At 42.5% G+C, this 117,235-nt stretch overlaps 3 protein-coding genes across 4 annotated transcripts in view; 1 reads left to right on the top strand and 2 right to left on the bottom strand.

Moving 5' to 3' along the window:
- The window catches only part of LOC140188507 (chymotrypsin-like elastase family member 2A), a 16,881-nt gene extending 5,687 nt beyond the window's left edge, over positions 1-11,194 (bottom strand). Inside the window, exons 1-5 of the mRNA XM_072244842.1 lie at positions 11,155-11,194; positions 10,354-10,442; positions 9,668-9,765; positions 8,038-8,166; positions 5,856-5,992 (exon numbers count right to left, since the gene is read on the bottom strand). Of these exons, the coding sequence (XP_072100943.1) occupies positions 5,856-5,992; positions 8,038-8,166; positions 9,668-9,765; positions 10,354-10,442; positions 11,155-11,194 (493 nt within the window). The remainder of the gene's footprint in view (positions 1-5,855; positions 5,993-8,037; positions 8,167-9,667; positions 9,766-10,353; positions 10,443-11,154) is intronic.
- A 40,646-nt stretch (positions 11,195-51,840) lies between these two features.
- LOC140188481 (chymotrypsin-like elastase family member 2A) lies at positions 51,841-66,312 on the top strand. The gene is made up of 8 exons (XM_072244777.1): positions 51,841-51,865; positions 52,799-52,887; positions 58,839-58,936; positions 59,795-59,926; positions 61,975-62,111; positions 63,809-63,951; positions 64,724-64,876; positions 66,238-66,312. Exons 1-8 carry the CDS (start codon positions 51,841-51,843, stop codon positions 66,253-66,255), a joined length of 795 nt encoding a protein of 264 aa, XP_072100878.1. The 3' UTR covers positions 66,256-66,312.
- Positions 66,313-68,213: 1,901 nt separating this feature from the next.
- On the bottom strand, positions 68,214-109,024 carry rcc2 (regulator of chromosome condensation 2). 2 transcript variants are annotated; one of them, XM_072244840.1, is made up of 13 exons: positions 108,861-109,024; positions 108,271-108,432; positions 98,617-98,710; positions 96,783-96,926; positions 93,956-94,087; positions 90,874-90,962; positions 89,669-89,783; positions 84,257-84,423; positions 80,406-80,586; positions 78,297-78,402; positions 75,878-75,950; positions 73,443-73,520; positions 68,214-72,424 (listed from the first exon to the last, which is right to left on the bottom strand). In XM_072244840.1, the coding sequence occupies exons 2-13, from the start codon at positions 108,430-108,432 to the stop codon at positions 72,320-72,322; spliced, it is 1,446 nt and encodes a 481-aa protein (XP_072100941.1). In that variant the 5' UTR covers positions 108,861-109,024; the 3' UTR covers positions 68,214-72,319. The 2 variants fall into 2 exon arrangements, with proteins under 2 accessions (XP_072100941.1, XP_072100940.1); XM_072244839.1 differs by having other exon boundaries at positions 108,271-109,024.
- Between the last annotated feature and the right edge of the window lie 8,211 nt (positions 109,025-117,235).

Here is a 117,235-nt window from a genome sequence, read left to right as displayed (position 1 = left end):
CCTTTCTTTTGCCTTCCTGCCTTCTTAAAGAGTGGAGTAACATTAGCAATCTTCCAGTCTGGGACCTTGCCAGAATCAAGTGATTCTTGAAAGGTCATGAACATGCATTCATTATCTATTCAGCAACCTCCCTCAGGACTCCGGGATGTAGTCCATCTGGCCCTTTTTCAAACTCAATCCCACATCGTTGCTACTATTTGGAGGCCTATATATGATTCCCATAATGGTTTTCTTTACCCATGCAATTTCTTAACTCCAGCCACAAAAATTCAACATTCTTTGACCCTGTGTCACTTCTTTCTAAAGATGTAATTCCATCTCTTACCAACAGAGCCACACCACCCCTATACCTTCCTGCCTGTCCTTTGGATACAAAGTGTATCCTTTGATGTTAAGCTCTCCACTATGGCTTTCTTTCAGCCACGAATCAGTGATGCCCACATCATACCGACCAATCTGTAACGGCACCACAAGTTCGTCCAACTTATTCCGAAAGCTACGTGCATTTAAATAAAGCACCTTCAGTCCTGCATTCTTTGCCCTTTTTGAATTTTGCCTCTGTGGTACAGTTTAACTCTTTACTCTGTCTGCATTTGTACCCAATCATTAGCTTGCCCTTCCTTACATTCATATTACGTCTATCATCTACTTGTAAACCTGCTGGATCATCCTCAGCTCTATCATGCTGGTTCCCATCCCCCACCATATTAGCTTAAACAACTTTAAACAGCTCTAATAAACCTGCCTGCAAGAATATTGGTCCCCTCAGATTCAAGTGCAACCTGTTCCTTTTGTACAGCCCCCACCTGCCCAGAAGAGGTCCCAATTATCCAGAAATCTGAATCCCTGCCTCCTGCTCCAATTCTTCAGCCACACATTTATCTGCCACCTCATTCTATTCCTATCCTCACTGTCGCGTGGCACAGGCAGCAATCCCGAGATTACTACCCTTGAGATCCTGATGATCCTCCCTAACTCCCTGTATTCTTTTTTCAGTACCTCCTCCCATTTTCTACCTATGTACTAATATGTACTACAACTTCTGGCTACTCATCCACCCTTTTCAGGATATTGTGGATGCATTCAGAAACATTGCAGACTTTGGCACGTGGGAGGCAAACTACCATTCGAGTTTCCTTTTTGCTTCCACAGAATTGCCTACCTGTCCCCTGACTATAGAGTCCCCCTTTACTGCTGCCCTCCTCTTCAGTTCCCTACCCTTCTGAGGCACGGTCTTCTCTTCCTCAGCGACGTGTTTATTACCTTCTGTGTGAAGTCCAGAGTAATGCCTCTACTTGTGAAAAGCATGGCATTCACTGTGTTCAGAAAATAGACTGATTATCGCATTGTGCATGGAACTACAGGGCACATGAGGCTAACAGATAGTTGGCTTCTGGGTGGAACCCGAACCAGAGTTGGGAGAATAGCGGACACAGAATCTGAAAGAAGCTAAGAAATAAAATTGAAGCACACGAACTGCATCCATCACCTTCTCAAGTATGAGACGCTCTTATTGATCAGGCAGACTATTTTTTGATTGCCTTCTAAGACTAGTTTAAACCAGCGGTCCCCAACCACCAGGCCGCAGACCGGTAATGGGCCGCAAAGCATGTACTACCAGACCGCGTGGAAACGATATGATTTGACGATATGAGTCAGCTGCACCTTTCCTCGTTCCCTGTCACGCCCACTGTTGAACTTGAACGCACGCGAGATCATTACTCGCGCGTCATCTGTGTCAGCATGGGAAGGAGATCAACTCCTCGAGCTTGCAAATGATGGTGGGCTGAAAAATATGTTTGACATAACATCTCTGCCGGCACTCTGGATCAAATCAAGGCTAAATATCCTGAGATAGCCACGAAAGCACTGAAAACGTTGCTTCCATTTCCAACATATCTCTGCTATGAATGCAACGAAAACTAAATTGCGGAATAGTCTGGACATAAGGAACCCCCTTCGAGTATCGCTGTCTCTCGTCACCTCTCGATAGGACTGTCTTGTTACAGAAAAACAAGCCCAGGGCTCCCACTGATTCAGCGATAGTGGTGTGTTGCAATGATTTTATATGTTCATATGGGGAAAACATGTGCTATGTGTTTAATATCCAAACGTTACTTAAAATGTTATGATGCTATTGACTTATGTAACCATATAACAATTACAGCATGGAAACAGGCCATCTCGGCCTTTCTAGTCTGTGCCGAACGCTACTCTCACCTAGTCCCACCGACCTTCACTCAGTCCATAACCCTCCATTCCTTTCCTGTCCATATACCTATCCAATTTTTCTTTAAATGATAATATCGAACCTGCCTCTACCACTTCTACTGGAAGTTCGTTCAATACTTACTTCAAGCTCCCCTGTCCTCCCCTGATAATTGACTTATTACTATATTCATGTGAGGAAAATATACGCTGTATGTTTAATATTGTTCGTTAGATAAACCCTTTTAGAAAAGAAATTGAATGTATTAGCCACTTATCACCTATATTGCATTCGTGATTAACCCCAACACCCCACCGAACAGAATCGCCAAAAATGATTTGTAGAAGGAAATCGGCATGTACGCACATGCGCAAATCACGCATGCGCACTGGTTCCCGCGCAAGGCTTCATGGTCATTGTAGTCTTTCTCAGGGTAAACCCAACGTATAAGACTGCTACTCTTGTTCGTTGGCAACCCTACCACCACCACCACCCGCGCCCCCTCCCCCTCGCCCCGGGTCAGCCGGTCCGCAAGAATATTGTCAATATGAAACCGGTCCGCAGTGCGAAAAAGGTTGGGGACCCCTGGTTTAAACCAATATTCAAATAACTTTGCAGAGATTATTCACATGGGGGATATGAGAAGCCTAGGATTACATTGTCTCTAGCAGCAATATAATGCAACAGAATTTCAACATTTCACACCACTAACATTTGCTGTTGCCAATCTTGACAAACTGTTCCTTCTCCCCTACTCGGCTAAAGAGAATTATCCTTTCTTTCTAGCCCATCACTCTCACACTGCACCAACTGAAGTAAACCATTTTACCAGGCCAAGTGAGTTAATCCCTCTAACTTTGCAGATGGTTCTCATCCCTGAGCAATGAAAGGATTAGGCTAAGCTTTCTACCTTAGCTCCTTTCAGAGTTGTGAAACCGCTGCCAAAGTTCACAAAATTTGTCTACCCTGATCCTAAAAAATGTGCTTTATTATGGTTTGTCAGCACCGTGACAAGTGTAGTGGTCCCTCAAACAAACTAACATTGCTTAGGGACTAAGCCGGGTGGGGAGAAGGTTTATCCTGTGTGATGCACTCTCCAATCCAATGACAAGTTTCCAAAGTCAAAGAATACACTTGATCTTTTACTAAGAAACTAGCAAAACAAACAATCTTAAAGTGATAAAAACTGATGGAACTAAAATTAGTGATATAACAAAATAAACATTCTTAGTGTTTAAACATGCTTAAGCAAACTTACTTTGTACTTTATACTTTATTGTCACCAAACAATTGATACTAGAACATACAATCATCACAGCGATATTTGATTCTGCGCTTCCCGCTCCCTGGATTACAAATATTAAATATTAAAAATAGTAAAAATTAGTAAATATTAAAAATTAAAATTATAAATCATAAATAGAAAATAGAAAAATGGAAAGTAAGGTAGTGCAAAAAAACTGAGAGGCAGGTATGGATATTTGGAGGGTACGGCCCAGATCTGGGTCAGGATCCATTCAGCAGTCTTATCACAGTTGGAAAGAAGCTGTTCCCAAATCTGGCTGTACGAGTCTTCAAGCTCCTGAGCCTTCTCCCGGAGGGAAGAGGGACGAAAAGTGTGTTGGCTGGGTGGGTCGTGTGCTTGATTATCCTGGCAGCACTGCTCCGACAGCGTGCAGTGTAAAGTGAGTCCACGGATGGGAGATTGGTTTGTGTGATGTGCTGCGCCGTGTTCACGATCTTCTGCAGCTTCTTTCGTCTTCGACAGGACAACTTCCATACCAGGTTGTGATGCACCCTAGAAGAATGCTTTCTACGGTGCATCTATAAAAATTAGTGAGGGTTTTAGGAGACAGGCCAAATTTCTTTAGTTTTCTCAGGAAGTAAAGGCGCTGGTGGGCCTTCTTGGCAGTAAACTCTGCTTGGTTGGACCAAGTCAGGTCATTTGTGATATTGACCCCGAGGAACTTAAAGCTTTTGACCTGTTCCACTTGCGCACCACCGATGTAAATTGGGTCGTGCGGTCTGCTACTCCTTCTGAAGTCAACAACCAATTCCTTCATCTTGCTGATGTTGAGGGATAGGTTATTGTCTTCACACCATGCCACCAGGTTCTTAATTTCCCCTCTGTACTCAAGCTCATCATTACTCAAGTTACGGCCTACAATTGTTGTGTCATCAGTAAACTTATATTTTGAGTTTGATGGAAACTTGGCTACACAATCATGGGTGTACAGAGAGTACAGCAGGGAGCTGAGTACACAGCCTTGTGGGACACTGGTGCTCAGAGTGATTGTAGAGGAGAGCTTGTCCCCTATTTTTACAGCCTGGGTCCTGTCTGTGAGGAAGTTGAAGATTCAGCTGCAGATCTGAGTGCTAAGGCCCAGGTTCTGGAGCTTAGGTATCAGTTTATTTGGAACGATGGTATTAAAGGCAGAGCTGTAGTCAATGAAAAGGAGCCTTGTGTATGCGTCTTTATTCTCCAGGTGTTCTAAGGAAGAATGTAGGGCCAGAGAGATGGCATCTGCCATTGACCTGTTGCTCCAGTAGGCGAATTGCAAAGCGCCAAAGTTGACCGGTAAGCTGTGGTTGATGTGTGCCATAACCAATCTCTCGAAGCACTTCATAGCAATTGATGTCAGAGCCACAGGTCAATAGTCATTCAGGCATGCCTCCTTGCTCTTCTTCGGCACTGGGATTATCGTTGCCTTCTTAAAACATGAGGGGATCTTAGACTGAAGCAAGGAGCAGTTGAAGATGTCAGCAAACACTCCAGCTAGCTCGCTTGCACAGGCCCGGAGAACCCGTCCCGGGACGCCATCTGGGCCCGTCGCCTTCCTTGGATTTATCTTCAGGAAGGCCCTTCTAACGTCCTCCTCCGTGATGATGAATCTCGATGCCACCAGGTCTGGTTCATCCAGAGGGAGCAGGACGCTCCTCTTCTGTTCGAATCTTGCGTAGAATACGTAAGTGGACTTGAGCAGTTCAAAAAGATATCACCCCCCGACCCACTCCCTAGCACTACCCAAACTAGAGACTAAGCATAAATGTGTAACAAAACTCTTTGTTTCTACCACGACCAACCTATGTGACTAACTAGCATAATAAATGCACGACACAAAATACAATACAGATAGAAAATAGATACAGTGCACGAATCCTACAACAAGATTCCAATCAGCATTAACTAAAAAAAACTCAGGTCCGCACAATGCTATTCCTTTTGTTTTTCTTTAAACTTTATGTTTTCTGTTTTTATATCAACCATCATCTTTGCTTAAAATATGCAATTCCCTTTTTTTGTTTCAATTTTGACCTCAACTTTTTCTTCACCCACGGTGTACTCTGTTTTCTGTGAGGAATATCTTTTTTCACGGATTTTTTTGTTCTTTGTCTTATTATGCTCTAATACACTTGTTTGTACCCAGATGCCACGAGCTGCAGCACATTAACTAAAATAAGAGCATCAATAAAGATCTGCAAATAGTTGTGAAACTTTGCCACAGTTAACTGTTACGTAATTATAATCCAAAGCAACTGAATTGCATGGTCTTGCCGACACATTCAGTCCAAAGCTTAGATACACTTGTTGTGAAGCATTGCATTATTACATATATTCCTGTTTTTGTGTAACTAATCAACTCACCCTTCAGCAATCCCCAGCCAGTGATATAACAGTTGTAGTTATTGGGAAGAGTAGTGCCAGCAGCAGGGATACATCCCAATTCAATTTTGTCGGTCAGGACCACCGGTTCAGCAAGTTTGATAAGACCAATATCATAACTGGGAAAAAGAACGGAAAATAATTCAGTATTGATCTTTACCTCCCAGCACACAGGCCCAACGCAGGCCTCTCATGGTTTGAGTCAACATTCCACCCCCCCCCCCACCTCCCCTCCCAGCCCACAGTTTTTGAAGCAGCTATCTAAAGTGGCAGTGCCTAATACCTTAACTATCAGCTGTACTCAAGGTGACCAGATAGCACTGGCAATGTACAGTGACGTTTTGCAGGTAGCTAACAAAACCACTAATTATTTTGATAATATACTTTCTCTGGACTATGATTACTTAAGTCTGCATCCTGTTATCTTCCTTTTGGAGTTGTGCTTTTGAACCATCTGAATGACCTGGCATTTTTGTGTTATCCTGAAGGATTCGGCGAACTGGACTCTCGAGAATGTAGGTATGGCCATGGCAGTCATTGCTGGAGTGGACTTCAGGATGGATTGAAACTTTGGGCTGGACTACAGCAGTGGGACCTGGGCCCAAGAGTGAAAAACGAACTGATGTTATTAAGGTGATTTAAGAACCAAGCCACATGAAAAAGATAAAGGCATCAAGGGCGAGGGCGAAATCGAACCGGTGTTCAAATCACTACTCTGTGAGGCTTTATTTGGCTCAGCACTGAACTGACTGTACAGCTGTGGCCTGAGCCATTGGGCTCCTGCATCGCCTCAGTGCTGAACCGGCTCTCTGACCGTGGACTCACCTTCAGGGACTCTGCAGTTTATGTTCTGTCTTTTTTTTTGTTTTTTGTTGTTGTTTGGGTGACTTATTCTTTTTTCAAGCATTGGATGTTTGTTGGTCTTTGCTGTGTGGGTTTTGTCATGGATTTTTTTGTGTTTCTGTGTTTTGTGGCTGCCTGCAAGAAGATGAATCTCAAGGTTGTATGTGGTATAAGTACTTTGATAATAAATGTACTTTGAACTTTGAACTATCCCCATCACAATCTGCTTTCCCTAACCATCTTCTCAATCCCTCTCCCTGGAAATGTTCCAAAAATGAACTTTTACATCTCCAGCCTTCATGTCATATCTGGTATGAGCTTTGGACTATATCTCCACATCATGGCCTGAACCTTCTATCGCTGCACCCCAGTCATGAATCTTCCTCAGCTCTCTAACTGCTAAAATCCTCAAGCATGGCTTATATTTTGACTATTCCAACTCACTCCTATCTGCTTTTCCTTGTTCTATTATCCACAAAGCTAAGGACATACAATTTTCAGTGAATAAGGGATCTACTGGAACAATTCCCTCATTTACGGTGAGGAGTTCAGACCTGAAATTGATTTATCTCATTGGTAGTGTAATTGAAGTCAGAAAATAACTGTGTAAGGAGTCGTGAGTGGAGATCCAGGTTCTTCACCTGGACAAAATGTAGAAGAGTTATTGTGAGGAAAAGAATGGATTTATAACCAATGATACAATGCTGTGGTATCGGTGCTATTGTTTCTGGCTGGGCTAAAGGTGTATGGTTAATTACCTGTTTATTACAATTCTAGACTGTGCTGCTGTGAGTCAATGTGATTACTGCAATGCCTGAGTTCTGCTTAGAATGAGACAGTGAGTCTATTCAGCACATTCAGGATATCACCAGTCAATAAAAAGTCATTTGATCTCATCCCTCCTTCAACACTTGGCCCATAGCACTCCAGTCTATGACTTTTCAAGTACACACCCAAGTCTGGTTTAAACAGAAATTGCGTTCCGCCTCTACCACCATTTAGTTACTGGGTATCAAATTCCCATCACAGATCTATTTGTGATGAATATTTTAGCTAGACACTACAAAGGATTTAAAGCAGAGCTATGGGCCATTTGACCAAGATATCCGTGCCATAGTTCTTCTCGGCTTGCACCTTCTCCCACCTCCCTTCTTGTGACAGCAACTTAAGGCCATTTCTTCCTTCATTCATTGACCTAATTTCTTCTTGAGCATGTTTAATCTAACAGTCAAACACTCCATTTTGCCATAACAAGAACAAACAGTCTGAGGAGAGGGATGAAGAACATTTTCTCAATTAGTTATGTTTCTCTTCTACTGACCCATTGGCAGCAAAGATCATGCTGAACTTCTCGTGACGGAACATCTTCTCAACCGGGGCGTAGACGGAACCTGCTTCATCTTCTGAGAGGACCTGCTTGCCGAGACCCACTCTGTAGGTGTACTTGTTACTGTGAGAAGAAATCAATGCTGTAAGCATTGTGAAGGCGTCCGAATCAGCACCAGCATTACACAATTAGCAAACTCTTTTATGTCTGTTGAATCACTTGGGGAATGGGGAGGATAGTGGGGCAGAGCCCCTTTTCACCCCCAGCCCTGAAATTAGGAATTCATTGTGCACCAATGGAGCGAAGCTTCCTCTGGGCTGAGGGGCTGTGAATGGATCACCTCAGTGCGACTGAGATTGGGAGGACCGTGCATGACATGGCACTGGAACTGCCTGACTGGCTGACCAAAACCATTCTAATGCAAAAGAAAAAGAACTTGACTCATCTCAGCAACAAAATGCCACTCACTCAGCAGACAAGCTAGCAGAAAATGCAAAATGTCACACCAGTGTCACAGAGTAAAACTGGGCCCCTAAACAGGCTCTGCAAACCGACATGTGCTGTAACTCGCTGCAGTTTCTTGACGCTGATATAGGCATTCACACAACATTTGCAATGAGCACCTCTCCGAGGTTTATAACTCAAAGTACCATTTTACATATACAGCTTAAAATGAATGCTGCTCACGTTCAAGTAAACCAGGAATGCAGTGCCCAGTTGGGTCTTCTTGTTATCTACACTTGAGGTTTACGCCGACTCATTTGGTGTGAGAGCATCAAGTAAACACAGCCCTACTTGTGGCTCTGGGGTTCAAATGAAAACTGCAAGCGCAGTTCAATCAATGTTATAAGAGATAAAACCTCTGATGTTCAGAGCAACTCACCAGCCATCATAAGCAAAGCATATCTCCCAGACATCCACTACACTAGGGAAGGAGTGAACAGTGTTCTAAGAGATAAATGGCTTTCATTGGAATAAAAAGAGAAAATGCTGGTAGCACTCAGCAGGTCAGACAGCATCTAATGAAATATGAACATTAAAGGTCAAATACCCTTTTCAAAACACAGGAAAATAAAAGGTGCCGCACTTATCAAAGTTCAATCTCTTCGTGCGCTAACAGTTGGAGCTCAGGACCCTCCTTCTTCACTCTGCGATCCCCTTGGACCACCTCGACATGCCGCCTGGGACCAACAATGGTGGTCAACCAGACGCTCCACACGAGTCCGTCTCCGTCCCCTCACCTCGCCGAACACCCTGGACCTCGGACTCCTGCTCGGGGTCCAACCCCGTTAGCAGACTCACAGCACCTGGTCCATCCTCTATCTCTATCTCTCACCTTCTCCCCCAAAAACCCGTGCATCACAATATCTTACAGGCACACAGAAAGCATAACAACTATCCCAATTGGTTCGTAACACCCTCTTATCAGTAACATGATCCAAACGAACTGCTAGCGGGAGGACTTTCTCAGCAGTTAACATAACAAAGAAGCCATTTTAATTAGACTACGGAGTTACATAAAAAAGAAACCCCTTACACTAGCACAAGCAATGTAACAAGATGTAACCACGTGAACAGTCTTAGCGAGCAGCCCACCAACCCTACCTTAACACAAGAAACTTACTTTATGCAATGTGCTGCAGTCATAACCCATCTCGGATCAATGAGAGATCCTCCACAGATGTGACCCCAGCGACCTTCTCTAGTCACCTGGAGGGAGACCTGCAAGAAATTCAGATGTTCATCTTCAAAAAAAAATGTAATGAGGGAAATCAACGTAATGCAAATGATTTCTGAGAGAACATTTTCTCAGTTTTCTTCCTATATTTGTTGGTATAATGACAGAATCATCACCTTACCTGAATGCAGGGACATTACAATTGGCCCAGTCACATAAAGTAATGATAACTTAGGCAGCTTATTGTCAAGTATTTCAGATTCCAGGAATCCTATATGAAAAATGGATTCCCACAGAAGAATGGGTAGCAATTGTACCCCTGTGCAAATAGGGATGGAGAACGTTCTCATCTGTATGACTGCCGATTAGAGTTAATGTTATTCTTGTCCAACATTACTGACCCTGCTCCTCCAGTAATGAACACTAAGTACAGATCAGGATCTGAAACTCTGGTTTGTTAATCCCACTGGTCCTACTTTGGTGAGATTTAGCTGGGAGCAATGACTCATGACGTCACTCCTGATCTGCGTGATGCTGTTCACAAGTATTGTTCTTTTAGCAAAGGGGACGCCACAGCGCAACAGCTTAAGCACTTTAAATATGAAACCATTTTGGTTTGAGAGTTGACGTACTTGCCATGGCCAGCTGTTGGGTCTAGCATTCTCACCGCCCACTACTCTGGAGAGGATGGGTTGGTGTACAGGATTACCACAACCGTAGACTGCAAAAGAAGACACTGTGTCAGTTTCAAAGTTTTTGGCTTTCCACCATTCCCTAGATTCTTCACCATTTTCAACTGCCTGAGAGATTTTATGGCTTCTTTCAGAATTCCTGATTGGTTTGGAATGAAACCTAGAATAAACCAACTCCTGAAACCCCCTCTCCCTCCCACTTTCAAATCTCTTACTGTCTCTTCTTTCAGTTAGTCCTGACGAAGGGTCTCGGCCCGAAACGTCGACTGGACCTCTTCCTAGAGATGCTGCCTGGCCTGCTGCGTTCACCAGCAACTTTTATGTGTGTTCCCTGAATCTTCCACAGCTTAGCACTGAACTCATCTGCAAGTTACGACAGAGGCATGTTCGGGTTGGAAATTTTATAACAATTATAAACTAATCAACAGGCCCTTTTAATAGAATGTCAGGCTATTTATTGATTTATAACTATTTTCTCTTTACACTATTTTCACTGTTTATTGAAAATACTGTCCAATTTTATAGATTGTCCCCCTATTAGCCATTTCCATTCCTTCTCCTTTACCTCCTGGTCTGTCACCTGAAATTGAAGAAGTGGTGGAAGTCTGGCTTCCAAGCTGCTGTAGCCATCACTCGGAGGGGCAAACGAGTTCTTCGTCCCTGGGAAAGCACTGAAGGTGAATTCCCTTGAACTGCAATGAAGAAGGAAACTAAACGGGATCACAAAAATACTGAACTCACCTGTTGCGATAAGCAGCGCAGCCAAGACACAACGGATCATGTTTGCAATTTGCTATGGAGCTTCCACGCACATTCTGTGATCTGTATTTATAGCTTATGGAAAAAAAATTGACCTTCAGGAAAAAATGACATGATCTTAATTGTGGGAAAATAACATTTAATCGAGTTTGGTATATATTGATTGACTGCACAACTTTTCCACACCATGACAACAAGTCCTGAGACCCTAACCTTGAAGGAAAAATAACTTGAGGTTAGATCAATAAAGGAAAATAAAATCTATCAAGGTGAGAAGAGAAAGGCGGAAAAGTGGTCGGGAAGTAGGGAGAGAGCCATGTAGAGAGGGATTTCTAATTAAAGAGAGAGTAAAAATGGTAGACAAAATGGCAAACAAAATGAGGAGTGATATCAATGGTTTAGAAATCAAGCAGAGGAGGTAGGAAGAGGGAAACAAGTATATCTTTTATCCACTTGGATTTATAGAGTGATATATTTTGGAAACAGGTCCTTTGGCTTACAAATTCCATTCAAATATTCATTTATATTCGTTCTATTTCATTCTCCCTACATTCCTGTCAGCTCCCCAGTGTCTCCAGCACTCACCCACAATTAATCCACCAACCCAATCAAGTCTGACATGATTATGAAGGCACAGGAACGGAGGGGGAAAAGAGAAGGAAATATAGAGAACGAGAAAGTAGACTACCCCCTTATGTATTTGTCCTAATTTTCTGTTTGGATTGAAATTAAAACCAGGGTTTTTCTCCAAGGTGGAAAATGGTAAAGGCAGTAGGAAGTGAACCACTCAGAATTCCAACATCCTGGGTTTCGTCCTTCGCCTTTGGAAAGAGGGATGGTCGACATGCGCCTGTGTATGTCAATGATGTTGAGGTTGAGAGGGTTCAGAGCTTCAAGTACCTAGGTGTGAATGTCACTGATACTCTGTCCTGATCAAACCACGTTGATGCCATGGCCAAGAAAGCTCTCCAGCACCTTCTCTTCCTCAGGAGGCTAAAGAAATTTGATATGTCCTGTCAGCCCTTACCAATTTTTATCGATGCACCATAGAAAGCATTTTACCTGGGTGCATAACAGTTTGGTATGGCACTAACTCAGCATATGACCACAAGAATTGCAGAGAAAACAAGAGGAAATCTGCAGGTGCTGGAAATCCAAGTAACACACACAAAATGCTGGAAGACCTCAGAAGGCCGGGCAGCATCTGTGAACAGTCGACGTTTCAGGCCGACACCCTTTAGCAGGACTGGAGAAAAAAAGATGAGGTGTAGGTTTAAAAGGTGGGGGGAGGGGAGGTCGACTGTAGTCTTCTGCATGCTGCGTGACCAGCTGTGTGAGAAACTGCAGAGAGTTGTAGACAAAGCTCAGCACTTCATGGAAAACGACCTCCCTTCTAAAGACTCTGTCTATACTTCTCACGGTCTCAGTAAAGAAGCCAGCAAAACCAAAAGGCCCCACCTGCCCCAGATCTTCTCCACTCCCCCATCAGGCAGAAGATTTTTAAAAAAAGGCCTGAAGGCATATACCTTGAGGTTCAAGGACAACTTCTATCCTACTGCTAGCAGAAACCTGAAGAGACCGCCTCAAATCAAGCAATTCAAATGATTCAATTTTGTAGCAGAGAAGGTATACAATATACAACCTGAAATTCTTACTCCCTACAGACATCCACAAAACAAGAAACCCCATAGAATGAATAATAGAAGCATCAGAACCCCAAAGCTCCCCTCCCTCCCCCACACATAAACAGCAGTACCCCTTCCCGTCCCTACAGCCTCCCCCACCATCGAGCGAGAGAGAGAGAGGTCACCCCTGCAGCAGTGAGAGAGGAGACCAACAACTCACTGTCCCGATGAGATAGACTCTATCTTGTTATGATCTTGTACTTTATTGTTTACTTGGTCTGAATTTTCTGTGCAGCTTTTACACTTTATTCTGCATTGTTTTACTTTGTTCTACTCTATGCATGGTGTAATGATTTGATCTTTATGAACTGTATGAAAGACAAACTTTTCACTGTTTCTTGGTACATGCCACAGGAACAAACCAATAACAGTGCCAATCCCAATAGAGTTAAGGTTTCATACTGAAGAGCCTTGGTTAGAACTGGAAATGAGACAAAAAAAAATTGCAGAGCAGGAGGTGGAGGAATACCTCTGATAGGGTGAGACCAAATGAATAAATAGAGCCAAATTATATTTCCTTATTTGAATTGAGTTTTGCTAATAGCAGAGCTGTGGGTCAAACTATACTAGTAGAAAGGGAAAAACTGAGCCAAAAGGGATAGATTGCGATCTGCTTTTGCGGTTTTTTTAAACAGCATCTGCAGTTTTTTCTTTGATTGCTTTTGCTCACCCTTAGTGTCCAGGACAATTTGTACTGAACAACTTTAAACAAGATCATTGGTAAATTGGTTTATTATTGTCGTGTGTATCGAGGCAAGGAAAAGCTTTGTTTTGCATGCCATCCATAGAGATTATTTCATCACATCAGTACTTTGAGGTAGTACAGGGGAAAGGCAGCATGAAGTGTAACAGAGAGAAAATGCAGTGCAGACAAACAATAAGGTGCAAGACCATGACATGTTAGATTGTGAGGTCAAGGGGTAATCATATCATACAAGAGGTACATTCAGTAGTCTTATAACAGTGGAATGGACGCTGTTCTTGAACCTGGTGGTACATGCTGTTAGTCTCTTCTGCCCTTTGGGAGAGGGAAGAAGAGAGAAGGTCCATGTCCAGGGTGGGTGAGGTCTTTGATAACGCCGGCCACTTTACTGAGGCAGCAAGAAATGTGGACAGAGTCCATGGAGGGGAGGCTGACTTCTGCAACGTGCTGAGCTGTGACCACAGTTCTCTACAGTTTCTAGGGCAGCCTATTTGTTGCCATTCCAATAGAATGCTTACGATGGTGCAACTATAAAAGTTGTTCAGGGCAAGTGGAGACATGGTGAATTTCTCGAGGAAGTAGAGCTGCTGGTGCTCCTTCTTGGCCATGCCGTCTATGTGATCAGACCAGATCAGGCTGGGGGTAATGTTTACTCCTAGGAACTTGAGGCTTTCAGTCCCCTCAGCCTCAGCACCCATGATGTAAACAGGATCATGTGCCCCATCCCCTTCCTGTAAGTCAATAACCATCTCTTTCATCTTGCCGACACGGAGGCAAGGGTTCTTGTCAGGGCACCATTTTACCAGGACAAGCGGTCTACTAATAAATGCTCTGTGGTATGATTCAAAATCTCAAAGTTCAAAGTAAATTTATTATCGAAGTACATATATGTGATCATATACTACCTTGAGATTCATTTTACTGGAGGTACTTATAGGTGTAGCCCCCCCCCACCCCGGCCACCCTCAGGGTTGTTCGGCTCGCTGTCGTCTAGGGAAACAGCCTCGGCCCCGCCAAACTGGGTAATAGTTTGTGTGGATGCTGTGTGAGGTACCCCACCCCGCCCAAATAACAGACAATACACCAGATGCAATTAAATGATTTACAGTTTATAGATATTACTGGAACTATATAATTAAGAGAGAATTAAATATAAAACGAAAATAAAAGGCGCCACACTTATCAAAGTTCAATCTCTTTGTTCACAAAACAGTTGGAGCTTAAAGACCTTCTTCTTCACCCTGCGACCCCTCGGACCACCTCGACCGGCCGCCTGGGACCAACAATAGTGGTCGACCAGACGCTCCACACGAGTCCGTCTCCGTCTCCTCGCTGAACGCCCTCCTCAGGGTCCGACCCCGTTAGTGGGCTCACAGCACCTGGTCCATCTTCTGTCTCGCCCCAAAACCCTGCGTATACAGTATCTTCAAATACACGAAAACCATAACAACTATCCCAATTGGTTAATAGCACCCTCTTATCACCCTCTAAATCAAAACAAGCTGCTAGCGCAAACTTTCTCAGCATTTAACACAACAAAGCCGTATTCCCCACATTAACATAACAAAGATGCCATTTTAATTAGCCTCCGCAGTAACATAAAAGTCGAAACCCCCTTACATAGGAAAATTAATGAAGACAATTGAATTTACTCAAACTGTACATAAACGAAGAATGACAAATAAGCAGTGTGCAGAAGAAGACAAATTGTGCAAAAATATATATACTGAGAATTTGGCCTGTAAAGAGTCCTTGAAAATGAGTCTGTAGGTCATAGTCACTTCAGAGTTGTGGTAGTGAAGTTATCGCACCAGTTCAAGAGACTGATGATTGTGGGGACTATAACTGCTCCTAAGCCTGGTGGTGTGGGACCTAAGTCTTATGTAGCTACTGCCAAATGGTAGTGACAAGAATAGAGCATGACCTGATTGATAGGGGTCATTGAAAATGGATGCTCCTTCTTGAGGAGGGTTTGCATATGTGCTCAACGGTGCGGAGGGCTTTGCCTGTGAAACACTTACTGTAATCTTTTCTGTTCCTGGGTTTGGTGTTTCTTTAGCTGTGGAATTTTTTATCGTTCTCATGTGCACAAAGGTGTGCTCCTTGTTTACACAACAATGGAAAATGACTGAAATGCTTTTGAGATAATGCGGGGTGTGGGGGGGGTGGGGAGGAGAGGGAGAACAAATCATGCAAACACTAAAGTAAGCAAAGAGCTTCAGAACCGGAGTTTTAGAGAAGACACAAAGCCAGGCTTCACCGCAGCTGGAGGAGGTCACAGCCTCAGTTCATGGCAAAGCTGGGTAGATGGTGTGCAGCCACAGATGTGAACCCAGGCGTCACTGTAGCCGGAGCAGTACAGAGCCTCAGTTCAGCACGGAGCTGAGTAGACGTTGCGGAGCAGCGGGCAGAACCGGGCCGAACACAGAACATAAGACAGTACAGGCCCTTTGGCCCTTCAAGTTGTGCCAACTTTTTAACCTACTCCAAGACCAATCAAACCTTTCCTTCCCAGATAACCCTCTATTTTACTTTCACTAGTGGGCTGATTTAGCAGTCTCTTAAACGTCCCTAATGTATCTGGCTCTATGGCCACCCCTGGCAGTGTATCGCATGCACTTACCACTCTGTGTAAAAACACTACCTCTGATACCACCCCCCATGCTTTTCTACAATCTCCTTAAAAGTAAGCCCTCTCAAATTGCCCTGAGGAAAAGGTGCTGGCTGTCTACTCCATCTAGGCCTCTTAACATCGTATGATTATGAAGACACACAGTCCTCTTTTATTGTCATTTAGTACTGCATGCATTAAGAAATGATACAATATTTCCTCCGGTGTGATATCACAAAACACAGGACAGACCAAGAGTGAAAAAACTAACAAAACAACATAATTATAACATATAGTTACAACAGTGCAACAATACCATAACTTGATGAAGAGCAGTCCATGGCACAGTAAAAATGTTCAAAGTCTCTCAAACGTCCCACATCTCATGCAGGTGGGAGAAGGAAGAAAAACTCTCCCTGCCATTGCCGACCACAGTCCGACTCTGATTCATCCGAAAACTTCAAGCCTTGGATCAGCTCTCCGACACTAAGTACCGAGCACCATCTCTATCAGAACGATTCGATCTCAATCTCAGTCGCCAACAGCAGGCAAAGCCGGGGATTTTGGGGCCTTCCCTCAGAAGATTCTCAATCGCTCAGTAATGACAGCAGCGAACCTGCATTTCAGAAATTTCTCCAGATGTTCCTCTGTGCTTTCACGTCTGTCTCCATCAAATCAGAATTGTCTACGGCCCCTATTTAACGGATACGATATCATTTTCACCGGAGGGCTGCTCGCGCGTGGCGCGCTGCTATCTCTTCCTCTCTTATCAAGTCACCTCTCATCTTCCTTCACCCCAAAGCTTGTGCAACCTTTCCTCATAAGATATGCTCTCTAATGCAGGCAGCATCCTGGTTAATCCCCTCTGCACCCTCTTGAAAGCTTCCACATCCTCGCCAGAATGAGGTGATCAGAGCTGAACACAGTACTCCAAGTTTGGTCTAACCAGACTTTAATCGAGCTGCAACGTTACCTCACGGCTCTTGGAATCAGTCCCCCGACTAATGAAGGCTAGCGCAGCATACCCACGCAGATTTGTCATCAAGTGAACTACACTGTTCATGCATCGCATCAGGAGGTGTTTTGTAGTCCAACCTCCAGGGCAATGATACTGTGCGGCACTCCACACAATGTTACGCAGCTGTAGGACGGTTAGATATTCAGAGCACAGTGGCTTATTAGACACTTCCGAAGTAAAATATTTTAAAACCATATAAAAATAACCTGGAAAAAGCTGGGAATATTCAGTTGATCAGACGGTAACAGTGGAAGGAGAAGCAAAGTAAACGTTTCGGCTCCAGGACTCTTCACCTTCACCGGGAAAGAAGGAAAGCAAGTTAGTTAAAAGTGGGAGAAGATGGGGGGGGGTGGTGATGGTCGATTAGATGAAAGGGTTCTATGTGATAGAAGAGGCCAAACTGGTGACTGTAGCAGTTAGAGGCAGACTATTCTTCTTTGTCTGATATGTAATAGTTTCACCAAATAGCTGGAGATTCACATGGTTGGACATTGCACTGGTTTCCGACATTATATTCTCAGTAGGTGCCTCTTAAACATTGTTTTTGGACATGCTTCTACCACCTCTTGCTCTTCTGAACCCTCCAAATAGTCAATCTTGTGCACCCCATTGCAGAGTAATTATTAGTGTTTTCTCTGTAATTGTTTTGTTTTCCTTGTGTTCGCAATGTTACAAATTTTCATTCAAGTGCACAAAAAACAAAATACAGGAAGGTAATGGTGAAGGTTTCTGATCTGTTCAATTGAACCTTTTAACTACAGTTGGCACCTCCTGATTTTGGCTCAGTGCTATAATGATTGATCAGATTAGGAAGTAAATTTTCGTTTTACCTCTTGTCAAGTGAATCTGGGTAACAATCTGGAACAAGTATGCGAATTTAGTGGTAACAGCCTCTTCTACCCCTTCCTTCCCAATCTTGTCAATACTATGTATATTAAAAAATATATATCCCTTGATCAATGTTCTGAGGAAACCCCAGAGAGAACAAGGTGGGTGGGAGGAAGGGAACTAAATGAATAATAAGTTAATAGTGCTGTTATGAGGGGTATAGATAGGGTAACTGAAAGCAGTCTTTTACTGAGGTTGGGTGGGACTACGACCAGAGGTCATGGGTTAAGGGTGAAAGGTGAGAAGTTTAAGGGGGGCATGAGGGGCACCTTCTGAACTCAGAGGTTCATGAGAGGGTGGAATGAGCTGCCAGCACAAGTGGCACATGTGAGCTCAATTTCAATGTTTATGAGAAGTACATGGATAGCAGGGCAGTATGGCAAGGACTAGATGGGCTGAATGGACAGCTTCTGTGCTGTAGCTCTCTATCACTATGTTCTTTTCATATTAATACTCGACATAAAATAAGTAATCTGATTCTTAAATTGTGCAGTAAGTCCTCCAAATTACACATATCTCAAAAGGTGGAAGACTTGGTTCAGAGACTCATAGAAGGAGGAGGCAATACCAAATGCTGTTTTAGTCTGTTGAATTTCACACAGTTTGTGTATAAGCATTATGAAGAAAGGAATTAATCTACCCAAGGTCATGGGAAGACTTGATAAGAATATACATGTGCTTTCAAGGTCTTGGAACAAGGCAATGTGTATGAAGCAAGCTGGATGGTGATAAAGTGGTGATACCGGGCCATTCCCCAGTGTTCTAATTATTAATTAAAATAAAAGATTAACCAAACACCTTGACATTCAGGAGGGAGACACACTGCAGAATTAATGGTACTGCTACCTCACAGTTTCAGTGACTTGAGTTCAATTGTAATCTCTGGAGCCGTCTGTGTGGAATTTGCATGTCCTCCCTGTTACTGTGTGGGCTGCAGTTTCCTCCAAAACCTAAAGAAATGAAAGTTGGTAGATCAATTGGACACATTAAATTACCTTAGAGTGTAGAGAAGAGAGGTGGGACGTGGGGCAGTTGCTAGGAATGTGGGGAGAACAAAATGTTCGTGTTGTTGGGTGTTTGATGGTCTCACGGGCTCAGTGAATCAGGGAGCTGTTCTCATGCTGCACCACTCTGTGATTACTGAACTGATCAAACAGGACTCCGATTGTAGCCATTATCGTAATTAAAGTGACATCTGCAGTCTTGATGGTGACTAAGAATCTTTCCATGCAGAAAGGTAGCACAGGGTAAAGTTAATGGCATTGTGAACTCACAGTTCCAATGACCTGGGGTAAATCCTGATTTCCGGTGCTGTCTGTGTGGAATTTGTATGTCCTCCCTGCTGCTGAGTGGGGTTTTCTCCAGATGCTCCAAATTCCAACGATCTAAAAATGTTGGATGGTTTTATACAGGGAATGGATCTTTCCCCATAATTCGTCGCTTTCCTGAACCTGGAAAACCAACCCTCTCACACCTCCAGTCAGATACTTTATTGAGACCGAACCTTATTCATAATCAGCGACCAATTGAATATCATCTATTCCAGGGGTGAAGAACATTTTTGAGAGTGTGTGACCAAATTAACAATAATCTTACAAAATGATTTTGTGTGCCATGGCAATTTTGAGCAGTTTATCATGAATTATTGAATTATTAACAATAAGACCATAAAACATAAGACACAGGAGCAGAATTAGGTCATTTGACCCATCGAGTCTGCTCCACTATTCAATCATGGCTGATCCTTTTTTCCCTCCTCAGCCCCACTCCCCATCCTTCTCCCCATAACTTTTGATGCCGTGTCCGATCAAGAACCTGTCAAGCTCTGCCTTAAATACACTCAATAACCTGGCCTCCACAGCTGCCTGTGGTAACAAATTCCACAAGTTCACCACCCTTTGGCTAAAGAAATTTCTCCACATCTCGGTTTTAAATGGGTGCCCCTCCATTCTGAGGCTGTGCCCTCTTGACCTAGACTCTCCCACCATGAGCAGAATCCTTTCCACATCTAATCTATCTAGGGCTTTCGGTTTTCAACATTCAAAGGACTGAGATACTCCTCATCCTTCTAAATTCCAGTGAGTACAGACACAGAACCATCAAACATTCCTTGTATGATAACCCTTTCATTCCCAGAATCACCCTTGTGAACCTTCTCTGACCCTCTCCAAAGCCAGCACATCTTTTCTTACATGAGGAGCCCAAAACTGTTCACAGTACTCCAGGTGAGGCCTCACCAGTGCCTTATAAAGCCTCAGCATCACATCCCTGCTCTTGTATTCTAGACCTCTTGAAATGGATGCTAACATTGCATTTGCCTTCCTCACTATCGACTCAACCTGCAAGTTAACCTTGAGGGTGTTCTGCACAAGGACTGCCAAGTCCCTTTGTAATCTCAGATTTTTGGATTTTCTCCCTGTTTAGAAAATAGTCTGCACATTTATTTCTACTTCCAAAATGCATGACCATGCATTTTCCAACATTGTATTTCATTTGCCATTTTCTTGCCCATTCTCCTAATCTGTCTAAGTACTTCTGCATCCTACCTGTTTCCTGAACACTACCTGCCCCTCCACCAATCTTCGTATCATCTGCAAACTTGGTAACAAAGCCATCTATTCCATCATCTAAATCATTGATATACAGCATAGAAAGAAGCGGTCCCAACACCGACCCCTATGGAACACCACTAGTCACCGGCAGCCAACCAGAAAAGGATCCTTTTAGTCCCACTTGCTACCTTCTAGCAAGAAACCAACGCTCTAACCATGTTAGTAACTTTCTGTAATACTATGGCAGACATCCTACCTCTCCCAGAACTTCCGGGAGTCTTCCGCATATTAATAGTGGCTCCCTGATGCCTGCAAATTATATACAATATCACGGAAATCAATTTTTTTGAGAGCGAGCGAGAGAAAAGCAAGAGAGAGCGCGAGAGCGACCACGAGAGAGAGCGCACGCGAGAGAGAGTGCGCGAGCGAGAGAGGGAGAGAGAGCGAGCGAGAGAGAAAGCAAGCGAGAGTGCTTGAGAGCGTGTGAGCGACCACGAGAGAGAAAGAGAGAGCGAGAGCGCGCCATGGCAGAGTGTTCCAAAAAAATATATAAAACGTACGTCACCCCAGACTACACTAAAGTGTACCCTTGCCTAATAGGGGTCAAAATAATGACAGTGTTGCTCGCTGCACTGTCTGCAACAGTGACTTTTCTATTGCCCATGGTGGGTTAAGACTGTAAAAGACATGTTGAGGTGAGTTTAACAGGTGTCATTCGTTCATTAGCATAGCTAATGTTATTTAAACTAGCTGGCTAGCAGCTAAGGAGCTACTTTATTGCAGACCTCCCACCTCTCCCGGAAGTCTGCCGCAAATTGATGGTGCTACCTCCCTGAAATGAGTTTTTGCGGGGTGGGATGTCTGCCATGGGTTCTTAACTTAGTAAGCAGCCTCATGTGTGGCACCCTGCCAAAGGCCTTCTGAAAGTCCAAATACATAACATCCACTACACCCCCTTTATCTATCCTATGTGTAATCTCCTCAAAGAATTCCAACAGGTTCGTCAGGCAAGATTTTCCCTTAAGGAAACCATACTGGCTTTGTCCTATCTTGTCCTGTGTCACCAAGTACTCATCTTTAACAATTGACTCCAGCATCTTCCCAAACACTGAGATCCAGCTAACTGATCTATAATTTCCTTTCTGCGGCCTTCATCCTTTCTTAAAGGGTGGAGTGGCATTTGCAATTTTCCAGTCTGCACCAAGACAGAGTCCAATGATTTTTGAAAGATCATTAACATCAAATCCCCAACCCCTCCCTTATAAAAAAGAACAGCGGGAATAGCATCAAACTCCCAACCCCTCTTCTCACACAAAAAATTAACAGATCACCCACTCAGAAAACACCAACAAGAGCAGCTGGTCCCCGAATTCCCAACCTCTTCCTCTTACAGAAAGTAGCATATCATCCACCCAGCAATCAGCAACAAGAAAGAAAGCACTGGGAACTGAAGGAGACTAATATAAAGCACAGTTTACTAATCACACAAATCTCAGAATATCAAAAAACATCCTCCCGTAAGCAATTCAAGGAGAGTGGCCGCACAAACTTAGTCCTTCCATGAAGAGCGAGTGGCACGCCAGGTCCGAATGTCGCTGACCTGGTTACAGGCCGCTGTCGACCCCGTGGCCTCCATTGAGAATGACTGCTGAATTCCTCCGCATTCACCTAGATGCTGCAATCTTCCCCAGTGCTTTGAAACTTTTTCACACAGAGAGTGGTGGAATTAGGGGGGAGGACAGAGAGCAGCGCGCCGCGCATGCGCAGCCCTCCGGTGAAAAATGATATCGTATCCGTTAAATAGGGGCCGTGGACAATTCTGATTTGATAGAGACGGACGTGAAAGCACAGAGGAACATCTGGAGAAATTTCTGAAATGCCAGTTCACTGCTGTTGTTACTGCGCGATCCGGAATCTTCCGGAGGGAAGGGCCTCAAAATCCTCGGCTTTGCCTGCTTTTGGCGACCAAGATTGAGGTCGAATCGTTCGGACAGAGATGGTACTTAGTACTCGGTGTTGGAGAGCTGATCGGAGGCTTGAGGTTTTCGGATGACTCAGAGTCAGATTGTGGTCGGCATGGCAGGGAGAGTTTTTCTTCCTTCTCCCGTCTGCGTGAGATGTGGGACATTTGAGAGACTTTGAACTTTTTACTGTGCTCACGGACTTCATCAAGTTATGGTATTGTTGCACTGTTGTAACTTTATGTTATAATTATGTGGTTTTGTTAGTTTTTTCAGTCTTGGTCTGTCCTGTGTTTTGTGATATCACACCAGAGGAAGTATTGTATCATTTCTTAATGCATGCATTACTAAATGACAATAAAACAGGACTGCGTGTCTTCATAATCTAAATCTAAATATGTGGAATTCTCTGCCCCAGAAGGCAGTGGAGGCCAAGTCTCTGGATACTTTCAAGAAAGAGATGGATAGAGCTCTTAAAGATAGCCTAATCAAAGGTTATGGGGATAAGGCAGGAACCGGATACTGATTGTGGATGATCAGCCATGATCACAGTGAATGGCGGTGCTGGCTCGAAGGGCCAAATGGTCTACTCCTGCACCTATTGTTTATTGAAATGGAGTCACTGATGACCCCATGCCTCATCTCTGGTCTTTTCCATGAGGCAGCTCATATTTTTGGTCCTCTCCAGACACAGCAAATTCCAAAATGCATGGTGCAGGCTCCAACAGTTTCCATAACACAATCAATTCAAAAAGAACAAGCACAAGTGAAATAATGGAAGAAATTCATTTTCTGGAAAATGTCACATCTTGGTGAGGAAAAATGTAAACATAGAGCTCAGGAAGCAATATACTGGCAAAGGATGAATGAAGATATCAACCAGACCACTGCTTCATGTGAAATCTGTCTTACCTACAGACCAAACATCAAACAGAACCACTTACACTACACCTTGTAGCAGACAGGCCATACTTCAAAGTTGGAGTGGATCTGTTTAATTGTAATGGGAGGTCATACGGTTGTAACAGTTGACTTTTCCAGTTACCCACAGGTTACAACACTGAAATCAACATCCAGCTTCAGTGGTGACCTGGTCACACACGCTCAGTGTTGAGCTGGAGACGTTCAGAATAAAATGTTCTAGCACTTATCCACGCCATGCTTGTCTTTATTCTGAGCAAATATAACACACATTTGCACAATCTACACATCTATTTACTGGTTATTAGCCCCCCCTACTTTCCCCTTGAACAGTAGGACATATCAGTTTCAATCACATTGGTTGAACTGTAACCCTGTGCAGTGCAGTGGTAGCTAATAAAGTTACTCCCATGCCACTTAGTTAGCTGCTGCCACATGGGAGGAGTTCACATACTGTACAAGCAGAGTGTCAATAAAGTCTAGTTGAAAATCCTGCATGCTGGCCTCCTAGTGTGCTCTGCACTCTCCTTCAATATCTCCCTCAGACTATGTAGAATTGGCACATTACTACCTCCAGATGACATTAGCACAGCAGATGGAACTTTTTAAAAGACAATTTAGTAGTTCCATGCTTATGATAAAAAAGCTTCCGAAATACTAATGGTGGTCGCACGGTAATGTACCTGGTAGAGTTGCTGCTTCATTACTCCAATGACTCAGGTTCAATCCTGACCTCTGGTGCAGTCTGCATGGAATTTGCATTTCCACTGGTACTTCCAGTTTCCTTCCACAATACAGAGATATGCTGGTTGGTCACTGTGGATTGCTTCTAGTGTATATATGAGTGGTACAATCTGGTGGGTGCGTCGAATTGATGGGAAGGTAGGTGTATAAAAGGCAATTAGTTTTGGGTGGTGTGCACAGGTTCATGATATTTAATGCAGTCATAGTGGGCCTCATTCCATTAGATTAGATTATGAGGACACGCAGTCCTTTTTTATTGTCATTTAGTAATGCATGCATTAAGAAATGATACAATATTCCTCCGGTGTGATATCACAGAAACACAGGACAGACCAAGACTGAAAAACTAACAAAAAACACATAATTATAACATATAGTTACAACAGTGCAACAATACCATAACTCGATGAAGAACAGGCCATGGCACAGTAAAAAAGTTCAAAGTCACAGTAAAAAAGTTGGAAGTCCCACATCTCACGCAGACAGGAGAAGGAAGGAAACTCTCCCTGCCATGCCCGACCACAGTCCGAGTCTGAGTCATCCGAAAACTTCGAGCCCTGATCAGCCCTCTGATACCAAGTACCGAGCGCCATCTCTGCCGAACGCTTCAACCTCCGCCTTGGTCGCCAGCAGCAGGCAAAGCCGGGGATTTTGGGGCCTTCCCTCCGGAGATTCTTGATCACACAATAGCAGCGGCAGCGAACTGGGCATTTCAGAAATTTCTCCAGATGTTTTTCTGCTTCTCACGTCTGTCTCCATTCTGTAGGATTGAAGGGACTGATTGTATTGGGTGGGACAAAAGTTACAATGAGCCAAACATTGAAAGGCTAACTGGCTTTCTCTCCACTGAGCCAAATGGAATTTTGTATCAATCGATCAAGTTTAATTTTTTCCAGTGTTAATATAGGATTTACTTTTATGGTAAATTCAGAACTTCAAACCATGGTGGAGTAAACTGAACTCAGGTTCTCCAGACAGCTCATTCAAAGATATATTAGCAAAATGCTGGTAAAATTTCCCTACGCAGAAAGAGGATAAAACTAGTGAGAAAATATTGTTGTCTCAGTTTTCCAATTCTGATCTTTGACCTGAAGTGTTGACTCTGTTTCTCGTTCCACCGATGTTGCCTTGTGTGCTGGGTTTTTTCCCCGAGCTTTCTGTTTTAATTTCCAATTTCAACTCTCAGCCCTTTATTGATTTTCAATACGTCCTCGATGCCTAAATTCTACCTCACTTTCCCTCCTATGGAAGTGTGAGCAAGAGAACAGCATTTAACTGTTTGAGCTTCCCTTGTTATTCAAAGATTCAAGATGTAAGCATTCTGCAGGTTGCTCGGGATTGGTAAATGAATGTGGACTTGGAAAAAAAGCTTGTGTTTCCCCCAGACATTGCGGCTACAACACTCCGGCCAGACACAGTCCTGTGGTCCACAACAGCCAAGCTGGCATATGTTGTGGAATTGACAGTACCATGGGAAGATGGTGTCGAAGAAGCTTATGAGAGGAAAACGACCAAGTACCCTGAACTGGCAACTGAAGCTGCCCAGAATGGCTGGAAGACCAAGATTTTCCCTGTAGAAGTGGGATGCAGGGGATTCGTTGCTACATCTAAGACCAGTCTACTGAAGAAGATGGGGGTGAGGGGTCACTCCCTCCACAAGCAATCAAGTCCTTGTCAAATGCAGCAGAAGAAAGCAGCAACTGGATTTGGATTAAGAGGAAAGACAACAACTGGGCTGCAAGATGAAGACAGGAGGGTATGGAACTGAGGGGGGTGTATCTGGGACTCCAGGTAGCACCGTTGAGCCCTCTGGAGACGTCGTGGGCTTATCAATGAAACATCAAAGAAGGAGGGTGCCCTCCTGATGACCCCGATGACGTACCTGCCCTCCCTCCTTACCACCACTCCAAACCCACTGCCAACATCGAGAGTGCCAACTTGCCATAGGGATTGAAACATAAGGTCCTAGTAGCTCTGCTATGATCAAAGTACGTATGCAGAAATTCGTCCTCTCCACAGATAGTCACAAAACAAGAAGAACCATGGAACCAACCCGTTCAAAGAAAAACATCGAACATCAACCCCCTCCTCCCCATGCGCAAAAGGCAACAAAAAACGAGCAAAAGCACAGAATATAAAATCACAAAATCAGAAGGTATATTTCAGTATAGTTCAGTACAATCGTCACTGATTCACCCATCATTACTGGCTATCTTGCTAGTACACACGCTCAAAATCAATGCAGGTTAATGATATAATGAAATACTGTACCAGCGTCAGAGGAATCATCACCTTTAAAGGAAGAAATTACCTGTAACTTTTTCCAGAGACAGAAACTAAAGATTAACTGAATAAGCGGTAGGTGTTTTTTTCAGTTATTTATTGTTTCCTCATTTATAATTGCACAGTTGGAACAGTAGAGATGCCAGGCAGAGTAGTTGAGTGCTCCACTTGTGGGATGTCGGAAGGCAGGGAAACCTCTAGTGTCCCTGATGACTACAACTGCGAGAAGTGCATCCAGCTACAGTTTCTTCCAGGAGCTGAAAGAATTCTGGATCATTCCGGTGGCTAAGGGGCTGATGGACAGGACATATAGAGAGGTAGTTACACACAAGGTGCAAGACACAGGAAACAGGGTGACAGTCAGGTAGGAGAAAGGGATTAAACAGCCAGTGCAGAGTGCCCCTGCGGTCATCCTCTCAACAACAGACATACTGCTTTGGGTGCCGTTGGGGCGATGACCTAGCAGAGGAAAGTCACAGTGGTCTGGTCTCTGGCACAGGATCTGGGTCTGTGGTCAGAAGGGAAGTGGGGAGAAGAAGCGAGTTGTGGTGATAGGGGATTCATTAGTTAGAGGAACAGAGAGGAGATTCTGTCGACAGAACGAGGTTCCCGGATGGTAGGTTGCCTCCCAGGTGCTAGGATCCAGGATATCTCAGATCAAGGCTTCAGCGGGAGGATGAGCAGCCAGATGCCATGGTCCATATAGATATTGATGACATAGGTAGGAAAAAGGATGATGTTTTGCAAAGTGACTGAAGCACCTTCAATTACTCCAAAAGACTGAGGTTTGGTAAAATACTGAAAGGCTTTTATTCGCTGTACAATATGACCTCCACAGTGAGTGTCTGCCCCCGGACTGAGGGGAAGGGGCAAGGCGAACACCTTTATACAGGACTCTGTGGGAGGAGCCACAGGGGCAGTCAGCAGAGGGGCGTGTCCAGACAGGTAACCGAGTTACAACATATATATGGTTTACCACATTCACCCCTCCTTTTTTTAAAAAGAGTCCCGCGGGGTGAAGTGACTGACAATATTTACAAGAAGTATATTTACAGGTTAAGTCTATCAGGCGGTCGAGTCCGTCGCTGTGATCTACGTAGCACCGGCGGTGATTGCACCGGTGATGGCGGTTGTGCTGGCTCTGGCCTGACTTCAGGTGCCAGCACGTTAGGCGTCGGTAATTCCTCGTGCGTGTGCGCCGCGCCCGGTATGGGAGTGTCGTGTGGTGTCTGTATAGGGTTTGGGGTGCACGGTGTGTCGTAGGTACATACATTGGTGGGTACGGGGTCAATAGTCACCACGGAGTGTTCAGAGTAGGGGCCCGGAGCTCCTGCGGGCGCCAGGTCACGGATGGAGACGGTGTCCTCCCGCCCATCAGGTAAAACCACGTAGGCATACTGGGGGTTCGCATGAAGGAAATGAACCCTCTCGATCATCAGGGAGTATTTATTGCTCCTCGCATGTTTCCGAAGCAGCACTGGCCCCGGGGACGTTAGCCAAGTTAGTAGGTGGTTCCAGTGGTCGATTTTCGGGGAAAAGAAAAGAGCCGCTCATGAGGGGTGGCATTGGTGGCTGAGCATAACAGGGAGCGGATGGAGTGGAGTGCCTCGGGAAGGACCTCCTGCCAGCGGGAGACCGGCAGTCCCTTTGACCTGAGGGCTAAGAGTGTGGCTTTCCACACTGTGCCATTCTCCTTCTCTACCTGTCCATTCCCCCGGGGATTATAGCTCGTGGTCCTACTGGTTGCAATTCCCCTAGCCAGCAGGTATTGGCGCAGCCCGTCACTCATAAACGAGGACCCTCTGTCACTGTGGATATAGCATGGGTATCCGAACAGAGTGAAGAGCTTGCGCAGGGCTTTTATAACTGACGTGGTAGTGGTGTCGGGGCAGGGGATGGCGAAGGGGAACCGCGAGTACTCGTCAATTACGTTAAGAAAGTACACATTGCGGTCGGTGGAGGGAAGGGGGCCCTTAAAGTCAACACACAGTCGCTCAAAGGGGCTGGTGGCCTTGATGAGTGGTGCCTTTTCGGGTCGGTAGAAGTGCGGTTTTCACTCTGCGCAGACTTGGCAGTTCCTGGTCATCATCCTGATCTCCTCAAGGGAGTAAGGCAGGTTCCGGGCTTTCACGAAGTGGAAAAGCCGGGTGACTCCCGGGTGGCAAAGGTCTACATGTAGGGCGTATAGCCGGTCGATCTGCGCGCTGGCACATGTTCCCCAGGAAAGGGCATCGGAGGGCTCGTTGAGCTTCCCAGGCCTGTACATGATGTCATAGTTGTAGGTGGAGAGTTCGATTCTCCACCTCAGAATTTTATCATTTTTGATTTTGCTCCGCTGCTGATTATTAAACATGAACGCGACTGAGCGCTGGTCAGTTAGCAGGGTGAACCTTTTGCCGGCAAGATAGTGCCTCCAGTGCCTTATAGCTTCCACTATGGCCTGGGCCTCTTTCTCTACCGCAGAGTGCCGAATTTCAGGGCCTTGAAGGGTACGGGAGAAGAACGCCACTGGTCTTCCTGCCTGGTTGAGGGTAGCAGCCAGCGCAAAGTCGGAGGCGTCACTCTCTACTTGGAAGGGAATGGCCTCATCCACCGCATGCATTGCTGCTTTGGCAATGTCCCCTTTTATGCGGTTGAAGGCCGTGTGGGCCTCGGCAGAGAGGGGGAATGTGGTGGACTTGACCAGGGGGCGAGCCTTGTCTGCATAGTTAGAGACCCATTGGACGTAATATGAAAAGAAGCCCAGGCACCTTTTGAGGGCTCTGAGGGTATTGGGAAGAGGGAGTTCCAACAGGGGGCGCATACGGTCGGGGTCAGGGCCAATGACTCCATTCTCCACAACACACCCAAGGGTAGCAAGTGGGGTGGTCCCAAATACACACTTGTCCTTGTTATAGGTGAGGTTGAAAGATTTGGCCGCTTGGAGAAATCTTTGGAGGTTGTTGTCGTGATCCTGCTGGTCGTGACCGCAGATGGTGATGTTATCCAGATATGGGAACGTGGCCTTCAGTTGGCACTGGTCCACCATCTGGTCCATTGCCCTCTGGAAGACAGATACACCATTCGTGACACCAAAGGGGACGCGCAGAAATTAATAAAGCCTGCCGTCCGCCTCGAAGGCAGTGTAAGGGCGGTCCTCCCGGCGGATAGGGAGTTGATGGTAAGCGGATTTTAGGTCTATGGTCGAGTACACCTTGTACTGTGCTATCTGATTGACCATATCCGCGATGCGGGGTAGAGGGTACGCGTCGAGCTGCGTGAACCTATTGATGGTCTGGCTATAGTCCACGACCATCCTATTCTTCTCCCCATTCCGAACAACGACCACCTGCGCCCTCCAAGGACTTGTGCTTGCCTCAATGACCCCCTCCCTGAGCAGCCGCTGCACCTCTGACTTAATGAAGGCTCTGTTCCCCGCACTGTACCTCCTGCTTTTAGTTGCCACAGGTTTACAGTCGGGGGTCAGGTTGGCGAACAGCGGTGGGGGAGGGATCCTGAGGGTGGAGAGGCCGCAAGTGGTGTCGGTAGTGTGGCAGATGGCATGATGTTGGGTGGGATGCGCGGGTCGGTGTGTGTGGTCAGTAGCAGGGTACGTGACATATCTCTACAGAACAGGGGATTTATGACAGTAATTGGTGGGAGGGGCCCATCATACTTCATTGTCACGCTTTTCAGGTGGCTCTGGAAGTCCAACCCCAACAGCACAGGGGCACACAGTTGAGGCAAGACCAGTAACGTAAAGTCCTGATATTCTGTGCCCTGCACCACTAGTGTCACTACACAACCCCCCCCGGATGTCTGTTGTATGCGACCCGGAGACCATGGTGACCCTCTGACTTACCGGCCGTATCATGAGTCCACAATGCTGCACCGTGGCCGGGTGGATAAAACTCTCCGTGCTGCCTGTGTCAAACAGGCAGCTTGTCCTGTGCCCCTCCACCAGGATGTCCATCATTGACCTTGACAGCTGGTGGGGAGCGCTTTGGTCGAGGGTCACGGAAGCCAGGGTGGGGTCGCTGTCATGGTCCGGCGCGGTGGGGTGGCCTGTGAGCACCCGTTGGTCGTAGGTGGTGGGAGGTGGCGCCGACCAAGATGGCCGCCCCCATGTCTCGCACATGGTGGTGGCGTGCAGGGAAGATGGCGGCAGGGAAGATGGCAGCCCCCATGTCTCGCACGTGGTGGCAGTGTGCAGGGAAGATGGCGACCCCCACGTCTCGTACGCGGCGCTGCTCGATCCCGCTCACGGTTTTGACTTACAGACCTTGGCGAAGTGGCCCTTCTTTCCGCAGCTGGAACAGGTAGCTTGTTGGGCTGTGCAGCGTTTCGGGGAGTGCTTCTCCAGTTCGCAGAAGTAGCACTTCGTGGACTCAAGACTGGCGGCAACCGAGGTCGATTCGCCGGCAGGTTGCAGGTTCTGCGGCGCCCACGAGGCCATCGGGGGATCGCGTGCCTGGAGAGCCTTGGAGTTATGCAGAGCGGCCTCCAACGTATCAGCCAGCTCGATCGCCGAACTTAGGGTAAGTTCGGCTTTTTTCAGCAGCCGCTGGCGCACGTACACTGACCTGGTCCCCGTGACGAAGGCGTCCCTCACTAGGAGTTCTGCATGCTGCGCCGCCGTCAGCTCCTGGCAATTGCAGGCTCGCACGAGCATCCGTAGGGCCCAGACGAACTCAGCACTCGATTCCCCGGACCGTTGTTGCCGTGTCGCTAAACGGTGCCGAGCATAGACGCTGTTTATCGGCCGCAGGTATTGTCTTTTGAGTGCGTTCATCGCGATGTCGTGGTTCGGCTGGTCTCTGATCAGCGAATAGACCCGTGGACTGACCCTGGACAGTAGAACTCTGCGCTTCGCTACGGGCTCGGTCGCTTTAATCTCCTCTAGATACGCTTCGAAGCAGGCCAGCCAGAGTTCGAAAGCGTTTCCAGCGTCAGGCATTTGCGGATCGAGGTCTAATTTGTCTGGTCTCAGGGCCTGTTCCATGTTTTAAAACGTACAGCGAATAAAATTGAAGCACCTTCAATTACTCCAAAAGACAGGTTTGGTAAAATACTGAAAGTCTTTTATTCGCTGTACAATACGACCTCCACAGTGAGTGTCTGCCCCCGGACTGAGGGGGAGGGGCAAGGCGAACACCTTTATACAGGACTCTGTGGGAGGAGCCACAGGGGCAGTCAGCAGAGGGGTGTGTCCAGACAGGTAACCGAGTTACAACATATATACATGGTTTACCACAGTGACTTCAGAGAGTTCTGTGCTAAATTAAAGGACAGGATTTGTAACCTCAGGATTGCTACTGAGCCACATGGTAGTGAGGCCAGAAATAGGAAGATCATACAGTTTAACTTGTGGCTGAGCAGTTGGAGTAGGAGGGAGGTAATTTGGCTTATTTCCAGGGAAGGTGGGACCTGTACAGAAGAGACAGTTTGCACTTAAACTGGAGGGGGACTAATATCCCAGTGGAAAGGTTTGCTAACTCTGCATGGGAGGGGGTGGTGTTTAAACTGGAGCTGCAGGGGTATGAGAAACGGGTTCCAGGGTTCCATTGTTTGAGAAGTGATAGAGCAGAAAGGAGGCTTTACTGGTCAGGGAAAATGTCACGGCAGTGCTCAGTCAGGACAAGCTGGAGAATTCATCTAGTGAGGCTTTATGGGTGGAACTGAGGGACAAGAAAGGTATGACCACACTAATGGAACTATATTGGGATTTGGGATGCTATTTTGAAGCTGTATCTGTGAGGCCTAATTTGGAGTATTGTGTGCAGTTTTGGTCACCTGCCTACAGGAAAGATGTAAATAACATTGAAGAGTACAAAGAACATTTACAAGGATGTTGCCAGGACTGGAGGATCTGAATTATAAGGAAAGATTGAATAGGTTAGAACTCCATTCCCTAGAAAATAGAAGATTGAGAGAAGACTTGGTACAAATACAAAATTATGAGGGGTATAGAAAAGGTAAATGCAAGCAGGCTTCTTCCACTGAGTTTGGGTGAGACTGCAACTAGAGGTCATGGGTTAAAGGTGAAAGGTGAAATGGTTAAGGGGAACCTGAGGGGCAACTTCTTCACTCAGAGGGTGCTGAGAGTGTGCAATGAGCTGCCAGTGCAAGTGGTGGATGTGATTTTGATTTCAACGTTTAAAAGAAGCTTGGATAGGTACATTGATGGGAGAACAATGCCATGGGTGATTCCAAGCCCAGCTGCAAAAGGAGGAGGGTTGTGCATGGGGATATCAACCCAATGCTACAGAAGTGCCAACAGAAGCTCAAAAGACATCAAGCCTGGCAGAGGAAGGATTTTCTCCTGGAAGACTTATGAAGTTGCGTGGTGAAAGTGGAAGCCACGGGGCTGATCAACCTTCTCTCAGCCTAGGACAGGGGACCCTGTTGAGTTGCTGTTGGCTGCCTATGCCCCAGGAGGGGTGATTGGCTTACACACACAAACGTTGATGGGAGGGGTATGGTCAAGGTGCAGGTCGATGTGACTAGGCAGCTTATAGGTTCGTCATGAACTAGATGGGCTGTTTCTGTGCTGTGATTCTAAACTCCACATCCTTCCTCAGAAATGACTTCGAATTGAATATCTCATTTACATTATGAGTTCAGATGAGTTTACATTTCTACCTTAACACCTGCCTGTCATTGAAAGATTGACGGTGAGCCAGTCACACAGCTGACTGGCTCACCGTCGATGCATTTCAACACTTCTCAATGTTGGGATAATTCAGCCACATAGGAAATGTGAATTGCTCTCAATTCCTAGGTACAGTGTCTACACTTTAAAACAGTGGTCACTTTTATCGCGGGAAGGGCCAGGCCGATAACCCATATGACTTCTGAGGGCCACGTGAAAAAAAATAATTTGGAGAAGTTAAATCTTAGAGATGCTCTGAATAACATTGTCAGCATGGAACTTCATATGTATTCTCTACACTTAATTAAACAAATGGAAGATGCTGTCATTGTAATTTATTGCAGTCTTAACCACAGACATCTAAGCAACTTATTCAATTTATTAAGCAATCTATTTATTCATGTAGTTCAGGTAACGAAAAGTTGGTCAATGTGAGGTGAATCTGATTTGCAAAAGCATGGGAGTGGTACCAAACTCAACTCCATTTTTTAGACATGTACAGCCAGAACTATCATTACATTAATTGTCTGAAGATTCCTGGAAATGTAATTGCACCAAAAGATGTTGGTAGTGTGAGATGAGTGGTCATAAAAATGGAACAAAATGATTAAGAGATAAGCTAGTGCAGACTAAACTCTTGCTGGTCTGATGTTGTTATATACAGCACATCAGCAGGCAGTGCTTAAACTCATGAAGTAAACAATTTATAGCTGTCTACCGATGATAGATTGATCCCAATAATTTGTATGTTTTTCTTTTTTAAATTCGAATTTTTATTATTGTTTATTCTTATTTTACAAAGCAGCATAGCATATCACAGAGCAGATACAGTACAGCATATTTGCACAGGCATCCCATCACAGGAAAACAAGTAAAACTTAGAGACAGAAAGAAGTTCTAATCTAAATTTAAATTAATATACAACCAAAATTGATCCCACATGTCTTGCACTTTTCCCTCACTGTTAATTCTTCCCAACATGTGTTCATATGATGAAATCTTAATCATTTCCTCAGCCCATTCCTTCACAGTAAGGACATCTGGGTTTTTTCCAGTTTTGCGATATAATTCTGGCAACTGTGATGAGACCCACCTTTAAAATAGTAAATTTGTCATTGTTTACATTAGGTTTCATTGTCCTATCATCCACGAGACAAAGCCGTGGGCACAAGGGCAATTTTTATGTTTTTCTTCGTCTCCCACACATTCCATCCCCTGATTTCGAGAATTTGACTCATTACCTCCTCATATTTGAAACATGCGTAAATAAAAGCAGCAGTAGCCGTCCCCACCCCCAGCAGTACAAAGAGCAACCGCATGCAGGGAAGAGAATTCGTCTCAGGTAATAGATAATTGCAAAGGTTCATGGAATACGGGAGGGAACGTGACGACAGGGTGGATGGAGACCAGAGGACCTAGGCATATCCAGTGTTTTAAAATCAACAACCTATTTATGGTTGGAGAAAATTCATACCAGTTAACATGTTACTACATGAAAGGATTAAATAAAGAGTTTAAAAAGAGGGTGCTGAGTTGCAAAATTCTGTTCCCAAACATTTTGCAAGTGTTTTACCATCTTGCACTACCTTTCCTAAATGCAATGTTACTTACGTGGCCAATTTTAAGATGGGGAATCAAGGCAAAGTATTATCCAGGTCCTTGGGAAGATTAACATTTTGTAGTTTAGTAAGTTCTATTTTCTTATTATTGCCAGGTATTAAAACTAACGTCACTGCTTTCTAATCCTCTACCATGCGTCTTTCCAAGTTTTAACCAATGCGTCATGGGTTCCCGGGCATATTTAGTGAATGGTGTGGTTTTTCAATCTATAATACTGAGGCAAGTGTAGTGAGGTCATGAACTGGATCCAGATTATGGAAAAGGAGGTACTTACTGTCTTGAGGTGAATTAATAGGCATCCATTAGTCTCACGAGACCATGGATTTGCACCTTGGAAGGCTTCCAGGGCGCAGGCCTGGGCAAAGTTGTATGGAAGACCGGCAGTTGCCTGTTCTGCAGGTCTCCCCTCTCCACGCCACCGGTGTTGTCCAAGGGAAGGGAATTAGGACCGATACAGCTTGGCACCGGTGTCGTCGCAGAGCAATGTATGGTTAAGTGCCTTGCTCAAGGACACAACACGCTACCTCAGCCAAGGCTCAAACTAGCGACCTTCAGATCACTAGACAAACGCCTTAACCACTTGGCCGTGCGCCAACACAAGGTGAATTGGGGTGGATTAATCACTAGGTCCTGACAAGGTATCCCTTTGGACCTTGCGGGAGGATAGAGCAGAGATTGAAGGAGCACTGGCGGAGATATTTAAAAAGTCCCTAGCCATGGTGAGGTGCCAGAGGACTAGAGGATAGCAACTACTGCTCTGCTGTTCAAGAAAGGTTCTAAGATTAAGCCAGGATACTACAGGCCAGTGAGTCTGATGTCAGTTATTGGAAGGTATTCTAAGAGCCTGGACTACCACAGTGACCCCCATATTTGATACAGGGGTACCTAATAGTCATAGTCATAGTCATACTTTATTAATCCCAGGGGAAATTGGTTTTCGTTACAGTTGCTCCATAAATAATAAATAGTAATAGAACGATAAATAGTTAAATAGTAATATGTAAAATTATGCCAGTAAATTATGAAATAAGTCCAGGACCATCCTATCGGCACAGGGTGTCTGACCCTCCAAGGGAGGAGTTGTAAAATTTGATGGGCACAGGCAGGAATGACTTCCTATGATGCTCAGTGCTGCATCTCGGTGGAATGAGTCTCTGGCTGAATGTACTCCTGTGCCCACCCAGTACATTATGGTGGCCGATTAGGAAAAGGGGAGATGCAACGTGACCTGGGTGTCATTATACACCAGTTATTGAAAGTGGGCATGCAGGTACAGCAGGCAGTGAAAAAGGCGAATGGTATGCTGGCATTTATAGCGAGAGGATTTGAGTACAGGAGCAGGGAGGTACTACTGCAGTTGTACAAGGCCTTGGTGAGACCACACCTGGAGTATTGTGTGCAGTCTTGGTCCCCTAATCTGAGGAAAGACATCCTTGCCATAGAGGGAGTACAGAGAAGGTTCACCAGATTGATTCCTGGGATGGCAGGACTTTCATATGAAGAAAGTTTGATGAACTGGGCTTGTACTCGTTGGAATTTAGAAGATTGAGGGGGGATCTGATTGAAACGTATAAGATCCTAAGGGGATTGGACAGGCTAGATGCAGGAAGATTGTTCCCGATGTTGGGGAAGTCCAGAACGAGGGGTCACAGTTTGAGGATAAAGGAGAAGCCTTTTAGGACCGAGATTAGGAAAAACTTCTTCACACAGAGAGTGGTGAATCTGTGGAATTCTCTGCCACAGGAAACAGTTGAGGCCAGTTCATTGGCTATATTTAAGAGGGAGTTAGATATGGCCCTTGTGGCTACGGGGGTCAGGGGGTATGGAGGGAAGGCTGGGGCGGTGTTCTGAGTTGGATGATCAGCCATGATCATAATAAATGGCGGTGCAGGCTCGAAGGGCTGAATGGCCTACTCCTGCACCTATTTTCTATGTTTCTATGTTTCTATTATGTAGTGGATGGGAGACATTGTCCAAGATGGCATGTAACTTAGACAGCATCCTCTTTTCAGACACTACCGTCAGAGAGTCCAGTTCCATCCCCACAACATCACTGGCCTTACGAATGAGTTTGTTGATTCTGTTGGTGTCTGCCACCCTCAGCCTGCTGTCCCAGCACACAACAGCAAACATGATAGCACTGGCCACCACAGACTGGTAGAACATCCTCAGCATCGTCCGGCAGATGTTAAAGGACCTCAGTCTCCTCAGGAAATAGAGACGGCTCTGACCTTTCTTGTAGACAGCCTCAGTGTTCTTTGACCAGTCCAGTTTATTGTCAATTCGTATCCCCAGGTATTTGTAATCCTCCACCATGTCCACACTGACCCCTTGGATGGAAACAGGAGTCACCGGTACCTCAGCTCTCCTCAGGTCTACCACCAGCTCCTTTGTCTTTTTCACATTAAGCTGCAGATAATTCTGATCACACCATGTGACAAAGTTTCCTACCGTAGCCCTGTACTCAGCCTCATCTCCCTTGCTGATGCATCCAACTATGGCAGAGTCATCCGAAAACTTCTGAAGATGACAAGACCCTGTGCAGTAGTTGAAGTCCGAGGTGTAAATGGTGAAGAGAAAAGGAGACAAGACAGTCCCCTGTGGAGCCCCAGTGCTGCTGATCACTCTGTCGGACACACAGTGTTGCAAGCACACGTACTGTGGTCTGCCAGTCAGGTAATCAAGAATCCATGATACCAGGGAAGCATCCACCTGCATCGCTGTCAGCTTCTCCCCCAGCAGAGCAGGGCGGATGGTGTTGAACGCACAGGAGAAGTCAAAAAGCATGACCCTCACAGTGCTCGCTGGCTTGTCCAGGTGGGCGTAGACACGGTTCAGCAGGTAGACGATAAAGTGGTCAGTGACTGTAGTCCCATATGTTCATGGTCTTCTGCTGCTGTAGCCCACACCCACTTCGAGGTTTGATGTGTTGTGCACCCGGAGATGCTCTTCTGCAGACCACTGTTAAAATGCATGAATATTAACAGTTTAAAGTCCTATGTAGTTTATAGTAATTTCTCGTCAGCTTGAATCAGTCAAGCCATTCTTTGTGGACTCTTTCAATTCGTTTGAATATGCACCAAGTACAGAGAGGGAGAGAGAGAGAAACACTGAAGCGGATCGATAGTTCAGAGACTCTAATGTGAACAGGGTTTAGGGTTTTAAGAGAAACGAGAACAATAAGGGCAGTTAACTAAATCTCTCAAATGGAAAATTAGTTGCAGTAATGTATGGATCTAGTTCTTTTAATGTAATGCCCCCCCACTGTTTAGCACTACTATTGATTTGTTGTCTGCGCATGTGCTGTTGAACACATGCACATTGTTCTCTCTCTCTCATTGCAATGTAAATACCCCCAGTAAAGCCATCTCTTGTGTGCGTGCTTTTATTAATTGATATGTAGCTGTGCACAGACACAACAGATACCAACACTACAGCTGAAAGGGAATCTCTAAATATATAATCAATACCGCGAGTCTTCAGTGTCAGTTGACTCGATGGTCCACTTTCTCAGGCAAGGCCAAATGCAAGTAGGTAGCATAACGTTGCTGTGCTTTGTTCAAGCATCGACAAGCGCTACAACAAAAAGAAGGGAGTTAACTACTGCCATAATGAAATAGTAATTAACTGACACTTGCATATTCACAAGCGCAATTGCCAAATCTGCTGTGCAGCGGAGTCCACGTTTGTCCTCTCACTAATCAGGTGCTTTCACCCACAAAACTGCTGCTCACTGGATGTGAGCACCCATTAGCCTGATATCATTCATAAAGGGAAGTGAATGATATCCTTTATGATATCATTCATAACAGAAATGTAATTTCAGCAAGGAAGTGTAACAGGGCACTTAGAATATAATAGCAAAAATAGGTAAGATCAATATGGCAATCATGTCAAATAAAAGAGAATTTGAGACTATAGTTCAGTGGTTAAGGATGAATTAGTTGAAGAAGTATATTTGTCGTTCAAGAAGGTCTTCAAGAGGAGAACCCTCAGTTTATTAAATAAGATTCGAAGGCACAGAATTGTGGATAATAGTTTGTTTAGTGAACAGAGGGTGGAGAATAGGAACAGGTAATTTTTTGGTCTGGGGATTGTGATCAGCGCAATGCTGCAGGGATTGGTGCTGAGGCTTCCGCTGTTTGCAGTCAGCGCGCGTCAACAAGCCATGCAATATATCACAGAGTGCTAATGATACGAAGGTAGGTGACAGCTTGGGTTGTGAGGAGGATACAGAGGGACTATAGCCTGGCTATGAGAATAGGTGAAGACAAGGCAAGTGCTGCCAGTCATTATATTGGAAAGGGAATCGTTGAATATTTATTAAATGATATGAGATTGGATAACATTGGGATTCAAAGGAACCTGGGAACAAATTATTGAAGGTTAATTATGTTAGCTCAGCAAACATTAAGGAATCAAATGGTATGTTCAGAATGCTCAGTGATGCTGCTACCTATGGCAACCATGTTAACATTGAGTGAGCTGTGGATTCTGTGACCAGCTGCATGGAGCAGTGTACTGAGGATGTTACCATTATGAAATACATCCAGGTGAAGGCAAATAAGAAACCATGGCTTACTGCAGGGGTCCATGCTGGGCGGAGAGATTGTGACGCTGCTTTTAGATCGGGAGATGCGACAGCTCTCAGGGAGGCACGCTTTCAGTTCAATCCAAATCAATCCACTGATGATGCAATAGCCTCTGCCCTCCACTCCGTCCTATCCCACCTGGAAAATGGGGGCTCATACGCCAAACTGCTGTTTATAAACCAGTTCGACACTCATTACCATCACACCCCAGAAACTGGTGTGGAAACTGTCCTCACTGGGTCTCAACACCTCCCTCTGCAATTGGATACTCAGCTTCTTAACAGTAAGGCCACAGTCAGCCCGTGTGGGCAGCAATGTCTCTGATCCCATTACACCGAGCACTAGCACTTCCCAAGGCTGTGTCCTCAGTCCACTGCTGACGTACGACTGTGTCGCAAGATCCAGTTCAAACCATTTTATCAAGTTTGCAGATGACACAACGGCGGTTGGCCTTATCAGGAACGACGATGAGACAGAGTATAGAGGGGAAGGAGAGCGGCTGGTAGATTGGTGTGAGAACAACCACCTGAGTCTGAACGTGGAGAAGACAAAGGTATAATCATTGTGGGCTTCAGGAGGGTGAAGACCAGTCCTCTGCCTCTGCGAATACATGGCTGCCCTGTAGACAGAGTTAAGTGCACCAAGTCCCTGGAAGTTCACATCACGGATGATATCACCTGGTCCCTTAATATCAGCTCCCTGAACAAGAAGGCACAGCAGCGCCTCCACCTCCTAAGAAGACTTAGGCAAGCAAAGCTCCAACCCCCCATCTTAACTGTGTTTTACAGGAGCACAATTGAGAGCATCCTGACAAGTTGCATCTGGTATGGGAGCAGTCGAGCATCGGACCTGGAGTCCCTACAAAGGACTGTGAGAACAGCTGAGAGGATCATAGGGGTCTCCCTACCATCCATCGGAGACATTTATCAGGAGCGCTGCATACACAGGGCTCTTGGTGTTATTAAGCATCTCCACCCATCCATCCAGCATTGTCTTTTGACTTTTTTCCACCAGGCAGGAGACTACGAAGCATAAACACAAGAACAGTCAGGATGAAAAACAGTTTCTTCCCCCAGGCCATTAGGCTTCTGAATTTCTGGCTGCATCACATTTGAAGTGTCACTGGTTAACCTGTCCTATACCTTACGATATTTAATATTAATGCGCTTTAGTTCGTTATTTATGTGTGATTCATCTGTAGACTTTATCTTCACCTTGCTGTGCTATTGTGTGTTATGTGTACTACTGTGGTTTACACCCTGTTTCGGAGAAACGTCTCGTTTCTATGTACATTATATATGTTATCGGCATGTATGTAGTCAGATGAGAATCAACTTCACTTGACTCCATCTCTGGAATGTTACGGATAAACCTGACCATCTGATGAAGGATATAGTGGCTATGGAGAGAATGCAATGAAGGCTCACCACTCTGATTCCTGGAGTAACAGTATTGTCATTGGTATTGGTATCGGTCTATTACTGGCACACGTACCAAGAAACTTCTTGTATCTTTTGTTTGGTGTGCCATCCAGATTACATCATACATAATATACATTGAGGGAAAGCATTCCAGATCGGAACTGCAAAGCTATGAAAAATCCCTTATCAACTGAATCCTTTGCTATTTAGCTTAAGCTGATGTTCACTGCTAATTGACTCACTCTACTTGTTTCATTTGTTTGTTTGTTTATTTGTTTAGAGATACAGCGCGCAACAGGTCCTCCCCGCCCAACGAGCCGCAGCACCCTGCAACCCACTGATTTAACCCTAGCTTAACCGCAGGACAATTTACAATGACCAATTAACCTACTAACTGGTACATCTTTGGAACGTGGGAGGAAACTGGAGCATCCAGAGGAAACCCACACACCCACAGGGATAACGTACAAGCTCCTCACTGATGGCGGCCCGAGCTGCATTAGCATCATGCTAACTGCCCTGCTACTATGGCACCCAATGTTATGGCAGTGCTTTGTTAAATTTCTAAATCCACTTGTGGTGACGTGCTAGAAATGTCTAACCCCTTGATTTTAATCATGGGTGAGTGCATCTGAGTAACTGCTAAGTGGCTTAGATAGACCAACTTCCTGTTCTGCACACTGGGTATACTCGTATGTATATCGCTTATTCCGCTTTAAGTGTTAAAGTGCATTGAAGGCATGAAGAGTGGAGATTTTCCTGGCAAGAGCTTGTCAGCAGACAGTACGGCTCCAAAATCACCCATTAGACAGTCAGCCTTTTCTCGTAATTGAAAATGAATCAGCCTGTCTCCTTGGGGCATTGAAATGCCTTGGACAACTAAATTTTCCTCAGCTTGTTTTAATACCATAAAACCATAAGATGTATGAGCAGGATTAGGTCATTTGGCCCGTCGAGTCTGCTGCACCAATTTGTCACAGCTGATCCATTTTCCTCTCAGCTCCAATCTCCTGCCTTCTCCCCATAATCCTTCATGCCCTGACCGATCAACCTCTGCCTTAAATATACCCAGTGACTAGGCCTCTGCAGTCCCCCTCTGGTAACAAGTTCCACAGATCCACCACTCTCTGGCTAAAGAAATTCCTCCTTTTCTCCATTCTAAATGGACAGCCCTCTATTCTGAGGCTGTGCCCTCTGGTCTTAGACTCTCCCACTATGGCAAACATCCTCTCCCCATCCATTCTATCAAGGCCTTTCAACAGTTGTTGGGGTTCAATGAGGCCATCCCTCATTCTTCTGAATTCCAGTGAGTAGGGGCCCAAAGCCTTCTAACACTCCTCATATGACAGGTTTTTTAATCCCCGAATCATCTTCATGATCCTCCTTTGAACCTTCTCCAATGTCAGTACAAGGAGCTCAGAATTGCTCACAATACTCCAAGTGAGGCCTCGTGAGCCTTATAAAGCCTCAACATTTCATCTTTGTTTTTATATGCTAATCATCTGAAAATGAATGCTAACACCCCATTTGCTTTCCTCATCACTGACTCAACCTGCAAATTAACTTTTAGGGAATCCAGCATGAGGACTCCGAAGTCCCTTTGCAGCATGTATTTTTGAATTTTTTTCTCCATTTATAAAATAGTCTATGCTATTAGTCAAAGTGCATGACTATACACTTCCCAACACTGTATTCTAGCTGCCACTTCTTTGCCCATTCTCCTAATCTATCTAAATCCTTCTGTAGCCTCTCTGCTTCATCAGTACTACCTGGCCCTCTACCTATATTCATATCGTCCATAAACTTGGCCACAAAGCCATCAATTCTGTCATCCAAGTTAATGAAATGTAATGTAAAAAGTAGTCCCAACACAGATCCCTGTGGAACACCACTAGTCACCAGCAGCCAACCAGAAAACACTCCCTTTATTCCCATTCTTTGCATCCTGCCAATCAGTCAATGCTCTAGACATGCTAGCATCTTTCCTGTAATACCTTGGCTCTTGTCAAGCAACCTCATGTGTGGCACCTTATCAAGTGCCTTCTGAAAATCCAAGTACACAGCAACAACCAATTCTCCTTTGTCTATCCTGCTTGTTATTTCTTCAAAGAATTCCAACAGATTGGTTAGATTGGTCTTTTTTAAGGAAATCATGTGCCTCCAAGTTCCCTGAAACCACATTCTTAACAATCAACTCAACATCTTCCCAATAACTGAGGTCGGACCAACTAGCCTCTAATATCCTTTCTTCTGCCTCTCTCCCATCTTGAAGAGTGGAGTGACATTTGCAATTTTTCTATCCTCCAGAACACTAAAATCTATTGATTTTTGAAAGATTATCACTAATGCCTCCACAATCATTTCAGCTACCTCTTTCAGAACCTTGGGATGTACACCATCTGGTCCAGGTGATTTATCGAACTTCAGACCTTTCAGTTTCCCAAGCACCTTCTTCCTAGTAATGGCAACTTCACTATCTTCTGCCCTCTGACACTCTCAAACTCTGGCATACTGCTAATGTTTACCACAGTGAAGACTGATGCAAAATACTTATTCAGTTTGTCAGTCATTTCCTTGTCCCCCATCACTATGTCCCCAGCATTATTTTCCAGTGGTCCGATATCTACCCTTGCCTCTCTTTTACTCTTTATATATCTGAAGAAACATTTGGTATATTCTTTAATATTATTGGCTGGCTTACCTTTGTACTCCACCTTTTCTTTATTTATGACTTTTTTTAAGCTGTATTCTGTTGGATTTTAAAACATCCCAATCCTCTAACTTCCTACTAATTTATTCTATTATATGCCCTCTCTTTGGCTTTTACTTCTCTAGCTAGCCTTGGTTGTGTCATCTTCCATTTAGAATAGTATTTCTTCTTTGGGATGTATTTAACCTACACCTCCCAAATTGTTTATGTCCCCTTCCAGTCACCTTTGGCCAGCTCCGCTCTCATGTCTCTGTAGTTCCCTTTAGTCAATTGTAATACTGATACATCTGACTTTAGCATCTCCTTCTCAAATTGTAGGGTGAATTCTATCATATTATGATGACTGGTACCCTAGGAGTTCCTTTACCTTAAGCTCTCTAATCAATTCTGGGTTCATTGCATAACACTCAATCCAGAATAGCTGATCCACTAATGGGTTCAACCACAAGCTGCTCTAAAAAGCCATCTTGTAGGCATTCTACAAACAGCACTTTGGAATTCAACACTAACCTGATTTTCCCTATCTACCTGCATACTAAAATCATCCCTGACTCTAGTAACATTGCCTTTTTGACATGCACTTCCTATCTCCTGTTGTAATATGTCGCCCACATCTATGCTTCTGTTTGGAGACCTTATATATCTCCCTTCAGGGATTTTTTTCCTTTGCAGTTTCTTAACTCACCCACAATGATTCTATACCTTCTGATTCAATATCACCTCTTTCAAAGGATTTGATTTCATTTTTTTGCCAACAGAGTCACCTCAACCCTTCTACCCCTCTCTGTTGGTGTTCAAGCATGGAGATTATTCTCGTGAAGCTTGTTTCAGTTTTCAACAGGGTGAATGAAAAAGAACCCTTATTTTTAAAAAAAAATAATACAAACCCACTACTATAAACAACTTTTGATTAAAATTTCTTTAGCCAGATGGTGGTGAATCTATGGCATTCTTTCCCACAGACAGCTGTGCAGGCCAAATCATTGGGTATATTCAAGGCAGAGGTTGATAGGTTCTTGATTGATCAGGTATCAAAGGTTAAGTGGAGAAGGCAGGAGAATGGATTTGAGAGGGTTAATAAATCAGCCATGTTGGAATGGTGCAGCAGAGTTGATGGGTCGAATAGTGTAATTCTGCTCCTATGTCTTATTAGTAATGTCAATCTATTTAAGTAAATTATGTTCTTACTACAGAATCAAGCCATGGGGTTTAGACCACACGTCTGGCATTAAATCGGTAACCCGTATCAATAACTAGTAGATAGAGCCCCGGCCTCAAAGCACCAGAGACCTGGGTTCAATCCTAACCTCAGGTTTTGACCGAGTGGAATCTGCATGTTTACCTTGTGGCTGTGTGGGTTTCCTCCGAGTGCCCTGGTGTTCTCCTATTTCCCAAAATTGTGTGGGTTGCTTGGCTAGTTGGCCACTGTCAATTACCCAATGTGTGTAGGTCATCGGTAGAAAATGGGAGCCATTGATAGGAGTGTGGGAGAAGAGAATAAAATGATTAGTACAGCATAATGTTCTGTAATTGGGTGCTTGATTCCAACATGAATGTGGTGGGCCAGAGGCCTGTTCTATAATTTTTTGCTTTATTTGTCCGGATATTCAGTAAATAATACCACAACACCACTTGAAGGGGAACACGGAGCTTGACTAACATCTTGGCCTTCTTCCATCCTTCAACTTACAATCCCAGATAGGGTCGTCACTCAATTAATTCACTGTTTAAGGAAAAGTTGTGCTCACAATTTTTCTTATGAATTTAACTACACAAATATGAGGATTTCATTCAGTGAATGCAAGTTCTTTCTTTTTTAATTGCTGCAGATGAATGACTTAGCGGATGGTGTAAAGAATAAAGTTCAGTTGTTTAAGCGACTACATTTTATGTTCGCAAACATTGTACCTGCACGTTTATTTTCAGTACAAGGCTTGTCATCATTGAAAATTATTACCACAATTCTTAGGGTAGAACTAGATTTAGCATTGTCTTCATATTTGTCACTATTATTGAAATTCTTCCCTGCCTTTTGTTGACACAGGTGTTTAACCATTCATTCAAACTGTACCAAAGGTAAAAGTGGGGTATATGCTCAAAGGTCCTGATCCTATTTTTTTGGGCTATCTTCTTGGTTTGTGAAATTACCTCTACCCTTCAACATGGAACTAGCTTGTGTGAGGATATTTTGTGCTGTTGATGGAAGAAGCAACAATTGTAATTACATGCCAATAATCTGCTCACCGATGTTCAGTTTAGTTGTGGAGAGCACTATCAGAGTACAGTTAGGAGCAGGCGGTTGAAGGAGAAGGGATCAAATCAGATAAATGGGATTATATGCATAGAAGATAAATATCTGCAGTGACTGGTTACTGTGAGCAACCTGTTATTGTTGCTGTAGTTCCTCATTAAAGCCTCATTAAAACATGATCGATGTAGAACATAGATCTTTTTTTTTGTCTACACATGAGCAGTCCAAGTCACACTTGCCTTAGCTTGGGTATTCAAATAGCTAATTGATAAATGTTTTCCCTAGCCCCCTTTCAGTCCTACACTTTCAAAATAGGGAGATAAAAGAAGATTAGTACTGACTACAGGACAAACATTGACAACAGAACACAAACATATGGATACAAAATGATAACGGACAAGTTCTGGAAGGTTGTTGTGGGTGGCAGACTGGTGCAACTGGTTAGAACTTCCACCTCACAATGTCAAAGAGCTGGGTTCAATTCTTAGCTCAGGTGTCCTCTGTGTGGAATCTGCACGTTCTCCCTGTGAGCCCTCGAGTGCTCCAGTTTCCTCCTGTGTCTCAAGGATGCTGGAGGAACTCAGCAGTTCAGGTAGCATCTAGAGAAATATATAAACGGTTTACATTTTGGGCCAAAACCTTTCTTCAGGACTGAGAAGAGGGAAGGGGAAAGAGGTTAGCTAGAAGTTGATAGGTGAAACCAGGTGGGTGGGAAAAGTTAAGGGCTAGAGAGGAAGAAAAAAAATCTGATAGGAGAGGAGAGTGGACCATAGGAGAAAGGAAAGAAGGAGGGGACGTAAAGCAGGTGAGGTAAAAGGTCAGAGTGGGGAATAGAGAAGGGGGGGATTTTTTTTTCATGCTAGATAGTAGGTTAATTGGTTACTTTATAGTGTGCATAATTGAGAGGTGGAATCCAGGACGAATTGGTGGGGATATGGGAAGTATTGGTTACAGGGAAAATTAATGGGGAAATAGGACTGCTTGGAGAGATTGCAGAGACTTGATAGGCTGAAGGATCTCCTTGTGTGCTATAAGGCGATACTAAAAACTTTGGGTCAGGTACCAGAGGCAAACGTTAAAGTAACATTCAAATGCAGAGAGTTGCGTACACAGCTCATCAGATCACAAATACCAGCCTCCCCTCCATAGACTCTCTATACTTTCCTGCCTTAGTAAAGCAACTCCTATTCTGCTGTTATAAGATTACTGAATGGTTCCCTGGTACAATAGATGGACTCTTGACTTCACCATCCACCTTGCTATGATCTTGCACCTTATTGTCTACCTGCACCTCTGTAGCTGTTCCACTTTGTTCTGCATCTTGTTATTGTTTTAACTCGTATGGTTTCAATGCACAGTATAATCAAACCATAACACATAGGAGCAGGATTAGGCTATTTGGCCCATCGAGTCTGCTCTACTCTTCCATCATGGCTGATTTATTATCCCTTGCAACCTCATTCTCTTGCATTCTCCCCGTAACCTTTGACACCCTGACGAATCAAGACACTAAAAACCTCTGTTTTAACAACCAGCCTGCACAGCATGAATTGATACGTGTGAATAGTATGCAAGACCATCTTTTTACTTTACTTGCGATGATAATAAACCAATTCCAATCCCATTTCCAGAAACCATTTGGATCGGGTTAGCAGAAAAAAATTCTGAAAACACAGGATAAGATGTATTACAGGTTTCGAGTGGCAATTAAGTTCTTTTTACAGGATAATTAGAACATAACCAAGACTATGGTAGCCAACCATTCTTATAATGTAGATAGGCCAGATACAAAGAACATAGAACGTAACATAAACAACAGGAGTAGGAGTCGGCCATCTGGCCTTTCGAGCCTGCTCTGGCATTCATTAAGATCATGGCTGATCTGACCATGGACTCATCTCCACCTAGAAGAAGTCCTATCCAGCAAAGGAACCTTGATGAATTTAAGGGTTCACACAGTTTCTTGTACATGTGGAGGAAGCCTGTGGATCAAAGATATCAGGATCCAGAATGGCTCTGAGGCTAATACATTGGAAGTTCAGGTAGCAATCGCCGGTGAGATTGCTCTGCTGCCGGAGAGGGGAGACTGTCTTTTGATCACTGATGAGATCACTCTGCTACAGAGAGGAGAAAATGCCTTTTGATCACTGGTGGAATAGCTTGCTGCCAGAAGGGGAAAAGCCAACCACTGTGCTCAGGGAGTGTTACCCAGGTTTTCTGCAACTTGGATGTGGACTTGGACTGTAGACTATCTTTACAGTCTTATCGTTTTTTTTAATATTGTTTTTTTCTTACCCAATCTTTCTCTTTTTTTGTGTGCAGGGGAGGGGAATATAGGGGTCGATGTGCATGTTCCATTTTTGTTCAGTTTTTGTGCGGGAGGAGGGACTTGGGGAATCTATACTTCAAGAATTAATAAACCTTTGAACCTTTTGAACCAAGTGACCTCTCCACTCCTCCTCATCCCTGCTATCCAACATCATTGACCTTGTCTCAGTTGTAAAAGTATTTCTCAGTTGTAAAAGGTCACCAGTGTCAATGAAACCCGGTGTAACTTGGAGCAGCTGCTAAAGATTCAGGGACCACCTGCCTCTCTCCCATATATGCTACTGTCCTTTCTCCTCTAAAGGTTAATTTGACACCTAGATTAATAAGCTGTCAGATAAGAAGACAACAGGCTCTTTATAAATTCTGCTCCAGACAGCTTCATGCATCAGTGGTAGAGAGATGATCTCGCTTGTGGTTGCTGCGTTCCTCCTGGCTGGTGGTAAGATAACTCAAAGTTTGGTACTTTTCTTGCCTTGCTTGTTCTCTCTTGCTTTCTCTTCACCTCCAAGTATTGACTCTTTCTTGGGGAATACCAATGCTATTGACCTGGAGACTCTTGCAAGCAGAAAATAAATTCAGGACGTGCCTGCCAGCAGACTGTTCAATGGAAGGGGGGAACTCAACAATGAAAATGCAAATAACTCCAGTTATGGGAAATCTGAATTAGAAATAGAAAATGCTGGAATTCGTAGGTCAGGATGCATCTTAGAACATGGTCACAATTCTCAGTGAGGGGAACCCAGAACCAAGATAAGGATAGGACGACTGGAGACTATATGGTGAGTGCTGTCTTGACTTTTAAAATAGAAGTGGTTTCCAATTTTCTTTTACATCCTGAGGCAAGAAACAATGGAAAAGTGGCCCCTATCCCAAGGAAACAGACTTTGCACGTCAGATTCAACAGCTTCAGTGTTCAGCAAGTGTATAAATTAGTTTGAGAAGAATAGCGAAGTTGACGGTGTGGCTCAATGAGGCAGCAAGTAGTCCTGCTGTCTCTCAGCTTTAGCGACCCAGATTCACTCCTAACCTCCAGTGATGCAACAGTGCCAGGAAAGACCCGAGATTTGGCTGATTTAAGCACCGGGCCAGTTTGAAGAGGTCAGGGTGTCAGGGTCGGAGGCAAGGGATGGGCCTGTGTTCAGCTTACTGCTCCACGAGATTTACTCATCTCTGTGCTGAACTGAGGCTGTGGCCTGCAACTAACGGGCTCCTGGATCAGCTGTGGCTGTGGACCCATTTTCGTGAATTTCAGTTCCAAAAGTAAGAAAGAAAGAAAAATGGCGCCGGTAACTGGTGACTTTGCGCAGGCTCTCCCGAGCAAACTGCCCTCTCCACTATCCTATACCCGAGAAATCCTTCTAAACCTTCAATCTAGCAAGATCAAGATCAACAACACCCTGGTGAAGCTACTGACCCAGCTGGAGACCACTGCGCCAGAACTGCTTCTTAAACTCTGGACCCGACCAGCGAGGCCCACCACGTTCCCGGAGACCCGCGGCCTGCTACCGTGCCGGAGCGCTTGGAGACACGGCCCATTCTGACCAGCACCTCTCCGGAGCAGGCGACCACACAGAAGTGACGGTGGAGACCTCAAGGTGTCCCAGACGCTTCCCCGGAGCGACCACCGTAAAGCCTCGTTGGTGGCCATCCACAGCTGCTGGAAGTGAGGCCTCTGCTGCCAACCTCGGAAATCGAACCAGAGGCTCAGCTGGAGCGGAGGCCTCCGCAACCGTGACTCAGCTTAAGGACTTGTTTCAGCCAGGAGCCCGGCCATCCGGGATTAAGTGTTGGCTTCGGGGCCCAACCCAATCAACAGCCCGGGCCCCCGGCAGCTGGAAGTGGCAGCGGAGCCTCTCCCATTACTCGGCCCGACCCGGAGCACACGACGACGTGACCCGCTGATCGATTCCACCAACCTCAAAGAGCTGACAACAACACACTGCATCGATGGAAGCCTGGAAAGATGCACTATTTACTGAGGAAGTGTGGGAAAAGAACTGAGCTGCTGGTCAGATTGAAGCTGAGGGGCTTCAGGGCCCCTGTGCCCACCATCCTACTAGCTAATGTGCAAGCCATAGAGAACAAGGTGGGTGATCTTAAAGGGAGACTCACCTATTGCAGGGAGATGCAGAACTGCTGTGTATTATGTTTCGCCGAGACCTGGCTCTCCCCTGCCACCCGACTGTGCCATCTGACCAGAGGGATTTTCGATCCATCCGATGGACCGCACGGCGTCTTCGGGCAAGACGAGGGGAGGTGGTGTCTGCCTACTGATCAACACTGCGTGGTGCTCGGACACAGTGGCACTGACAAGCTCCTACAGCCCGGACCTGGAACACCTGTCAGTGAAGTGTTGTCCCGACTATCCGCAACGGGAATTCACCTCGGTCATACTGACAGCAGTCTACATTCCCCCCCAGGCGGGCATGGAGTGTTGTCTGAACATACTGTATGCCAACATCAGTGAACTTGAGACCAGGTATCCAGAGGCTTTGCTCATTACAGACGGGGACTTTAACCAGGCCAACCTCAGAAAGGCGCTGCCAGAGTTATACCAACATGTCTCCTGCCCCACTAGAGGCCCGAGTATACTTGACCACCGCTACACAGCAGTCAAGGATGCCTACCGTTCCGTCCCACGACCTCACTTCGGAAATTCGGACCATCAGGCAGTACTCCTCCTCCCGGCTTACAAACAGAAACTGAAGCGGGAGGTCACGGTGTCAAAAGTAGTGTCGCGTTGGACATAGGATTATAAGATTGTAGCTGTCTTTGTTGAAGTGTCTATGGCAATACAGATGGAGATACACAAGAATTGACCTGTTGGTTCCACATGAAATGGTCAGCAGAGGGAATGTGGCTACAAATAACATTGCGTATAAACAATCTTTGGAGGGGGATATACTATTAATTACAGTACTTGAATCAAAACAGTATTTTGTGATGATTGGATACAAACCAATGCTGGGGTCTTGTCATGACTTAACAACTAAATGATAGTACATTAACGGAAAAAAAATCATCACCCCTTAGATGTAACCATAGAATTAGTTACCTAGTGACCAATGAAATGTTATAAGTATTATTGCACAGGTTGTGGTTTTAAGTCATCTCAGAACTCTATATCGGGTGGCTTCTCCTTAAATTGTCAAATAAACTGAGAAACAATCTATCTGGGATTTAATCTAATTTATGTAGATGCAGAGGGTGATTGAACTCCTAGAATATTTGGTGTATTTTCAGGGTTTGCTAGAGCCACTCCAAGGGCAAAATAAATGTTCTGGTGAGTACTATTGATTTGAAAAGTCCTCCCCATTGAACAATTCACATCCGACTAGAAAGGTATGCAAGAAAGTAAATTCTGGCAAAATTAGAACGTCTCAAATTCAAAGCTGTAAGAGCTTGAAGACATATCTTCAGCCAATGAAGCAGAACTCGATATATAGAGGAATGGATTTGATGAGGGAGATCTTTCACCTTTCTCATAAACTTCAAAGAGATGGATTCAGATGACAGAGGAATGGTTTAGAGAGGGGAGATCTTACACCTCTCTTGTTAACATCAGAGACACAGATTCAGATAATTGAGGAATGGGTTGGAGAGGGGAGATTTTTCACCTCTCTCATAAAACATCAGACACATTCAGATGACGGAGGAATGGGTTGGAGGAGGAAATCATTCACCTCTCACGTAAACATCAGAAAGAAGGATACAGGAACAAGACAGGCATTGAAGGAACGGCTTGACCGATGATAATGACCACCATATTGGGCAGTAAGAAGATTTGTGAGGAACATTAAGAAAAGCTCTCCAATATCCTTAAAAAAAAAGAAGGGTATTCGAAGTTGGTACGTGCCTGGATTCTTCCACACTGATCACCACAGTAGGGCAGATGAAACAGGACAACATTGTGTAGTGGTATGATTGGGATAGCTGTCAAATACCAAGAGGGCATTATAGAATATACTGTATTCAGAGTTTTGTTTATGGCACTTGACATAAAAAGCATGTTGTAGCAGAACGAATGTCCTGTACCATTAAACAAGCCAGATGTGGTGGGAGTACAACAATAACAAACATCTCACTGGTATGTTCTCCTGAAGACAATGAAGTCACAAGGTGGTGACTGTCTTTGTAGTAACATCTATTCCAGTACAGATATACAGTAGGGAAGAGCCCATTAACCCATTGGCTCCAGATAAACAAGCCCTACAAGATGAAAAAGATATAAAAGCTATGATACTTTCAACAGTAAGGGAGGTACTGGGGAGAGGCTTGTGCGTGCAGATGGTCAACAAAAGAACTGAGGCTACAGGTCTGTTGACGACAATTGGTTTTAGGCGGGATGTGATATTGATTGGTTGACTGATTGAATCAAAAGAATCTCTTGTTCTGATCGGAAGCTGGAGTCTCAGCTCAAGTTGTTCAAGATGTAATAACTAAATATCCATATAATGGTCAAGAAAATGTTCAGCTATGATGTGTGAGCTTTGCATAAGCACCAACTGTGCTTAGGGCATAACAACCACACTATGTGTTGCAAGTTTGATGGAACACTGCATCTGAGTGATCTAATTAAAACTGTTCAATTGTATCAATTTAAAAAAAGAGAACTCAAGTTTTGATTAGTTAGTATGAATGTAGAGGGTGAATGTATGAAAAAAAAATTTAATCCAAAAGTGAACTGAACTGCCATTTACCTTGCAGCCTATGGATGTGGTGTTCAAACCATTCCACCTCTGATTCCCAAGGTTGTGGGCGGCACAGAAGCTGTACCTCACAGTTGGCCTTGGCAGGTAAGACATCCAAATGCTTAAAGTCATAGAGTCATGGAGTAGCATGAAACAGGCCCTTCAGCCCAACTTGTCAATGGTGCCCACCAAGCTCATCCCAAAAAAAATAACTTCCTCCAAATTTAAAAGTACGTCAGCAAGTGAGGTGGTGGAATTCCAGCCAAATGAAGTCAGATTGCCATGATTCTCATGATGTAGTCTGGCAGTGGAGCACAGAACTGTTCAGAGTTTCAAATATGAATGCAGAAACTGCTACACCCACTAATCTGTACTTCGAGATCAACAGAGGATATTGTCCCTGGGAACGTTTACTGGGAAATTAGAATTTTCAAACAATTGTATTTAATGTGTACAAACTTCATTCTTTTATTTAGGAAGCCCTTTCACATCATAATCACTTCCATATGATACTTCTGTGAAAGTTATAGACATTTCCCACAGGTGCTCAAGACTAGAAGCCAACTATACTTTATTAGGACCTGACATAACCGAGCAGTCTCAATATATTTCAACTTAGATTAGTCCCCACTAAAGAATGGCTCTATAGTTTCCAATACAGCTCACCAAAATTTAGTTTAGGATTTAAGTTACTGGAATCAACTCATTTGGCTGACCAATTCACACTACACGTCATTGCTTGGTCCTAGTTTATTCCTGAGCAACGTCATCTAATTTTAAAATAACCATCAATTCCTTTCTTCATGTCCTTGATTGGCTTCCACCAGTAACATCTCTGCCACTCACCTTCACAAATCTGCGACTGAATTCCTGTTTCTGGGGAAATAAATATCTTTGGCATCTTTCCTAAATTCCTTTATAGAACGTGGCTCCTTTTCTTGCAAGACCATCTTTTATTTTCTACATTCAAGTCTGCATTAGCAGATGGATGGAAGTGATCCAACTTCTTCACATTCTGTAACACTACTGATTAAGTTACTGCCAGGAGAAGTTAGCAGTGTTACATCAAAGCAAAATAATTGCAATATTGGCTCCCCAAAAATGTAAGTTTGAAGATTCAAAAATAATCAGAATTGAGCAAAAGATACCCAAGGCATTGATGAGCCTTGGGAATAGAATACGAGGGAGTGAGAAATTGGAACAAATGAGCTGAAGTTAATATACTTCCCCAATGACTGCGACTGGAAACATTATATTGAGGAATAAAGAAATCACTGCCTTTTTGTGCCTTTTTTTTTATATAATGGAAAATTAAAATCTCCTGGAATTATTGAGAACCTTGAGTTTAGTGGAACTCGCAGAAATTAACATTGGAGCAAATAATGGGGCTGAAAGCCAATAAATCCCTAGGATTGGACTTGAAGATAACGGATGAGATGACTGCCATCTTCCAAAATCGCATCAATTCTACAATGGCTCTGAGACCAGAAGACAGTGAAAGTGATCCCACTATATATGAAAGGAGTGGAAGGCAGAAAGGAAGGAAAATTCTGTCAGTGGTGATGGGACACTTGCAAAATAATAGCAGGATTGGGCCGAGTCAATGTGGATTTATGAAGGGCAAATAATGTTTCACTCAGCTTTAGAATGGATATTAACATTGGGGAATCTCATTGAAACCTTCAAATATTGAAAGAGTGGACTTGGAGAAGATGTTTCTTATAGTAGGCGAGTCTAGGACCAGGAGGCATAGCCTCAGAATAGGAGGACAACTCTTCAGAACAGAGATAAGAAGGTATTTCTTTAGCCAGAGGGTGGTGAAAATGTGGAATTCATTGCCACAGATGATTACGGAGGGCAAGTCATTGGGTTGATAGGTTCTTGACTAATCAGGGTGTCAAAGGTTATGGAAAGAAAGCAGGAGAATGGGGTTGAGAGGGCTAATTAATCAACCATGGAGCAGACTTGATGGGCTGAATGGCTTAATGCTGCTTCTGTGTCTTATGGTGTTATTAATTGTACTGAGGCTGATGCTAGCAGAATAAATACAGGAGAACTAGTGGCTTGTTTGGAATTTTAGAAGATTTACATTTTTGGTCATTTCTTTATAGGTGGGTGTGTCCTACATTTTAGAATTAGCTGCCGTTTCCATGTAAACTTAGTTTGCAGTCATTTCATGCCATTTCCTATTACAGCAATCAGTTTACCAATTAAAAATGTGCAGGCCAAGAAAATTGGTGAGTGAAATAGGGAATTCCAGATCTTGAGCCTGCCCCTCTCTTTAACATGACACTGCTACCACTTTGCTGAAATATCCTCATACCTATTGTGATTTAATGACATATTAATCTTTAATTTGAATACTTTCAACAACTGAATAAATAGGGATAGAGAATTCCAGGCTCATGATCCCTTGAGAAAAAAAAAAAAAATCGCCACTCCTTTTAAACTCTCCAGTCAAGGCTTGGCGTGCATCCTGTAAAGAACTTGTAAAGAAACTGTAAAGGTTTGGGGCATGGGCTTCATTGGACTTGAAGCATAAGACGACTCCTTCACCCATGAATCAGCCTTGTTGCCTTATCTCTAAGACAAGTATATGGGCCCCTTGATAAAATGACCAAATAATACAGGTGTGTTTTCATCAAGTGATGGGAACTGTGACTGTACAACACCGGAAGGAATCTGGAATATCCAAACGATAGGATCTGCTCCTGCTCACTCCATTTTGTACGATGGAGATCCTGGGATTTCTCCAGTAGCAGAATCGCAACATCTGGTAAAATGGCTTAAAAAAAAAAATCCACAGAATCCATTCCTCTTGGACGTTTGCCACTAGATGTCAATGAAGCCTATTCAAATTCTCCAGGCTTCAGCACTTTTGGACAAATCTACCACACAGTTCATGCATTCTAATTCTTCTCCTTGAACCTTTCTTCAGCCTCACCTTTCAGACACAAGCCCCCAAGCTCTCTTTTCTCATCTCCCTCTGCCTCCTGGTAAATCCCCTCCATTTGCTAAGGAATAACAGTGATTTGAGAAAAGCTGAATAGCTGGAGGGAATTTGGTGGATCAAACTGCAGAGTGGAATTTCAGTTGCAATCCTCTTGGAACGAGCCTGATAAAAGTTCGTTGACTGAAAACATTAACTCTATTTCTTTCCACAAAGGAGCAGCCTGACCTGCCGAGTGTTTTGAGGACTAGTCCCCATCTTATTTGGTAGCCTGGTCCTTGTCTCTCGAATTCCTTCCTCAAATCTCTCCACTCCACTGGGTTTAATCTTTTATGCTCTATAGAAGTTCCTACTTTCACCCATTCTTGCTTGATAGGGTCTTTAGTTTTATTCAGTATCCCTCCCTTGAATCACTTTGTAGCATTTCAGATAGTTGAAGGTGAGACACAAGTGTATACTGTCTAGAGGAGCTCTGGTTTGTGAGGGGATTTGATAGAGATATTTAAAGCCCTGCTGAGGACTGAAACAGCACATCTAAGCAAATTGTTCTCATTGGCCAAGTGATGATAACCAGAATGAAGCTGACTGGCTAAAGAGTCAGCAATGAAATGAGGAATCTTTTTCCTTTTACACAGGGTTGGTTTAAGGGTTTTGCAACTCACTGCTTTAGGATTGTAGTGGAGGCAGATTCAATTGTAGTGTTCAAAAGGGAACTCGAAAACTATTTTAATTTGCAGGACTGGAAATGGATCCAATTGGATTGCCCTTATGTTGGGGAGATAAGCATGTAATAAACTGAATGGTCCCTACTATTATTCAGTGATAGTGTAATTCTGTTGCTACCGCATATAAGTGCAAGTATATTCGTAGAAGAGTAACGGCACCATCTGGTGGCGACTAAGGACTATTACAGGTCATCAAATCAATGGTTCCCTACAGGGAAACATTTCTATCATACAAGGGGAAAGAGCTCAAACGTTAAATATTCCTTTATATTTGTCTGTAACACTTGAATCGTATTAACCAAGCCAAATATATTTCCCATGTCAATATTTTATGAAAGGCTATATAAGTTTCTATTTCATTGTGATATCTTTGGGAATACAGCTATTGCCATTAAGTCAAGAATTCCAATATATTGAACCCAAATTAGGATGACTTTAAAAGCCCCCTCAGCACAATAGTACAGTAATTAATTTAATCAATGAGTTTACAGGGACCTCAAGTTCATCTTGGGGTGTGGGGTTAAATCACACCAGCAGAATTTAAATTCAAGTAATTAAATATATCTGGAATTCAAAAAAATCTAACATCAATAATAGTGACCATGACACAACACCTACAGTATGATTCACCAATGTTTTACTTACCCAGTCATATTGCAGAGGAAATTTGTGACCTCAGGTCCATCATGTGGTTTATTTGAAATGGCTTGAGAAGCTACTCTATTCAGGGCACAAATGATGACTGTTAAGAAATGGTGGCGCTCTCTCTCTGTATATCTATCATTTGAAAATAGGAATTAAGAAAATGTCCTTCCTGTTCCCTTTCTGAAGAGGCTAAATGAGGGAGATACATGGGAGGTGGTGTATATAGGAAATGCTGGCAACACTCATCATCTGTAGGCAGAGTTAATGTATCATGTTGAAGACTTTTCATCAGAACTGTCCATTAAGGAATCATAAGTTAGAGTTCCACAGCTTTTGTAACTGTACCTCCCTCCACTCTGCTTCCCATAAGGACTCCCTCCTATTCTCCTGGCAAATGAAATACAATGTTGGAACTTTATATATATAACTTTGGTGGAAGAAATAAACAGGCAGACTATTACAGGATTTAGATGGGAAAAGAATTCAAAATGCAGAGGTGCAAAGGGACTTGCGAGTCCTTGTGCAAGATATCCTAAAGGTTAACCTCCAGGTTGAGTCGGTGGTGAAGAAGGTGAATGCAATGTTGGCATTCATTTCTAGAGGTATAGAATATAAGAGCAGGGATGTGATGTTGAGGCTCTGTAAGACACTCGTGAGACCACACTTGAGTATTGTGTGCAGTTTTGGGCTCCATATTTTAGAAAGGATACACTGACAAGGGAAGAGGGTTCAGAGAAGATTCACAAGAATGGTTCCAGGAATGAAGGGGTTATCATATGAGGAATGTCTGGCTGCCCTTGGGCTGTATTCCCTGGAGTTCAGGAGAATGAGGGGAGGATCTCATAGAAACATTCCAAATGTTAAAATGCCTGAACAGATTAGGAAGGGCAAAGTTATTTCCCATGGTAGGGGATTCTAGGACAAGAGGGCACAACTTTAGGATTGAAGGATGTCCATTTAGAAAAGAGATGCAGAGAAATTAGTCAGAGGATGGTAAAGCTGTGGAATTTGTTGCCACAAGTGCCTGTGGAGGCATTTGGTGCATTTAAAGCAGGGATAGATAGGTTCTTGATTAGCCTGGCATCAAAGGGTATGGGGAGAAGGCAGGGGAGTGGGGATGACTGGAAGAATTGGATCAGCCCATTATTGAATGGTGCATCAGACTCGATGGGCTGAATGGCCTACTTCTGCTCCTATATCTGATGGTCTTATGATCTCACAGGCTAAACATGAGGAGTATGCTTCCCTCTCTTGGGAAGAGACTGTGAGCTAGGGGCTTAGCCTTAAAGCAAGGTACCTCCCATTTAAGGCAGATGAGGATGAATTCCTTTTGCAAAGGGCTGTGCATTTTCTAATTTCTTGCTCCAGAAAATTGCAGAGAGGCTTTCTTTTTGAACAGTGGGTGATTTTCAAATCAGTAAAGGAATCAAAGGTTATGTGGAGAGTGTGGGAAATATACACAAGTTGAATGATGAAGCAGGTTTGAGGGGTTGAAGGCCTACTCCTGTTCCAATTTCTTTTGGCCTTACAATATCAAAACCTCACCTCTTCTTCGACAACAGTCACCTTGAAACTCACTAGCCCAAAATGAAAGCAAGTCTACCTTCACAAGGAGGAAATGCTTATGAGAAAATTTCATAGTTTTGGCTTTCTAACCTTACAGACAACAGACAGATCTGTGTTTAACTTCATATCCAGCATCTTAATTATGTTTTTCTTGTTCCATCCTCACTGAGGTCTCTCTCCAAAATCTAAAACATGGCTACTGGAAGCACATTTGTGGAGGATCCCTTATTGCTGACAACTGGATACTGACTGCTGCCCACTGCTTCAAGTGAGTTATTCGATGACACAAATTAACTGAATGATTGACTGAGACTAGTAATTCACCAGTTCTCTGCTCATTGATATCTTGATTTTTTTCAACACTGCTGCACCTCAATTTTGCATCCTCTAATTAAATGTGCCTCCACCCATAACACCCTCAACACAGTATGATTATGTCACATCTAGAATGATCATGAAATGGTGAAAAGGAGGTAATCAGGGGAAGAGTAGAATAATAATTTCCATTAGAATATCAGATGTATGCTCATAGGGGGAAATGAGAATGGAGGGGGGAATGAGAACAGAGGGGGTAGGTAAAACCCAGCCGACTGCAGTCTCATTGTTTCAGCAGACCTGATTCTAAAGCATTCCTTCACTACCCCTCCCCCACTACAATCTATAGGAATCAGGATCCCAAACTTATTACCATATATTATATGAACAGAATTAAGCCTTTTGGCCCACCTGCTCTGCTCCATTTGATCACGGCTGATCCATTTTCCCTTTCAGCACCAGTCTCCCGCTTCCTCCCATATTCCTTCATGCCCTGACTAATCGAGAATATATCAAACTCTGCCTTAAATATACCCAATGACTTGGCCTCCACAGCCGACCTTGGTAACGAATTCCACAGGTTCACCATTCTCCGGTTAAAGAAACCCCTCCACATCTCCATTCTAAAAGCACACCCCTGTATCCTGAGGCTGTGACCGCTGGTCTTAGACTCCCCCACCATCCTCTCCAACCTCTTCCCCGTTGGTGCTGCCCTGCATTGCAAACCAGCATCCTTCATCAACCCTCTTTGCTGCTTAAAATTAAAATGATGACCCCTTAGACTCATTGTTCTTATTCTTCCTATTTTAAGAGACTGCTGGACGTGCCGGGTAGTGCTCGGCGCACACAATATCAAGGCTCCAGAAACGGGATCTGTTGTAATTGAAATTGACCAAAGGAACATCTTTATCCACAAAGAATGGAATTCAATAGTTTTCTCTGGGTAAGTTAACATCTTGCCAAGGAAGACGTGCAATTGGGTCTCAATGAACATTGATCTGTCACATGGGGGGGCATTGGGAATGGACCCAAGTGCAAGACACAGACACTGAAGTACAAGGAACAGGACTAGACTAGAGTAGGGACGTGACAGGATACAGACAAGGAGCAGGGACAAGAACGCAGACTAGGGCTTGGACCCCGAGCCAGAGACTGGACAAGGACCCAGAACCTGGGTCTTGCCTCGGGCTCGGGCGCCAGAACCAGGCATGGACATGACCTGACTGCAGGACTGGAGGCTGGGGTCTTGAGGCTTGAGGCTGGGGTCTTGGTCTTGAGGCTTGAGCTTGGAGGCAGGCTGGGGTCTTGGTCTTGAGGCCTGCAGGCTGGGGTCTTGGTCTTGAAATGCAGAGGCTTGGGTATGGACTCCGAGCCAGAGACTGGGCAAGGACCCAGAACCTGGGACTTGACTCAGGCTCGGACTCCAGAACTAGGCGAGGACAAGACGAGGCTACAGGACTGGACATGGCTTGGGTGAGGAACTCCTGGGTAGGGTGAGACACAAGGACAGGTAAAGGCACATGGACAGGACTCAGATAGGACTGGACTGGGCACAGACTGGACGAGGGCCTTCAGGAGCATGAAGCGGACTAGAAGAGACAGGAGCATGGAACAGAGCCGGGACCCCTCCTTGGGAACAGGACGTAGGGCCAGGACTCATACACAGAACACTGAACATGGAGACGGATCCCAACACAAGGTGGCAGCAAACAGCCGGACCCACCTAGCGAAGGCGTGGGCACAAAGACAGATCCCAACACTAGGTAGCAGCAAACGGCCAGACCTACCTAGTGAAGGCGTGGACACAGAGAGACAATTCCACACAACGAAAGACAGTTCCTTATCTTGACCTACAAGGCTCCGGTCTTGCTCCAGTGCTAAGACTTCAGTGATACAGGTGGGGTATCCAGGCTAGGTGAGCAGGCAGAGTCAGGCGAGGTATCCAGGCAGAGAGTCAGGCAAGGGGGCAGAAAGACAAGGAGGGGAACAGAACAGTCCAGCAGGGAATCTCTGGTTTGCAGAGGTATTTATGTCTCAGCCCCAAAACGAGAAACATGTGCCCACAACAGAAACTGGGGAAACCAGAAACCCCGGAAAAAGGAACCATGGACCAGACCGTGAACCAGAACACGGACCTCCTGGACCAGACCATGACAGGATCCCAATTTCAGTGATGTCATAACATTAAAAAATAAAATGTTAGAAGCACTCAGGTCCGGCAGTGGCAGCGCAGGTTGACATTCTGCAACTCACATCAGTTAGTCACTTTGATTGTTCAAACTCAGATCAAGGGGCCAACTCAGTCGCAGAAGGTACAAAAGCTTTGTCATCAGGCTCACTGGATACTGTCCAATAACTTTGGAATCTGCTGCTAAGGCTGCAACTTCAATTAAGCTGCAAATAATTTCACTAAATACTTGTTTACAAACACTCAACCATAGTTCAATATTACTTCTCCCTGGTCCCCCTCCTCCTGTGGTCCACTCTCCTTCGCCTATCGGATTCCTCCAGCCTTTGATCCTTCCCACCCACCTGGCTTCACCTATCACCTTCCAGATGACCTCTCCTCTCCCCCAACCCCCACTTTTTTTTTTATATTTCTGGCATATTTCCCCTTTCTTTCCAGTCCTGAAGGGCCTTAGCCCAAAATGTCAACTGCTTATTCATTTTGATAGAAGCTGCCTGACCTGCTGAGTTCCTAGACATGTTGTGGGTGTTGCTATGGTTCAATAATGGTGGGAGCTGACACTTAACCAGAGAGCAGGATTCTTCCCAATCTATTCTACGCATTGATGATCGATTTTCGAATTCAGTAAATTCTAAAAGCAGGATGTGCCTGATAATTCTATTTCCTGAGAAATCTCTTAAGGTTAAAAACAAAACAATTCCAACACATGTACTGAAAAATTGTGCATTTTTTTAAACTTGGTATCTTCAAATTCCTGGTCCCGAAATGCCAAATGGTCATACATAAACTCTTTTATTCAACAGGAATGACATTGCACTCATCAAGTTGATCAGCCCGGTGACCCTAAGTAAGCAGATTGATCTGATCTGTCTTCCGAAAGCTGGCACTCTACTTCCCAATAGTCATCCCTGCTACATCACAGGATGGGGTAGACTCTACAGTGAGTGATGCAAAAAATGTTTTCAACACACTGTATGTAGTTGATTACTATTTGTGACAAAATGTCACAGTGTGGAAAATATGTTCATTTTTTGATAAGTATTTATATAATTTACAACTGTTAAGGTCCAAGGTCATTTATTTACACTAAACTTGCTGTACTGCAGAAACTACCCTGGGGGAAAAAAACTAAGAGGCTAATCTCACCTGTCAGAAGAGTACAATCTTACTCAATGTTACTCTGTGCTCTATTCTAACCAGTGACTTTTAATTTCATTTCTGCAAAAGCTGTTTTACACCCCTATTTACTGCCTCCTTCTGGCACCAGTGGAGCTTGTCCCAAAACATACAGCTTCCACTTTCCCCGAGTATTGGTGACAAAGCCCAACATTCCAAACCCATTTCTAACTGCAATAGTTCAGTCATACAGTCAATCTTATTTGTCAATCCTGGTGAAATGCCAACTTTAATTCCATCAATGCTGCCTGACCTCAGTTCCTCCAGCATTTTGTGTGTTGCTCTGGATTTCTAGCATCTGCAGAATCTCATGTTTATTTGCCTTTTGCCAATTTGTAACCCAATGAGGCGATAATCCAGATGACCCCTTTTGAGGTTCTTAGTATCTAGAGCCTCACCATGAATATGCAGAACCTGTTACTATTGGGAGGCTGAATATCCTACAGCAAATAACATTCCCCCCCCCCCGACCCCCAGTCCAAAGCCTTTCCACCATTTACAATGAATCAGTTAGGAAATCAATTCATGGAGTGATCTGATTCTTCCAGTCATCCCCACTCCCCTGTCTTCATCCCGTATCATTTGATGTTGTAAGGAATAAGGAGAAAGTGGGGGTTCTTGCTGTATTCATCAGTTGTTTTTGTGATCTGGGCATCACTGACAAAATGGTATCTCTCCCTCCACCCCACACCCTTCCCCCTTTACAGGGTAGAGAACCTGTTTCTGTGCTGTACTTTTTTGACTCTACCCTGTAAAGGAGGAAGGGTGTGGGGTGGAGGGAGAGATACCATTTTGTCAGTGATGCCCAGATCACAAAAACAACTGATGAATACAGCAAAAAACCCCACTTTCTCCTTATTTCCTTACAACATCAAATGCTACGGGATGAAGGCAGGGGAGTGGGGATGACTGGAAGAATCAGATCACACCATGATTGAATAGCAGAGCAGACTCAATAGGCCAGAATTGCCTAGTTCTGCTCCTATATCTTACGGTCTTTAACATTGTAGGCCATTTCAAGCAAGTCTATGCCAGCTCACAGAGCAACCTCCCTTCAACCAATTTGCTAGAACTCATCTGCATACTATGGCCAATTTATCTACAAACATGCATCTCTTTGGGGGAAGCCCACTCAGTCACAGGAATAATCTGCAATCTACACTGAGCCAAGTTACAGGAACTGCAAGGCAGCTCTTATTATCCGTGCCATGATACAGCCAATACAGACATTCACACTCACCTACCTAGTAAAGAAATGAATTGGAGTGGGTCATCACCATACCAAACAACATCTAGCTAGCTTTATAATCACTTTAAAATACACTGCCAATTCTCACAGGCAAGATTGCCATTAAAGAATCGGAGCATCCATTCTATATCCAGAGGAAACATTTTGGAACATGATAAAGAGCAATCGTATCCAAAATTTTAATTCACTTGTTTGTTTCATTCTCAATACAGCAGGCGGTCCCTTGGCTGAAAAACTCCAGCAAGTTCTTGTGCCGGCCTTTGACCATGCAACATGCTCCAGTCCAGATGGGTGGGGCCCTTTGAAAAATACAATGACGTGTGCCGGAGGAGATGGTATTGTTTCTGCGTGCCAGGTAAGTAATTTGAAGTATGAAATTATACTGCTTGAACACCTTAGAAATAGCTTTTTGTTAAATAATAGTGGGAGACTAGATAAAAAATCTCACTCCCAAAATGTAGTTAAAAACACTGAGTGGAACACAAAATGCACTCTACTTGATTTTTAAAACAGCTCAATGGGCAAATAGGATAAAAAAAAGTAAACATTCGGTAACTTTTAGCTCTGGGTAAATGTGAGTAAATTGGTGAACTCTACACAGTTAATCAAACAGGAACATTGCTAGGGAATGGAGTGAAATTAATGTTAAGGCAGGATGCAGAATAGTCCCCATACTGACAACAAACTGTTACTGCCAAGTCAAAGAATGTTACGGCACAGAAGGGTGTCATTTGATTCATCCTGTCTCACCTGCTAGTGATAAACATGATGAAATTAGTTTGAAGTTGGTGCTCTAACAAGGTTTGTGATACTGTACTGTATTATTCCCTGCATCCCCGCCCATGTGAAGGTGTATTTACCATAATTAGAATATAAATGCTCATTTCTAGATGTGTTTTTTTCTCAAATCAGTAACTATTTCATGACCAGATTTTGTGCATTTATTGCCAAGGAACTAGCCTCAAGAAGCACAAATAAGTATCAAACTCAAGTGATAGGTTTCTACACACCAATCTACCTTTGTCTTCAGCTTGTGCGATGAAGTGGCCCCACAGCCAACATGTAAACAGGAAAAATGGCAGGAGTGTTCGGAGATTACATTTAAGCTCATCTTTATTTAAAAACAGGGTGATTCAGGTGGACCCTTGAACTGCCAGGTTGCTGATAAAAGATGGGAAGTGCATGGCATCACCAGCTTTGTTTCCATATTCGGTTGCAACATCAGGAAAAAGCCAACCGTCTTCACCCGTGTATCCGCCTTCAATGACTGGATTTCACAGGTATATTACTGCTTAATTAACAGCCATTGTAAAAGAGGCTCAAATACAGTAGTTCTGGATTCACGAAAAACCAAACATCTGTGTCTGCTTTAATTCACCTCGATTTATTTCATCCAATTCCAGTCAAGTGTCTAAAAGAGAATGTGGACTGACTTCCATTTTTGCCCACTACCCTATACCAAGCTGCAGCTATTCAAGACAACCAAAGTGATTTTTAAACCACACATAACAAAGCTCACCAGCAGCTGTTTAAAAAGTACAGATGGCTAGGAGAAACCAAAACTTTGTAGTGTGCATTTCATTTCAATTACATGTTCTGCAGTTAGTTATATGTTTGAGATTTGTAAGATTTGGTAGATGGAAAATAGGCAAATAGTTGTCAGGATTTGTTTTTGTGCATCTACTGTGTTCCCATGTAACTTCAATCTGCAACCTTTTACCAGTCTGTACTAAAACATTACCTGATAAATGTACTTGTGTCATTAAGGTCCAGTCAACCTGCATTCATGTACATAAAGCACAGATCTCCTGCAAAATACTATTGCATTTGCTTATTTTATGCCAGTTCCAACATGGACAAAATGTCTGCAGAATATCAGGGTGTGTGGTTCAGTCAAGTTGAAATATGGTAAATTTACATCCAATCCAGAAATCTGCAGCGCTCCATCTACTTTTTAAATGATGGCAGCAAAGTGCAAATTAAGTACTGTAACTCAGTGAAATATATTATGAAAATAGTATACTCATGACGTTTTGAAAAACCAGCATGCCAGTAGAGAGAATACTTCTGGTAATATCTGCTTTTATTTAGCTTTAAGCATGAAATGATTGCTAATTAAAGTTTCTCAACCTAAATACGATTCCCTTAGCCTTGTTTATCCTGTTCCTTTCTGTAATCTTCCATAAACCAGGTTCCTGCTCAAGTACAGCTTCACAGCCCTTAGTGTTTGTTCTTTATGCACTGGTTAGGTCATTGAACAGTGGCAGTTGATTCACATTGCAACCCAGCTAAATGCAGTAGTCACACTCAATCAGCAGGTGTCACTGACAAGGAGCAGAACCCTTGATTGTGGGCTGGTAGCAATTAAGGCACAGCATAATTTAGCTAAAACAGTTCAGAAGTGAAACCAGGCATAATTATAGTTTTTGTAAATTTTGGACACGCAATTATTCATTAGGGTTGGGGAGTTAGCTCCTAGTTTCCAAAATGGACTGTTGACTCAATAAATACAAGTTTTTCATTTTCCAGATACAGCAGACACAAACATCTGTGACAGAATCAATTTTGTAGTATCTGATTGTTCAGGAAAGGAGTTGCATTTCTTTGCCACATCAAAGTAATCATCCGTTTTATTTCACAGATTATGGTAAACAACTGAAGTCCACGGGGATGAAATATATTATTCAAACAGTCTGCCATAAGTCAATAAAAACATTTGCTTACAGGTGTTTTCTTAGTCTTTTGTTTTTTTTAAATTAATAGTTGACACACACACACAAAAATCTGAAAGAAGCTATTGAGGGCTATTCTCACCGCTAACATCCTTAGTTTTTGTATCCAGTAGACTGGAAATAATTTCCAGCTAAGCCGTAGTGCTATTCTTCAGGAGGTAGAATTAGGTTTTGTTGCACAGAAGTATAATGTCAAGAATGACAATCTACCAGTAAACTTGTCCTTGAATTAATTAAAGCAATGAATTTCTTTAATCCAATCAAGTGCAAATCTGTAAATAGGCTAAATTTAGAACATGTGGTGTGTATAGCATCAAAACATATCAGTTTCATGTTCATATTAGTTATTGTTAACTGGTTTCATACAATTGCAATTTTTTTTATTTTTAAACCTGAGGAGAGAAAATAGACAGGGATTTTAAAAAATCCTATTTACTAATCAAATGCCTGGTAGCAAACCTAATTGTAAAAAGGTAGCACACAATTCTTCCATTTCCTCTTCTTAAAAATCACAGAAAACCCATATGCAAATTAGTCCCGAACCTCTCCTTCAATGGCATTTTATCCTCCTCAGCCTTTGGCATTTCAGTTCCCATCTCAAGCTTCAGTCACCCAAAGCCTCACCATTCCTGCAATGTAACTTTCTTGATTACTATTCCAAGTTGCTCCCAACAATTTCCACATACTTTACCCAAGTTACCAGGAAAAGAGAGTTCACTAGTGTCTGTAATTCCCACCTAGTCTGTTATTCCAGACCCAAAGCAATGTTGTTGACTCTTAAACGTCTTCAGAAATGATCTAGCAAGTCATTCTGTCCCAAACGCCAGATGAGTAATAACTGTCTGTTCCAACAGCTATACTATTTCCATTATGCAAAATCCTTGGATATCCTCACAACTTTCTGTCCATCACCACAATTGCTCATCCATTACAGCATTATTTCCTTCATAATAATGACCCAATTATGTCAGATTTTCTTCATCAAACACCCCCATAAATCTCATACTAAGCCCCAGTCTCTCAAAACTGTAACCTAATTACTGTTTCGCTGTCCTGTAAATCACAACAGTTGACTTGCAAGTCTCCTGACTTCATTCCACAGCAGTGATATCCTGGGGCTGAGAAATGTGACAATAGGATGCCTTCGGTTCATACAAGGTGACATGTCATAACTAGCCCACCCAAAAAATCATTTCTACGAAGCCTTACCAGGACCCCTCCCTCTTACACTTGGCATGTTCTTTCCTCCAACCTAATCCTAGGACATTGTATTACACCTTCTCAAAGCTGGCAACCTCAGTCTGTCCCCATCCAAATACAAACCTCTTACTGATTCATTTGCACACAGATTGTCAGAAGGCAAATGGGCAAAGCTAATTTAAAGCCATAAAAATAATGAAAACCATGTGACCTAAGTTCTGCAACAAGGTGATCAACTGAGGAGATGGTACAGAAGATTATCAGGATGTCTGCTGTCACATGAAATACAAACAATTAAAATATTTCCTATTAAAACACAGCAGACAAGTAAATGAACACATTCCTTTTCCAAATCTGCAGAGATTGAAGTCAATATTAGGTGAACACTCAAATGTTTGGATTCTCTTAATCCATTACAATTTCTGGGCCAATATTTCCAGTTGAGTCAGATCTTTAGGACAAAAGTACGTAAAACGTTCTTTAAATTTTAGATTTAAAAAAATCTTTAACTTGGGAGCACATATTAACATATACTAGGTGTTTTCACTATCCAATTAACTGGAAAAAGAAAGATGATTTATACTGAATTTATAATGAGTAATCCTTCCAAATTCTGCAGCTGTAAATAGATCAACCAAGTCAAGAACCAAATCCACAGTCTCACATAGTGGAAGGAAACACGAGGCAAAATTTATTCAATTTATTGCAGAAAATACAAAAGTAAAAAAAGGAAAAAAGGTTTACAGCACTGAACAGGCAACTAATTTGCTACAAAATCACTTTCTAAACCTAATGATGCCAAGAAGCTAGTCACTATTAACCAGAATGAAAAGGAGATGCTCCCTCCCCACCCATCTTACTAAACAAGCTGACAGTTCACCTCTACTTGGAAAATGTCAAAAATTTGCAAATATTCAATTTTATTCGTCGTTTTGAGATGACTGGGAAGCCATTAAACACAGTAGAATTCCCTAGGCACAATAGTAACACAATGAACAATTCAGAATTGTTCTCCTTTGGGGTAACAGCTGAAGGAGGACAAAAAAAATCAAGCCCCTATTCCCCCAACAATTCTTCCCCCCAAAAGCATTTTGTGCTGTTGTGAGGTTTAGTGAGAAGAGTTTGAACTACAATAGCTTCAAGTCTTGGTCAACATCTTTTCCAAAAGATATTATTTTTTTTATATAAAGATGAACTTATAACTTTACCTGAATATATGCTTTTCTAAATTTGGACAATTGAAATGGACAAGTGAGTCTTGTTTAAAGTCCAGCTGGACTCCCAGTATCAAAATTTAAATGGACACGATCAGGTTGTACATATCTGGAGTGAGTAACTTGAACTTTTCTGTACAAGCACAAGAAATATTTATGTTCTGTAATAACAAGTACAGCTGATTACAGGCCATTTGGCATACAAGACACCGAACGGTATCAACAGCTTGCATTTACCCCAAGGAGAAACATTTAAGAAAACAGGTTCAAACTTCCCAAAGGACAACACTGTTATCTTGCACTAAATCTAACTATGCTAATCATTTTATATCCAAATTCCAGCCAGCTCAGTATTTGAAAGATAGCAGCAATTCCAAAGTTAATGAAGTTACTTTATTTTTGAGATAGTCTGGTGGAATACCATGCAACACTTACAGAAAAGAGTGCATACTCACAGCTACTGGTGCAATACACTGTCTGTGCAACTTGCACCTGCAAAGTTCTGTGGTACATCTATACCCAATGCTATAAAGGCTGGACCTTTGAAACCAGAAGAAAAAGAAGAGTAAAAATTTGGGCCAACTTTTCATGTTTGCCATCTTGGATATTTAAACATTGGCTGTTTCAGGAAAACATGAATGCAATAGAATCACACAGGGTTATTAAGTCCCACTGCAGAAAAAGGATCAATATTAAAAAAAAACACATACTCTCCTTCACAGCACTATCAGCTTTTAGCATGGTGGCTTAGCAGGGTTTCACAATCCCAAGAGAGGGGACAATTAAAGTCAGACAGTCCAGCATGAAGGCGGACAAAGTAACTGATAAATTAAAACTGAGGAGGAAAAAGCATTAAATGTTAGGAGAACTTATTCACCATTTTACAAAACAGAATTTTGCTTCACTTCTTCAAAAGGCCGAAATCAGGAAACTTAAGGTGTGCTTTTCTAAGATTTAAATATGCGATTGTTTGCACACAACTTCAACATTGGTGCAATTTTAAATTCTGACCTGGCAGCCAATTTTCAGTTTCTTTATAGAAAGGCTGCCCAGCTTGAAGCATCCCCAATGCTAAAGGTAACACAAGACATGTCAACACTGCTAGCATTAAGATGCCTGTGCCACCTTTTGTCAGAGGCTGCATCATAAAAAGAGAAGTCACCACTGCTGACCCAGATATCATGAAGCAATAGCAACAGGAGTACAAAATTGTGAACAAGTTGTGGTTCTGCCAAACCACAATTGCTAAATATATTAGTCTGAATCCTTCATCTTACCAGCACTGTTTATGGAATGATATAACCAAATCATTAAGGTTCTTCCAGCACCTGGGCATCAGAAGACCAAATCAGTTTAAATTTTTCTTAATACATTTCAAGGCTTACATGATGAAAAACAGGGTAACTACTAATCATTATGAGTCTGTGGTGGCTGAACCAAGTGCCGAAGAGATCCTGTGCAGTAAATCCCATTTTTCTACTATTGCATCCTTCAAATAGAAAGCTTTATGTAGAATATTTTTTACCCTGTTCAAAGGCCACAAGAACCAGATTTAAAGTCTCGCGGTCATAGTTTTGTTAAAGTAGAATCAGCCGCATGGTTTTCTGAATGACCCCAGCAAGAACCACCCTTACTTGAGTGTGTAAAGATGGCCATGCTGTAACATCAATGCAATGGCACCATTCAGAAACTGTCAATATTGCACACATTACAGCTACTCAGGCCACAAAGTAATGAAAGAGATGCCAATGGAGGACAAGCATTGAAACTCTGGTAATTAACAGAGAAATGAGAAAAACATTTGAGTTTACTATATGAGGATCTGTTTGTTTGGTCTCATTCGTGCGGCACAGTTTAAATGAATGACAAATAATCCTAATGCCCTTGGTTTGTCAAGAGTAAGAACAAAATAATGAGGCTGCAGTATGCAGATTTTAACATGAAAAATTGGGACTAATGCTATAAGAAAAGTCAATATGTTTATCATACCCATCGTGTCCATATAAGCTTTGCCAATAAGGGGATAGGCTGTATTCAGAATATAAATACATTCTCAAAACAGCCTTTAGTTGGAGAAACTGTTCTACATCTAATAAAACACCTTTTTTAAAAAAACTGCTCCAATTCATTTTCTGAACACCAAAGATATCAGATAATGAACAACTGCTAAGCCATTGGTACTCAATGTAAATGGGACCCCCATTTCTTTATCTTGGCAGTTTCCTTCCATTATGTTCCTTGGGACCTTCCAATTCTTCCTGACTGTAGTGTCAATTTCACTCCAAACCCCTTCCCATCGGAAAAACAGCCAAAAAATGGTTTAATCCCAAACATATACAAATGAGAGAGTTTTGAAGTCTCAAGACCGCAATGATTCCTAACAAAAATGACCAAAACAGTGGAGATTTGGGCTGATAAAGTTAGTGCACAAAGATTTGACCTAGAGACCCACTAATCCCCTTGAAGGAGAAAAAATGGGGGAATGGACTAGGGCTGGAAAAAAAAATCGCTACTATTAGCTTATCAGAAATAAAGAACTGTAACCAAACATGAAGCTTAATTAAGGTACCAGAAGAAAAGTTAACTTGGGTTTATGATAGGCAAATCACCAAAGTTCAGATCAATATATTGGCAATGAATTGGGAAACAGTAAGGCAGTTTTACACTGTGTGCTGTTGACAGGTATGTTGTGCACCTGCTATCAACAGCAATACAACATGACCCACAATCTCATGGAAACAGAATTCCAAGTACAGCAGTCAAAAGCATGGAATGCAAACTTTTTTCCTTTAGACTCTTCAAAACGGAGTTTATCAAAAGAGACTAAGCAGTTTGCAAAGTGACCAGGGGTCTTTGCTAAAGTACAACTCCTCCAAAAAAACTTCATGGGCAGTGCAGAAGTGCCTTTTCACACCAAATCTCAACATACTACCCATGTATCTCCTTGCCCTACCGAAATATACTGTTTGAAAACATGGATTGCCATATTTAGACTAAGGGAGTTAGTTGAACTATTGAAAAATTCCTGCACCCACCACAACTAACGAGGAATAAATTTAACAAACAACAAATATATCCATTGGCCATAACATTTAGCCAGCCCAGAAATAAAAGGTTAGAAGATAAAACTTGCCAGTTTGATAAATTTAGCGCAGCTAATTGAAGGTCAGGGTTCCAAATGTTTCAGCTTGTTTACACCACTCTTACTGGCCAATTAAAAGAGCCAAACCTGGGTTTAAAAAAAATACAAGGAGTTCCAATACATCAATAGGAATTGGCCTTAACCAAACAAATAGTAATGCAATGGCCAAAGAACACAAGTAAAATTAACTATCTGCGTGCATTGTTAAATCAGTTGCTCTGGAAACACTACATAGCTGCATTTGTAATTGTGATCGTGTAAGTACCACTAATATTTTTTATGAATTGGAAAATCTCTTTCTAAGATGTTGTCCATTGCCTGGCTCCCTGTTCAGTGTGGATTTTTTTTTTTTTTTTAATAAAATTGACCAGTGCACTGTAAACTTCAGCTGCCTTTGTTCAAGTGAAGCTTTCATGTGTGGCTGCTCAGGCTACATCAGATAATCCGTGGGTTATATTCAGGCAACTTCTTAATCCTCTCTTTTTCTGCTTCACTTTCATCTCTTGCTATCATCAGTGAATGAGCATGGCCCATAGCAACCTGCAGGAAGAAAAAGTAAATGAAAATGTGTTCCTGTAAAGTGCCACTGGGCACAAGGTGGTGACTGGCACAGATCTCCAGAAAGAGTTATACTGCATCTTTTACCTCAGACTGCCCCAAAGACTCATCAGTACTTCTGAGGGCAGTCACATAATGCAGGAAATGCTGCAGCCAATTGGCACATAGTAAGAACTCCAGATTACGCAATAATTAAAACAAAATAATTGTCAGAGGGATCTTTAAAAATCCCCTATTTTTCTCCGAGATAGCTCAAGGAGATTTATTTTTAAATTTTATGTAAATGCAGAAAACAAATAGGACCTGATTTGAAGTCTGATCAGAAAAATGGTACCCCACAATGCAACATCCCCTTTGTAATACAGGTGTCAGGGAACTATTTAGTTTCTGTGATAGGACTTGAGCCCACAACTTTCAGGACAGCGGTCAAGAGTGCCATCTACTGAACCATAATTAACCTATCATAATACACATATGAATCAAATAATAGAATCAGAACAATACAGAAAGGGAACAAACCTTTTTGACCCACCTCTTCTCTGCAGACTCTGGATACCCATCTACAGTAACCCCTTTTGCCTTCATTAAAGCTGTTGCTCCCCTCTACACAATTCACATTCAATTACCTGCTGAAAAATCTTTTAAGATAGTAACTGCATCTGCCTCTGCCACTTCCAGTGCCAGCTCGTTGTATGTGATCAGCACTGTGTGTGTGGAAAGACTTATCTTCACATCTCTACCCGACAGTCATGAGCTTTTTCCAAACAGGTGAAGATCAAATCCCTATTTATGATGTCAGCAATACAGAAGCAAACATTTTCTAGAAGTCTGTGTGACAGGAGATGCACTTCTACCCTCACTGGAGCTTCTTTAGGAGGAAAAGATTGCAGGCCCACCTCAGAAGATCCTACTCTTCACACCAGGCAGCATAGCTTAAATGATGTATCCTAATATTCCTGAAAGCTTAAAGACGAAAGCAAATACAAGTCGACTCTCTTACCTGCTCAATATAAACACCATCCAAGGTCTTTATCTCCTGTGCAGTAGTGGAGGATTTGGGTTTGTTGTCTCCATAGCCCTGTAACATTAGTTATGGTTTAAAATTATACTGAGACCATCACATGCAGCCCCACCAAGGAAGGGCACCTTACCAAACGATTTTGTTTATGAACAAGCTGCAAGGCACGAAGATTATCCGACGATAAAGTAAAACACCCTCTGCATATTAAAGTGGTTATTCTCGTCAAACTTAACATCGATTGCCAAATTTAATGAAGAATCTTATCAAATTTTATTGACTTGAGTCGTGGCGGAAAAAAAGTATCTGGGTAGTATTTGGTTGTGGGCGGGCTGCTGGTGTAGAGGCATCAGCACTAGACTTCAAGGCAGATGGTCCTGAGTTCAAAGCCAGCCGGGTCCCAACCTGGGCAGCAGCAGTATCTGAATGGAAGAAAGGTCTGGCAATCTACTTCCGTATCTTGCCATGAAAACCCTACAAAACCTACAGTCCAGGAGGTCCCGAAGAGTCAGACTCGACTTTAACGACTGAACAACAAGAAAGAAGTATTTGGTTATAGCATCAATATCAGTTGCAACTGATTTAAATGGTATGCTAAATTATACTCTTACCTTGAATACAAGTTTGAAAATCTGAGAACTGTCATGCTTTTCCAGACAGCTTCCACCAGATGTCTCCCAAAAAGCAACATCTGGAGGTTTCCAAACCTGCAATATCCTTCATTCTAATGCAAGTCAACATAGCTTAACAATTAGCTTCTTCCTTTGCTGTCAACATAGCATTATTGCTCGGCTAATTTTTAAATTATCTCCATAAATTTCTTCAACCCATTCTAAAACCTTCTGGCTGTAGTGTCAAAAGTAATTTCAAAATTTACAAATAATACTGCACAATTGGACATGCTTGAGCAATGATTCACAAAACTGCTTCCTAATGTCAGGGAAACTTCCCTCATTTCATCTCCTGTTCCAGATTACCAACACTAAAATCTCACTTTTAACACTATGGAGACCAAGGCACTAAGGCAAGAGGCCAGGCAACGTGTCACACCAGCACTAGATGGTGTCCAGGGAGGCAATCCCCCGGTTCTCTGCTCCCCACTCAGCCTCCCCTCCCAATATGATATATATTATTTTATATATATATATATATATATATATATATATATATATATATATACACACACACACACATATACACACACACACACATACATATACACACACACACACAAATATAAATAGACAGCCTGAAGCAAGATGAGATTAGGAGAGAATCCCTTTTCTGTTAAGTCAAGCTGGGGCCTCATGCACTACTGTAGGATACTGATGGACTCAACTCACTAAAACCCACATATGCTCTTGCTTTATTCCTCCTTTCCCTGCACTAACTATCCTCTTATAAATGCAATTAGTGATCCATACAGAAAACCCACATAGAAAATTCTCAGCCATTCGAGCATTACAATTAGAATCATGGAATTCACAGATCAGAGCAATGTTTCCTCAGGAGCTTCAACAACAACCTAGCAAATGAACTCATTCTCAGGATATATGCTGCCAAACCAGCTGAGCACTTTCTGTTTACAAATCATCTATCTCACTGCACTCCAAAACTGACAGTGGTCCACCCTTCATTCACTAACACTAAATATCCACAGTAGTACAAACTTTGGGTTGGGATCTTTCCTCCCAAGTTAAATGACCACTCAATCTGAAAGCTGTAGTCTGTCCAAACATCAGTGAGAACCATAAAATTGCCAGCATTATTTATGACAACTACCTGAAATCCTAAAAGGAACATGCTCTAAAGAAGCATTTCCCTGTAAGTATCAGAAAGAATGCCAAAGACTTCGATTGAGCTCGCTGCAAACTTTTAGATTATACTGTAGCTTTGAATTAATATTTTCTATTAGAAATGAGAACATTTACATCAAACACTGCAATACTGACAACAGTAGTCTTACTCTAACACCATAAAGAGCAGAGAGCCAATAAGCCTACAAATTGAGTCCCAGCTGAAACCCTGTGTCAAATCCAGACTCCCTACAGGATAGAAGCTCACTGTCACTACAATCAGCTTCAACCTTAAGCTGGTGTATGTGGAAAGTGAAAAAACACATTGAACCAACAGATGTAAAGGCTCCATTAAACACCATGCTAATGTAACTTTCTCCTCTGAAAGTTTCCGTATCAATGAGACCCAAAGGCAAACTGGAAAGTGGATATACATATTCAAATCACCAATCTTATTTCATTTTCAATGAACATTTCTGACTCTTATTCTCACTCAGCTCACACCCAAGTTTTGGCAATTAGACTTTTCAAACAGAGGGCGACCAGATTCTTATGGGGATGAGCTTGGAATGAAACTCAGTTTTTGAGCTGCAGTTATCTTCCTACCACCATGGGTCTTACCAGTTCTCCAAAAGTAGGCGATGGTCCCCAGCTGATTGTGCTCTCATCAGCTGCCACAATGATGCTGCTTTTCCTGAAAAAAATAACAGCAAAAGTCGTCCACACTATTGAAAATAGGCTGGCCATAGAATATTTTGTAGTAGTAATATTCGGGTCATATTCTGCATGGAGGTCAGTCACCAGTGACGTGCCTCAGGGATCTGTTCTGGAACCCTTACTCTTCTTGATTTTTATAGACCTGGATGAGGAAGTGGAGGGATGGGTTAGTAAGTTTGCTGATGACACAAAGGTTGGGGGTGTTGTGGATAGTGTGGAGGGCTGTCAAGTGATTCCAGCGGGACATCGATACGGATGCAAAACTGGGCTGAGAAGTGGCAGATGGAGTTCAACCCAGGTAAGTGTGAAGTAGTTCATTTTGGTAGGTCAAATATGATGGCAGAATATAGTATTAATGGTAAGACTCTTGACAGCGTGGAAGATCAGAGGGATCTTGGGGTCCGAGTCCATAGGACGCTCAAAGCCAGCTGCACAGGTTAACTCTGTGGTTAAGAAGGCATATGGTGTATTGCCCTTCATCAATCGTTGAATTGAATTTAGGAGCCGAGAGGTAATGTTGCAGCTATATAGGACCCTGGTCAGACCCCACTTGGAGTACTGTGCTCAGTTCTGGTCACCTCACCCTACAGGAAGGATGTGGAAACCACAGAAAGGGTGCAGAGATTTACAAGGATGTTGCCTGGATTGGGGAGCATGCCTTATGAGAATAGGTTGAGTGAACTCAGCCTTTTCTCCTTGGAACGATGGAGGATGAGAGGTGACCTGATAGAGGTGTATAAGGTGATGAGAGACATTGATCGTGTGGATAGTCAGAGGTTTTTCCCCCAGGACTGAAATGGCTGCCACAAGAAGGTACAGGTTTAAGGTGCTTGGGAGTAGGTACAGAGGAGATGTCAGGGGTAAGTTTTTAATGCAGAGTGGTGAGTGCGTGGAATGGGCAGCCGGGAATGGTGGTGGAGGTGGATACCATAGGGTCTTTTAAGAGACTCCTGGATAGGTACATGGAACTCAGAAAAATAGGGGGCTATGGGTAACCCTAGTAATTTCTAAGGTAGGGGACATGCTCGGCACAACTTTGTGGGCTGAAGGGCCTGTACTGTGCTGTAGGTTTTCTATGTTTCTAAACAGCCTGAAATCTGATGAAGCACAGCGAATGAAGTTTTTCCATTATACAGATGCTACTTGACCAAGCTCTGCCTTAACTGCTTGCCACATTCTGTTAGTGTAGCCATTTGGCCCACTGATTCTTTCACAGATCACAAGAGAAATCCCCTTCCTCACTCATTTCCCTGCAACCAAGTCTTGCCTGATGATTAACTACCCTCCATTTTCCAACCACTGACCCATACACGAGAGAACTTGCAAAGAGCCAATTATTAGCCAGCACGTTTTTGGGAATTGGGAGGAAACGAGAACTCTCAGAGATGCAGATGGTCATGAGAAAACAGGAGATCTCCTCCCAAGTAGCACCAGAGATCAGGATTGCACCCAGATCACTGAAGCTGAAAAGCAGTCGCTCCGCTGTGCCGTCCATTTGTTTTCTTCCCTTACTTTTTATTTTTGATTTGTCACAGCCTCATAAGCTGGAAATTTAATTTCTGCTTACCCTAGATAACGTGTGCATTTGTTCACCGTTTCCAGGACACTCATGGCCTTTATCTACCAACGGCCACTGAGGAGAAAATTTTCACTGAACACTCTTGTAGTATTGTAGATGCTCCAGATTCTGGGGGTACAATACACTTGAGGGTAGGGAACAGGGGAGGAGGGATGTTCTTAAAGATATATTCCAACTTTTCTTCCAGCACATTGGCAACTCATGCAGAAGCTATCAATTATCTTCCCATGTCCTTCCCAAAGCCCATTTGTGTCTCTTCCCTTCCTGGATCTCTCCTGCTCCATCTCAGGGGATAACCAGCCATAAACATTCACTACAGGAGCACTCACCCCTGTAGTTAGTTGTCTTGACTATACTTCCTACCACCCTGCCTCCATTCCAGTTATTCAGTTCCTCCATCTTTATCATATTTTCTCCAATGCTACATTCCACATAGATACTTTCCAAAACCTCTCCCTTATTCCTTAACCTTGGCTTCCCCTCTGCTACTGCGGACAGAGTACTTGGCTACATTACACCCAATTTCCACAGCTCTGTTCTATCTCCTCTTGGGTGGCGCAAGAACAGGGCTTCCTTGGGCCTGGCTTCCGAACCCATTAGCCTCCATATCCAACACTCAACTGCAACTTCCAGGTCACCAGCAAATAAATTATTTTACTCCAGGTGAGCAAGTCAAACACAAGCAGCTACAAATAAAGATCTACATTTCACTGATATATGACTGTGCTGTAGCCATCTACTCACCCACTAGAAAGGCTTCGAACCTTCCACCCACACAGGTCCTGCACCACTTTGGGATACATTGTGCAATCCCGAGAGGTGTTGGTTGCACCCCAGAAGAACAAGCCACCTATAGGGAAAGAAAAAAGTACTTACAAGCCAAGCAACACACACAAAATGCTGGTGGAACATAGCAGGCCAGGCAGCATCTATAGGAAGAAGTACCTATAGAAGTACCTTCGTCAGGACTAACGGAAAAAAGAGATAATAAGGGATTTGAAAGTGAAAGAGGAGAGAGGGAGACCCGAGACCCGAAATGATAGGAGAAGACAGGAGGGGGAGGGATGAAGCCAAGAGCTGGGAAGTTGATTGGCAAAAGGGATACAAGGCTGGAGAAGGGGGAGTATCCTGGGATGGAAGGCCTTGGAAGAAAGAAAGGGGGAGGGAAGCACTAGAGGAAGATGGAGAACAGGCAAGGAGTTATTGTGAGAGGGAAAGAGAAGAAAAATAATAATAATAACTTAGGGATGGGGTAAGAAGGGATGGGGTTACAAGACTGTAGTGACCATTAACTAGGCAAATAAATTTATTACAAACGTAGATACAGTGCAGAACAGACTCTTCCAACTCTTCAAGAACACTGCCCAGCAACCCTAATTTAACGTTAGCTAATCACTCGACAACTGACGTTGGCCAATTAACCCACCAACTTGCATATCTTTAGACTGTGGGAGTAAAGTAGACCAGCCGGAGGAAACACACAGTCACACAGGAAGGAATGGAGAAACTTGCTTACACAGGAAGGACAAGAATTGAACTCAACGCCCTGAGTTGTAATCGCGATGCGCTAACTGCTGCACTACCATGATGCATGGGATGAGCTTCAAGTTAAATTGACATGGTATGTTTAACCAGTGTTGGCCCCAGAAATCATTGTTCTTTAAATGATGCTGCAGAATTATTCACAGCTACCAATTGCAACAAGAGGTGTTCCTTCATTGTCTCAACCGATCAATTATTCAAGAACATAGTACTCCTTTTAATGCACTGAGGTGTCAATGTAATTTAGGATTGTTCAAAGTGAAGTGCAAGTAGCAGAATATTAATTCAGTCCCACCAACTGTTGGAGAGGGAAGAAAGAGTAAATAACAAACTTTCCTACCCAACCTGACCAAAGTGCTGATCTCAAAGCCTGCAATTTTTAAATGCTGTGTCAGAACATTATCACAATTGCTCAGTCTAAATTTGCTTTTATACAGGTCTACTTGCATTTGTTGGAACTTCTCAAAGCGCACCAAACCTCAAGAATCACTTTTGACCCGTCGTCTCTGGTATGTAGGCAAACATTGCAGCCAGTCACACACAGGGGTTAAAATTTAATATGCAGTGCTTAATTATGCACAGGAAGCTGACAGTAATGCCTCAACTGGATCGGATCTGCTAAAGAATGCAGCTTGTCACTCAGGCACCCTACACAAACTGATACAGCACACTAATGAACAGTACACAATGCCAAAGGACTGAGCAGAACCAGATGCCCAAGTCTGCACCCTTAGGAAGAAAATAAAAATCCAAAACATATAGCCATCGTCACACTGAAAGCTTAACGTGCACAATCAGTATAACAAACACATCTTAACAGAAACAAAGCACAAAACCAATGCAGGCACAAGCGTACATAGTACACGGTATATATACACACAGGTTAAAACACTAACACAGGGCTTACACATGTTTTCCAATATTGTCAAATACTAAAATGTACTATATTTCTCATTGGGCTGTGCTCACAAATACCTTAAGTCTGCAATAGAAGTGTAAGTTTTTATTTCACTTACAAATGGACACAAAACATTGTATTCAAAGAGTAATCACACAGGTCCAAAACTATTTTAAGAATATTAAGTCCCTTTTCACTTAAGTGGAAACTGAGTCACTCCATCTGAAAAACACATGGCGAGTTGCAGAAAAAGAAGAGGCCAACAGTGTGATTAGACAACCACGGAGCAGCAAGCCTACAGAGATGGTGTAGCAGAAATGGCCCTGTGATATATTACATACAGAAGCAACAGACACTTTACAACTAGTCTACATTTAAAAAAAACATTATTGAAGACAATGTAGATTACTAACCCATCTCACTGACTGCGAACGAACAGGTGTTTCCTGCGCAGATCTGTACAGCACCACGACCAGGGAAGTCAAACAGTTTAACAAGGCGTGGGACCATCTCATCCTTCTGTTCAGAATGTCCAAGGCGACCATATCCTCCAAAGCCCCAAGTGAACACCCTCTTCTGAGAATCAAGAGCAATCTAAGGAACGCACATCCTGATCAGTAAAAAAGGAACCATTCTTCAATTTCCACCCCCCACCACCACCACAAGTCTGCAGTAGCAGCTGCACAATTTGTTAATTCAAAGGATTACAGCAGAACAACCTTCAAAGACATGTGCACTGAGGACTGACAGGGGAGCAGCCAACCCGACTTCACAGCAGCAAGGAGAAAAGGACAGGTGCCATCAACCACAGAAAAGGGCTATGGGAACTGTGATTAAAATTAGCACTTGGGATAGAACAGAGCAGAGACCAAAAAACACACTTAACATAAATACAAAACGCTGAGCAGACACAGCAGGTGTGTCAGCAGCTGGGAACAAAGGAAGAAAAGACTCGTTAATATTTCAGGAGCAACCCCTTGACCAGAAGTTACTCCGGGGGAAAAAAAACAGCTACCCGCTGAATGAGTGCAAGGCAAGGCAGACAAGATTTTCCTCACCCAAAATATCAAGGCTGGCCAACAAATCAGGAAACAAAGTAAAAAGAAATTCTCTTCAGGTAGATAAATGGTACAGGGCAGCCAAGGAATACATTCTCCGCTTGGTTATAGAGCATTAGGAGGTCAAGCATTCTGTGTCAATTTGATATCCATCCCTGCTTAAATTGTGATGAACTACTGGAACTGTAACAAGCCATGTGCACCCTCTTCCCCCACCCAAAAAAAATGTTGCTAGCAAGTTGCAGGATTGAAAGAATGAATAGCAATACATGTTCGAGCCAGAATAGCTTGAAACTTGACTTGCTACTGTATTTGTTCATCTCTGAAGTAGCTCTGCCCAATAGTGCATCCTGTAGTCAGGACAGCAATCCTGATGGAGTTGCCACAGATATTTAAAAAAGTTAAGGTGAGTATTGATCGTTTAGATTAGAACATGCCTCAGGAAATTAATAATGGAAAATAAAGCAATTGTGGATGAATTAAAAAGGCATAGTTGCATGAGACTTCAGTATAAAAGATATGCAAGAACACTGGACAACAAGGGCAGAAGCAGTTACTTGGCCCCTCAATCCTACCTCAACATACAACTTGATCATGCTTGATTTTGACCCAGGCCTCATTTCCTATTCTGTGCCAGTTCTCCTTCGCCCTCAATTACCCAATCCTCTAAAATGTATGTATTTCCACTATCACAGAAGTAGCTATAAAATTAGGAATGCAGGGAGGCAGAGAGACAAACTCAGGAAAGTTGCAAGTCTCCAAGGAAATGCTACTGAACAAATTGATAGGCTGTGAGCAGAGCTGTCCCCAAGTCAAAATGGAATTTTCCTTACTGATGCAAAGATTTTAATTTTCAAGAATTCCATGGATTGGGACAAGTACTAATAACTTCCTCATTCAAAAGGGGAGACAAATGAGAAAACTGTAGGCCAGTTAGCAACATGTACTATAGAGAAACATTATAAGCTATTGTTAAAGACTTTGCATCTCGACCTTTGGAAAACGTAGTCAGACATAATCAACATGGTTTTGTGAAAGGAAAATAGTGTTTGACCAATTTAATGAAGTTAATTTAAGTAATAATGGGAGGACAAGTGGTTGTACTAGACTTAGATTTCCAAGGAGTACAGGAGCAGGGAGGTACTACTGCAGTTGTACAAGGCCTTGGTGAGACCACACCTAGAGTTTTGTGTGCAGTTTTGGTCCCCTAATCGGAGGAAAGACATTCTTGCCATAGAGGGAGTACAAAGAAGGTTCACCAGATTGATTCCTGGGATGGCAGGACTTTCATATGAGGAAAGACTGGATCGGCTAGGCTTATACTCTCTGGAATTTAGAAGATTGAGGGGGGACCTGATTGAAACGTATAAAATTCTAAAGGGATTGGACAGGCTAGATGCAGGAAGATTGTTCCCGATGTTGGGTAAGTCCAGGGGTCACAGTTTGAGGATAAGGAGGAAGCCTTTTAGGACCGAGATGAGGAAAAACTTCTTCACACAGAGAGTGGTGAATCTGTGGAATTCTCTGCCACAGGAAACAGTTGAGGCCAGTTCATTGGCTATATCTAAGAGGGAGTTAGGTAAGGCCCTTGAGGCTAAAGGGATCGGGGGTATGGAGAGAAGGCAGTTACAGGGTTCTGAGTTGGATGATCAGCCATGATCGTACTGAAAGGCGGTGCAGGCTCAAAGGGCCGAATGGCCTACTCCTGCACCTATTTTCTATGTTTCTAAAAGGCATTTGATGAGGTCCTGCTTCAAAGAGGGCAAAAAAAAAAAAAAAAAAAAAAAAAAAAAAGGCTCATGGTGTCAGAGGAAATCTTCTGACTTGGATACAAGACTGGCCGGTTGACAGGAAACATCAAGCAGAATAATCGGCTCTTTGCAGGCTGGCAAGATGTATTTAATGATATGCCACAGGGATAGGCATTAAAGCTTTTCACAATTTATATATCTGAAGATACTGTGCCTAAACTGGCTGACAACACACAAGTTAGAAAAAGTGAAGATAACAAAGAGGCTGCAAAAGGGACACAAGATAGTTTTCACCACTGGGCAGAGATCTGGAAAAGGAGCATAATTTTGGAAGTGAAAATGTGCCCTTTGGTTGGGAGAAAAAGATTATGTGCCATTTGCTTGGAAGAAAAATGAGACTACAGATGTAGAGGGATCTAGTGATCCAGGTTTCAATCCTCAGGAAGTTGGTATGTAGGTGCAACAAGTAATTAAGAATGCTAACAATATTATTGAGAGGAAGCTTCACACAAAGTGTGAGATTATACTTCAGCTATATACAGTGCTTACAAGACTACATTTGGGGTAATGTGTATAGTATTAGTCCCCCTACTTTATGACACAAGTGCATTAGAAACAGTGACAGTAAGTTTAAGTAGGCCAATATCCAAAATGGGCAAGTCATCTTTGACTTATTTGGTTAGCATTCTGAAGAGTGAAAGGGGACTTGACTGAAACAAGATCCTGAGGGGACATCAGGGTCAATGTGGAGAGGATGTTTTTAAAATTGTGCAAGCATCTACACTAGGGTTCACTGAATAAAAATAAGAGCTTGCCCATTTAAAACAGTGGCAAGGTTCCCTCTTTCAGGGGTTGAGAGCTTTGGAAATAATTTTCCTCATAGGATCATTTTAAAGCAGGTTAAATATTTGCAAAATGAGGTGAAGTTTTACCATGGTAGATGGGAAATGGAAATGTGGTTACAATCAAATCGTCCATGATCTTATTAAATGGTGGAGCAAGCATGGCAGTGATCAAGTGGCCTATAGGAATCTTTATCTGTTCCACATATACTCTGGCAGTTAAGCATGTCAGGAGAATTAATATTTGGAATAACCTAATGTTTCCAGATCAAATCATAACCTCTTTTTTCTCTCCCTCCCCACAAATAGGGACTGAGTACAATACGGCAGAATACAAAAAATGGGTTAGCTGATTTTCACTGTATCCTTGAAGAAGAAAAAACAATGAATTTCAATCTACTTTGTTCTCGTCCAAGGGACAGAAATATTGCCTCAATCACAATTTCCCCTCAAGTTATTTCCTTGGATTAAAACTGCAAGGGAGATTATACTGAGCAAGGAGTTTGTTGATAGGCTCCTCAAAGTGATGCCATTACTGGCAGAGAAAATAAGGTTCCAATGCAGTGGGCATACCCCACAGGTTTTATCACAAACATATATCATTCTCTCATACCGTATGGTTTGCTCCACAAGCCACTTCACGGACAACAACATTTGGCACTGGTAAAATTTGACCATCCTTGGTCTTCTCCAGAAAGATGGCCACCCGCCGTGGTACCACCTCGCAGTCAAACTCAATTCTCTGGGCCCGAGCAATGAATTTCCCATCAGAGTTGTGACCTATTTGGAAACATAAATTACAGCATTTTACACGAAGAAACAAGTCTTTATCTGTTCCACAGATCTTCCATCATCTCTGCCACATTTTGAGTAAAGATATTTCAAGAATTCACTTATGAATAATCTTTGGTACCAATGCCTCTAATTTTGTACACCAATGTGTGGGCACATTGAAGACCGCTCATTTTTATATAGACTTTCAAACGAAAGATCAACAAAGTGAAGCTTTAAATGTTAGCCAAAAAAATGGATGAATTCTCCAAAATATTTCACAAGGACCTATCAGTACAAGACATCCAACACATTACTAACATGGAAAAGTACTTCAGGCCTAGAATAACTGGTCACATTTATTGTTTCTCCATATCCAATGGAAGACAAGAACGACAGGCCGAACTCTGGAAAAAATATACTTAGGATAAGGATATTGGTAGACTTTCGTTATATTTAAAGTACAGAACCGCTATCATTCATATCAAAGATTTCCTTTACATCGAAACATTATGAAGATGCTCACCACTTAGAATCACTAAAATATGGTGTAGGATGCAGATATTTTCCCCATTATGAAGAGAGAAACAAACAGAACCACAGTACAAGTCTGATTAAAACTAACAGAAAAGCCTCAGGGCTTTGTATCTTAACACAAAACATTTGTAACAAAATACATAACCTAATGGCACAAACAGACATTCACAAGTTCATAGTCAAAATATGTGTATGTAACCGTATTACCTTGACATTCATTTTCTTGTAAACATTTACATGGAAATAAAGCAATACACTAGATTTTACAAAAAATCTATATAAATAGACAAAGGCTGATAAATAATCAATCCAGGCAGAAAGCAAACTGCACAAATAAAGAAATAATACCAAGAATGAGTTACAAGGAGTCCTAGAAAGCGAGCCTGTAGGTCGTAGAATCAGTTCAGAGCAATTGGGATTGAAATTATTCACGCCGGTTCAGGAACCTCCTGGTGACCTCCTGCCTGATGTTAGTAGCGAGCAGAGGGCATAACCTGGATGGTGAGAGGCTTTCCTGTGCCAGCTCTCCATGCAGCACTTCCAGTGGTGAGGAGGGATTTGCCCATGATGGACTGAGCTGTGCCCACCACTTTCTGAAGCCTTTTCCATTCCTGGACCTCGGTGTTTCCATACCAGGCTGTGATATAACCAGTTAGGATACTCCCCGCTGTGTACCTATAGAAGTTTGTAGAAATTTCTGGCAACACGCTGAATCTACTCAAACCTCTAAGAAAGTAGAGGCAATGTCATGCCTTCTTTGTGATGGCACCCATACACTGGTCCCAGGATAGATCCTTTGATACATTAGCGACAAGGAAATTAAAGCTATTTTGACTCTCTCCACTTCCATTCCCTTAATGAAGGCTGGCTCATGGACCTTGGGCTTCTTCCCCCTGCAGTCACACCACTCAACCAGATTTTCAGACTCCCTCTACGATTTGGCCAACAGTGGTGTCATCAGCAAACTTAACTGGAGAAGTGCCTTCCAAACCGTATTGCACAGTAGTTCTATATTAATATAGAGAGTAGGATTTTGCTTTGGAACTTCTATGCTGCCCAAGAGGAAGAGTTAAGCAGCTTGGGTTTCTGTTTTAGGGAGTTTAGAACAATTAGGAGGTAATGCAATTGAAACAAATCTGGTGGGGGGTTCTGACAGGGCAGCTACTGAGAGGGTATTTTCTCACAGGAAAGCCTGAAACCAGATTAAATAGATTCAATACAAGGGGCTGCTCTTCAAAGACATGAGCAAGAAACTCTTCTCTGGAACTTGCAGGTTTTGAAACCCCTAGGCAGAGAAAGCTATGCAAGCAGAATGCTCCAGTATTTAAGGCCATGATTCATAGCTTTATGGAAAAGAGCAGGGAAGTGGGTGAAGGCTGTCAAGCAGCCACAATCATATCCAGCATTTGGATCTGAGGACTCTGCTTTGGTATGAAACGCTGTTGTTTGCATGATTTTTTTTTCCTCTTGTGCATCAAGTGTTGGTCTTTTTTTTTTAAAATTGTGTTCTTTTGGGTTTCTTGCTTAGTGGCTACCTGTAAGCAAGTAAATCTCAAGATTGCATGATTTATACATTCTTTGGTGATAAATGAATCTTGAATCTTTATTGCCAATAGCCAATCACCAAAATATCTACTGACCAGTGTCCTTTAGTTCTTGCAACTGAGCCCATTTTGGACCAAATGCCGCTCTTCTTGGATGCCATGGGCTTTTATTTTTACTGATCAGACTACCATGTGGATTTTTGTCAAAACACTACTAACTTACTAAACTTACAGACAGTGTACAACACTAATCTATGGTACTTCAAAAAAAAGTCCTAACTTATTAAGATTCATCTTGTCATATACAATTCTGCCCTCTGCAAAATAACTAAATTGTCCTAATTTTCTTTACGATAATTTTCTAATCAATGTTGAGTTGCTTGTTCAGAAATTTGCCCTTTACTTTCTGCCCAACCTCCCCGTAGGAGCCACGTACCTATTTTCTGTCTGGCTGTCTGTATTGTATTTCGTATTGCGCGTTTTACTATGGGTTATGGTCATTTGTAACACGAGAAGTAAATAAACATAGTCACATGTTCACCCTTTGTGCCGTTTGTTTAGTTTAGTTCAGAGAAATACCGAGCAGAGGATGGATTTTTTTTTAAATTGACTGCTTATTATGGTAATTTTACTATAGCTACTTTTAATCTTAGTCTTTGCTGGTTTCATAATAAAGGATCGAACATACTTTTTTCAGACTTGGATCTCAATTATTTGGAAGCACAAAACAGTGTTTATTCCCTCACTCAGTTTCTCAGCAGTTTTGGTTTGCTTCCCCCCCCCCACCCCCCAAATGCAGCTGCCATACCCCTTTCCTCCAAGTCATTTGGTCATTTACCCTTCAGACAGAACCTACTACTCTGTTCACCTTTTTTGATGTTGCTTCCCCTTTTAATAGGTCAGGGTCTGAATGGACACAGTTGAGGGAGAATATGGAATAGGTTAGGACTTTACTCATTGGAGCGCAGGAGAATGAGAGGAGATTTGATAGGGGAGGGAACGTCGACTCAAACCATGAGAGGCCTGCATCAGGCATTTTCACGTCTTACAAGGCGCAGATTGGAAGTCTGTGTGGGGCACCACTCCTCACACAGACTAGAGCAATGTGTGATTAAGTGCCTTGCTCAAGAGCACAAACACGCTGCCACAGCTAAGGCTCGAACTAGTGACCTTGAGGTAACTAGACAAACACCTTAGCCACTTGGCCACGTGCCCAACACAGATTTGATAGAGTTAATCAAAATTATGAGAGTATAGATAGGGTAAATGCAAGCCGGCTCTTACAACGTAGATTGGGCAAGATGAGAACTAGAGGTCACCGTTTAAGAAGCTGAAATATATTTAAGGGGAACTTCTTCACTCAGAGGGTGGTGCAAGTGTGGAGCAGAAGTGGTGGGTGCACATTCCATTGGAACACTTAAGAGACGCTTGTACAAGTACATGGATGGAAGGAACACGGAGAACTATAGTCCAGGTCAACGGGACGAGACAGAATAACAGTTCGGAATGAACTGGATGGGCTGAAAGGGCTGTATCTGTGCTGTAGTGCTCTAGGATTCCAATTTCATGAACTAACAGGAAAAAATGACAAACGTCAGATACAAAATGACAGAGCATCAGTGCCGAAAAGTATACCACAGGGAAATGCCGTTCAACCCACCTGAAGTGATGCTTTTCAAGGATATGCCATTATTTTGACTTTTCCCTCGTGACCCAACCCATGTTTATTTGTCAAGATCTACATTCCTAACAGGTTTTCTGGTCATCAACATAGTATCCATGGGATCCTGGCCACTGTACTTCCTATGTCACTGCAATGTTTGGAGAGATCAGCCCAGCCACAGCTTTCCATCAAAAACAACACAGGAAGGGGAGAAAAATAACAGAAGGTATGTTCTCTAATTACACGAGAAAATCTGCCGATGCTGGAGATCCAAGCAAAAAACAAACAAACACACAAACACACACACACACACACAAAATGCTGGAGGAACTCAGCAGGCCAGGCAGCATCTATGGAAAAAAAAAGAGCACTGTTGACGTTTTGGGCCGAAACCCTTCAGTCCTGCCAAATGTACTGGCAGACATCTACACCCTCTCATTTACATTACAAATTTCAGGAATACAATAAATACAGGATAGAAAAAATTATTTAAAAGGACTAGGAGGAGAGGCTAAAAGAAGCAAGTGATAACCATTAACACCAAGCTGAAATCCAGCAAATCCTGTTCCGTCTCATTAAACTACAGCTTGAAAAGCCATATTCACACAAGGAAATTAAACATGAACATCAGCTAACGACTTTCAATGCCTTAACCTGCCATTGATCATAAATGAAGCACTCAATAAAAGCAATAATGATTTCTTTGTAAGTTTTTGAATCCAGGCAAGTTCCTCACTTTATCAGGGATAACATTCAGTCCACTGTATAATTGGAACCTGCGCTATATTTCACGTTGAAAACTTAGTGCACCACCACACTCTTGGAAGTGAGGCAGACTTGTATTTGTGGCACATTGCACATCCGTTCCTAAGCGTCCCAAACTGTTTTGAAATACAGTCACTGTTGTAATGCAGAAATATCAAAAAGGAATTAAGACCAGCCAAGAAAGCATCCATAGAGAAAGAAACAAAGCTAGCATTTAACGCCACACTATCATCAAAACAGCTTTCCTGGTTTGGATGAAGGATTATTGATCTGAAGTTCCACTTCACTGTCCATAAATACTTCATGACCACCAAGATTTATTTTACATTTGTTTCATGGAGCTGGACATGTTGCATCTGTCAATTAAGAAGAATTCAATACAATGCATCATGTAATGATGTGTCAATTTCCATGGGACATTTAACAATGAGGCATCACGGGAAAATAAAAGCATTTACAATCATCCTCATTCTATCAAGACATCTCAAAGCACTTCACAATCAATGATCACTTTTAAATTTGGGAAACCTGTTGGCAAATTCAACAGTTAACTGCACACAGCAAAAACCTAAAGAACAGTTCTGAATGTTCAGTGTGTGGGCATTTCTTTTTTGGTCATTTGCAGTGGCTTACCATCTTCATTCCAGTTCGTAATTTGAATATGTGGTAAAATGGGAGATTTGGAAGAGAAGTATCAATATTCAAAGGGTTGTTCCCCACCCCTCAGAAGCACACACAGACTTACCAAGCTGTCCATATTCTGGATGGCCAAAAGAATAAAGGTTCCCTTTGCAGTCAGCGATCATACTGAATTCTGCACCACAGGCAATTTTCACAATTGGCTGGCCATTGTACATAATCTGAAGAAAGGAAAATGAGAAGAATAATCAGAACTAGCCGATTAGTCCACTGGAGGTTAGATAAGGTCCAGTATTAAAATGGTCACAACACAATTTTAAGTTGCACAAAATTTATTGTCCTTTCTGCAGCTATGATAGTCTAAACACACCCTTTTGATCATCTGATTGCTAAGCATGCATATTTTATTTACTGACAAATAAATTACAGTGACACATCTTCAGTCACCCCTTGTGACCATGACTGACTATACTACAGGCTCCTACAAACCTTATCATGCTCCCATCAAGACCCTATGAACAAGCAAAACTTATAAATATTGTGGGAAGATATGCTTACAGCAAAATTCACTGGAAAATCAAAAATAGCGAAGAGTCACAGCAAAATCTACTACAGTTAATATCCTCCCTATCCCACCCACCTGGCTTTGCCTACAACCTTCCAGCTTGTCCTTCTTCCCCCTCCCCAACTTTTTTATTCTGGAATCTTCCCCCTTCCTTTCAGTCCAAAGTGCTGACTGTTTATTTATTTCCATTGATGCTGCCTAATCTGCTGAGTTCCTCCAGCATTTTGTGTGCATTTCTCTGGATTTCCAGCATCTGCAAAACCTTGTGTCAATGTAGAAATACCATGCTACGTGGTTTAGAAGGCGCTACTTCAAATGCCAAGCCACTACTATGCACCTTTAACCTCAAGTTCTTTACAAAGAATATATTTTAGTGATGCACTACATAAAATCTGCATACAGAGGGAGGGGAGAAGGCGAATGCAGAATACTGAGAAAACTCAAGAGAGACAAGCAAAATGGCTGAGGTCCTGACTGTGACTATTCATACTCAATACCTTTGCTGAAAGCATGAACAGAGACCAGAATGCAATGTCCTCAATCTCCATCATATGCAAACAGCTAAACATTCAATAAACTCACGTGAAAATAGGTTCATTTGCAGAGGGTGCCGCTGAATTACATTTCACAGGTTCAGAGTTTGAGGTTGCGAAATGTAATCCATTAGATCACGCAATTATGAGAGATTTAAGAATAAACTGCAATAGGTTAGGTGGATGGGAAGTATCTGTTAGACAACTCTTTACCTGTGCAGGGCAAGGCTCTGCTTCAGTCTGGTTTCCAAGGCCAAGCTGTCCCATTTTGTTCTCACCAAAGGCATAAACTGTTCCATTTTCTAAACATAAAAATAGAAAAACTTGTAGCTCACTTGTCAATCATAAAACTAGATAGCTCTCCAACACTGCAACAAAGGGGATTACAAGAATTACTGACACTCGCTTGGATTTTCAATATTAAAATTAGTGACTGATGTTACCCAATACCTGCAGCTTAACTCCTTGCAGCCAAGCTTCTCACTGGCTCAAAACACTGAAGCTGCCACTTGCAGGCAACCAGTCAACTAAGCAAACAGCAGAGTTTTACTCTGCTCAAAGCTTCATTGTGAAGTTGGTACAAGCTTGGTAGTTGATCCATCTCAGTTTAAAATTGGGGAACCGATCCTGGGTTTAAAGGATGAGTCAATTCGATAAATCTGCGCGAGTTAGAAAGACGGACTTGCACATTGCCAAGCGATGTGAATGACAAGCAAACAAATTCACCATTTTGATAGTCAGCCATTTGGAATTAATAACAGGGATCACTTGACAAGTTGAACAACTTGCCGCTGCACGTTAGGACACTAATGAAGAGCAACATTGTTTGCAATAGAACTGTAGGACCACTATCAATCGGACTCAGAAGACAGAGACAGAGAGAAAGAAAACAAAGTTGTTTTTGCAACAGGGAAATTATTTTTTGATTAGTCTCCAGTGCAGTCAGATGGGAATCACTTCCTTTAGTCAACAGAGTCTAATGCGTTTAGTCATTTTGATTTAAGTTTGCCGGATAATAATTTACGCAACAATGACAAATGCCTTGCAGTTAAAAAATGTTCAGAAGTTGCAAATTGTTTGGTAGATTCACAGCTTTCACAATAACTTCATTAGGGTGCTGGTGCTATAATAAACACAGCTGTTCTGCAGGAAATTATCTGCCATTTCTGATTTGAACTGTCTTCACCTCCAGCATGTTATCTGCAGCACCAATAGGACCTGCAAGGCCACAAATCCATCTTCGCACCACTTAACCATGTGCAATACAAAAATTACTCAACATTAGTGAGCAACTGAAAAAACATTTCCATTATTTTCACCCAAGTATGAGAGAAAACACAGCAATCCTACAAACCTTGGCAAATGAAAATAGAGAAGAGCTGGGAGCTCCTGGGCTAACTGGAATAGTTTAAACTGCACTGCTCTACAAGAGCTCTAGTGCGCATGCGCCGGTCGTGCATGCAGCCTGGTACAGCCGTTCCGATCTATTCTTACTTTCTTCTTCTTACTTTTTAATTTACGTTTTTTTTTGTATTTTTTTTTTCTCACGGTAACACGTCGAAGCTGCACCCTCTCTAACATGCTGGTAGAGAGTTTTATTCGGATTTTTTTTAAGCACTGGAAGTGATTACATCCCAACAAGTGGGACTGAAGCAAGGTCGCATTGTGTATTCCAGAAACCAGCTAACGCCGGCTGGTTTAGCAAGCAGAGCGGCTGACACCCCTGCTGAAATCCGGAGGAAAACACACAGAGGATGCAGAGGGGGATCACAAAGTCAAGGAAAGAGGACCGGGTCAAGACAACAGAGACTTATGGAGAAGAGGAGTTCGGTGGGTAATACCGTTCTGGCTGACCGGAAGTGCACTGAGAGCGGTAAGCGTAAAGGAGTTGGGTGCTTACTGATCTGGTTAACAACAGATGGTGCAATCCGGGGCATACTACGATCGAGGAACGTGTTTGCGGACTGGATATTGAACTTTTAACTGTTGGACTTCAGCCACATTCCACCGTGATACAACACTTGGCGGCACGAGAGGTCGTTCCTGCCTGTGGCCATCGAACGTGCAGCTCCTCCCGTGAAGCGTCAGACACCTTGATCCAATAGACTGGTCCTGAACTTATTTTCCATCTGACATAGTTTGCATTTTGTGGTTTGATTGTTGGTGGTTTTTGTATTGCTATATTTACGCTCTATTCTTGGTTGGTGTGGCTGTAACGAAACCAAATTTCCCTCGGGATTAATAAAGTATAACAATCTATCTATCTACAAATTGGGAGCTAAAAGTCACAAGAGAACAAACAAATTCTTAAGGCGCAGTCCATGACTTAATAGGCAAGAGTTGTACATGTTCCTCCTCAGATTGTTAAACCATTTTGGGCTAGGAAGTTGAAGAATTGTATTGGGGCATTCAGAAGACAACCAGACACTTCAAATAATTAGGAAATTAAATCAGTCACTGATTTAACAATCAGCCGAAGGATCCTCCCCATCAATTGCTCTGCTTCACTTCCTCGTCAATGAAATGGACATCGGTGACTATACATAGAATCTATTTACTTCCCTTGAAGATATCAAAACCCACATTTAGATTCAGTCAAAATGGGAGATTAGACAGCAATTCGCCATGCAGAAGACAAGTTCTAGCAAGCAATGGAACTCATCAAGAAACTATTAGAATTATATTTGGAATAACATTAACAGGATTTTCTCCCACAAACTCAGCCTTTATTAGGTCTCCAGTATGAGAGAGGGAGGGCTGTGGTGTGACGTTTCCCTCTCCCATCTTCCCCAATCAAATTTTAAAGGGGTATTATTATTACAATACAACTGCTACAGCTAATAATCTGTTTAAATTGTCAAAAAGGGAAGATTGTTGAAGGATACAACCAGAAGAGTATCCAGCCCAAATTCCCTTCCTCAGAATATATTGCACATGCATTTTTACTGCATTCAATGCAAAGAACTACAGGTATCAACAACTGTTTTAAAAAAAAGTGGTGCCTTAAAGTTACATCTGTTCTTTTTATGTTTATTACACACAGAAATATAATTATTTATAGCTTACTGCTAAACTACATTTCCATTATTACAGAACTTAATAACCTTAAATTCAGATTAATTTTCAGAATGGTAGTTTTTGGAGAAATGTTAAACACCAATTTGAGGTAGACTATGTTACGGAAGTTTTCAAAGCCAATTACCTCAGTTCTGTCCAGACAGAAAAATAGAGTATTTGTTCAGTATAAAAAATTACGAAGACAACATTAGGGTTTTCCGTACAATCCAAACGCTACCTGTTAAACAGAGACTGTGATTACGTCCACAGGCTCCTGCAACAATTGTCTGATCTTTGAGAGCATCAATCAGTCTGGGGACCTCTCCTCGCTTTGTGTCTCCATGTCCAAGCTGCCCTTTCTCACCTCGACCTAAGCAGTGAGAAAACAAACAAGAGAAAAAGAAAATCTGTAAATAAAATATTCTTCAACATGAAGTGAATACTCTACTGGAGCCAATATTACCAAGACCTGTAGGTGCCTTTCTTGTTCTGATGCATTGAATGGTTTGTCTTAAAGTGTTTACCTTTTATCAAAAGAGCAGTTTACATTAAAGTTATTCAAGTTGATCATTTAAGTGAACAGTACTGATAAGGCAATACCAAAGCCCACAGCTTAATTACAAGTACAATGGTTGTATGGAAGTTGGCAAAACTGTTCCAGTTCATCATAAATGCAACAATGGTTTTCATAGAAGCAAAGTGATGAAAAAACTGTAAGCTACAATTGTTACCAATGAAGAATTCAAAATATTTCTTGTAAGAATAGTTACAATGTGGAACTCACTATTTCAGGGCACAAATAGCATTGACAAAGACGTGGGAGATAGGAATAGAACGTTAAAACAGATGAGACTAGATGAAAAGACAGAGACATTTTGCACTTTTGGTTTTTATACCTATGTGAAATTTACAGCACAATCATGCAAAAACAGGAAATGTACCAGAAACTGGAGTCACTGATTACATCCTTCTGAAGTAATTGAAAGAGACTGCAAACTAGCATCATACTTGACCTATCATGGCCAAGCCACCTTCAGGACCACCAACTTCCACCTCACCAGATTCCAACCTTGCTTCAGCTCAACTGCCAGTAATGTAGTCGTGCAGATCTTTGTCAGCACCGTGAGCATTTCCGGCCAGCCTGCTTCATTTCAAATCAGCCAAAGTTCTGGCCGACTACACGACAAAAGGCAGGAGTAACTCAGCAGGTCAGGCAGCACCTGTGGAGGCAGAAGGAAGGCAGCTAATGCCAAAGAGGGAAAGGGAGAAGGGCAAGACAGAAAGGTGATGGTTGGAACCAGGTGAAGAGTGCTATGTATGATGGGCAGATGGAGGCAGATAAGGAGAAGGGGAGGATGAACACAGGTACATCTGGAAGACTAAACCTTTCCCTCTCTACATCTTTCTGCAATTGCCCAGATCATACATCCCTCAACCACTCCACTCCATCCCATCCCAGGCACTTGCCCCTGCAAGAGTAGGAACTGCAATGTCTGTCCATATGCCTCCACCCTCAACATCATCCAGCAACCTAGAGCCCTTCCGGGTGAGGCAGAGATTCACATACATGTCCCTCAAAATTAATTTATCTATTGTATTTGGTGCTCACAATGTAACCTTACCTACATCAATCAAGACCAGCTGTATTTCAGGTGACCACCTTGTCAACAAGCACCTGCATTCCAGGCACCAAATTCTGAATTTGCTCCCAAAACCACACCGCCTCCCTTAAAAATCACCCACAAAATGGTGGAGGAACTCAGCAGACCCGGCTGCATCTATGGAAAACAGTAAAGGGTCTCGGCCCGAAACGTTAACTGTTTACTCTTTTCCAAGGTGCTGCCTGACCTGCTGAGTTCCTCCAGCATTGTGTGTGTGTTGCTTTGGATTGCCAGCATCTGTAGATTTTCTTATGTTCTTAAAACTCAACCCATTTGGTCATCTATATCTATGTTACTATACATAGATTGGAGCACTGTTTTACTTGAAAATGTCTGGCGATCATCGAAGACACCAAATAAATAGATGAAAGCGGTTATTTTGATGAAGCAGGGCTTTAAGGTGTTTTGTGGCAGATCTGATGGTGAATAGCAAAACCAACTGTGTGCCAGTTCCAATCACGTGGCATAAACAAGAGGCCAATCTGTATTCACGACCTTAAGAATGTACAGCACAATTATAAAATATTTTGCAACAGCTGAACTGATAGGAGTGGATTTTAAGAATATGAGTGTATAACAGGTAAAACTCAATTGCAGGAAAAGAAAAACTATGCACTTTAGTAAAAACAATAAGGAAAGCAAAAACAAATTAAATGGGGTACAAGAACAGACACAAGGTAGATGGCATTTGTGCACAAAACTTCGAAGCTGGCAGGAGGTTAGTAAATTAACTAATAAGGAACACACAGTCGAGCATTTCACAATCATACAACAAAGGAAAAGCAGCAAATCTTCGCAACCCATTAATTGATCTCAGTTGGAATACTATACAACTCTGTATAGCATATTTTAAAGAGAAAATTTGATGAAGTTACAGAAGTTTACTAAAACATTTCCTAGAATTGAAGGACCACAATTTCTTGACAGGCCATAGAATGCAAATGTTTTGGAGTGGAGAAGGTTATGAAGTAATCCAACAGAAGCATTTGAAAACTATCAAGAGTTTAGACCAACAGCATTTCAACAGCTTAAAAGATCAATAATCAGGCAATAGATTTAAAGTAATTGGCAAGAAAGTTTTTGTTAGAAAATGCCACCAGTGTATACGGTTGAGAATGAACCATAATAGTCAAATTCCATAAAACTGGACTTCACAACCAGGTCGAAGTAAAAGCAATTCAGAGAAAAATACACAAGGAATAAACTGTCGTTTTCTTTCTACTCTACTGCACTGCAATATTGAAAATTATATATGTATAAAAAGAGAAGCTGGAGGCTTAGAACCAAACCTATGTACAAAATTGATAAGCAAAGTTCTGCTGGTAACTGACTTTTAACCAAATGAAGCATTAAAAACTTCGCACAAAGCTGTCAAACTGTTGCTCAAGTTTCAGCACCACTCACCCCAGCTCCAGATCTTTCCCTCCGTAGTAATGATGAGATTGTGAGCAGCACAGGATCCTGACGACACTGTCCGCACACGTATTCCCGACAGGCAGCCATACCGATTTGGACCCCACAAATTCTGCCCCAAGTTGCGGTACGCAGCTGAAGGAATTAAGATCGATCAAGTCATTGCAAGAAAAAGGATAACAAAATGACATTACACACTGCCTAGTTGGCATTCCATCACAACACAAAATTACCAGCACCATTTTCAATAATCAAGATGTCTGTAAACATACCCATGTTCATACCATCAAAACTGTTATTGCTATTGATTTGTTCAGTAAATAATATTAGTGTTAGCTGCAGGCAAAAGCAATACAGCTGAACCCATTACTAAATGTCAAATATGAGGGTACTCAAATTTATTCCCTCAGTAGCACATTAAGATATACACAGGTGAAATACAAAATACACAGTGCAAGTGATCCACTAACCTCCTTCGTGGTATAACCAATTTTTTGGAGGCAATTATGGGATTAACAGCAAGTTAGACCCTGGACTCTCGGGAGTAACTAGGGAGAGAGTAGAACCATTCAAGGACAAAGAAGGGAATTTATGTTTAAAGCTAGAAGTAGGTGAGATACTATACAAATACTTTGCGTCAGTATTCATCAAGAAAGACATGAGTATAGTGAGATCAGAGGCATGCTCATATTCGAGGGCATATTAATATCATGGCGCTGATGGATTCTATCGTATAGTACTGAGAGAGGAAAAAGAGGATATTTCTGGAGCATCAGATCTTTGTATCCTCTGTAGGCACAAGGAAGTTCCAGGGGACTGGGAAGTTCTAGTGTTGTTCCTTTGCATAAGGACATTAGAGACAAAGCCAGGAAATTATAGGCATTTGGAAATGTGGGCAGAGAAATGGAAGGTGGACTTGTGTGAGGTGCTGCACTTTGCGAATTCCAAGTTAACGGGCAAGTATACATTAAATGGAAGGTCCCTTAGGAGCATGGATGAAAAGACATCTTGGGGTACAACTCCATAGCTCCCTGAAAGTAGCAACACAAGTAGACGGGTGGTAAAGGGGTGTACTCACATCCATTGGTTAGGATGTCGTGCACAAAAGTCAGGAGGTCATGATACAGATGTATAAAATTTTGTTTAGGCCTTATTTGGAATATTGTGTAGTTCTGATCACTGCATTACAGGAAGGATGTGGAAAAGAGCACAGAAGGATGTTGCCTGGTTTCGGGAGCATTCGCTATAACTAGTTTGGGCAAATGGATGGTTTCGACAGCATGGATGGCTGAGGGGCATTCTGATCAAAGTATATTATGAGAGAAAGGGTGGGGACAGGAGGGGCTGAGAGTTTAAAGGAAATGTGTATAGCAAGTAATACAGAGAGAGGTAAGTACCAATGCTCTGCCAGGGATGATGTGGGAACAAATACAGTAGCAAGGTTTAAGAAGCTGTTAGACAGCCATATCAACAGATAGGGAATTGAGCTATATACATACCATGTTGACCAGAATGCCAGCTTAAACTGGTATTAAGGTCAGCAAAGACATCAAGGGCTAAAGGACATGTTCTTGTGCTGTACTGTTCTATGTTGTAAACCTTGATTTTAAAGACGGTGTGCTTTCAAAAAGAAATATGCTTTCTAGTGACATGTACTGTAGCAATAACCTAAATGACCAAGACCACGATCGTGCAGCAAGGTCATCTGCACAGAAGCCTCTGCGCTGGAAACATTGAATAGAAAATCTCCCAAAAATGTTTTGTCATGCAGAGTTGCAATTTCAGTTAATAACAAGGCTACGACCCAGGAAGTAGTACAGCCTACCTTGTTGCTTGGGAACTTCTTTACGGCCAATCAAATCCCAGTTTGTGGCTCCACAGATAAGAAGCTGACCTTTATGTTTGGATCCTTCTAGTTTCTATGAATATGCATTGAAAACAAAAGAGGAACATTCAGTTTACAGCACTGCAAAAACCAGTCACTGCGATAAATTGCAGGCCACGCTATATCCTTTTAAGTGTTCACGATCAGATAATGTTGCATTTCAATGATTAAAATTACATATGGAAGCCTAGAATGCACATGTGTATTTAACAATTCTACAAGGACACTTTTAGCAATGGCTCACCTGGTAACTCCTACAGAAGCTAAAAATATACTCAAGCAAAGTTGCATTTATACAGCACATGACCTAAACAGAACATTATTTACATCGCCTCAAACATGACCTCGAGATGTGTCATTGGAGTCACCAAAAAAATAAAATCTGACATTGAGCCACATAAGGAAGTCATGTGGCAAGTGATCAATCCCTCAGTCAAGTACAGTTGGAGGAAAGCGGCTTGGGAGGAGATTCTAAACATTCAGGCCTTGCCAGCTGAACAGCTGTGGTCACACCACTGCGTACTGAGAAGACTTGAACGCAGGGCTGGAAGAATTTACAAAGAGGGGGAAAAAGAAAGCAAAAAGCCATTAAGATGCTGTGAAGTAACAAAAGCAGATTATACAGAACCAGAAGCCAATGAGCACAGGGAAAGCAGGCAAAGATCTGGGACAAGTTGGAGGACGTGAACAGCAGAGCTCAACAACCTCAAGCTTATCGGTAGAATGATGGTCAGCTGGAAAAGATTAGGACTGGAGGTTGGATTAGGATTTCAGCAAGAGATAAACATAATTGTTTGCTGTGATGCTACAGCATTCTGTCCTAAAACTTTTCAAAGGGTCACCTATAACTTTAAAGCTGCAACCAGTCAGATTTTACCTGAGGAAGATACAGGGGGTAAATATATACTAGTCAGTAGCTAGGAAATGAGGCTTATGGGAAGGATTGAGGGCAACATCCTCAGTCGTCGTGTTTCGTCGGAAGAAAACTCGGTCAGGCATTGCAGAACCATTAGAGGCAGCAAGAAGGCTGGATGCCATCTACAAGCAGGGAGAATTCTGGAGGAGCAGAAGCCTTCAGATCCAAAGCTGAAGTAACATGCAGTTCCCTGGCTATATCTGAACAGACAAACATGGAACCAAGCAAAGGCTTCTCCCAGGCAGTTCAAAATCAATACAAAGCCGCTGGAGGAGGATTGTGTGTAAAGCTGTTGCCAGTTCGAATCAAGAGACATTGCTAAGAGCCACCTGAGTACGGTGGCAGTTGTGAAAACTCAATTGAGGGAGCTTCTGAAAAGGCTACAAGATACGATATATCGCTTGAGGGCAAAGGGTTGTGGTTTTGAGGCAAGCTGCCAGCAGAACTGAAGAAGAGAAAAAATATTGAGGAGAGAGAACCAATTCAGCAAATGAGGGACTGAAGAAGGGAAGACCGGTGTGGCAGTAGGGGGTAAATAACCTGCCAGCATAGAGTTACGGTAGGTTTCAAGGGAATGATCAGAAAAAAAAAAGAAACAAAAATTAGAGAAAGACACAAATTCACAGAACAGTTTGGTCTGTCACGATAAGAAAAGTGAGTAACAGAAGCAGCCAACTGTTTGACAGATCATTCATGATCAAGGCTAAGCTCCTCTCACACCTATCAGAAGGGTGGTAGAATCAGGCTTTAATACTTGGTTTTTCCCAGGATGGCCCTGATAAAATCCAGCTGTATTTTACTACTGCCCTCGTTCCAACATCCACTACATTGGCAGACAGTTTGTCTGACATCCAAGAGTAGATGAGTAGAAATTTCCTCCAATTAATAACCATTTCAGTGCCTTTCATAAAACCATCAACTCTGTCACCTTCCTGACTGAACTTCTGAATTAAACTAGAAGGGAAATCCATGCCATAGCCAAATCCAAACTGCACCTCCGTTTTCTACTTCCAAACGCTGACCCCTCAATTCATCTGCTGTCAAGTTATCTTCAGCCGTCATTTCTGCTTGATAATTCTTATACCCCTGCAAATCTATTGCGCATATTCTAAACTGTACAAAATCCTGCTCCCCATTACCCTTCTGCTTTCTAAACCAGAATGGCTCAGAATTAAGGAAAATTTCCAATAAGATCTCTTCACTTTCAGATCACTCCATGGTCTCATCATCAGCAACATCTCCATAAATCTCCTCTAGTTTCAATCCTGAGACACACAGGCCACTTGAGTTTTGGGTTCATGTATCAGAATCTCCTCATGCCACCACTGGCGGACATGGCTTAATTTGTCAAAGCTCTAAAATCTGGTATTGCCTCCAAAAAAACATTTTGCCTATTCACCCTCCTTAAATGCAGTCATTAAAGTCCATTCATTGGTCACATTACCTGTGGATGATTTATCCAGATGTTTCTTCTGTAGTTTGCTGTTCGTTTTTTCTCTGATACGTCACATTAAAGGTGCAAATGAAAGTTATTGTTTTGCTTAAAAGGGGGCCTGAATATTGCCCAATCAGCCGCATGACACACAGCATTTAAAAACTATATGCCTGGGACATAAGGAGTGAAAATGCAGCCCAAAATAGGGAGCTGCTCAAGCAGCAAAGCATCTTACAGGGGGTAGGGGGCCAAAGTTGAATTCGGGCACATGTTGGGGCAGATGAACAACTGCAAAAGGTCTACAAGGTCAGAAAATTGGCATCTGAATACTAGAGTTGCAAGTGAGGACAGTTCAAAAGGATTAAGAGAGGATATTTAAAAACGTAAACATGAGAATTCTGCAGATGCTGGAAATTCAAGCAACACACAAAGTTGCTGGTGAATGCAGCAGGCCAGGCATCATCTCTAGGAAAAGGTACAGTCGACGTTTCGGGCCGAGACCCTTCCTCAGGACTAACCGCATTATTGAATATAGAATTGCAAAGAAAGAAGAGAAACAGCCTATTAAACATGCTGGTATTTATATATACTGGGAATCTTTACTCTCAAAGCACTGTTGTACATCAAACAGAAAACAACTTTATTCTGGAGATTGAGACAAGAGCCATCAAAGACACATTCTGAAATAGGGACTTGTTTTCTCCGCAGGATGCTAACTAATCAGACGAGGTATTTTTCAATATTTATTTTTATTTCATGAGTGTATAATGTGTGCATGCATATAAGGATATTTTATTTCATAGGAACAGGTCAGAAATTTAAATAAGATACTATTCACTTGCTGCTATTTGAGACCATCCTAAATGAATATGCAGAAACTATTGTGGCATGGCTGATATACTGACAAAGTTTGGAGATTAAAATATATCAAACTGAAATTGATTACATTAGAATGTTTAAAAATGATTGCCATGAAAACCTTCCCAAGTCTACTGCTTACAATTTCATTTGCATGCCAAGATCCATAAGATTTCTTTCTTTTTAAATACCTTCCATAAGATAAATATTTTAACTTTCTTGTTGAAGTCATCAGTTCACTTCTGTAGTTTTACTTCCAACAACTGTAGAATGATGACTGATTAATCTCATTTGCATTAGATAAACTAAACAGGCAAGACATAAATGCATTCACAAGTGCTGTAGATGAAGTGGACATACTGAAAAGGGGATCTTTATTTTGCATAAGTCTTTTTAATGTTCACATCACCAGCTTTTACATTCCATGACTCACACCACTGACCACACTACTGAGGACACTGCAACTATTCATCCAAACAGAGGTCTTTGATAGGCCTCTGCATCTCCTTTTGGTTTCTAAATTGTATTATCAGATTTTTTTTTTTTTTTTAAAAACCTGGGCCAGAAAAACACTCCCTAATCTAACTGTTTCTTTTATAAAACATAGAAAGGGAACTTATTGCCAAGTTTCAACTACTTTAAAAAAAAAACCACAAGGACTGAAGCAATGTTTGATATGGTAGAATTACATTCTTTAAGACCAATACTTGGGTATAATGAAAATATCATTTACATTTAAAAAGATCTGTTAGTCATTGCTTACCAAAGACAGCATACTGTACAACTATGAACATGTGTTTTGGAAGCATGACAAAGCGTGCAATATTTGTAAATACATTTTTTCCATGTATAAAAGCTTACTAGTTATGTTAATTGACTGATATCTTTGAGAGAAACAAATTCAAATCCCTCCACAGTAAGTGGGGAATTTAAAATAAGTCAAATAAATGTGAAATTAAAATCTGCAATATTGCATTAAGCAAAATAGTAGTAAAAATCTGCTTTGAGGATAGAAAATCTGCTGTTCTTACCAGTGACAACATATCCACACTAATATAATTACTGTTCAACTCCTCTCTGAAATGGCACACAAACCATTCAGATCAAGATTAAATTGGAATGGGCAATTAGTGGCGGTATTAGTTAAATTCAGGGTCAGTGCACACAGAGAAGTTCTGGCATTTCTTGAAAGCAAACAGTGAATGAAGCACAGTACAGTATCACTGGTCATTTAGTAGTCCTAAGAGCCAAACTGTGGAGGCAGAGTGATAGTGCCTTTTCTGACCTAAAGGCAGTATTTGACCAATGTGGCAAATTTAAATCAATGGGCAAAGGGAAAAAAACACTCCAGTCACTGGAATCACATCTTATGACAGTTGTTGTGGTGTAGGTGGTCAACCATCCCAGGCTCAGAACATCACTTCAAGAACTCATCAGGAAACTGCCCTAGGCCCAGCTGGAGTCCTTGAAACAAGGGATCACAGTCTCACATTACAGGTCAAAAGATATAGGGCTTAAATGAGGAGGAATGACCCTGAATCATTTGCAAAGAGATAGCTTTAGTGGCCAAGTCGCTGAACACCAAGGAGAGAGAGAAAATTGCACCAACAGATAGTTCTAAAGGAGGAATACTCATTCCTTCTCCCATGTTTCTATGTGATGGAATACCCTACACTTGTCCAGCTGCATCAACACTTAAGAAGCTTAACATAATGCAGAACAAGGCAGCAAAATTGATTGGCATCCCATCCATGACCCTAACCATTCATCCTTTCCACCAGCTTCTGCAATGTGTACTATTTATGTAATTAATTATTCACTCGGTTTCCAACAGCACCTCCCAAACCACCACTACCAGCAGCAGCAGATATATTCCAGTTACTCTCCAAAGCAGCCTGACTTAGGAACAATGCTAGTGCTTTTCACTTCTGGGTCCAATTTCTGTAGGGCTGCTGAACAGTTCAGCTGAAGGTGGTGATGTGCTACGGTTAAGGCTGGCCAATTAAATTAATGGCTGGTCAGATGAAGAAAAATAAATGTTAAAGCAGTAAAGATAGTGGCTCAATACAGTTTCCTAGGAAAAAATGCTCTCCCCCCCCCCCCCATAATCTGCTATCCAATGTTTTAGCATCTCACCAAGTGACATTTGCTATTCCCCCTTTCAACTCACCAGCACTCTAAAACTATTACTTGCACCAATTAAACTCTAATTTATTATAAAGCAGCAGCATAACATCTTTTTTAAGAGGTACAGTTTGTATTTCAGGATGTATATTCTATACATTTCTGACATTAAATGTACCTTTGAAAAATCCAATTGGTATTTCTAAGAACTACAGAAAATCTAAATTCCTGAGCCTACAGTTTCACTGTACACTCATCCCCAATAATGTGCATTATTTGATGTTACACAAAGTGCAGTTGCCACAAGTTGACTCCACTCTCATGGTGTACAAGGTGCACAAGCCCTTGAACAGCCATAGTTCCTTAACCCACTGAAAACTGGATGCAGGGAAACTAGGCTATTTCTGTCAATGAAACTTATTCCATTACCTCTGGGATGACACAAAACTACCTTGTTATGTCCTGTAAACAAAGACCAAACCCCTCACCCTTCACAGGATATTTATCACAGTATCAGAAGACCTCTAAATATCATTCTTGCCTGCACCATTGGATCCCAAACAGAAAATATAAAATTACCTCTAGAATTAAAAAAGTTCACAGAAGGAATAAAAAAAAGACACATGCACATAGATATTGCTCAAGCTAGTTCTTCAGCCTTAAAGCGCTAGGGACCCTTGATTGATCCTGACCTCAGGTACCTGCAGTTTGCATCTATCTCTTCATGGGCCCAGCGGGTGAATAGCTTTCTCATGTACACTAACCAATAGGTTTCCGTAGCTAGACAGCTGCAATTCCCAGATCAGACCAAGGGCTTAAAAATAATCTGTGCAAGTCACTAGCAGGTAAGTAGACTGCTGACGCTTCAGGCCCCCCAAGGAAAACGTTCTCCAATTTGCCGCACAACCAACATGAGTCAACTTCAAAGCTGCACAAATTTCTCCCCAACTTCACACAAAGACTCCAACACTGCTATAAGCCAAAAGTTAACTCCCACCCGGTTCAAACCAGTTTAATTGCACAGCACAAAAATTCAAGGAACTTCTCAAAAGTACTGGGATTACAATAATTGCTACAACCTCCAAAATGCAACACAAATGGCAGGTTTATAACAAAAATTGAAAACTTTGTAACAGTATAAATTTAGTAAGAGACAACTATACTAAAATTTTTGACAGCAGAGTTATCAGCAACTTAAATAGAATCACACTGAGGGTCACTGCTACAAAAATCCATTCATATTTTCTTACTTCAGAAGAACAGGGCATTTTGTTACATAGGGCCATATTTACAATACCAATTCTCAAACCAAAATGATAAACCCTACCTTACAAGATACCAAAAATCACACTGCAGTTGTTTATTGGGCCCTCCTAAATGCAATAAAGGTTTTAGTGTAAGTTCATAATGTAGAGGTTTCAGCCAAGTATGTTTTCTCATTAGCCTATGACAATGACAGCCATTTTGTCCATGGGCTTCAAGCCAGTCAACCTCATCAGTTCTCTCTTTTGTGCTTGAACTCTTGTTATTCTTCCCCTCATGTACACTAATCATTCATTTTTGCCTCTTATCTATACAAAGGATAATTTATATTAGCCAATTAAGAGTAAATGTTGTAATTATACCTGCCTCTACCACTTCTTTAGCTCATTCCTTAAATGCATCATCCTCTGTTCTAAACAGTTGCCCCTCTTGTAGTTTCTGAACCTTATTAAACACCCCACCCCTGGGAAAATAAAAGATAGTAGCTATGCATCTTGATCATGCCCTCTCAATGTTATAAACCACAGCCTGCTTCACAGGCCTAGTTGCTGCACCATTGTCATTGTTAACCACCTTGCATGGGATTCAGAGCTCCTCTGTGCCATGGGTAAGACAGGGTCACTCAGTGTACCAGTGCATGGTAATTCTAGACTTTTGGCCACCAGAGAAAATGCACTGTTAGGGAGTTGACAGGAAAGGGAAACTAAGATGCAAGATCAGCTGTAATGTTATTTAACGGGAGGAAAAGCTCAGCTTAAGTGGCCAGTGGAATAAGTTTGCACTTACCAGCCAGTGTTTGACACTCTGCAGCTTCACAAAAAGTTAAAAAAGTAGAGAAGTACCCAATTTCTTTCACGCACAACACTTTATTTAGATACAGAAAAATAAAAATATTTTGAGCAACTTTCCCTTTAGACACTTGCGCCATGACCTAAGAGTGATCTGAATAGCTGGTGTGGCTATAATGGCTTTCCATTATAGCTTTACCAGAAGCATGAAAAGCTGCTTTATAAGGCTTCCCAGAAAATAGATCCAGAGTTTTCAGAAGTAAAGACTCATAATTTAGGTAGCCAGGACAAACAAAAACAATTAAATTTCTCTCCCCCCTCAACCCCACATAAATCCTGTATGCTACTACAAGATCGACTGTTTCTGACCACATTTCAAGTCTATGATTCTCAAAATAAAATTTTGAACGCGCAGATTGGAATGCAAGTTTCGTAACGGGAAAAAAAAAACAAAATATTGCCCGTTTTTCAGCTGTGGCGCAGATCATCGGCCTAAAAATGTTGCGTGGTTTTCTTGATAGATGCTGTCGGAACTGCAGCGCATTTCCAATTATCTGCCTTGTTTTCTTTTTCCATGTGCGTTTCCAAACTTCCCTTCCTTCCCCTCCGGCCTGATGCTGCCAACAGACATTGTCACACGCTCCAATTGCTCCTACAACCTACACTTAAAACCAGTAATACAGAAATCCGCATTCGAGTACGCCCACTCGATTACACGCTTCAGGACGGCCGTACTTCCACACCGTCACCCCGCTCTTCTTTCCCAGCTGACACCAAAACGTTTGAACACTCACCGAACAAATATAAGCGTTCGGGTTCAGTACTTGCGCTGGCGTTTCAGTTTCTCCCGACACAGCACCCAAAATTCTCACAGGAATCGAGCGCTTTGTGTGTCAGATGCACATGAAACGATCACCCTGTGCAATGTGACTAAATACACATTTTTTTTAAAAAAGCAGTTCTGACTCAAAGACGCCAGCGGAAAATACGACCCGCATCTTCTCACTCTATGCAAATAGCAGGACAGTGTCTGAGTACCGCCGCTCGCCCTTTTAGCGCTGCTATTCCTAATGACTTGCGGCACGGCAAGGATCCACCCCCGGCCGCCGAACAAGGCAGCCCGGGACTCCCGGTGATTGACAGGCCAGCGTCGCGCCTGCGCACATCCCTCCCGTCTCCCGGACCGGGGAAATGGCGGGAAATTAGAGCCACAGAAACGGACAAAATAAACATATTTTATAGACGAGAAAAGTTAATAGTAACCATCTCTAACGGCTTCGGGCGAAATGCAGCAAAAGGTAAAAGCACAGAAAAAGAAACAAGCCGTAAAGACGGAGTTTACAGAAAAACTCCGGACTATTTTAAGGAAAGGTGAAAGTTTCAATAAAAATAATAAAATTGGAACCGATTCGTGTGAATAAAAGCGGCAGGGGTTTATTTAAACTGCGAGGGAAGGTGCGGCGGTAGGGGTTGCGACTCCTGGCCGGTGCGCGGCCTAGTCAGCCGAGAAGCCCAAGCCTCGGGCCGGTCGACATCCGGCACCTTGTTCGGCTGATGGAAGAGTTTTGCAGCCCCCGGAGGCGGCTGAGAGAGCAGCGGGTGACAACTCGGAGTGCCCCGTTGTCTGTCTCTCACCGTACACCCCTCGGTCCTGGGCGTCTCTTTGTTTGGAAGCGAGTGGGGCCGAGCGGCGGAGCGCAAAACAACCGGCCGCAAACGAACAAAAACAATAAATGATCCAAATTAAATAAAACTAAAAACGATCTGCTTCCCTCCCGATCCTCGGCAAGCGAGTTGGAGAGGGAGAGAGAGAGCGAGCGAGCGGCGGACGGCTCGAAGCCTTCCATTAAACACCTTCCCCCGAACTCTCATCCCGGGCTCGGGCCTGACGTCAAAACTTCCAACAAAATCCCCAAAATTCAAACAAATGTTCCCGGGAATAATAAACACACTTCGCACAGGAGTCGCTTTTGTTACTCGCTGCGGAAATAATAATAAAAAAAAGTTGCTTTCTTCTCCCTCTTCCCTACTTTAAACTTCTATACTTTAAATTTAAAATAAAACTCTTCCCCTCCACCCAATAAAACAACTTTGAGGGGAGTTTTGATGGGGTTAGTGACAAAACGGGAATGGCGAGAATTTTATTTTTAAACTATAGTGACTTCTCCCAGCCCCAAGCGAGCGGCCCGCCGAGCCCCGAGCTTGCTTACTATTTTCTCCTTGGTCTCCTCGGGCTCGTTGACGGTCTGCAGGGCCGGCTTGCCCATCTTCTTGCCCGAGTTCTCCAATTCCAGCTCCTCTTCATCGCTGAAGTCCCTTTCCCTCTTCCTTCCACCTTTTATTTTCTTCTTCTCCACCTTCTTGCGAGGCATCTTTTCTCAAGCAGCAACAACAAACAAAAAAAAATTCGTTTCCCCCTTTGAGCAAAAAAAATCCTTCTAGTTTTCCTTTAAAAGCAAATTTAACTCTTTCTCCAGGTGATCAAATATCCACCAACTTGATTGAAAGTCGTAAAATATATGTATATTTTTTGTTTTCTTTTTTTCTTTCTGCCGGGTTTTAAATCCAAAGATTTGTCTCCTTTTCTCCCTCAGACTCTGCCTTTTTATTGATCTGAACAATAGATCTCTATGTCTGAAAAAAACCACGTGGACCCGCCTCACATCTGTCTGCCTCTTTTATATATATTTTTTCTAAATAATTAAAGCATCAAACTTCCGCCTTTTCTTCCTCTCTCCAAACGCTGCACTAAAGTGCCTTGCTTTTTTCTTTGCCCCGTTCGCAGATCAACTTTAAGTACCTGGATTCGTTTAATTGGGAAGGAATGATGCTGTTGTTGCAAATGTGTTATGGGGGAGGGAGACTGGGTTATTTTCTGCAGGTTTTTTTTATATTCAGCCCACCCGCCGTTAGGTTAAAATGTAAATCTGCCCCTGAGTCTGTGACATGATGTGACAGCCCTCTATTCACAATCAGTCATGGACACACAACTCAGGAAGGAAAACTAGCTTTTACAAAAGAAATCTCGTAAGCTCCTCAGACATTGACATCTGCTGGTTGGGAGAGACCCTTTTAAACTCCGTATTTATGATAGTTCAAAGAGTGAAAAGTTACTTTTATTTCAATGGTAAGGTCAGAATTTTGCAGTTCTAATAAGATTATGGCCCTGAAATTGAACTCAGTATTTCTACTTGCAAATGATTCTAGAGTATTTACAGCATTTTCTGCTTTAACTTCAGATTAATATTTATTTTAATTTTTTACTAATATTTACCTGTCATTTGTTATCATGATGCATTGTAAAACAGGGTCAGGGGAAGAACATATCAGTGATAGCACACAATTATAGGGCCTACAAAGACAGATTGAAAGGAATAAAGTGTTCTGAACAGCAGATACCTGTGGACACCACTACTTGGAAATCCCCCTCCAAGTCACTCACCATCCTGACTTGGAAACATATCGCCATTCCCTCATTATTACTGGGTTAAAATCATGGAATTCTCTCCCTAACACCACCATGGGTATACCTATACCTCTGGGACTGCAGCAGTTCAAGAAGATAGCCCATCACCACCTTCTCAAGGGCAACTAAGGATGGGCAATAAATGCTGGTTTAGCTGGCGATGCCCACTTCCTGTAAATGAATCAATAAAAAAAGAATTTTAGTTGGAAATAATCATATTGCTCAATTTTATCAAATTTAGGTTTATTAATGCCAATTTGCTTAATTGCCCTATAATTATTGTTATTCAGATAAATGATATTTGAGCCTTCAGTGAGTGAGCAATACATACTCTGAATTCTTCTTATGCAATATTATTAACAACATTATGTTGGCCACACCAAAATGTTAACTGTTGAATGGTTTCATCGAGAACAGATATGATTATGGCTTTGCCTGGTGGATCTTTGCTTTCAGCAGTCAGACCAATTATGGTATTGTTAGAATTTGGAAAGGAACTACACCCAAGATTATACATTTAAAGGTGTAACATAATTTTGAGTTACTTCTTTGGCATATTTGCTTGTTAAATGCCATAATATTAGTTTAAGCATTCCTATTGCAGCTTTGTGTTGTTCAAAAGGACACTGCAATGATAACAAAAAAAAACACATTCGATTTTACAATCTTGACTTACAGTATAAGGAAAGACTCCTTGATGGAAATCCTATAGATTCTCAATTCCATTCCCAGCGTATCTGAGCTCCGGAAATTTGATTAGAATGCTGTGTTGCAAAATCTGTAAGGAAAGTGCCCCAGAAATTTAATTGTGCACTTTTGCATTTATGTGCATCTGGTAATGGAATGATCAGAAAACTGATCAGAGTGTTAGATTACTTTCAATGCAGTTCTTGAAAGATGCCAGATTTCTACAGGGTTGAGCATGTATGTGGCACTGGAAGACATACAGGCTTTGGACACATGCAATGTCATGTATGGTGTACAATACACATCTAATTTCCCTGTAATACAGCAACTAAAAACATAGGAGACAAAGTAAAATATATAGTTCATATGGATATTACAAACATCTTACAATGTATGGTTTAAAAGCACTGATGTAATAGAATTACAGGTTTAATCAAGGTTGTAGATTCTTCACTCTGTAATCTTCCCAGCAGCATCAGCTTTATGAAAGTTCTAAGTTCAGCAGGTAGCTTTTGGAGTACTTTCATCTTTGAATTCAACAATGTCATCTAACCTCAACTCTTTTTTGAAACAGTACATGGTGGCTCTTGAACAATAGTTGGACTGACTTCAGATACATCATAAATCCTGCAGTTTTTGCTAATCTCTTGGATGTCATTTGTTAGGATTATATGGATCAATGTGGAATTTCTTTCTCGTCTTTGCAAGATAATTTTAATGATTTTTTCTGGCAAATAGCACTTGTGCATTCTCACAAGGGAGCAGGCTGTAGCTATTTGTGTCAATGTCTTGATTATTAATCGTTAATTTTGAAATAGCTTTGTTTTCTTTTACCATTGCTAGTGGCTTATACATGTACTCCTTAATCTCTGTAAAGCTCATTTCTGTAATTCGACCTTTTTCATTGGGACACTGCTTGACTATCACAGTTTAGGCTTAATGCACTCTGGTTCTCTATAGTAGACCTTCCTTTCTACAGTTAAAGCATCTTATTGGTCTGAATTGGCATACTTGGGCAGGGTAGCACACGGGAAGTGTGGAGAGGCATGAAGAACATCATTGTCTTTAATCAGCCTAGTTTTAGAGCCTTGGAATGGGCTAATGAGTTAAACCAATTCTTTAATAGGTCTGACAATTGCCCTTCTGGTCACGTCCACCCCCCCTCCTCCTGAACACACCAGTCCAGGTGCTGAGGCACCCAGTACTCCCTCAGTACCAATGCCCCACCTCCTCCCTCCTTCCCCTTCCAGTTCAACACGTGGAAGAACAACACAGGCTACCCATGTCTACATCCCCTCCTTTCCCTGCATCTACCATCCACTCCTCCACATACCAACTGCTACTGTCCTGATAATCACCTCACCCAGCCCCCACCTTCCACCAACTGCCCAGTCATCATGGACTCACCTTCACTACTGAGCAGGTGAAATGGGCTCAGACACAGCAAAGCATTGGGACCGGGTGGTGTGAACCCCAAGGTCCTGAAGGAGTGTGCTGAGCAGCTGTGTGGAGTTCTCCAGTGCATTTTCTCAGCCTTGAAAGGGTCCTGAATGTGTGGAAAACATCATGTGTGGTCCCAGTAACCAAGAAGGGCCGACCGAAAGTCTTGAATGACTATCATCCAGTGACCCTGACCTCACACATTATGAAGACCCTAGGGAGGGTGGTCCTGGCTCACCTCAGCCCTCGATCCCCTGCAGTTTGCCTACCAGGAGCACATTGGAGTCGATGATGCTGTCATCTACCTGCAGAACAGAACCTACAGTCATTTGGATAAGGAAGGCAGCACTGTGAGAATCATGTTTTTTTATTTCTCTAGTGCCTTCAATACCATACAGCCTGCATTGCTGGGGGAAAGGTCCGTTCAATGCAGGTTGGCACTTCCATAATATGCTGGATAATGGACTACCTGACTGGCAGACCACAGTCTGTGCAGCTTCAGAGCGGTACATCAGACATGGCTATAAGCAGCACTGGGGCCCCAGAGGGGACTGAATTAGCTCCCTTCCTGTTTACCCTGCATACCTTGGACTTTAGATACAACACAGAGTCACATCATCTACAGAAATTCTCTGATGACTCAGCAATAGTTGGGTTTATAAAGGGAGGAGAGGTGGATGAATACAGGGCCCTGGTGGAGGACTTTGTCGAATGGTGCAAGGTGTATCATCTGCCGCTCAACATCAGTAAGACAAAGGAGATAGTGATGGACTTTAGGAAGACTAACCTTGCACTGCTCCCTGTTACTATTGATGGTGAGGACCTACAAGTACCTGGGAGGGCACCTGAATGACAAACTTCAGTGGAGCACCAACACAGAGTGTACAAGAAGGGCCAAAGTTACCTTTGCTTCCTGCGGAGACTGAGATCCTTTGGAGTATGCAGGCCTCCACATATTCTACCAGTCTGTTGTCACCAGTACAGTCTTCTATGCGGTGCTGTGCTGGGACAATGGTATCAACATGTATGATGCTAACAAGCTCAGTAAACTGATTAGAAAGGCTAGTTATAGCCTAGATCCACACAGCTCTGTTATAGGAGTCAAAATGGACACTCTGGAGGCTGTGGTAGAACAAGGACCCTGTGGAAAATCCTGGCAATTCTGGACAATGTTTTCACCCTCTGCATGCCACCTTGGCAGATCAGAGGAACACTTTCAACAATAGACTAAGACAACTGCACTTCTCTGAAGAGTGCTATTTGAGGTCATTCTTACCCTCGGCCATAAGGCTCTATAATGAGTCAATCTATAGCCGGGAAAATGATGACCCCTCCTGTTAGACTGTTTAAGGTAACTTATTTTTTATTTATTCTTCTTATTTCTCTTCTAATTTGTATACTGTATCTGTGAACTTGTAATGCTACTGTGACACTGTAAATTAGTTTGGGATCAATAAAGTATCTATCTATCTCTCTCTATCTATCTATCTTGTGCTGAATGCCAGAGAAGCAGAAGTTCTTGCTCACCTCACATTTCACACCATTCATGCTCAGTCAGAGATCTCAACATTTTTCCTGCCATTAGTCTGTATACTGTGCGTACAGAAGTATTTATGTTCTGGGCTGGCCAAAATTCCTATGCAGTTAGAGACCATTTTCATTCATATCTTGTACTCTTCATTCAATACTTAAACTGAATATGTCTTTGGTGAGTAACAATACCTTGCTGTGTGTACGAATGAAAAATACCAGATTGGCAAAGATAAATCTTTGGAACAAGTGCATAACTGCTCAGAGTTTCACCTGACCTCTGACTACAGGTTTCAGACTGCTTTAGGAACCTATGTACTAACGTGAAATGGGTACTTTATACTTTATTGTCACCAAACAATTGGTACTAGAATGTACAATCATCACAGCGATATTTGAATCTGCACTTCACACTCCCTGGATTACAAATATTATATATTAAAGATATTAAAAATAGTTAAAATTAGTAAATATTAAAAATTTAAATTATAAATCATAAATAGAAAATAGAAAAATGGGAAGTAAGGTAGTGCAAAAAAAACGAGAGGCAGGTCCAGATATTTGGAGGGTACAGCCCAGATCTGGGTCAGGATCCGTTCAGCAATCTTATCACAGTTGGAAAGAAGCTGTTCCCAAATCTGGCCGTACGAGTCTTCAAGCTCCTGAACCTTCTCCCGAAGGGAAGAGGGATGAAAAGTCTGTTGGCTGGGAGGGTTGTGTCCTTGATTATCCTGGCAGCACTGCTCCGACAGCGTGCGGTGTAAAATGAGTCCACGGATGGAAGACTGGTTTGTGTGATGTGCTGCGCCGTGTTCACGATCTTCTGCAGCTTCTTTCAGTCTTAGGACAACTACCATACCAGGTTGTGATGCACCCTAGAAGAATGCTTTCTACGGTGCATCTATAAAAATTAGTGAGGGTTTTAGGGGACAGGCCAAATTTCTTCAGTTTTCTCAGGGATTAAAGGCGCTGGTGGGCCTTCTTGGCAGTGAACTCTGCTTGGTTGGACCAAGTCAGATCATTTGTGATATTGACCCCGAGGAACTTAAAGTTTTTGACCTGTTCCACTTGCGCACCACCGATGTAAATTGGGTTGTGCGGTCCGCTACTCCTTCTGAAGTCAACAACCAATTCCTTCGTCTTGCTGACGTTGAGGGATAGGATAGAGATAGTTTTTTTCAGATTTTCTGTTACTTCATTAAATGGGACATTAATTATGGGAGCAATTTTGGCCAAAAATTGGCTGTTTTCTAACAAGATAATCTTTTCTGTATTTCAGAATCACCTTAATTCAAGTTGATGGCTTTCGGCTATTCTCTGTTTTGACATTATTTATCCTTTGAAAAAGTAATCTGTGCAATGTACATCTGAGTAGAAGGGTTCCTGCAATGCAGAGATTTCCAGAATAGCTCTGGGACTGCTTTTGTACTGCTTTTCACTTCGACAAGGATTGCTTTTTCACTTGCTTTAAGTGTTCCACACATTATCTTTTCTCTTCAGGTTCAAATTTGCCCCATAGATTTGATGTGATTAATTGTGCTTCCACCAGTGCAGATATCCTCCATCACTATCACAATTAATGGATGGGTTTCTTAAACTCTAATGAAGTACATTACAGAATGCTGCCTTTCGCACATGAGAAAGGAGCTCAAGCTGTGTGGAATGTTTTAAAGATTCTTTCACAGACTGGCTCTGGAACTTCCTATAAATGTTGCTGTAATCCGTTGTCACATGACAGGTGTTAAACAGCATGTCAGTCTTAAGGTAGCAATAATCATTCACACCCACTACTTGAATATAAATGTATTAAATTAGGCAGGAAATGAATCTTGACATCTTCTGATTGTTAAGATATTGAATATTGGAAGCCAAGCCCTAATTGCACTGCTGGCAATTTATATTAAAATGTACAACTAGTCTCTCTTTCAGCTGCTATGAAGAACAGTATAGACTAGATTAGAGAGTTCACCTAAAGCTTGTGTGAAATACTATTGCTATGATATTGTTTAATTACATCAAAAGAAGTATAATAGCACAATTGTTGACTATAAAGCCAATACCATAGCAGTCAAGTTCGGTAAACTGCATCATTTTGGGACACCAGTCATAAATAAGTGAAGCTGTGTAAACTTACATTGCTGTCATTCGTGACAAAGGGAAACCTAGACATAAGGAACCAGCAACACTAGATCAATAATGATGCTGACTGTTTTTCCAAATACTGTTCAAAGGGATCTGACTGAGTAAACACTTCACTACCCACATGTGCTGAAATAATGCTTCAATCAAGAGTCATCTCAACATAAGAAATCCAAAGACGCACCAGGTAGGTTAATTGGTCATTGCAAATTTGTCTCATGATTAGGTTAGGGTTAATCGTGTTTGGCAGGTTGCTAAGTAAAATAATCAAATAGTAACTGCTGATTGTAAATTGGGGAGGCAATGGTCAGAGAGCCGCAAATTACATAACTATTTCATCATGGTCTCTTACTTAACTTGCCCTAATGGAGTTAACGGAACTGGGCTTTCATCATCTAATAGGATCACCCATTGTAGGTCTCAATATCTCAAACACAAGTGATGTTACAAAGCCATTAGTAAAAATGTGGGGAAGTTCAACAATTCACACTATCTAATTCTATTATACAGGGTGCTACAGGATTCCTGGAAGCATCACCTGGAGTTGTAAGATGGTCCTTAAGACCCAAAATAAAACTTAAGTTTGGTATTAACATACAAAATGTTCTAACCATTATTTGGCATGTGACAGGGATATTAAGAAGAAAAAAAAACGGATGATGGATTTAGGGGGTGGGGCTTCTGATAAACCATTGAGAAAAAGATACCTTATTAGTGGATATTATTATTAGAGGAACTACAACAATGTTTCTCTTTTAAGGACTAAAAAGGTATATTTAATATTGGTCTGTGGTACCTTCCTGTGTTACACTTTCTCCTAGCCATATAAATGTTATGGAATTGTTTCCTGACTGATGATAAGGAAGGCCCAGTTTTCAGAATTTTTTCCTAGCAGCCGATTGACTTGAGGTGCTAGTGAGTGAGCTTTGGCAGTGGCATTTAAACTTGCCAACATTTTCAATTACTTTTTTATTCTATTTCGCAACTTGAAGCATGTTTGACATGGTAATCCTGGTCCACTTGGATGATTTTGCCAAAACGTTATGGTCACCCATAGAATTGGATTGAATGTTGAGCCTTTATGACCTTGCCAACTTACACAGGGACCAACTGCAGCTTGCAAAATAAAGACAGAAAATAACCCTGCTAGCTTGTTTATTCTCAAAACTCAGATCGACATATCATAGCAGCTTGTGAAAATAAACCTACAGATTTTTGAATTGGAAACAGAGTTCTCTTTGTAAAGCAACTTTATTTGTGTGCACCCACGGAGCAAAATTAGCATCTGATAACATATTAAACATGGCCTCAGTCAACAAAAGAGGTGTAGAAAGTAAGCTCTTGCTGAAACCTAGAAGAGCTGTTCATACTTCTACAAGAGTCAACATCAGAAAAAAGTCAGAAGAAAATTGGAAACAAAAGTATGTAGTCTCCAAGTTACTGAATTCATTCCCCATCGGTCCCTGCCATTTCAACTTTGTAATTCATTATTGGTTAAGGATAATTATGCATACTTTTGATTGACTATCACAAAAACTATTAATTTGTATATAGTTTTTAAAACCTACATGATACATTATTGTCTAGTTGTTAATGATGACAATAAAATTTGACTGTAATGCTAACCATGAGCGGAATCAGCATCTTCAGTTTACGGCTGTATTTGACACACGGTATCTAAAAGATGTCAGCTTTATGGTAGGTGGAATTCAGTGTGGACAGTACATATGCACTGAAATATGAAATCAGCAATATCAGATCTTATTCATTAACTATACACAAACCTGTCACTTCTTCCTGTGAACTTGGATTGGGTCTGTGTTTCAAGCTCTTTTGATTGGTAGTGTAAATATAAGAATTGAACCAGCTATGAGTGAAACTAGGAGATCATAGCAGACTCCGTACTGATCATG

This window comes from Mobula birostris, chromosome 27 (assembly GCF_030028105.1).
Source record: "Mobula birostris isolate sMobBir1 chromosome 27, sMobBir1.hap1, whole genome shotgun sequence".
Lineage (NCBI taxonomy): Eukaryota > Metazoa > Chordata > Chondrichthyes > Myliobatiformes > Myliobatidae > Mobula > Mobula birostris.
The sequence above is the reverse complement of the archived record's forward strand: the minus strand, read 5'-3'. Positions and strand labels throughout refer to the sequence as shown.

Coding starts and splice junctions, on each gene's coding strand:
- LOC140188481 (XM_072244777.1), top strand. CDS start 51,841: ATGATAATGACCACCATATTGGGCA. Junction 52,888..58,838: donor CTCACAGTTGGCCTTGGCAG/GTAAGACATCCA, acceptor ATCCTCACTGAG/GTCTCTCTCCAAAATCTAAA. Junction 62,112..63,808: donor AGGATGGGGTAGACTCTACA/GTGAGTGATGCA, acceptor TTCTCAATACAG/CAGGCGGTCCCTTGGCTGAA.
- rcc2 (XM_072244839.1), bottom strand. CDS start 108,432: ATGCCTCGCAAGAAGGTGGAGAAGAAGAAAATAAAAGGTGGAAGGAAG. Junction 96,927..98,616: donor AGAAGTTCCCAAGCAACAAG/GTAGGCTGTACT, acceptor TAATTCCTTCAG/CTGCGTACCGCAACTTGGGG. Junction 75,951..78,296: donor GTTCGAAGCCTTTCTAGTGG/GTGAGTAGATGG, acceptor TATTTTTTTCAG/GAAAAGCAGCATCATTGTGG.